At 44.8% G+C, this 106,738-nt stretch overlaps 2 protein-coding genes across 2 annotated transcripts; one reads left to right on the top strand and one right to left on the bottom strand.

The window, feature by feature from the left end:
• Positions 1 to 7,098: 7,098 nt before the first annotated feature.
• On the top strand, positions 7,099 to 88,234 carry LOC310786666 (phosphatidylinositol-binding clathrin assembly protein-like; the record flags this gene model as incomplete). Its single annotated transcript, XM_083647925.1, has 19 exons — positions 7,099 to 7,228; positions 26,402 to 26,544; positions 29,650 to 29,725; positions 30,821 to 30,923; positions 31,206 to 31,299; positions 34,236 to 34,347; positions 38,919 to 39,025; positions 40,604 to 40,645; positions 45,881 to 45,966; positions 46,361 to 46,463; positions 52,251 to 52,384; positions 53,397 to 53,494; positions 53,651 to 53,758; positions 53,877 to 53,907; positions 58,467 to 58,608; positions 63,026 to 63,049; positions 68,549 to 68,605; positions 68,743 to 68,862; positions 88,181 to 88,234. The coding sequence occupies 19 exons, from the start codon at positions 7,099 to 7,101 to the stop codon at positions 88,232 to 88,234; spliced, it is 1,764 nt and encodes a 587-aa protein (XP_083504051.1).
• Positions 88,235 to 89,169: 935 nt separating this feature from the next.
• On the bottom strand, positions 89,170 to 106,084 carry rbm14a (RNA binding motif protein 14a). Its single transcript, XM_083644476.1, has 8 exons — positions 106,054 to 106,084; positions 104,806 to 104,985; positions 100,950 to 101,134; positions 100,266 to 100,433; positions 98,559 to 98,668; positions 95,860 to 96,144; positions 95,086 to 95,324; positions 89,170 to 90,316 (listed from the first exon to the last, which is right to left on the bottom strand). The coding sequence occupies exons 2-8, from the start codon at positions 104,964 to 104,966 to the stop codon at positions 89,800 to 89,802; spliced, it is 1,665 nt and encodes a 554-aa protein (XP_083500602.1). The 5' UTR covers positions 104,967 to 104,985; positions 106,054 to 106,084; the 3' UTR covers positions 89,170 to 89,799.
• Between the last annotated feature and the right edge of the window lie 654 nt (positions 106,085 to 106,738).

Below are 106,738 nucleotides of genomic sequence, written 5' to 3'. Positions count from 1 at the left end.
AATAGAAGCCTTGCGTATCTGCTTCGGAGAGCTCCGGATCATCGGAGCTGGGACGGAGTAGACACGCAACGCAGCGGAGTTGGTGGAAGTTGACACATTGATTAGAGTGGAAACGTATCGGCTCCGAAGCCGTACCAGAGCGCAGACGGACCGAACCCGGACTCAGTGGAATTTGGGCGTAACCACCAAGTCACCACACCTGAACTGGCTTGCAGACTCATGGAGTGCGTCATGTCAGCTACATGCTTGAAATGTAGGCTATCCCCCAGGCTTTAAAGGGACAGCTCACCCTAAAATCCAAAATACATATTTTCCTCTCACCTGTAGGCTGCAGTGCTGTTTATTCATCTAGATCATTTTTTGCCTGGGTTTGGGAGGTATCAGCCATAGAGATTTTTGCCTTCTATCGAATACAATGGAAGTGGATGGCACTCGGCTTGTGGTGCTCAAAGCACCAAAGAAATACAGTAGGCTACATTTGAAAAACACAACAGCAGTGTCTCTTTGACCCTCATGACCCGGTTACTCAAGATAATCCACAGACCTTGTTGTGAACAGTTTCATGTAGGAACTCTTTTCTATTTTCGGCCGAACTACACCCACTAGCTGCTAGCTAGCTGCTCTAGCTGTAGTTTCATGTAGGAACTAGCTAGCAGCCTGCGGGTGTAGCTCGGTCGAAAGAAAATAGTCTCTATGAAACAAACTGCTACCCTAACAAGTTCTGTGGATTATCTTGAGTAACCGATTCATGATTTTTGGAAAGAAACATTGGGCCCTATCGTCGCAAAAGCGGTAATTTAGCGTTTGCGCTTGTTTTGCGCTCGTTTAATGCCACACGCAATGCAAATTGGGGGCGTGCACAAGCGCATCTGTATTCTCCCTGCCGCGCTATTACCTCTACGCCTGTTAATAATTATTTTACTACAATTGTACTGGACATGAATGGGGTAGGCGTGCCACATCCGCGACGCAGATGGCATTCTCCTATCGTCAGCATGTGCACAATTACTTTGCGCTAAGAGCTTTGAAAAGCACTTCTTAAGATAAGAAAATATCCCGCTGCGATTGAGCGCACCATAATCTCCGCGGTGCGCAGTGCAGTGCACAGGAGTTCCTTTTGGATACATCATTACGCACGGCCGTGCCGCGCCAGGATATCAAAATCTGCTGCTAAAAATCGGTAACCAGCAGATTATTCAGTGAGGCAATCAACTATAATTCACTGAGAAACTTTTACCACATCGCAAAGAGGGGTTAATGACAAATGAATTGAGAAAACTTGGACACCTTCACCTATCCCATAACCCGGAGGGTTGTTGGGGCACCACAGATGATCTGTCGACAAGCTCTTTCCATCTCTCTCTGTCCTCGGCACGGCAGTTCTCACTGTTTCACCGGGTTTTAATTGAATCCACTCTAAAAGCTCCCATCATTTCCTTTGTCCCCCCCGTTTCCCCGCTGCAAACACCTTTATTTCCCGTCAACAAAAGAACCCGAATTGCATCAAATCACATGTGTTTTTAACAGGTATATGATGTGATGGCATTGTTGTTCGATAGGGATAATATATACAGTCAATGGAGATAGGCCTATCCAAATTATGCATGGAGAGAATTACAGCGTATATTGCATGCCTCGTGCAAACTGTATTACAGGGACTGCGAGACGGGAATCTGATTGGTTTGATTGATGTAAAGGCCAGGCATTGCCAGGGCACAACTGTGAATAATTTCTGTTGGTTAACACCGCCCAAATCCCATTTGCGCCCTGCATAAATGACTTGGCACGCCTCCAATTTGCACCTGCAGACGTTGTGCTGAGTTACGCACCGCCGAGTATTGCATCTCCACCATATTTTGGGTCTGTTTTAACTTAAAAACAGGGAGGTCACGTCTACCCAAACAATTATATCATATTTAAACAGTTAGGTTTCTGTATAAATCATTACAATATGCTCCCGTGAGGTGGAGATGCGTTTGGCGGCGGGGGTGTAAAACTCGGCATAACACCTGGACACTTGCACAAGGCAGACTGCTATCGTCCCTACAGGGACGATAGCATAAGGCAGGCATTAAGGCACGCAAACAGGTGCGCAAGAGCCGCGGTGGGTTTCGTAATAACGCTTACAGGAAATAGCGAGCCTAGTATTGAAGGTTCTTTCGTGGCTCCAACGATCACAGCAGGCGACCGGATCCGGAACTGACAGGACACACAATGAAGCAGGAATCAACAAACACTGTTTGTTGATTCAAAAACTATTTGTTATTTGAGCTATTTGTTCATTGCAATTTCAGTTGGCATGGTGAATATACAGTATATAGCTGCATTGCCGACTTCAATGGCTATGATTACCGGTATATGATTTAACCACCTCCACTGTGGCTGAAAATGGAGGCCAGCTCTATTACCAACTCCTCTTTGCCAGCTATGCTATTTTCTAAGCTAGAGCAGCCTGGGACTTTACAAAATTTAAGTTTCGTAGTGAAGAACTCAAGTCAGAATTCTAAACCAAGTTAGGAGTGCCTTGAGTCTACCAGATGTTTCTGTCTTCACACCAGTTTGTTCTAATCATTCCTTTTTAGCTCCATGGTCAGACGGAAACTACGATGCCTGGAGTGAGAAGGGTCTAGTCTCCATCAGAGACCTATACATGGATGGTCATTTTGCATCCTTTGATCTTTTGAGGGGGAAATTTGACTTGCCCAACTCGCACTGGTTCAGATACCTACAAGTCAGAAACTATGTTCGATCCAAGATTCGTGATTTTGAAGTTATCGCAAATGAACATGCTTTTTTTTAAATGTTTTGTCAATCCCCCCTCACTCCAGGCATCTTGTCTCTAGATTTGTGTGTCTGTTTGATGACCGTGTCAGAGCCCCCACTGAGAGGATTAAGGCGGCGTGGCAGGAGGAACTTGGTGTTGACTTGTCTGAGGTTATATGGGACAGGAGTTTGTCTGTGGTTCAACTCTGCTCAATTAACAGCAGACACCAGCTGACCCAATTTAAGGTCACTCATCATCTTCATTATTCCAAGTCCAGGTTGCACAAGATCTACCCTTCTGTCTCACCACTATGTGATAGGTGTCAGGTGTCAGAGGGTACACTATCCCATGCTTTTTGGTTTTGCCCTTCACTGTCTGGATTTTGGGCCAAAATATTTGATTTGTACTCTAAGGCCTATAAAATAACCCTTCAGCCAGAGGCGGAACTCGCCATCTTAGGCTGCTCGGAATCCTCTCTGCACCTCAGTACGGCTGTGCAGCAGTCTCTGACACAGGGGATGACTGTCGCCAAGAGACTCATTCTGAAGGAGTGGAAGTCTTCCTCTCCACCTTCTTTTAAGCTGTGGCTGATGGACATGGTTTCAGTTATTACTTATGGAGAGACTCCGGTTCCTGAGGACCAATTCTCTTTTGAAATTCTCGGCTATCTGGGATCCATTTCTGGCCTACTTAGACAAGGTTGAAAGTGACAAGTAACTTGCCCAGCTGACTTCACATGCGATCCCACGCAAATCCCTTAAAAGCACAATAAGCACTTGATGTGGCTGATAGCACAACGCTGTAACATTGGAATGTTGGTATATTTTTGTTTTGTTTTGTTCTGTTTTGTCTGAGCTTGTTTTTGTTCTGAAAATTGTAAAAGAAAAAAAGAAAAGAAAAAACCCACCTCCATTGTAACGCAACAGGTACACGATGATACAGAAATATATTTTACATCATGTATGCCCTTGTGGTCTCGCTTATGTAGGCAAGACGACGAGACAATTAAAGCTGAGAATTAGTGAACACATCACGATGCGCCGTAATGACAGAAATGATCCTGTTTCGGTCCATTTTAATGATATGAGACAAGACATATCTACACTTCGTCTCTATGGTCTAGAAAAACTAAGGGTGCCACCTAGAGGAGGTGACATGGATCTGCTTTTGAAAAGAAGAGAAATTTATTGGATTTTTACTTTGCAGACTTTAGCTCCTAAGGGTCTTAATGATGAGATGTTACTTAATGTGATGTTGTAATCTGTGGATTGACCTTGCAATTTTCCCTGAGTGATATGTACTCTATTTATTGTGAATTATTGTTGTTGTTGGCTATAGGCTATAATGCTACATCCAATTTGGAATTGTATTCATGTAATATGTATTGATGGAATATTTTCTACATGTATACTCTGAAAAGGTTATCTATTTATTGTTAATTATTGTTGTTGTTGTTGGCTGTATGTAGGCTATAATGTTTCATCTAGCCACACCCACTCACTGTTCCCTAATCAAGCTCACCTGAGCAATTTTCAGGGTGTGGCCAGCCTGTATATAAACCTCACTGACATGAGTCAGTCTTTTAAAACCTGATGAAGGTCTAGCACCGAAACGTTGTTTCCCTATTTGTCTTCTAATAAAGAGTTTACTAGTAAGGTCAGTGTTTTGCGGGATTTTCTCTACTCCTACATCATGTATGTTAACATTTATGGCACAAACGCGTTTTTCTATTTAAAAATGGGCATCAAGTCCATTGCATTATTTCCTATATCTTAAGGCAAGCTATTACATATTTGCAAATCAAGCTATTATATATATACAGTATATATATATATATATATATATATATATATATATATATATATATATATATATATATATATATGCATGCAAGTCATTTAGAGTAAGCATTAGCTGGACATTGGCTTTGCAGCAACTTTATATAACTAGGGATCTCGCACGCTACGCGTGCTCGATTCCTAGGCAGGCTTGCTAGCTCGGCCTCACCCGTCCTGCAGCTCGCAATCGCAGCTCGGCTGCTGTGTGGCCAATGAGACCAGCATCACTGATGATGTCAGATTTATGACATCACTGATGATGTCACAGTGGGATTTATGACATCACAGTGGGACCGAGAAACAGACAGACAGAGCCCCAGCTCCCATTTATATACTGATGATGATGTTGAATGCTTTATGGCATAAGAGAGAGACACACACACACACACATACATCCTCTTTTGTTGTCCTTTTGCAAAGCAAATTGTCCCCTAATCTAGGAAATACATTATTTTACATCTCCAATGTAATGTGATACTGTAGGTATAATAATTAATAATTGATTGGATCTATGTGTCCGACCTAGTGCCACCGTCGGCCCAACCACGTATGCCCAACCATTTATACAGCTTATTGAGCCAACCTTTGCCAACCTCGTGCCAACGTTTGCCCAACTACATTTTCAGCTGCCGACCAATGTCAACCATTGCCAACTTATTGCCAACATTGTGCCAACGTCTCATTGCTATCTGGGTTAGCTGCTGCCCACTCCAACCCCAGCCTCCATCAACAAAGAGTAAAAACAGGGAAATGGCAATATTTAGGATTTGGGTTGAAACTAATGCCTACAACTTTTTGATGCTTACAATTAGGGACATATAAGACCCTAAATTAGCTACATAGTTGGAAAGGTTTTGGTGCATTTTGCTTACCAGGGTCTTTAAGTTGTGGACCAGTGATGTCACTGTGCATGAATGACATCACTTGTCCACAATTAAACTCAAAACAACTCTCAATAACTGTCAAACTAAATTGTGGTACTTGTAGCTACCACAGTTTGAGAACCACTGTGAGAGTTAATAAACATTTAATGTTTATTAAGCAAACCATTAACTAATGCGTATTAAGCATTAACTAACCGTTAAGTGACTCTTATTGCAAAGTGTTACACAAAACAAACTATAATACTAATTATTCCCTATATGGGATTGTGATTCGGTAGGTAGCCTACAAAAACAGTAAATTAACTATAAAAGCACTATTGACACACTATAGGACGAATCAGCGTGACGTCACTGCCATCCAAAAATGCCAAACCCTGCGGAAGTATTATTTTATTCTGTTTATTCGGCAGGGACAGTGTGCATGTAGGCTACATGGCATTCTCAGTAACTGTCGCAGTTTTAAAATGGTAAACACTGTCAGCCGGCTAGAGTCAGACGCTCAAAGCTCCATAGGGTTCCATTGCCGTTGCCACCCAGTGACGCGGTGTGTTTACCAAAATGCTGCTCGGCTGATCCCTGTATAACCCCTAAAGCTAGCTAGCCTACCGTATATGAATTAAGTGTTTTATATTGGGCTGCATTATGAAGCAGAGCCCAAACATGCCAGTGCCAGTGGCCTTGAACGCATTGACGGGCACTGTACACTCGTGTCTACATGTGATTGGACAGCGGGCAGTTAAGGAGAGTTTTAACATCAAACTGGATGCTGAAACAGCTGATGTTGCCTTGCCTTGCAACCCGGGCAAGCATCCTTCTGCTTTAAGATGCCCTCCCCAGCCCCCGAGCGATGGCCCAATCACCCTTCTTTCGTAGTCACCTGATTCGCGTACTGCCATTTTACACACAAGTTTGAGTGACAAAAATCCGAATTGGCGAGTGGCGAACCTAACGCAGAAACGGTCTACACCGTTTTATATACGGAGATTAAATGACATGATGGGGGATAGGCAGCTGCTGTGTGGATGAGCGGGGCGTTTATTGCAGTCTGCATCGATTCAGGACAGGAGCGGGGGTGCTGTGAAGAAAAAGATGGGAAATAAGCGGACAATGGTCTTTTATATCGTATTTGAAAACGAGTCTTCTGTCATGGTGAATGTCGCATAGAAGTAATAATAAGCACCGGGTCGGTCGGGAGTCGGACGGTAATTGTCGTCGTTTCGGATTCAGTCCTCGTAGCATCATCCTTCACTGCCGGCGTCTCCTTGGCAGAGGATATTTCAGGGATTACAGCCTTGACTGTATATTGTCTTATTAGGCTATACCGAGGCCGCTTTGACATCTATTTTTTCCTTTATTTTTTTTTATCACCATTTCTTGTTTGGGGTCATCCTGATTCAGACCTGCTTCGCCTGAATACTAAATGGTTCCCTGGATGTGACCGTGTCTTGTTTTATTTGGCGCGCCGTATGCATCCTCTCCTCGGCTCCAGGTCGGTGCAGTACACGGCTCTCCTCTCCAGACGGGCGGTTCGTGCAGAGGGCACCTAAAGACATTTTTGCCGGTTCCCCCCCCCCCTCCTCCTCGCCTGGACCCTCCCCGCCTGTGTAACACCATGTCGGGCCAGTCTCTGGTGGACCGGATCGCCGCCGCGCAGCACAGCATGACCGGCTCTGCCATCAGCAAAGCCGTCTGCAAGGCCACGACGCACGAAGTCAGCGGCCCCAAGAAGAAACACCTTGACTGTAGGTTATCATACCGTCACTACTGTACAGCATAGGCAGGCATGCACTACCAGCCCTCACAAAGGATTGCTATAGGCATCTATCATCTTTGGTATTTTTCATCAGGCCCGATTGGCTGTAGGCTACTGTAGCCATCATTATAATTACGTTCCCCCAGATTACAATGTGATTTACGCAGCAATTCCCGTGCATCTGGCCATTATGGCAGTCATTACCAAAGCCCTAGAATGTAATGAGTGTTTGTGTGAGGCGACTGAGAAATAGCCAGCGATCTGTATGTCATTCAGGGGAAATAGGCCACTCAGGTAGGCAGGCTAATCATAATTGCAGCCAGCTATACAGTGGTAGGCCTATCTATTATTAACGCCATCAGCAGCATTACCCTCTGGAGAGCAGACACTTCTGTAGAGAATGTGGGTTTTCTTCCGCCAGCATCACCATTTTCATATCCACATATTGTATCCTCTCTCTCTGTGTAACAAGATTCCCCATTGGCTCATCTCATGCCCATTATCATCCTGTGTTGCATTATGAACATTTGTGAATGTGTTGGTACAGTACAGGTAGCCTACTGCCAGTAGTACTACAATATGAGTAGCTGTGTGTAGAGAGGCTGCTGAGTGTTAACACGGGGCATTGGACACAGCAGTGTTGCTGTCAGTAGGCTACGGCTTCTTTATCCCCACATCCCGCTAATTACCTGTGTGTGGAAACAAGAAACTGCAGCGATTATGTAGAGAGAGAGGAGAGCCAGAGGATTCCTCCCATGCAGATTTAACTAGTGATTATTAGGTTAGGTGGCTTTTCTACCTCACTATAATTACTTGACATGATCGATAGAGAGCACAGGTAATCAATGGTGCTGCTGTCAGTCAGACAGGCACAGAGGCAGTCAGTCCACCAGTTGGAAAAGAGACAGACAAGTCAAATAGCTAAGATGGCTAATCAGAAGCGACTGAGTCAGTCTTCCAGAAACAACCAGCCAGCTAGAAAGCCAGCCTGCAACAGTCAGTCATTCAACCAGCCAGTAAATTTAGTGGATTAGTCAGTCAGTAGTCAGGGGTCATTAGTCAGGGGTGCCGCTGAAATTCTGGGCTCCCTGACAAGATGTGCCGGCGGGCCCCCCAAAAGCCAATGCAAAAAATACAAAAAAATAAATTAGCACCGTAACACATCGCCCTTATGGAGGCTTCAGCCCTCCTGAAAGTACAAATGATGTCCCGGGTTCAACAGAGGATACGCCCAGTGGGGACATCAGACAAGGTTATGAAGAATGTGCTTATGGGTGAATGTAGGCACATTGTAAAGCGCTTTGGATAAAAGCGCTATATAACTGCAGTCCATTTACCATTTACCAATCAGTCCATTTACTTATTTTACAGTGGAAAAAAGGCATTTTGTGAATTAGGATTATAATTCACAACCAAACCATAAGAACCAAACCACTCTCGTGGTTTGGTTCTTATAAGTTCTTACAAGATCTTATAAACATCTGTAAACATTCATATTTTTTAATAATGCACCAGGTTAGAGGGTTCCTTATACATTTTACATCATTAGTTCTTTGAGAATCTCTTTCATAATCCAAGCAAAATTGGTATTGTAACAGAAATATCGAATCGAAAATCGAAACGAACCTTGTGTATCGGAATTGTATCGAATCGGGAAATCAGTGGCAATACCCAGCAATATTTAATTCCATACAAACGGGCCGCATACAGAAAAATATAAGGAGTCGCGGGCCAAACAATATTAAGCATGGCAGTTTTCTTTTTCTTCTTTTCCAGTTTTTCTGTTTGGTGTTCATACATAGACAGTGTGAGACAAAGAAGAAAAGGAAAAAACAACAACAAAGACAAACATGGAAATTAAACAACAATAACAAGATAAATCAAAACAAAAATAAAAGAGGAGGCTACCTGACATGTGTATGCTTTTTTCTTCTTCTTCAAATAAAAAAAATATGATATCGTACATATTTATGGCTTCTACAGGAATATATATCATTGTTTCACAAGGGACGACTATCGGAGACCAGCCGGTACGAGTCACCCATCGCCCCAAACCTCGTCGAGGTGGGCGAGAAACGGCAGTTTTCAACCTGTTTAGACTGAAAGCGCGGGGGGGAAATAGACCAGAAAACCCTTGTGCCATATTTTTTTGATTTCCACCTAAATAAATATATGACACATAGTTTATTGATGTGCTCACCTATTACAATGGGTATTTCTGTATGTTTTCAAATATTTTCTGGCTGTGCCAACAGGTTAAGACAGAGATAATTTCACCAACATTCAGTATTAAAAATGTAAAAAAAAAAAAAAATAATAATAATAATAATAATAGACCAGAGGCCCATACCACGAATGGAGGATAAACAGATCCAGGATCTGTCCCTTGATCTGGTTTGGCTTAACCAGATCAAAGCAACCACGCTATTCTGTACCACGATGCCAGTTATCAGCTGGGTCTGTCAATTTGGATTTCTTTATCAGCTCTGAGCTTGTGCACCTGAAAATGCTCGTGAACAAGAGCTCGTCCCCACGAAAGAGGCGTGGTTTTGTAACAACTAGCCAATCACAATGCAATATGGACAGCTCTGGATTTTACAGCGTCAGACACGCCTATTTCCTCATTCATTGAAAGCCACATCAAAGTGGCAAATTAACGGAGCTTTACTGCATGTCACAATCAAAGTCTCAGTCATCAGTCATTTGATTTCTGCTGCCGTTTCTGCCTAGTGCCTATACAGCAGATTAATATAGGTCTACTCAATAAAACCTGCATGTGTTTTTTGCGAGTAGGAGTGTAAACTCAGTCTAAATTTCCAAAATCCGTAGGCCTATTTAGATCATAGACTTAACGTTAGAAATATAGGCTCTGAGTCAACACGGTGCGGGCGTAGTTTTAATTGAATAAAAAAATAGCCTATAAAAATAGCAGCTCCGGTGCACACAGCGCACCTTAGTGCGCTTTGGAGACGTTTATGGTAACCTTTTTACGCAGGTGATTTAGTGATATTTCTCCACGCAGCGTTCAGCTGCAAACGGCAGGGTCAAACGTGCTTGGGAGCAAATAAAAATGAATACTTCACGCTGGAGGAACAAACTATAATCTTAAGGAAATATGAAGAATTCAAAGATGTAGGCTAATAAAAACCAAAGGCAACACTGCTGCACATAATAATCACAGAAAGGAGGGCTGGCAAAAAATGCAGATTGTCTCAATGCGTAAACTATCAGCTTGCTTGATTTCGCCACCGATGTTCAGCATCTCCGTTGCGCACACGGTGCGCTTTGGAGACGTATGATTAAACGGGTCTTGGCGGGCGCAAGACTCTTAAAAACAGGCAGCTGGCCCACGGGCCGTAGTTTGGCCGCCCCTGCTGTAGATGATCAGTGGCACTAGCGCTGACCAGTCTAGATGTAGATGATCAGTGGCACTAGTGCTAACCAGTCTAGATGTAGATGATCAGTGGCACTAGCGCTGACCAGTCTAGATGTAGATGATCAGTGGCACTAGCGCTAACCAGTATAGATGTAGATGATCAGTGGCACTAGCGCTGACCAGTCTAGATGTACAGTAGATGATCAGTGGCACTAGCACTAACCAGTCTAGATGTAGATGATCAGTGGCACTAGCGCTAACCAGTATAGATGTAGAGATCAGTGGCACTACTGCTGACCAGTATAGATGTAGATGATCAGTGGCACTAGCGCTGACCAGTCTAGATGTAGATGATCAGTGGCACTAGCGCTAACCAGTCTAGATGTAGATGATCAGTGGCACTAGCGCTGACCAGTCTAGATGTAGATGATCAGTGGCACTAGCGCTAACCAGTCTAGATGTAGATGATCAGTGGCACTAGCGCTGACCAGTATAGATGTAGATGATCAGTGGCACTAGCACTAACCAGTCTAGATGTAGATGATCAGTGGCACTAGCACTAACCAGTCTAGATGTAGATGATCAGTGGCACTAGCGCTGACCAGTCTAGATGTAGATGATCAGTGGCACTAGCGCTAACCAGTCTAGATGTAGATGATCAGTGGCACTAGCGCTGACCAGTCTAGATGTAGATGATCAGTGGCACTAGCACTAACCAGTCTAGATGTAGATGATCAGTGGCACTAGCACTAACCAGTATAGATGTAGATGATCAGTGGCACTAGCACTAACCAGTCTAGATGTAGATGATCAGTGGCACTAGCGCTGACCAGTATAGATGTAGATGATCAGTGGCACTAGCACTAACCAGTCTAGATGTAGATGATCAGTGGCACTAGCACTAACCAGTCTAGATGTAGATGATCAGTGGCACTAGCGCTGACCAGTCTAGATGTAGATGATCAGTGGCACTAGCGCTGACCAGTATAGATGTAGATGATCAGTGGCACTAGCGCTAACCAGTCTAGATGTAGATGATCAGTGGCACTAGCACTAACCAGTCTAGATGTAGATGATCAGTGGCACTAGTGCTAACCAGTCTAGATGTAGATGATCAGTGGCACTAGCGCTAACCAGTCTAGATGTAGATGATCAGTGGCACTAGCGCTAACCAGTCTAGATGTAGATGATCAGTGGCACTAGCACTAACCAGTATAGATGTAGATGATCAGTGGCACTAGCGCTAACCAGTCTAGATGTAGATGATCAGTGGCACTAGCACTAACCAGTATAGATGTAGATGATCAGTGGCACTAGCGCTAACCAGTCTAGATGTAGATGATCAGTGGCACTAGCGCTAACCAGTCTAGATGTAGATGATCAGTGGCACTAGGCTAACCAGTCTAGATGTAGATGATCAGTGGCACTAGCACTAACCAATATAGATGTAGATGATCAGTGGCACTAGCGCTGACCAGTATAGATGTAGATGATCAGTGGCACTAGCGCTGACCAGTATAGATGTAGATGATCAGTGGCACTAGCACTAACCAGTCTAGATGTAGATGATCAGTGGCACTAGCGCTGACCAGTCTAGATGTAGATGATCAGTGGCACTAGTGCTGACCAGTCTACATGTAGATGATCAGTGGCACTAGTGCTAACCAGTCTAGATGTAGATGATCAGTGGCACTAGCACTAACCAGTCTAGATGTAGATGATCAGTGGCACTAGCGCTGACCAGTATAGATGTAGATGATCAGTGGCACTAGTGCTGACCAGTCTAGATGTAGATGATCAGTGGCACTAGCACTAACCAATATAGATGTAGATGATCAGTGGCACTAGCGCTAACCAGTCTAGATGTAGATGATCAGTGGCACTAGTGCTAACCAGTATAGATGTAGATGATCAGTGGCACTAGTGCTGACCAGTCTAGATGTAGATGATCAGTGGCACTAGTGCTAACCAGTCTAGATGTAGATGATCAGTGGCACTAGTGCTGACCAGTATAGATGTAGATGATCAGTGGCACTATGCTAACCAGTCTAGATGTAGATGATCAGTGACACTAGTGCTGACCAGTATAGATGTAGATGATCAGTGGCACTAGTGCTAACCAGTCTAGATGTAGATGATCAGTGGCACTAGCACTAACCAGTCTAGATGTAGATGATCAGTGGCACTAGCGCTAACCAGTCTAGATGTAGATGATCAGTGGCACTAGCGCTAACCAGTCTAGATGTAGATGATCAGTGGCACTAGCACTAACCAGTCTAGATGTAGATGATCAGTGGCACTAGCACTAACCAATATAGATGTAGATGATCAGTGGCACTAGCGCTAACCAGTCTAGATGTAGATGATCAGTGGCACTAGCACTAACCAATATAGATGTAGATGATCAGTGGCACTAGCACTAACCAGTCTAGATGTAGATGATCAGTGGCACTAGTGCTGACCAGTCTAGATGTAGGTGATCAGTGGCACTAGTGCTAACCAGTCTAGATGTAGATGATCAGTGGCACTAGTGCTGACCAGTCTAGATGTAGATGATCAGTGGCACTAGTGCTAACCAGTCTAGATGTAGATGATCAGTGGCACTAGTGCTGACCAGTCTAGATGTAGATGATCAGTGGCACTAGTGCTAACCAGTCTAGATGTAGATGATCAGTGGCACTAGTGCTGACCAGTCTAGATGTAGATGATCAGTGGCACTAGTGCTAACCAGTCTAGATGTAGATGATCAGTGGCACTAGTGCTGACCAGTCTAGATGTAGATGATCAGTGGCACTAGTGCTGACCAGTCTAGATGTAGATGATCAGTGGCACTAGTGCTGACCAGTCTAGATGTAGATGATCAGTGGCACTAGTGCTGACCAGTCTAGATGTAGATGATCAGTGGCACTAGTGCTGACCAGTCTAGATGTAGATGATCAGTGGCACTAGTGCTGACCAGTCTAGATGTAGATGATCAGTGGCACTAGTGCTAACCAGTCTAGATGTAGATGATCAGTGGCACTAGTGCTGACCAGTCTAGATGTAGATGATCAGTGGCACTAGCACTAACCAGTCTAGATGTAGATGATCAGTGGCACTAGTGCTGACCAGTCTAGATGTAGATGATCAGTGGCACTAGTGCTGATGTAGATGATCAGTGGCACTAGTGCTGACCAGTCTAGATGTAGATGATCAGTGGCACTAGTGCTAACCAGTCTAGATGTAGATGATCAGTGGCACTAGTGCTAACCAGTCTAGATGTAGATGATCAGTGGCACTAGTGCTAACCAATATAGATGTAGATGATCAGTGGCACTAGCACTAACCAGTCTAGATGTAGATGATCAGTGGCACTAGCACTAACCAGTATAGATGTAGATGATCAGTGGCACTAGCACTAACCAGTCTAGATGTAGATGATCAGTGGCACTAGCACTAACCAGTCTAGATGTAGATGATCAGTGGCACTAGCACTAACCAGTCTAGATGTAGATGATCAGTGGCACTAGCACTAACCAGTCTAGATGTAGATGATCAGTGGCACTAGCACTAACCAGTCTAGATGTAGATGATCAGTGGCACTAGCACTGACCAGTCTAGATGTAGATGATCAGTGGCACTAGTGCTAACCAGTCTAGATGTAGAGGATCAGTGGCACTAGCACTGACCAGTCTAGATGTAGCTGATCAGTGGCACTAGTGCTGACCAGTCTAGATGTAGCTGATCAGTGGCACTAGGCTAACCAGTATAGATGTAGATGATCAGTGGCACTAGCACTGACCAGTATAGATGTAGCCATCCTAAAAGTCCCATGATTAACATTATTGCTGCCATTCGGCTGTACTGTCGCTCCACCCTAAAGAGTACCAGTTTAGAAACTCCTGGTACACATGCAGGCTTCTGTGGCTTACACTGTAGAGCTAATTCACTTCAACCCTGGAAACCTGAATAAGGAATGAAGGCAGTGAACCCCAACTGCTGTAGTGGGGCCTCTCACTAGCCGACAGGCCTACAAGACTGTAGTCACTGGACAGATCCCAGGTCTGCTGTAGTGGGGCCTCTCACTAGCCGACAGGCCTACAAGACTGTAGTCACTGGACAGATCCCAGGTCTGCTGTAGTGGGGCCTCTCACTAGCCGACAGGCCTACAAGACTGTAGTCACTGGACAGATCCCAGGTCTGCTGTAGTGGTGCCTCTCACTAGCCGACAGGCTTACAAGACTAGTCATTGGACAGATCCTAGGTCTGTTTTTTTTTTGTTTTTTTTAACATTTATTTAACCAGATAAGACATTTGAGATACAAGATCTCTTTTGCTAATGTGATCTGCAGCAATTACAAGCCAGGTTACAATCAACATAAATTACAGTACATAAAGGAAACATAAAAACAGGGCTATAGAGCTGAAACATTTCAAAAAAGCAAGGACAACCAAATACATCATAAAATACCACATCCAAGGGTAATAAATAACACAGGATCAGGAACGTAAAAACACATGGCCTAAAAACAAAATGTACAGCAGGTCAAAAAGGGCAAAGTAAAACTAGATATTACTGCAGGAGCAGCTTGCAGTAAGAACTTCAGATAGAGCATGTTTAAAACTGGACAGAGGAATGGAAGAGACCAGTTTTAAACGGGACTGCAGGTCGTTCCACGACCAGGGACCAAAGTAGGAGAGACTCTTTTTTCCAGATTCTGTTCGCATAATTGGCACTTTGAATTTCTGCTGTAGCGGTGCATCTCACTGGCCGACAGGCCTACAAGACTGTAGTCACTGGACAGATCCTAGGTCTGCTGTAGTGGTGCATCTCACTGGCCGACAGGCCTACAAGACTGTAGTCATTGGACAGATCCTAGGTCTGCTGTAGTGGTGCATCTCACTAGCCGACAGGCCTACAAGACTGTAGTCACTGGACAGATCCTAGGTCTGCTGTAGTGGTGCATCTCACTAGCCGACAGGCCTACAAGACTGTAGTCACTGGACAGATCCTAGGTCTGCTGTAGCGGTGCATCTCACGAGCCGACAGGCCTACAAGACTGTAGTCACTGGACAGATCCTAGGTCTGCTGTAGTGGTGCATCTCACTAGCCGACAGGCCTACAAGACTGTAGTCACTGGACAGATCCCAGGTCTGCTGTAGTGGTGCATCTCACTAGCCGACAGGCCTGCAAGACTGTAGTCACTGGACAGATCTCAGGTCTGCTGTGTGTCTCCCTCTGCTGTCCCAGGCCACTGCTACGAATACGAATACGCTCTTATTCAACTTGCCTGTTAGTAAATAAAGCTCATAAAAAAGCAGCGGATAGTTTTTCTGTCTTTGGAAGTAATGGAAATTGGCATTATTGCCTTTGGCAGGAATGGGATTGGCAAATGGAATGAAATCAATGTGGGTAGCAAACAGTGCGGGCTAAAAGGAACAAGAATATACAGTAATGAAACAATGATTATTGGCAATGTTGCCCTCAACAGGGGTTCACAATGCTGCCATAGCCTTTGAAGCTAGTTTAGCTTTGCAGATCACAGCCAGCCAGTGAGTCTGGATCACTGCTGCTAATCTGAGAGGCTTGATAAATACCAAAGACATTTCAATTACCTTTCCAAAATACTCAAAGTAGTATTGATCCCTCCTCTCAAGGCACAGTGGAAAGAACAGGGCTTTTCCTGCATAGAGGAATTCTTGGCACAGAGGGTTTTAGCCGCCGGCTTGATATATTTGCGTTCAGGACAACCCTGACTGCATACTCAGTCAAAATCAAGCATTTTTACTGTATCAATTTAGAGGATTTCAAAGTTGAAGTCTCACATTTATTTGTCGAAATGACTATTGAAACTTGAGTTGCCGTGAGAACACATTGCTCCATAATTTCTGACTGATATATTTGTGTTCAGGAAGCCCGACACTAACCCAAAAGTCAAATGTAGGCTACGCATGACGGTAAGCATGATCGGTCTGATCATGCTGTTGTGTATTGTCGTGTCCCCCCCCCCCCCAGGCCCATTCTGAGCCAGGACAAATCCTGAAAAAGGAGACGAATAGCTCCACAGTGATAGAGAACTCTGATGCCATGACTCCAAAAATCACCTACAAGCAGCCGTGTGATAAATCAAGTGCACCTCTGGTCACTGAAGCTACTCGGAGCGGGCGGATCCCCGTGTCATCGCTTGCTTTTTTATGGGGTCATGACCTTGACAGACCGGTTGGTGACACAAACAGCCAGTGCTGATTATTTACTGCCCACAGCACACATGACCAGCATGACAGACATCATAGGATTCCACCAGGCAATGTTCTGCATGGCTGAGATAGTGGAGTCTGGCTATAGAAACCAGATTCATCAAACATAGAATACTTATCAGACCAAGATGACCCTGTGCCCTCAAAGCAGAGTAAATAGCTTTAATTTTCATATGATTCCCTTTGCTGTGTGTTCTAAATGGCAGTGATAATGGTGGAGATGGACTGAGAATAATCACGGGCCATTCGTTTCTTGATAGTCATGCTGCCAGCCTCTCGGAGTCAGCCGAATTATGTGAAAGTAGAGGAAAATAATGACAGGCTAACACGAAATTACAGATTTTATGGTCTAGTTTTAGTTCACAGACGATCTGAATGTCAGTGGTTTTGATGGGAATCTACAAGCCGAGCACAAATGGAAACCCCGCTAACATCTTCCCCTCTTTTCTCTCCTCTTAGCCCCCCCCCGCTATGTGTCAATCCATGATTACCTTCTTATCTGGCGGGTCCTGAACAAGCCTTAAAACGTCTTAAATCATATTGAACACAGTTATAACACCATTTTAAGCCTTAAATTCACTAGAAGTGTTAACAATGTTGTGGTTTCTTGGTGTGATGTTTGAAATCAGACTTACGGGATATAGTGATGGGTTTACATTTGTTTTTATTTTTTATTTCAGCTGCAAAATTGATCTTACATGTAGGTACTGTAGTACAGTGGTTCTCAAATGGGGGTCCGGGGGACCCCCAGGGGTCCTTGAGGAGCGGGTTCCAGGGGGTCCCCAGCCAAAAGGGGGTCATTTATTTTAGCTATAATTCCATTCATAAGTAACACAGACTATTTTGGTCATGGGTTTTATACACTTTCTGTAACATCTAAAAGCATCAATCTCATTATCATATGGGACAAAACCGTGGGACAAAATCCTATCAAATGGGGATCCATGGTCTAATCTTTGTTAGTTTAGGGGTCCTTCATGTGAAAAGATTTGACAACCACTGCTGTAGGCTATATTTCATTCTAACTGGCATTACAAATGTCAATTTAACTTGACACTTTCACTGTGGATACCCTCGCCATTCTCCTCCTAGCTGCATTATCCATGTAGACATTATTTCCTATGTGGACTGCAGTTTATCAATAATCCTTGGTTGCCAATCATACAATCAATAGCCTACTTCATCACATCCCTATGGCTATGCTCATTGTTACATATCTATGATTAAATCCTAGCTGATGTATTCTTGACCCAAGGGTATACGCAGAGGTGGACACAGTATAGAAATATGAAATTTAGTACAAGCAATGACTCGACTAAAAGTAAAATAGTACCTTGTAAAAAAAAGTGTGTTATTGTTGTGTGGGCTGTTGCATTTAAGGTCATGTTAAATCATGATGCAGTGAAGCACCATGCAGGCCTCTTTCCATTGGTGAGTCTGTACAAGAGGCGGGAGTCACCCTTTGACTGTAAACATGAATTAGTGGGATTCAATTTGGCCCTATTAGTTATTGAGGCAGGAGCATATTCATCAGAAGACCCACTAACGATGTGTGAACTGTGAAGTGCTTCTATTAGCATATCTGTGTCCTGAGATCGTATGGCGATTCAATGTGAGGACAGTTGTAAAAACACACACACTAATTCATCAGAAGTATAGCAGTGTTTGCAGGGTTGAAGCTTTTTTCTGCTTTTTCTCCCATTTTCTGGTATTTGGCCAATTCTCCCTGGTGTTCCGGTCGTTGCTCCATCCCCTCTGCCGATCTGGGGAGAGTTGTAGACTAGCACCATGCTTCCTCCAATACATGCGCAGTCGCCAGCCACTTCTTTTCACCTGGCAGCGAGGAGTTTCGTGGAAAGATTCCCCCCGTTCCCCTCCCCCCAAACAGGCGCCCTGACCGACCAGAGGACACCCTAGTGCAGCGTCCAGCACTCATACCCCACGGGCTTCCCACCCACAGACACGGCCAATTCAATTGTGTCTGTAGGAACGTCTGACCAACCCAGAAATACCGCTGCCGGGAATTAAACCCAGATCTGTGCAGTCGTAGGAGAGTGCTTTTACCTCGACACTACCCAGAAGCCCCCTGGTGGTAGGAGAGTGCTTTTACCTCAACACTACCCAGAAGCCCTCCCCCCAATTTTTTAAATATAGTTTGAGTTTCATAATGACAGGTGCATTCATTCAACCAGGCAGAGCCGTAACCAGGGTTCCGAAATAGGGGAGGTCCAGCAAGGGGCGGCGCCACCGAAATTTTTTTGAGTTTTCCCCCCCCCCTTTTTTAGCCATATTTAGAGTAATATATAATTTTAAATCAACATTAGGATTATACTGTTGTGATGTCATTATTCAGTATATTCTCTTTCATGTCACCACCTGCTCAGCTCTCCTGTCAACATAATTGTAACTAACAAACACAAACTGTTTTAGCCAAATTCATATAAAAATGACACCTACAAACACAGGTACACAACCCAAGCCGTACACAACACACAAAGTCATCATCGATAATAAAAAAAACATACAGAGGGACATTTATTTATTCCTGATAGGAACGATTGAAAAATAAAATAAAATATATTATGTTGTTTTTAACTTTACACCACCTCTTTTTGTTACTTATTGGGTCATGAAACTGAAACCATGCATATAGCCACCTGCATACCTGACTTCGGGAGCTTGGCAATTGGCATCATGCATGATTAGCCAGTAGCATCCCAACGTGTCACACAGGTAACATTACTTAAGAGACAGACTAGACACTTACTTTCTTGGTTGTTGCTAAAAAATCTGTCAGTGTCACTCACTGTCTGTCGTTCACTCGCTCACTGTCTCGCAGCTCGCTCACCTTCAATTATCTCGCCAGGCAGACAGACAGTCATCACTCACCACCATGCTGCTGCTCTCTCGGAATCAAGTTACAGCGGACGCGGCGTCAGATGACTTCCTGCCTGACCTGCCTTTCGTTTCAAAATAAAAGCAATCCCGTGTTTTTCATGCTTTTCCATGCAGATTGTTTTATAATTTTTTTTTTTTTTTTTCCTCTCTGAAATATTAGGGGAGGTCCGGACCTCCCCGTCCTCATAGCTAGTTACGGCCATGCAACCAGGTTGTAGTAATCCTGACCATCTTTGTTTGAACATTGTCTGGATAAACATTCAAAATGTTATCATTTCATTTCATGATTACATCTCTCCTAGTTACCAGTATCCCAAAATCATCATGAAATAGCCTACTACGCTGTCTCCTTAAACATTTTGCTCAATATATTAGAGATTTTCCTTTTTCTCTTTTTTGTGCTGCTAATTTGTACTTCTACTTCAAAGAATTTAAAATGCACCTGTACTGTCAAAAGTGCCACAACTGGCAATTGTCAGACCATACATTTTACATTCATCTTATTTTGAAAAAAGATTGACAGGACGTCTTGTCCTGAGACCAGCTACTACTATTTAGAATAGATACTGAGAAGAACGTTGTCGATGTTATTGTCATCCAGAAACATAATTTGTATTGTATAGCTTCGTTTATATGCTTTGTGTACTGTGGGCTGGGCAGCATTGCTACGCTAGTATGCTCTAACAGAAACAACACTCTGCTGGCTGGCTGACAGACGGACACAGGATGAAAAATTGCTTCTTACCTACTGTGTCTAAATGTGAAAGTCACAAGATGAACCCGGTCAGTGTGCTCCAGTCCACAGCAGACTGCCTGAGCTGTGTTAGCCTGCTAGCTCGCTAGCTGCCTGCCTCCCCGAGTTTATGGAAACAGGGCACCACGAAACTAGTAGTCAGGTAACCCAAACTAGTTTTCATGTAGCCTAACCCTAACGTTAGGACGTTCACAAGCACGTGCCTGCTTGTGAATGTTATGTTGTTTCTTAGCATGTGAATTATTGTAAACTCAGCGTAAATGAATTCTTCTCAGTCTGCATGAACTCACTTTCTACTGTAATACTCAGAAGTGAAGTAAACATCTTAGGCCATGTTCAGACTAGGAGGCCAAATCTGATTTGTGAACTTTAGTGACCTATTAATGATTCTATCCAGATTGGTTTTATGAGTCTGGACGCTCCAAGTCTGATTTGTGTCACTTGTCCCAAACCACATATGGAGGTAGTTTCCAATCTGCTTCAAATGTGCTTTTGACTGATGTGTCTTCAGTGCGGACGTGCTGATCCACCAAATCTGATTTGAACGTCACTCGCAACTCGTCATCAAATGCTTCTGCGCAGGAAAACCACGTCACCAACGTACGTATTTACTGACGCCCACGTCGTTACCATAGCAACCCATGCAGATAGGCTGTTTAGGTCTGGACACACAGATCCGACTTGAAAATCAGATTTGTGGCAGTGTGGACACACTCCCAAATCAGATTTGGGAAACCAATCAAGATAATGATGATTAATGACTTTATCAGCAAATCGAATTTGCCTGTAATGTGAACATGGCCCTAAAGATAGGTTAGAACTTTTCAAAATGGCAGCTATCACATTTTTTGAATACAACTCAAATAGGTTCAAATATAGTTCAAGTAGAGTAGAGTTCACACACACACACACACACACACAAGTTTGGAAAAACGTTTTTTGTTGAATTATTCACAATTTCTTATCAACAGTAATCCAACTGAACACTTCTGAGTCACAGTTGAATATCAGATTAAAATATAGCCGCAAGCGGCAATGGCAGGGGTTCAAGCCTTGTGCAGATGACAAAACTTCTGATTTTGACTAGGACATCCTCCTTGATATATCTGCCAAGTTTCGTGATCATTGGACAAACAGGTGCAGAGTTATGGCCTTTTTTGTGTTAGGCCACGCCCATTTCTGGCGTTTATGGCGCCCCCTTTTGGTCGAATTGCACAAAATTTGATACACATGGTCTGGCATGGTCTCCGAAGATCTCCAACAAGTTTCGTGAGGATTCGTTAATCGGTCATGAAGTTATGACAATTTAGCTGAGAGGCCACGCCCTCTCACAACTTTAACAATTAATATCTCCGAAACTAAAGCAGATTTCAAAAATCCAAAAATCATGATTGTAGAGCTTGGTCCATAGATGCTTCCTGGTGATTTTGGTGCGAATCGGTCAAACGGTCTAGGAGGAGATGTCAAAAATGTGTTTTCCAAACTTTTCCAAAAATCTCTCAAAAATTTTACAGACGGACCTTGAGAGTCCTTGAGGCAAATTTGTAGAGGAGGTTCACCTGAACATGTCCAAGAAAAAGTTTGAAAATCGGACAAACGGCGTGGAAGTTATGGCCTTTAAGGTAAAACCTTTGATTATAGCGCCATCTTCAGGCCGATTCGAAAACTATTTATTGAGCAGAAACTAGCACCTAATATCTGTCACTGGGCCAAATTTCAGGTCTCTACCATTTACCAACTCATGGGAATTTGCGTCGGGGCAGATGAACAAGAAGAATAATAATAAACCAGCACAAAAACAATAGGGTTTCAGCCCCTTCAGGGCTTGAACCCCTAATAAAGTCCACTTCTGGCTTTGCATTAGACTTAGAGTATGCCAATATTCATCAGGGCATGTGAAGAGAAGTGCGCTTCTGCTGTTTAAACTAAGAGTCGGTAATTCTTTGAGATTATCCAGGCGCCTTACATACTTCACATTTCAATCTTTAGCCTGAAAATAAATCCTAAGGGGAAGAATGCTGGGCCTTAGCCTGGCCTGGTTCTAGGTTTAGAGGTCACCTCTAAACATGTGATTGTAAATATAGGTTTGCATTTTATTTTGTCTGTCTGTGTTTGATCCTGATTAATCCTGGCAGTTTATTCTGACAAGATTATTTGGATGTCTTTAAACATATAATACAGTATATGTAGAGACACGCACACACTCATACAGTACACACACACACACACACACACACACACACACACACACACACACACACACACACACACACACACACACACACACACACACACACACACACACACACACACACACACACACTTTTACAGTTATCAGTGAGGACATTCATTGACTTAATGCATTAGCCCAGTGGTTCTCAAACCTTTGTGGCTTCAGTATCCCCTTTTCCCTGATTTCTGAATCCATACCCCCTTTACCATATGATGCACTGAATGAATTATAATATAATTGAGTGAAAGAATTGCAATTAGTGCCTTCTCCTGAGCATGATTTATTATTACAGTTTTCCATTTTCCTCTTCCTCTTCCGTACCACGGCCCCTGTAGTACCTCCACGTACCCCTAGAAACACTGCCCTAACCCTAACCATCTAAAACTGGTCTAAACTAAATGCCTGAGCTTTACCCGAACCTAAACCCAATTCTAACCTAACCCTTAAAACGAATTCTTAAGCCCGAAACGCACAGGGAGCGTCAGACGCTCGCGTTTTGAAGTCCACCCATTGTTTTAAACGGCCGAACACGCACCAAGAGCTTTCCGACACGCGTCAAACTGTCTTGACGCGTGTACTCCGAACCACTTTCATCCCCGTCTGTCTAGCTATGCTCGATCCTCAAACAAATCTCACGGCAGTTTAAATACAGCAAGCATGTAAATACGCTACACTATAGCAAGACTGTCTGATCAAAGTGAGAATAATGTTCTAAACGCATCGGTTAGCAAAATATAGCCTATCCCTGGATGTCGTGATGAGATTAGTTTGGTGAAAGTTTGGACAGAATGATTGCATAATTTTCTCCCGCAGCGCTGCCTTTTTTTTCTCCCCCTCTGCACGGCAGTCAGGTAGGATGATCAGATCCAACAGCCTCTGAATGACAGGGGCTCAAAACTACAGTATAACAACTTTTTTTTCATCTGTCATTGTGCCTGCAAACATATAAATTAGTGGTCTTTCCCCCCAAATACTGATGGTTCTGTCATTCTGTGGTGTATACATTTCTGATCTGATGCTTGCAGTGCGCTATAGGGACAGAGGTTGCCGCGCGTCAAATGATGCTCCCCGTGCGTTTTGGGCTTTAGCCTTCAAACGGCCCTTTGAAGGTGTGTGAGAAAGTGAGGACCAGCCAAAATGTCCTGACTTTCCAAAAAATGTCCTCACTTCCCAGGTATAATAGATTGATTCTCACTAAGACAGCTGTAGGACAGGCAATTTTGGCAGTAGATGTGAGTCTGCGACGGCCGGTGTCAAGGTCAGCTTTGTTTAGTCCACCGCCGACCACAAAGACGCTCTTGGAAGATAATTTAAATCCGTACTTCGTGAGCGGTCTCTTCATTTGACTTTTTTTTTTATTATGCGGCCCTTGAGTCGACTGGGAATAGAATCGCATCGTGACGGGCCCCAGTGCAAGCAATTCTGACGGGCCCTAGTACTAGTACACGCTAGTTACGGAGTACACACATGCAAGCAATGCACACACACACACCATTAGGTATATAGGATGTGTTGGATTTTACAGTTGAATGAATTACTTAGGGGCTATTGTATGGGGGAAATAGAGCAATTAAGCCATCAGAACCATGGACAGCGCTCTGACATCCGGTGACAGATGGTCAAAGTATTTAAACATGAAAACAAGCATCAGCACCTGAGAGCAGAGGACCTGTATATTTCGCTGTGGTTCTAAAATGACTGCTGACATTGACTGCTGCATATCATTTGGTTATAGACGGCTACTGACTATTAAAACAAGAAAAAGAAAACCATGACAGAGATGGCTTTGCCTTTCAAGGGCATATTGCACCACTTTAAATCTAATGTGTGATCTTATTTGAACACAGACATTTCTGGGCTGGCAATTTGAGTCATTTGCAAGGGCCCATTCTCTGCCCAGTACTCTACAGTACCCCAGTGCACTGTCTATATTTACGCCCCTGCTAGCACTGCTGAATCCTAGTCACAAAATGGATTTTGTGATACAGTAGTGCTTATTCTGATCCATCTGTCTATGCAATCTCTATCATTACATATTGATTAAAACATTGATTTGTGTACTAATTATTCATTCATTCAGTCAAAGGGAATGCATCAGTCAATCTGACTGCATTCATGTGGTTATTCACTTGTTCCAGAGAGGAATAATAAATCAACCTGTAAACTCCTGGTTATATTCCTAATTGGGTGTGTAGCTGATGCTCTCAGACATACAGTGAGTGAACAGGCTGTTTTGTTCAAAGACACTCACATGCAACACACATGGATGTTGCTGTGATCAACCCTGCAACCCAAATGGTGTTCGGTGCCTTGCTCAACGGTGCACGCCTACCTTTGTCATACCTGTTTTATCCCAGTCATTCATTCACGTTGTCTGTCTGTTTTCTCTGATCTCTACTCCCCATTGCTACTCTCCAGACGTGATCCACTGCACCAGCCGTCAACTCACCCTTTCACTACATCCTTGCTGCAATGTCTGCACTTTACACCGATCACATGAGAAGGAAAGCAAGGAAAGACTTCTCACTCTGCCTGCATTTTCAAATCAGAGCATCAGATGCAGAACTTCTTGCTTCAGAGACAGTACCTACACCCTGAAGCAATCAGGCACTTCAGCTCAGCACTAAATACATTGTGGCCAAGCACTTCTTATCAGGAAACTTGAACTATTCCTATCTTTAGTTTTTAGTTTTTACTAGTTCGTGGTACTTTGGCTGGGCTGATATGTTGATTTGTGCATTGTGTCACCCCGACCTGAGCTGCACCAAGACCTATTCCAAATCAAGCAACTTTTGACATGGCAATAGAATAGAGGTACCGCACGGATGACGTATTTCTGTAGGCCAACCCGGAAGTTTGTATCGCGCTGGGGACCCTCATCTGGAAGACAATGGGATTTGTGTATGGGGGTTTTGGTTAGATGGCTGGTCTGTGGTTAACACATCAATCTTATACTTCTTATACAATCTTAGTTTTATCAAACTGAGACCTTTGTGTTCAGCAAGATCATCTTCACAAATGAACACCACTTTTCTGATGTTGAAGTGTAAATTGGATCGCCAAAAATCCCGAGAAAATGCTTCAAAAATCATATAAAGGTCTCCTTTCATAAACATTCCTGTGCAGCACCTACGTCATGTAGCCTACACAATTATATACACACACACACACACACAATGTGAAATGTGTTAACTGTGCAATAACTGGCTCAAAGTTTTGCTTATATAGATTGGCAAAAAACTATATTTCTGACTTATGGCCTTGTTTACAATCCAGTGTGGTTTACTTCACTTGTACTGTACATAGATATAGAATTATGTTTCCTTGTACAGTATTTATAACACTTAGTATTGAAAATAGCATTTAATTTGTTTAAATGTACCTCTGTCAACTCACCGTCCTTGTTGGTTTTAGAACCTTTTTGCTGTGTGAGTACATTGAGAGCAACATAAACCGGAGTCAAATTCCTTGGATGTCTACACTTGGTCAATAAAGCTGATTCTGACAAACCACAGACTTTGTTTCACAAAGACAAAAATCCAATTGACTTCCAGATGAGGGAAACCAGGCGATGCCAACTTCCGGGTTTTAGGACTCATTCCTGCGGCACTCCATAAAGTATTGAACCTGAACTCTTTCACTGGCTCTGTTTTGTGCCCTGCAGACCTGATCCACTGCACCAACGAGCTGAACGTCAGCGTTCCCCACCTGGCAGACACCCTGCTGGAGCGCACAGCCAGCAACAGCTGGATCGTGGTCTTCAAAGCCCTCATCACCACACACCATCTCATGATGTATGGCAATGAGGTGAGCTGAACGCACACAACCAGCCGCACTGCAGAGCTATAATTGTGCACAGACATTTCTCAGAAGCAGAGCTGCCCGACTTGAGTGGGCGGAGCCAGCAAGCAGCAGCTTTTTGACCCAACGTCACTGTGTCCAAATCAGCCTCCCTCTGTTTGAAGCCTTTGCGGAAATTGCATTCTTTCAAATGGCCGGGGGGGGGGGGGGGGGGGGGCGCAGTGTGTACTGTATAGCACTCCCCAGGTAGGCCTACTAGTGATGCGCGGGTCAGGGTCTTTTAACGCCCGCACCAACCCAACCCGTCATTGGAGCCAGTCCGCCCCACCCCGTTAAAATATCTGAAAACCACAGAACCCAACCCAACCCAGCAGCCTGCAAATGGACAATTTAATGTAATATGACTCTGGACTCACGATGAGCGCAGCAGAGCTATCCAATGTGTCCAAACTCGTCTCTCTCCTTCTCTCTCTCACAGACAGACACACACATGCGTGCCGGTTCGCGACTGGACAACAGTTTTACTGCTCTGGATGCGTTGCGCGGCTGCTTTCATGTCATTGAGTTCTTTCTGCTTCGTCGGCGCTACAAACTCAGCTATTATCGAGGTAGCAGGTAGAGGTAGGCTAAGGCTACAGAAACAGTTGTTATTCCTTCCCATTTCTTTTAATTACCTCCTGCGCTCTCAATTGGTCACGTTGACAAATAGATCACAAGATTTTGGATCACCAGCCGCCACTGGACTCGACTAGTGGCGGCTGGTGATCCAAAATCTTGGTGGGGCGCAAGTGAGTGGGACCTCAGACCCCCTAGGGGGGTCCGGGGACATCCTCCCCAGGAAGATTATTTTTTAAATATCAGCTTTAAAATGTGGATTTACAGTCAATTTTAGCATGAGAATATAGGGAAAACTCACCCTAGAATTAATTTTACTGCTACAAAAGTAATAGTATAACTACGGGGTTTAAGGAGTGTAGTGTAGTAACCCTGTAGTTATACTATAACTACACTCCTTGTACCCCGTAGTTATACTATAACTACACTCCTTAAACCCCGTAGTTATACTATAACTACACTCCTTGTACCCCGTAGTTATACTATAACTACACTCCTTGTACCCCGTAGTTATACTATAAGTACACTCCTTAAACCCTGTAGTTATAGTATAACTACACTCCTTAAACCCCGTAGTTATACTATAACTACACTCCTTAAACCCCATAGTTATACTATAACTACACTCCTTAAACCCCATAGCTATACTATAACTACACTCCTTGTACCCCGTAGTTATACTATAACTACACTCCTTAAACCCCGTAGTTATACTATAACTACACTCCTTAAACCCCGTAGTTACCCTGTAAGTACATTGTGGTACCCCGTAATTAGCCTAAGTACAAAATGGGTCCCCTGCTTCAGAATACAGCCCGCGACCCCGTAGTTATACCATAAGTACAGATCTTGTTACCATCTAGTTAAAGTATTAATTCACTCCTTATACCCCGTAGTTATACTATAAGTACAGATCTTGTTACCCTCTAGTGAACAGCCTTGCTCCAGAGATACTTTGCCAGTTAATAAACAAACAAGACAGTGGTATTAGAACTAGGGGTGCAGGAAGCGGGAACTGTAGAACAGCGAAACGCAGAACAACATTCGGACAGTCATCCTTCTCGGTAATAGGTACCAAATTATGGAACACATTACCACCTGAAATAAAAACATTGACAGAACTCACTGTATTTAACACACAAGCAAAACAATGGCTGAAACTGAAACAAGCCTGTGAACATTGACTTTTAGTATTGTACTATTTTAGTTTTCTGTCCTTATTTGTTTTGTGTTTTTGCTTTTTGTTTTTGTCTTTATTTTGTTCTGTTTTATATGGTTCGTTTTTAACATTTTGGTACTGTTTTAATTTTTCTCTTGAACTTTTGTTTTAATAGTAAAGGCCTAACCAGGGACAGGGGTTGCAAATTAGCCTTGGCTAGAAACCTGTATGCATGACATCTCTTTTGTAGGTCATATGAAATAATGTTCTATGCATTTGTCCCTGCTCAATAAACGAATAAATAAAAAAAAATAGTTAAAGTATTAATTCACTCCTTATACCCCGTAGTTATACTATAACTACACTCCTTGACCTTCCTCCTCTCTTACTTCTTGCTCTTTTCACTGGGCTTCAGTCTAAAGTTAGTCTAAAATGACTTTGTCACAAATACTAAACTAATGTGTCCGCCAACAGTAAGAAAACACATACCCATGCACTTTTATTGCAAGTCTGTAGCCAGACTAACCTAACACTTGTCTGAATCACCCGATCTGACTGTTGTCACCCATAGATTCAGTAGGTTCGTCATCAGCCCCATTCCTATCACTGATAAACCTGCTAGGAAGTTTCAGTAGGTTTCAATGGCCGTTATCAAACAACTTTAGATTTAGGCAAATAAAACAACTTAGGGTGAGGGTTAGGGTGAGGGTTAGGGTTAGGTTTTAGTGTTAGAATTCAGCAACAAAACGTGTTAAAATACGAAAACGGAAACCTCTCCTGATAACGAATCGCTGATAACGACCTTCTGCGCCTACTAGCAGGTCAGTAGGCTGCCTACTGGCCGATATGAATGGGGTGATAAGACGCTGATAACGACGATTGAATGGGCTGACAATTACCAGATCGCGTGTTTGAATGAAGTTAAGCAAATTAGCTTGGCATGCATGTTTGTTTATTGCCTTTATGTTATTGTCTTCTGGGTTTGATTTTTTTGACAAAATAGCACACAAATGCAAAGTCCAGGATGTCGGACCTTCCCGCCCTTACATAAACACACAATAAAACTACAATCTACAAATGAGCCTCACCGTGCCAGACTACACACACCGTGCCAGACTACACACACCGTGCCAGACTACACACACCGTGCCAGACTACACACACCGTGCCAGACTACACACACCGTGCCAGACTACACACACCCGCTGTGTCTGCCTAGTGTAGCCCCCCTCTCTGCAGAGAGGTCATATTGTCTGCATGGGCATCACTTGATAATGTCAGATAAGCAGCTCAGCTCTCCCTCCCTCTCTCTCTCCCTCCTGTTCTTTTTCCATCAGAGATTGATCCAGTACCTCGCCTCCAGAAATACACTCTTCAACCTCAACAACTTCCTAGATAAGGCTGCACTACAAGGTGATTGAATGCCATTTGGCAATTTGTAAACTCGGCAATGCCCCACATTTAATGAAACGACTTGATGTCTGACTCTCTGGCTCTGTAACTCGATCAGTAATCCTATTTCAGACTTGTATTACTTTGTTCCAAAAGAGGAAGCCACCATCCAGAATTGGATCTACTTGTAGACTTAATGAGCTCTCAGCTTGGTACAAGAAGCTCAATGTTGCTGAAAATGGGATGCTGCTCAGTCACTGGCTGTTAAAGATGTGAACGTTTCAAAAAGAGAAGTCCTGTGTAAGATGGTGTGGGGGCCATTTTGATCCATTATGAAAAGCACATTTTGGGCCCAAAGAAGTGGTCCAAAGTGGGCTTAGTACACATGAGAGGGATAGCAGCTTCACCTGGTTAGTACACATGAGAGGGATAGCAGCTTCACCTGGTTAGTACACATGAGAGGGATAGCAGCTTCACCTGGTTAGTACACATGAGAGGGATAGCAGCTTCACCTGGTTAGTACACATGAGAGGGATAGCAGCTTCACCTGGTTAGTACACATGAGAGGGATAGCAGCTTCACCTGGTTAGTACACATGAGAGGGATAGCAGCTTCACCTGGTTAGTACACATGAGAGGGATAGCAGCTTCACATGGTTAGTACACATGAGAGGGATAGCAGCTTCACCTGGTTAGTACACATGAGAGGGATAGCAGCTTCACCTGGTTAGTACACATGAGAGGGATAGCAGCTTCACCTGGTTAGTACACATGAGAGGGATAGCAGCTTCACCTGGTTAGTACACATGAGAGGGATAGCAGCTTCACCTGGTTAGTACACATGAGAGGGATAGCAGCTTCACCTGGTTAGTACACATGAGAGGGATAGCAGCTTCACCTGGTTAGTACACATGAGAGGGATAGCAGCTTCACCTGGTTAGTACACATGAGAGGGATAGCAGCTTCACCTGGTTAGTACACATGAGAGGGATAGCAGCTTCACCTGGTTAGTACACATGAGAGGGATAGCAGCTTCACCTGGTTGGACGTGTTGGATGTGGCTCAAGGTGAGCTCTCTCTAACTGGAGCGCCCCCCCCCCCCCCATCTACCCTGCAGGGTATGACATGTCAACCTTCATCAGACGCTACAGCCGCTACCTGAATGAAAAGGCCATGTCTTACCGACTAGTGGCAGTGGACTTCACCAAGATGAAGAGAGGGTAACATACTGGTGCACAACACACACGCACACACACACACACACACGATAATATCTGTTCTCTAATTCTAATTCACACAAATATCTTATTTCTGCATTATTCCACTGCATGTTTTTGGCCCAAAAGGAGCTCCGTAGAGACACACACCTTAATTTACCACTTTGACACCTAAGTCACCTGTGTGTGTGTGTGTGTGTGTGTGTGTGTGTGTGTGTGTGTGTGTGTGTGTGTGTGTGTGTGTGTGTGTGTGTGCGTGCACGCTTGTTTTCGGTGTGTTGCCAGGGCCGACGGTGTGATGCGCACCATGAACACAGAGAAGCTGATCAAGACTCTGCCCATCATTCAGAACCAGCTGGATGCGCTGCTGGACTTCCAGGTACACCTCTTAAAGACAGAAGGCTTAAGACGCTTGGGAATGTAAAGTCATCGGTTTAAATGCCTACTAGTGAAGGAGTAATGATCTCCTCTTGACAACTATTGTCAAAACGCCTTTGAGCAAGCACTAAACTCCAAACTACTCGAGTGTAATGAGTAGAAGAGGGTAGCCTAAGCAGCTGCGAGCATCATGTCTGATTTCCTTATTATTATCATGTCTGTTTGTTTGTTTGTTTGTTTATTTGCACATTTTAAAAGCAAACAGGTTAAACAGAAAATAAAATGTATACAAAGAAATAAAAAAAACGTGCAGGTGAGATAGAAACCCACTACGGGTTTATCTAGAAATCTCACCTAAAGACAAGAAATATACATAACAGTAAATGCAAGATAACAATAGTTAACTTGTATACATTTTACATATTAGTTCGTATTTGTGTAAAATGATTAGAACAAAAAACAAAGACAAAAACAGCACTATGTTGAGAAGTTCAAGTTAGATTCAAGATTTCAGGAGTATGTAGAAACTGGATCATTCAATGCAATTTCTATTCAATATTAGAATACTTTTAAGTCTCTTTTTGTATAGAGATAAAGACAGAGAATCAGACAGTAGGTGCAAGTTCTTATTCCATACTTTGGCTCCATGGTATTTTAACGAATACTGACCCCTAGATGTATGATACATTGGTAGGTGAAGGTTATCTAGGTTGTCTAGTTGAATAAGGGTGTATTCACACCTATCTCGTTTGGAGCAGTTGTTCCGAAACGGAGAGCATTTTCCCCCTTGGTGCGGTTCGTTTGGGGGAGTGTGAACACAGCAATCGCACTCGGATGCGGGACAAAACAAGCGGACCGAGATCGCCAAGAAAGGGTGGTCTCGGTCCGCTTCCAAACGAACTCTGGTGCGGTTCGTTTGTGGTGAGAACGTGAGCCGACCTCGATCCGCCACAACAGCAGTAAATGGTGCGCATTTTTGGATAAACCAGCTGCCGTAGTCAGCTGCGCTGTGCGTAATGGCCTGAAGAACGAACATTTTTATCGTTTAAAAACAACATCTTTCAGATCCTGTTTTGGCGACTTGTGACTTGCATCGATAAACTTTGGGGGATTTTTGGATCATCACATCAGCAGTTTGAACTCAATCAACTTACCTCGGACCATGGGAAGCAACGTTAATGTGTTGAATCTCTACGGATTTTGCGTGCGGTGTGCTGCTCTCTCTCCCTCTCTCTCGCTCTCTCTGGTCTCCATTCAATAAATGAAAACAAATCGTGGTAATCAGAGCCAGCCTTCTTTGTGATAAGATTGTCTGGTTCAATCAGACAATCAGACTGATTGCATGTCTTCCTCGAAATGTCCGTTATTATTAAATTATTTATTAATATTTTATTCCTGACAGGACAGGTGTTCATATAGCCTATGTCTCGGCTAATCCTCATCTCCGTGATAGTAGCCTAATAGCAGAATTTGTGAGGGTCTTTGATCTTCTATCTCCAAATTCCCAATAGCCTAAATAGGCTAAATAAATACATAGGCTTACATAGGCTACATAGCATACATTAATAAATAAATAAAGAACTTTCTCCCTCTCTCTCTCTCCCGATCCCTCCCTCTTTCTTTCTTTCTTTCTTTCTTTCTCTCTCTCTCTCTCTCTCTCCTTGCACGGCGGACGCCCGACATAGCCTAAAATGTAGGTCTAACAAAACGCATTTTTATAATCATATAGGAAAATCTCTGGGAATTATTTTGTCCATCCCGAGAGGCTATTAGCCTATCAGAGTCTCTGCTGGCCAATCCAGGAAGTTTGACAATACTATTTGGAACGTTTCATTTGTGGCTGTGTGAACACAAACGAACCAAGGCACAAATGCAACAATTGTATCAATTAAGTACCTGAATCGGAACAAAGCAAACGACCTACAGGTGTGAATACACCCTAAGAGTGAACTTGAGAGTTATGAATGAAGAATTTTTGACAACTTTCTGGCAAGTCAGTGCCCATGTACTTCACTGTCCGGGTAGTGCAGCGCTAGATTCCTTATTGCCTGCCAACACGAGGGTAGCCGGATTAAGGGTATGTGTCCTGGTCGCTACACTAGCGCCTCCTCTGGTCGGTCGGGTCAGGTGAAAAGAAGTGGCTGGGGAGTGCACATGTATCAGAGGAAGCATGTGCTAGTGTACAACTCTCCCCAGATAGGCAGAGGGGGTGGAGCAACGACCAGGATACCAGGGGGAATTGGCCAAGTACAACTGGTGAGAAAACAGGGGAAATCAGAACAAATATATTTATATATACTATACTGTATATATATATTTACTGTATATATATTATTCCATCCGCTTATCTGGGATCGGGTCGCGGAGGGAGCAGTTCCAGCAGGGGACCCAAAACTTCCTAACCTGACACTGCCAGATGGGGGCGGTATTGTTTTCACAAACCGCACAGTGCGTGTCTTGTGAACACAATACCGCCCCCGTCTGGCAGAGTCAGGTTAAAAACTTCCCGTTCCCTGGCCACATTAGCCAGCTCTGACTGGGGGATCCTGAGGCGTTCCCAGGCCAGCGTGGAGATAGAATCTCTCCACCTAGCCCTCGGTCTGCCCCGTGGTCTCCTCACAGCTGGACGTGCCTGGAACACCTCCCTAGGGAGGTGACCAGGTGGCACCTGGTAAGGACCAGATGCCCGAACTATGTATATTCTTCCTAACATATAAATATGATAACCACTAAAGTTACAGTGTATTATCTGTATTGTGTGTCATTATGTTATGTGTATTATGTCAAATAGTGGTTGCACTTGTTAATTGTAACACATGGAAACATGTCAATTCAATATACAGTATCACCTCTATCTTGCTCAGTTTCTTCCTTTCTTTCTTTCTTTCTTTCTTTCTTTCTTTCTTTCTTTCTTTCTTGATCTCTCTCTAACTCCAGCCTAACTCTAACGAGCTGACCAATGGTGTGATCAACGCAGCTTTCATGTTGCTGTTTAAAGACTCCATACGCTTGTTCGCCGCCTACAACGAAGGGGTTATCAACATGCTGGGTAAAACCACACACACGCACACGCACGCACACACACACACACACACACACACACACACACACACACACACACACACACACACACACACACACACACACACAGAGCAGAGGAGGATGTTGTCCAGGTTATGTTCCATCCTGGACAACGTCTCCCACACTATGAAGAGCTGGTCGAGCACAGGAGCACGTTCAGTGCGAGACTGATCCCACCCAGATGCACCACAGAGCGCCACAGGAAGTAATTCCTGCCTGTGGCCATCAAACTCTTCAACTCCAAGATATTACGGGTTGTTTTATTTTGTATGTTACGTACTTATTGGCCAAGATATGTTCGTTTATGGGGGAGTAATTCTGCCAGTTTAGGAGGGGAGTGTGGGCGGCCATCTTGCCTGCGGGGTTTTTGGCAAGTCAAAACGGAAATACTATTACGAAATGACGTAATGCGGAAGCGTCCATGTGTGGGCAAAGAATAAGGTGAATAGCCTCGGACTCACTCCACCCATCTACAAATCAAAAACCCACTTTTTATAATGTATACCTGATGCTAATACTGCAATTTGTGCAATAATCAAATGCAAACATCCACAGTTACACATGTCCATTTGACTAACTGGAACGTAATGCACCTAAAGGTCCTTACACATCGGGAGCGTTTCTTTCGTGCGATTAATTTGCACGTCAATAATATTTTCCGAACCTATATCAGTCAATGCAACCGTGCATACCAACGGCGAAGTTTCGCTGAGCGTTATTGCTGCGTTTATTTTTTCGAACCACGGACGATTTTTCAGAAATTCGCTTCCGACGTGTACACTAGCTGTGGCTGTGATTGACAGGTGGGTCAAAACTCGCATCGCAATTTCTTGCCGTATATTCGCATCGCTCTTGATGTGTAAGGACCTTTACTCTTTTATTAGTATTACTCACACTGCTGTATATAATACCGTATATTATGTACCTCGCATATCTGACTTCTTACTCAATAGTACTTTGATAAAGATTGTAGGGGATGAAACATGTTTTTGACACTTTATTGTATACACCTAACTTCTATTTTATTGTTTTATTGTCTATGCCTAATCTTCTTTATTGTCTCTATGTTATATATTTCCCTACCTTGAGTGTGAGCAACTGTAGCATTACTCACTTTCCCCTCGGGGAGCAAGAAAGTTGTTCTAATTCTGATGAGCTTGATGCAGTAATCTTGAGGACTGGCGCGTTGACGTCTTGGGGTCTGTGTCAGTGGGTCATAGCACACTGAGAGCACACCATCAGTTTTTAATCATTCATGACTTCATGGACCTGATCTCAGCTACTTTGACTAAGATTGAGAAGTAGAAGCTGAGAGCCCCAACTTAGGTTTGTTGTATGTAATATGCATGGCAGCCGGATGTCCGCTCCCGGCTTATTACAAACTCTGTCATTGGCTCCGACCATGTCAATCAGAGCGGCTTCCGCTTCCTCCTCCCTGTGTGTCGCTGTAAATAGTGCCCTGCCGCCTCAGTGAAAACAACAACGCTAACTAGCTAGCAAGCTAACGGCAGAAACCTGGCACGGTGGCTCAGTGGTAGAGCTGTCGCCTCACAGTCAGAAGGTCCTGAGTTCGATTCTCGCCTGGGACACTGTGGGCGCTGTGGTTGTGTTCCCCCCCATATCTTCAGTGCCTACTGCCCAGGTGGGGTATCTCGTCGTAAGGGCCTTTCTCTCCGTGTGGAGTTTGCATGTTCTCCCCGTGCTCCCCCAGGGGGTTCCTCCGTATATAACCCCCCACTAAAAACATGCAAAAGATCAGATCGTCATCGTCATCCGACCAGTGACGACAACATCCGAAGATGGTCCCCGGGCGCTGTACGAGAAAGCGACCACTGCTCCTGGCCTGCCCCCCGGAGGAAAGGACATGCCTGGATGGGTTAAATGCAGAGGACACTTTTCACCGGCCACCGTCAGCATGAGTGTGTTGTGGCCGCATGCATGTATTGTGGTGTTCGTGTGACAATAAAAGACGGGCTTGTCCCGTTACGAGAGTTTTTACACGCTAGCTCATTGCTACACGCTGAAAACGGCAAATTGGATTGTTGTAAACTATTTTCCAAGGGCACTGCCGCCAAGCGCCGCCCATCGCAATCCCACTATGGAGACCTGTGGCGCCAGACTCCTCGGACGGAAGGGAGAGGAGGCTGGACCAGCGAGACTATGGTGTTATTAATGTCCCATGTTGGCTTGGGTCCCGGGTTCGACATTAACCATGGCCCGTGATTCTGCCTGTGTCGATTTGATCTGTTCAAAATGGGTTCTATGAGGGCTGAGTCTTGTACATGCTGATGGGCACACATAGTGTTCTGAGCCAATGATATGTGTGGGTTTGTGGGTGGAGGTCCTGCGGGGAGGGGCGTTATGTTCTGAGTGAATCTGTCTGTGTATGTGTGTATTTTGTGTTTTTTTGTAGATGTTTGTGGTTCTTATGTTTTTCTTCCTTTGTTATGTAATTTTTAAATCCTTTGTTATATCGTTTTTTTAATCAATAAAAAATGTATTTAAAAAAAGTTACTCTTTGGCCACCAAATATCCCATGTATGTGTTAACATTACATAAACATCCTCATTCCTACTGTACAGTTCCAAAAAGACCCCAAATCCTTCGCTCGTTTTAGTTCAAAATGCTACAAAACCAGCAAACGGTACAGTGCCGTTTCTGTACGAGTATTGTAGCCTACTCGCTACCATCTAGCTAGTAGTAACCCTAACCCATGTTGGGACAACGTTATGAGTTTACGAAGCCTAACTACTCAAACTGCTAAGAAGAACAGAGGAACCAGAAACACAAAAGGCAGACAAAATCTTTGGAGTGAATGAAAGCAGCAGTTTAGTGGCTAGAATATGACGCATCTAATGACGTAAATGTAATATAGACGGTTTCAACTCGACAACATAAACGTTCTAAATTGCCCCCAGCTTACTTCCTGTTGTTGGACCGAGGCGAGAGATGAACTCAACACACATCTTTATTGACCCCAAGAAGACTACACAACCATTGCAGCGAGGCTAGGCATAACACTGACTCTGGCCAACCATAAAGTAACACCCCAACTGCATTTGCATCTCTAAAACCACAAGGTGGCAAACAAGAGCACTCTATTACAGTAAATAATGATATATTTTCATTCTCTTAAAGCCTTTACATGCTTGTGTGTCAAAAAGCCCTCACCGAATGCGCCGCGGCTGGCGAGCCTGTCGACGCAGCTGGCGTGCAGCTCCTCGAAAATGTGACTCGACGCAGCTGAAGTGAACAGCACAAGTACAATAGAGAGGCAAAGTGGTGCGTCACTTCCTGCTTCAGCACTGTACCAGAGATTTTCATCAGCCATTTATTTTCCCACAGACATTTAGTAAAATGCTTATAAAATAGTTTTACTGCGTCTAACCAAACGGTTCAGCTAATGCTATAATCGGGAGAGACCATATAACATTTCACTCGGACCAAAACTTTAAAAAAAAAAACATTAAAAAAATATTTTCTTTAAACCCGCATTTGTTTTAACGTTTTGGTCCCAGTGAAATGTTCTATGGTCTCTCCCGATTATAGCGTTAGCTGAACCGTTTTGTTTGAACCGGTAAAACTATTTTTAGATGCATTTTACGAAATGTCTATGGGAAAATAAATGGCAGATGAAAATCTCTGGTACAGTGCTGAAGCAGGAAGTAGGCGGTCACTTTGCCTCTCTATATAGATGGGGAGATAACAGGAGAGAGTGAAAGCTATTACCAAGTATATGCACTAGATTCTCTCCTTGGGCTAACTTCTAGTCATTGAAATCCCATTGAAATCACACAATTTACAAATTTTGCTGGGGACTCCCCTGCGACCTGTGACCCTAGTTCGAGTAGACAGGACTAGCTGCCGCCGGCAAGGCTCCAAGTCGAGGCTGACGCACAAGTATGTTTTCCGCTTTAATGACCTTTCATTGATTCTAGTGGCACGGTTAAGGAAGAACTTACTTAATGACCTTAACTTACTTAAGGTCTTACTTAAGGTCTAGTTAAAGGAACACTCTGCCCATTTTCAACCAGCTTTGTATCATTAGAACATCAGTAGTATATCAGAAAACTGTAAACTGTTTTGAAGTCTGTCATTTAATTTGACAGTTATTGAGTGTTAAAGTGTGGACCAGTGACATCACTGGTCCACACTAACTCAAATTAATAACTCATTAACTCAAATCAACTCTCAATAACTGTCAAACTATTCATCATTCATCTAGTTTGACAGTTATTGAGAGTTGATTTGAGTTAATGAGTTATTAATTTGAGTTAACCACCAATAAATTGACCACCAAATTGTACGGGCTTGGTGGCCCGTGGGGGCCAGTGCTTAAAAATATTAGCGTCTATCCCTGGAGCCATACTTTTATTTATTACATCATATCATTGTTTTACTGAATCGTGAACCGCATACCGCGTATCGAATCGTGTCATGAGATAAGCGTCCCATCCCAAAGTTGAAGTGTACTTCTTATCTTTGTGCTTGATGCAGGAAGAGATCTCTGACGCTGAATTTGGTCTCTTCACTCCACAGAGAAATACTTTGACATGAAGAAGAGTCAGTGTGAAGAGGCTCTGGAGATCTACAAGACCTTTCTCAACAGGATGACCAAGCTGTCCGAGTTCCTCAAAGTGGCCGAGGTAACGTCTGTCCATCACGACACTGAGCAAAACACCACTGCAGAGGGTGGGAGCATCTGTCCAGAGTGCATCTCAAAGGCTTACGCTGTTCTCCCCTCGTATCTTCTCTTCTCTCTCTCCTCTCTCTTCTCATCTCTCCTCTTCTCTTCTCTACTGTCTCTCTCCTCTCTCTTTTCTCATCTCTCCTCTCTCTTCTCTACTGTCTCTCTTCTCATCTCTCTCCTGTTCTGACATCATCTCTCCTCGCCTCTGAATTGACTTGAACAGGACATGTGTAATATGGAATCGGTTTCCTCTGGATTGTTTTCCATATTGCTTTGTGAATTTGTCCTGTGTTTCCCCCCTCTCCAGAAGAATGTTGAATTGAGTTGACAACTTGCGGAGGAAACCAGTTTAAACTTGTTGAGATGCATTCTAGACTTTTTGCTTCATTTTTCTTCTAGAAATAACCCTTGCGATCTGATCTACAGTCAGTATCTTCTAACCTCAACACACTGTGAGGAATTGAAAACTGATTGCAAATCAGCCTCCAAGGGGATCCTCCTTTTTTCTTGCCTCGATTTCCTCCTCTGTCCTGTGCTCTTTCTTGCCCTGACCCGGGGGGAGGGGCTGACCCCCGAGACACTGATTAACGGCTAAGCCTTAGCCAATCAGAGAGCCACTCATGTAGAGCTTCCAGTTGAAGGACCCCTCACGTGCTGCCTGTTCACATGCCTGCACTGCATGCCCAAGCAAGCTGTATTTTTCCTATCTCTATCTCTGTCTCCTCTTCCTCCTTTTTGATTTCCTCCCTCCCTTTTTTTGATTTTTTTAACTCTCTTTTACAATGGCTGTTATCCAATTAATAGCTCCAATACCTGCTTAGGCTTCACCGTAAATAGAAGCAGTTGTATCGTCTGTAGACTATGTAGCATTTCCCTGTGCGTCATCTTCAAAGGCTTTCTCACCGTTTGGTTTGGTTCCTATCTGGAAGAAGGTTTGGGGGTGTAGCGGCTCGATCCAAAAAAGAAAAAAAGAAAGAAAAAACAGACTAACGTTGACTTTAAGGACCCATTCATTTACCTGTCTAACAAAATGTCTGTTTGTCTGTTTGTGTCATTTTGTGCCCCTTCCTTCTCTGTCTGTTCAAAGTCAACATTAGTTGAGTGTCTTCCTTTTGGATGTGTCTCACCCCGCAGTCACGTGACCTGTTGTCTGCTTCGCCCGTTCAACCAGTCAGTGTGTCCGGCATTCATTTCAAACCAGTCTCCAGATCTCAGTGTGTGTGCATATATGTGTGTGTGTGTGTGTGTGTGTGTGTGTAGGTGTTTGTATGCGTGTGCATGCACCCTCCTCCCTTCCTCCTCCGTTGTCTTTTATTTGTTTTCCTTTCCAGCCACTGCATGAAGTAACGGACGCTTCGGTTTCTCTTCTTCCTCCTCTTCCTCCTTCACATGCCTTACTTCCTGTTTGGTTTACTCTCTGTGCTCTGTTGGGTTTATGGTTTATTCCTTGGTTGATTACATTTGGTTTATTTTTTATTTTTTTGTTTTGCCTCCCTCCTCCCTCCCCGATCCCCGCTCCTTTTTTGTGACACAGCGAGTTGGGATAGATCAGGGCGACAGTCCCGATCTCACACAGGTCAGTCTACATCTCATCTCAATCAATCAATCAACCAACCAACCAGCCAATCAACCAATCAGTCAAGTCGATCCCATAATGCTTCATTTCTAAACGCTCCCGTTCCCTACTCACCCTACAGACCTGCCCACACTGCAGCTGCCCCGCCCACCTCCTCTCTTCCTCAGTCTCCTTAACTCCTCCCCTCTTCCTTTCTTTCTGCAGAGTCTAGAGTAGAGAGGAACCAATTACTGGTAGCCTTGAACTTGAGCCCTTTAGCGTCATTTTATTAAAGAAAATATATATGCAAAAATATCAAGTTTCGGGGGGCATCTGGGTAGTGTGGAGGTAAAAGCACTCGCCTACCACCAGGGGGCGTCTGGGTAGTGTGGAGGTAAAAGCACTCGCCTACCACCGCAGAGACCCGGGTTCAATTCCCGGCAGCGGCACCACCGGCTTGGTCAGACGTTCCTACAGACCCGTGTCTGCGCGGGTGGGAAGCCGGTGGGGTTTGAGTCCTGGTCGCTGCACTAGTGCCTCCTCTGGTCAGTCGGGGGCGTCTGTTCAGCGGGGAGGGGAACCGGGGGGAATAGCATGATCCTCCCACACGCCACATCCTGCCGGTGAAGTTCCTCGCTGTCGAGTGAAAAGAAGTGGCTGGTGACTGCACATGTATTGGAGGAAGCATGTGCTAGTCTACAACTCTCCCCAGATCGGCAGAGGGGGCGGAGCAACGACTGGGACAACAGGTAGAATGGGCCAAGTACAATTGGGGAGAAAATGGGAGGGAAACAACTGTATCCAAAAAAACTAACAAAAGAAATATCAAGTTTCTTCCTCATCTGAATTACTGCAAGGCAACATTTTAGTCAATGTGCCATGGTCTATGTGCCATGGTGTCATTTTGAAAGCAGCATTTTATGCAGTTGAATTACAAAAGCTTTTAGTCAATTCACCTATACTTTGTCCTGAATTGTAACAGTGGTCTCTCTGAACAGTGTCAATATGAATTGTAACAGTGGTCTCTCTGGCCAGTGTCAATATCAAGGATTGTCTCCTTTGATTCGAATGCACAGAAATAGAACTCCTTATCGCAAACTCAGTAAAGCCTTAAAGAAATAAGTCTCCATCCAAATAAGCACTGTTCAAATCATTTTCCTGAGAATAAATGGCTTTGCATTAGCTGTGGGGAGAGCAGCGAATGGTTTACTGAATAGTTTTCTGCAAATATGACTTGGACAGGTGCACATAATGCCATCATAAGTACTGCATATCATGTTATAGGCCTGATACTAAATTGATCCTTTTCAATGGGTACATCATTGGATTTTCACAATATCAGAAAAATACATTGAAAAAAGGTTTCACTCTTTCTTTTCTTTCTTGATGTGTCATGTTTGTAGTGCTTATGAAGACCCTATTTGCCCCTATTCAACTACATAGTGACCCATGCCTATACTGAGCTCTAGATATGTGTCTGTTTTACGTTGAAACTTTTAGCATATTCTAGATTTCTCTGAAGAAGGATATCCAGAATTCGCATTTTACTCTCTTTCCCCCTTGAAATAAGTATATGAGAAATCTTTTCTTTTGTTTGCTTGTTGTGTTTAGACTGTGTTCTCTGAAGCTAAAACGTAAGGCTCTGGCTGAAAACCTTGGTATCACATTTGGTCCAAATGAACCCATCCATCTCTTTATTTGAAGGATGAAGGATGCTGTAATGTGTATACCTGCTTTTCACCAGACAAATTGCCTTTCAGTCAGTTAACTTCCTTGGCTTCCAGTGTCTCATTTTGAATTGGGACAAAATTTTGATTCTAACCCGACTAGTTGCTGCTTAAAAGGCGAATTTGCTGATTTTCAAACAGCTTTGTATCCTTACAAAATACAGTGCACTCCTCTTAGTGATCACCTTGGGACGGGTCAAATTGATCATTATAACAGATTTTTTTCTTTTTCATTATTTCTCATGCAGATTACCATCTAATTGACATTTGTATGTATTGCATGAACACAGTCGAGACTGATTACAGCAGGTCACGTGGAGGCTGGGTTTACCCAGGCTACCCACACACAGCATCTCAGAGGCTGGGTTTACCCAGGCTACCCACACACAGCATCTCAGAGGGGGTCACTGAACTGCACACCCGAATCACCCGAACCAGGGCTTCTGGCATACTCTTCGCGCCCAGCCAAGCGCATAGGGCGCGTGGCGATTATGACGTCATCGCACGGGGCGTGTCGGGGGGCGAGGCCTGAGCGCAGCGCGGCGCGTCCATGGAGATTTTTCTATCAGCGCGTTGGGTTTTGCTGCCTGTGCCTGTGAGATCTCCGTGGTAGGCTATCAGTGGATATCTGCTGTGATTGAGTCCTCACCGTCGTAAAGTCACCTTTGAAGCATGATGTTCGATTATAACGAACTAGTTGTGTGGCTTAGCCTTCCCAAATGTTGAGGGTCGTTTTTTAGAATTTAATACATAGAATTGGGAACGTTACATTCAATTTCATTCAGACTGCCTGGAGGAGCGAGCTGAGCACTGAGTATGTTTTGTTTTGGCCTGCGCAGAGTGCATGCGCCCTCCTCGGAGCCCCGCCTCCAGCGCGTGCGCGAAGAGTATGCCAGAAGCTTAAGATTTCAACATTGTGAAGCAATGTAATTAACATGCAGAACAGCACTATTAGTCGACACATAACCTTGCAGATAACTAACATCACGCATATAGAACAGGAAGTCCTTTAACTAACCTCCCAAAGCACATTAACAAACACATCTACCCCAGAGCATGCTGGGAACTTCGCCCACAATATGTTTCTTTTCACCCCCAACAAATGGAAAAATTCAGTATGTTACAGCCAGAGATTTCAGGCAGATTTCTGGACTTTTCTCTGTCTGGCTGCACGTTCTCTGCTGCTTGACAACTGCTGTGTTAGCTACAGACTGCTACGTTATTCAAGACTACTTCTTCTATCCCGTTTACAACAGTTGCCACTTGCTCACAGGTACGCCTTGTGGTGAGAATCGTGTAGTGCATTCTCACACACCAAAGTACTTGTCTCAACTGTCAACTGTTCCAACTGACTGTCTATAGTGAATGCTTTCCACAAAATCATGAACAATGAAGAAAACCAGAAGGAATACAGTTCCACTTTTACCAAATAAACCAAAATAGATGTTCTGCGACAAGTTATATCATCCTGAAAACCCAAATAGTTGAAACTAGTAAAATTATAAAATTATCTGTCAGTGCAATAAGGTAAATAAAATAAGTTGTTGGTCCCCCATAGTAAACATAAACATTATAATTACATCTTCCCATATCTGTCAACCTGTCACAAGTAGGTGGCTGGCTCCTACTGGAACAATTTGGTGTACCCATTACACTTAACTCTGGAAATGGCTTCTACACCCTGCTTCAAATCGTTCTTTATAAATTAGAATATAATGCAACTTAATTCCCATCCTCGAACCGACAAACTCTGGCAACCTACCGCCAAAGTTGCCCCCGACCTAGTCTCGACGCCAGACCCATGAGAGTTCTTACGCTGATACACTACGTTACTGCATGCTGCAGAGCTCTCTCTGGGTCTTGGACACTTTCCCGCAGAGGGCTGGTTATGGGAGGGAACCGTTCACTTGGCCAGTCATATGCCAGTGATGGCTTCAGTCCTCTCCAATCAGTAACGACTTTGCGATCAGACAACACGGAAGGCGCAGCCCATTGCTCTCTCATCGGTGCTACGACCTGTCACTCATTCAATTTCGACCCGCCTTCAAAACCAGCAGTGGCTGTGAACTGGCACAGACTCACCTATGTAGTATGCGGAGCGCAGCGATTCAACGTAATATTTGAGTCTGGGGAGAGACTACCCCCTACCAGCTCACCCTAATGTAGCAGGCTAAAATCGTGCCTGAATACAGTACATCATATAAAGTAAAGGAATGTTATTGACTTTAAAAATCCATACAGTGAGTTACTGTAGGCCTCCAGCTGTTTCAAACACAGCGGTCGCGCATAGGCAGAGACGTCGCCATCTCTCCACAGGCAGAGATACCGCAATCTCTCCATATACTCTCCGAGTATCGCTGCTGTATCTCGTTGGCTCATTTTTGGCAGCTTGTGACTAAGAAAATAATAAGATTACTGTAGTTTTAAAGGTGGGACAAGGCCCCAAATGATCACGAATTATTTAAAAAGCTTGTGTATAGGAATGATTCGGTAGCAAGCTTTTTGATCAATATAAGCGGTTGGTATAACCGTGATCACTATAAGCGGATTCCACTGTATATGCAAATGTTTAACTTGCCTCCAGCTTGCCTGGACTGAGAGCTCCCCGTTCATTCACAGAGGTTCCTGCACCACATGACATCATTATGGGGCAGGAAGTACTGTGAATGAAGTAGATAATGTTAGTGATAATGATAATGTTAGTGAATAATGTTAGTGTATAATGACAGTGAATAATGTGAGTGATAATGATAATGACAGTGACAGCAATAGTGACACCATGGCAGACCGCTCCAAATGACATCATTATGACATCATTTGGACCAGGAAGTTCTCTGAATGAACACATTTGTATAATAGACTACTGATTTTGTAACGATACAAAGCTGGTTGAAAATCGGCAAAGTGGCCTTTTAATCGCTAAAATAAATCAAATCAGTCATATTTTTATTTGAACATGAAGTGGAATCCACGGGTTAACTCCTTATTTCTGGACTGCAATTTTCCATCAGTGAGTGTGCACGCGCGCGTGCGTGTGTGTGTGTGTGTGTGCGTACACAAGAGTGTTTGTGCACCCCTGTGCATGGGCTTCTTACTGTAGCTGGTTGGGAGATGTGTTTGCTGTGTTTGGAGCCTGCAGGACCCGGCGCTCCGCTCTGCTCTGCCCCCAGCTGGCCAGTCCTCCTGCTGTGGACTTGCACTTGCATGACGCAGGGCTGATCTGTGTTCTGTGCATGCCTGTCAACCAAACCTGATGAAACCAAATGCAAAAACAAAAAGAGCTCTTCCAATCTTAGACAAAGACAAACGGACCTGAATTTAAAGGGTGATGTCTTAATTCTGGTGCTGCTTTGTGTGTATGTGTGTGAGCGAGTGAGCGAGAGAGAATGAGAAAGTGAGAGAGAGTGAGAGGTGGGGAGAGAAAGTGAGAGTGAGACGAGTGAGAGAAAGTGTGGTGTGTCTCTGTTTGTCTACTTGCCTGTGCTCCTAATGTTGCCCCTCCACCCCCCTGCCCCCCATTCCCCCCCAGGCTCCGAGCTCTCTGCTGGAGGCGCTGGAGCAGCATCTGGCCTCTTTGGAGGGAAGGAAAATCAAGGAGTTGTCCACCTCTAGCAGGTAAACCCAGCCCAGGTACTGCAGCAGCCACGTAATACTGCTGCAAAACCATGTCATCGGAAAAAATACCCATTGATATTTTTGGTTTCTGCTCCAAGTGAAATGTTTTATGGTCACTGAGGATTCAGTAGGTTGCTGATTGGCTTGGTTCCGGCCTTAAAACTCATTAGATAAGGATTTTTCGAAACGTCTATAGAGAAAAGCAATTGGGAACTCTCTTCCGGGGCTGGAGACGTCAGGTGACTGTTCAGCTCTATAATAAAAAATGCAGTAAAGTGTAACTCAGTAAAAAAAAAAGAGGAAGGACAAACAAAACAATGAATTCTGGATTTGCAAAAATACATTAGGTGTGTGTCTGTCTGTGTGTGTGTGTGTGTGTGTGTGTCGCCCTCAGATCCAGCACGCTGTCCAGTGCAGTGTCCTCTCTCTCCAGCACTGGGATCTCCCTCAGCCGCATGGAGGACAAGACAGATGACAACAGACTGCAGCAACACAAGGTCAGACACGGCACAGCTAACGCAGGCTGAGCCGCATGGTCAGACACAGCACAGCTATGGTCTCATTATAGTCGAGCTCCGCGAGTCACGTGCGGACTCCGCGCTGGGGGCAGATGCTTTGATACTCAGAATGGCAGCCAAGTGATCAGCATGTTACATTGTACAATGGTAATGGTGAGAACAGCCCATGAAAAGTCACACTAGGCTCTTTCACACCGGCCTTGAAAGCCGAAAAATGCACGGAAAATAGGATTCGCGCCTCCGATGTGAAAGTCGTGAACGCGCGTTGGTGGATAATTGTTTTACACCTTTTGTCCCGCGACGGTAGGTAGTCACAACGCCGGGTTACCTGGCAACCTGCCTCCATTTGAAAGCGTCGTCGCAGCAAGCCGGAAAAGGTGCGAATGCTCAGCTCATTCATAAAAAAATTACAGGGGAAATCACCTCATGTATCAAAAAGTGCACGAGTGAAAGTAAAAAAAGTAGCCTATACAATCATGACTGCAGGGACGCCAGGAGGAATGCTCCGTGCGGTTAGGCTTTATGCTCAAACGATGTTGACATTAGTAGGTAAAATTAACGGATATAATAATAAGCTTCAGAGGGCTATAGCTGTCTGTGGTGAGTTGGTCTGAGGAGCAGATGCATGCGTTTTGATATTAAGGCGAGTCCGCCCACCATGCGAGTGGTGCTCGCCTTTCAATCCGGGAGCAGGGGATTTCACCTGAAAGTACACTGCAACACGGGAATGTGGCCGTGCTGCTTGGCTCTGTGTGAAAGCAATTTCTGCGGGACCCCTAAACTGCTTTTTTGCCGCGATCTGTGTGTGAAAGAGCCTAATGAAACGCTATTATGTGCAGTACTGAGTGCGCTTTCACAAACGACCGTATATCAGCACATGAATGAATCACCAAACTTGTTTTTACTGAATAGCCGTTTCAATTCTCAGCCCTGATAGCCTGCTTTTAATCTCTCTCAACAGAACACATTTACTTGTTGAAATGACTAAAAACGAACAGTTGCAAATCAAGGTTTAGCCTACCACATGGGTCAAGAAATGTACGGTGAAAACACAGCTCAGTGTTCAGGGCTCAGTGGCTCGAAAGCGTCCATGTTTGGAGATAAGCCGTGCGGAGGCCGCGCTGCTAGAAAAATCTTTAGGTACGCGCTGTGTGGCTGCGGGGAGACGCCCAACACATTGACGTCATTTGACGCTCGCGCCCCTCACTCCTCCCCCGCGAGCATAAAACAAGATTAACACAGGCTGAGCCGCATGGTCAGACACAGGGTTGCCAACCGTCCCTTAAAATACGGAATCGTCCCGAATTTGTAAACAAAAAGACGTGTTCCGTATTGAACTGATACGCGACGCGCTTTGTCCCGTATTGGAGAAACACACAGTGCAAAGAGTGAAGGGCTATTTGTATTGAGCGAGTTAAACCCCGCAGCCGCTGCTGCTCTGCCCCACTCTGTCTGGGGTGTCATCATGTTACCTTCAACTACTCTAGATTGCGCCTCTCTCATTCTGTTTGTTGTGAGTCACGACCAATCAAGCGCTGTCAGCGTTGCTAGTTCCAACTAAACTCTGAAGTCAGCACATTGAGTAGGCTATTTACATTGTGCTTATACAAATGTAGCATGCCATTTGTTTTTGTTGTGTTCAGACGATTTCAGTTGAAATCTAAAATGTTTTTGCACTAATGATTTAAACTTTCATACCAGGTTTGTTCTGTTCAAAAGAATAGCATATGTAACGTTGCTGTTTGCACTGTTAAAAGAAAATTGAATAATAGGCCTACATGCAAATGTGAAGTAGGCTATTTAGACCTATATCAAAATACTGTTTGCACTAGCCTACTGTTTTTTTTTAATACAGCAGTTTTATTAAGAATGAGAAACTAATAAAACCAAATAAAATTCTTGATAATCTTGATAATCTGATGATAATCTAGGAATAGGCTATGCACAAAAGTGTTTGCTTGTTTTAATAATAATAATGTGTAAATGGTTGAAGCTGAAGCAATTGCAGTTATGTGATTGTTATATTTAAGTCCACTACCGACACGGCATAGCTAACGCAGGCTGAAGCTGGGAATATGCTTGACGTTTGGCCCGGCCGTACGGAAATGAGAGACACGGAATTCTGACGAGAAAACGTGTGGAAAAGGTGGAATGTTTCCTTCTTCCTTCAAGCCACGAGTTGATGCCGTGTGAATCATTCAGCCCACCTTAAAGGGAGACTGACCCCCCCAGATTTCTTGCAAAACGGTATTCTACTTGATTTGAAAACTCTGCAGGCAACCCTTTTGTACCCTGGCAGAATAAACATCATAACTTGGCCAATAAGTATGTAAGATACAAAATAAAACAAATTGTAATTTGTTGTAGAATGCAGAGGACATGTAACTGTTTAGTTAACTCGCATTCCAGGAATATTGTATTTACTGCGCTGCTCTAAAATAACGTAGTTGGCTCGAGACTGTTTCGTCCTGAAACCCACTTGCTTAGCGCCAGAACACAATCGATTTGGGGGTGGAACACGCCAGGATTGGCCAACGCCAACGCCAGTGCCCAGAACTGTCAAATCAAACCATCGACAGAGACGCTATGGCCCGCCTCCCAGTATTTTCCGTGTATCAGAGATAGAGAACGATAACGATAAATTATCAATATAGCCACGTTATAAACAACAAACTAACGCTGGTGATCCGTATGGAAACAGTGTTACTCGAAATGGTTAAAAGTTATATCAATTTGGTCATTCAGTGGCATTTTACTGCCATGTAACATAACTAACTAGCGGCTAATATTAGCCACAGTAGGCGATTACCCATGGATGCATTGGTCTTAAAGGGCTCGCGCGGTGTGAACTACAGTAATAATCACATGGAGAAAAAAAAAGGTTTTTCACATGAGTGGGGCGCGTGCAAATACCACCGTGACGTCACGATGTACCAAATCTCCCATTCATTTGAGGGCACAAAAAAAAGCAGATTGAACTTAGAGGGAACTTATGCTGCTGAAAATGATACAAAGGTACAATGGTAACAGTTTGGTCTCAAATGTGGAAATCTTTACCAGAATTCTTCACACCCCACCCCCAAAGTCATATTGGTTAAAAGCTGAAAAAAGTGTTTTGGGGGTAAATTACGTACACTTTAAATATAGGACGAACGACAACGTTGCCCAGTTTCACTCGTTTTATTGGCTCCACATGCACATGCAGACAAAACACCCCTTGGAGAAGTATGGGAACGCCGTTCCCCCGCGTTCCACGGGCACTACACCTATGGCTTTACCTTACCATAATATATCAATAGAAAATGTAGAAAATTAATTTTGGCATCAGGACTATTTTTTCCATAAAACATCACATTATCTTTAAATTGGTGGCATGTCCACACACACACACACACACACACACACACACACACACACACACACACACACAAACAACTCTCAATACTGACCACACCTTACAATACCTAATATCACAGCCTGATCCTAACCAGACGTATAAAATCTTACCTAACCGTTTGACATGTAGGACTGTAGCTCAGAGAGCCAACACTGACATATCTACATTAGGCCAGACACTGACACTCCATTTTAATGGCCATTTAGCAGGCATCACTACAGTTTTTGTGATGTCAGTAGGATTGACAACAGCTAAGGGCCGTTTCAGGCAGACTCCGACGTGGCACAGCAGCCACTGCGTGCAGTATGGCTCTAGTGTCTCACTACACCCCCTCTTCTGCCTTCTCCCCCTCAAAACAAGCGTGTGCACGCAAACCAGGGAAATACATTTTTAAAAGCCTGTCGTCTATCTTCTAGCTTTAGTTTAGTTTCTCTCCTGTCTTTTTCTACTTGAGATATCTGCTCTTTTACCGTTTCTTCTGATCGCTTTCAGTCGTAAATCAGAGCGGTGTTATTTATATAAAAAGCAACGCAACCAAAGGATTAGTTGTGCAATATTGTGAAGAACTCACATACACCGGCAACTTTGGAGAGAGAGTGAAGAGAAGAAATGAGATATTGAAACAGACAGAGCAGATGGTCTGTGTGTGTGTGTGTTTGTGGAAGGGGGTGTCTACATGATTAAACAGACAGAGCAGAGGGTCTGTGTGTGTGTTTGTGTGTGTGTTTGTGTTTGTGGAAGGGGGTGTCTACATGATTAAACAGACAGAGCAGAGGGTCTGTGTGTGTGTTTGTGTGTGTGTGCGGGGGGGGTGTCTACGTGGTTAAACAGACAGAGCAGAGGGTCTGTGTGTGTGTGTGTGGGGGGTGGGTGTCTACGTGATTAAAGAGACAGAGCAGAGGGTCTGTGTGTGTGGGGGGGGTGTGTGTCTAGCTACGTGATTAAAGAGACAGAGCAGAGGGTCTGTGTGTGTGGGGGGGGTGTGTCTAGCTACGTGATTAAAGAGACAGAGCAGAGGGTGTGTGTGTGTGTGGGGGGGGTGTGTCTAGCTACGTGATTAAAGAGACAGAGCAGAGGGTGTGTGTGTGTGGGGGGGGGTGTCTACGTGATTAAAGAGACAGAGCAGAGGGTCTGTGTGTGTGTGTGTGTGTGGGGGGGGGGGGGGGTGTGTCTACATGATTAAACAGACAGAGCAGAGGGTCTGTGTGTGTGTGGGGGGGTATATATGTGAGATATTGAAATAGACAGAGCAGACAGAGGGTCTGTGTGTTTGTGGGGGGGGTGACTACGTGATTAAAGAGAGAGCAGAGGGTCTGTGTGTTTGTGGGGGGGTGTCTATGTGAGACAGTGAAACAGACAGAGCAAAGTGTGTTTGTGGGGGGGGGGGGGTCTACGTGATTCAAGAGACAGAGCAGAGGGTCTGTGTGTTTGTGTGTGTCTACGTGATTGATCAGCTGCAGCGTGACATCGGGTTGCATCCCCCCAAAGTAGGATCACCCTGAACTTTCTCGCCGTACGACTGCTGCCCCCTACTATACCCTCCCCCATTGACAATGAATGGAACACGGGAGGGGGGAGGGGGCAATGCAGAGGGACGGAGTGTGTGTGAAGCCACACATACTGTACCAAAACCAGCCTCCTGTGGAGCCGCCTTAAGCCACCATATCACAGTTGTCCCTGTGCTCGCCATTTCCCAAAAGATTCCTCTGTGTGCAAAAAATTAACTCTTTGCTTTCTGAGGCGGCTGTAGCTCAGGAGGTAGAGCGGGTCGTCCACTCGTCGCTTTGGATGAAAGAGGTCGGTGGTTCGATCCCCGGCTCGTCCAGTCTGCATCGTCCAGTCTGCATGTCGAAGTGTCCTATGGGCAAGATGCTGAACCCCAAATTGCTCCTGCGTGAATGTAGCTACTGATTGTAAAGCGCTATATAAATGCAGGCCATTTACCATTATTTAAGGAGAGAAATCGTTACACTACAACCACAGTGAAATAATTAAACTGTGCATGAATCTGGACTTCGGCATTCTCCTGACAACATCGTTGCTGATTTGACTTGCATTGATCCATTGGTTCAGTCAAATCCACTGCCTCTCTCTGGCGGGCGGGCCATCGCCTGCAGGGCCTCATTCAAACACACAAGGGGCATCCAGGCGAGGCCAAATGGACAAAATAGGGACAGGGAAACAAAAATATTTCTGAAACGTGCTGACATATCAAAAGGGGTACGGTAACCAGCGATAAAATTGAATATTTCAGAGCCAATTGCATACTGCAGGGCTGTTTACAAACCACTGTCATACATATTCAATCTCTCAGTTCTCCAGCTTTGACCCCTCTCTCTCTCTCTCTCTGTGTGCCCCCTCCCACACAGGACGACGGTCCTAAGATGAGTGACATTCAGACACCCAGCGTGTCACCCAGCACCCAGTCAGTGGGCAGTGCCAACAGCAGCGGAGGAGCCACCGACCTCTTCTCCAACTCAGCCGTCGTACCTGTCAACAACCAGTGAGACTCCACTCCTCCTCTCTACCATGACACCTTTAATCACTCACTTAATGACACACACACACTAGAGGTCTTCACGGGTCCAAAATGACGGACTAATGGACCGGGAAATTTGTGTCCGGAGTGCCCGATTGGACTCGTCTATTATTAGACAGCCGAGACCCAGACCGGTACAGAACCGAGAAATCCAGGCCCGAATGTCTCGAACGTCGTAGACAGATCACCCGAATGGTGCCGATGTCAAAGTTACTTGCTAATTGCAATTACAAGTTGTATAAATAAAAGTGTGTGTGTCTTTCTTACCTAACATTAACTTCTCCCCTGGTTGGTCGCTGCCATGACGTGACGTGATGCATAATCCCAGTCAATGATCCTTGTCGACGGATTGTGCGTCAGAGGTGCGCTCCGGCACCTCTACAGATAACACTACACGCCAGATAACACTACACGCCTGGCTAATTGAATCCACAAGAGTCTCCGCTTTCCAGTCATACACAAGTTATGCAATTCCAAGACTGTTTAGGGACCCCAATTATGCAGAAATATTCAAAAAGAATAGGTAAAAAATAACACAAAATACTGCATGGTTTTTGCCAATAACTGCATGGGATTAGCATAAAGTCAGCATGTCTGTAAAGGAGATGCTACAGCTTCTGAAAGGTTGTCATGTCGGCCGCAGACATCCAAATGGTGGTGGGGACAATTTTAGGTCATCAGAAAAACAACAACAATTCGTGGTTTGGTTTCTATCAATGCTATTCTATTTCAGTTGGTCTTTTCAGTTCTATCCCTAGCTACCATTGAGAGAAAGGCTGCAGAAGGAGGCTAAGTCTTAACTGCTACATGACTGTTTTTTAATTGCCTTCTTGTCTGTTTGGGGCATTTTTTTCCACCTTTCTCCCATTTCCCCATCAAGAGGCGTTTGCCAGGCTGTGGTTGTCAATGGGGATTTGTTCTGAATGGGCTTGTGTGGTTGAATGAAGAAAGTGAGATGTGTTCTCCTCTCTCTCAGTGTGCCAAACCTGAGCAGTGAGATGTTCACCCTGCAGCCTACCTTCACCCCCATCCAGACCACACACACTGTGCCCAGCAATAACAATGCCTGGGGAGGTAGGAACACACACACACTCTCACACACTCACACAATCATGCACACACACACACACACACACACACACACACAGGCATGCAAATGAACTCACTCACACCAGTGAGAGTTGAATATGCTGTGTGACAGTGAAGCCTCGTGCTGTCTTGACTTGTCAGGTGACCTGCTGAAGCCGGCCAATCAAATTCACAGCCCTGGAGGCCCATTGCACTCTGGGAAAATGATGCCCAATGATTTGGACTCGTCCTTAGCCAACCTAGTGGGCAGTGAGTATCTCTCTCTCAGGATATGACATCATCACCTTCATTTTAAACTCTTTCCTTGTCTCTCTGTCTGTCTTAACTGCACTGGGTTGATGTTATGTCTCTGTCTGTCTCCTCTCAGACCTGCAGTTTGGAGGGGTGCCAGCCAAAAAGTGAGTGCTTTTGTTTGACATTCAGAACTGAGCCGTGAGCAAACGACTCTCCTCTGCCTGTCCACTTTGAGCCTAGAGCGTATCAACATATAGACATAGCTCCTCTGCCTGTCCACTTTGAGCCTAGAGCGTATAAACATATAGACGTAGCTCCTCTGTCTGTCCACTTTGAGCCTAGAGTGTATAAACATATAGACATAGCTCCTCTGCCTGTCCACTTTGAGCCTAGAGCGTATCAACATATAGACATAGCTCCTCTACCTGTCCACTTTGAGCCTAGAGCGTATAAACATATAGACATAGCTCCTCTGCCTGTCCACTTTGAGCCTAGAGCGTATAAACATATAGACATAGCTCCTCTGTCTGTCCACTTTGAGCCTAGAGCGTATCAACATATAGACATAGCTCCTCTGCCTGTCCACTTTGAGCCTAGAGCGTATAAACATATAGACGTAGCTCCTCTGTCTGTCCACTTTGAGCCTAGAGCGTATCAACATATAGACATAGCTCCTCTGCCTGTCCACTTTGAGCCTAGAGCGTATCAACATATAGACGTAGCTCCTCTGTCTGTCCACTTTGAGCCTAGAGCGTATAAACATATAGACATAGCTCCTCTGTCTGTCCACTTTGAGCCTAGAGCGTATAAACATATAGACGTAGCTCCTCTGTCTGTCCACTTTGAGCCTAGAGCGTATAAACATATAGACATAGCTCCTCTGCCTGTCCACTTTGAGCCTAGAGCGTATAAACATATAGACATAGCTCCTCTGCCTGTCCACTTTGAGCCTAGAGCGTATAAACATATAGACATAGCTCCTCTGTCTGTCCACTTTGAGCCTAGAGCGTATAAACATATAGACATAGCTCCTCTGCCTGTCCACTTTGAGCCTAGAGCGTATAAACATATAGACATAGCTCCTCTGTCTGTCCACTTTGAGCCTAGAGCATATAAACATATAGACATAGCTCCTCTGTCTGTCCACTTTGAGCCTAGAGCGTATAAACATATAGACATAGCTCCTCTACCTGTCCACTTTGAGCCTAGAGCGTATAAACATATAGACATAGCTCCTCTACCTGTCCACTTTGAGCCTAGAGCGTATAAACATATAGACATAGCTCCTCTACCTGTCCACTTTGAGCCTAGAGCGTATAAACATATAGACATAGCTCCTCTACCTGTCCACTTTGAGCCTAGAGCGTATAAACATATAGACATAGCTCCTCTACCTGTCCACTTTGAGCCTAGAGCGTATAAACATATAGACATAGCTCCTCTGTCTGTCCACTTTGAGCCTAGAGCGTAGAAACATATAGACATAGCTCCTCTGCCTGTCCACTTTGAGCCTAGAGCGTATAAACATATAGACATAGCTCCTCTGTCTGTCCACTTTGAGCCTAGAGCGTATAAACATATAGACATAGCTCCTCTGCCTGTCCACTTTGAGCCTAGAGCGTATAAACATATAGACATAGCTCCTCTGTCTGTCCACTTTGAGCCTAGAGCGTATAAACATATAGACATAGCTCCTCTGCCTGTCCACTTTGAGCCTAGAGCGTATAAACATATAGACATAGCTCCTCTGTCTGTCCGCTTTGAGCCTAGAGCGTATAAACATATAGACATAGCTCCTCTGTCTGTCCACTTTGAGCCTAGAGTGTAGAAATATTACATTTCCCAGATCTTAAACATACAATTAATTCAATGTCTTTGTCAGGTTCTTTTTCCTCTCTTTAATTAATGACATCTCTTCTGCTCCACGAGGAGAAGCTTCTTCTCGCATCAAGTCTTGTCACAATTATCACAGGCACTCTGACACCAATAGAGGAACATGATGCAAAAATCATCACTCCTCTGCCTGTCCACTTTGAGCCTAGAGCGTATAAACATATAGACATAGCTCCTCTGCCTGTCCACTTTGAGCCTAGAGCGTATAAACATATAGACATAGCTCCTCTGCCTGTCCACTTTGAGCCTAGAGCGTATAAACATATAGACATAGCTCCTCTGCCTGTCCACTTTGAGCCTAGAGCGTAGAAACATATAGACATAGCTCCTCTGCCTGTCCACTTTGAGCCTAGAGCATATAAACATATAGACATAGCTCCTCTGCCTGTCCACTTTGAGCCTAGAGCGTATAAACATATAGACATAGCTCCTCTGTCTGTCCACTTTGAGCCTAGAGCGTATAAACATATAGACATAGCTCCTCTGTCTGTCCACTTTGAGCCTAGAGCGTATAAACATATAGACATAGCTCCTCTGCCTGTCCACTTTGAGCCTAGAGCGTATAAACATATAGACATAGCTCCTCTGCCTGTCCACTTTGAGCCTAGAGCGTATAAACATATAGACATAGCTCCTCTGTCTGTCCACTTTGAGCCTAGAGCATATAAACATATAGACATAGCTCCTCTGTCCACTTTGAGCCTAGAGCGTATAAACATATAGACATAGCTCCTCTGCCTGTCCACTTTGAGCCTAGAGCGTATAAACATATAGACATAGCTCCTCTGCCTGTCCACTTTGAGCCTAGAGCGTATAAACATATAGACATAGCTCCTCTGCCTGTCCACTTTGAGCCTAGAGCGTATAAACATATAGACATAGCTCCTCTGCCTGTCCACTTTGAGCCTAGAGCGTATAAACATATAGACATAGCTCCTCTGCCTGTCCACTTTGAGCCTAGAGCGTATAAACATATAGACATAGCTCCTCTGTCTGTCCACTTTGAGCCTAGAGCATATAAACATATAGACATAGCTCCTCTGTCTGTCCACTTTGAGCCTAGAGCATATAAACATATAGACATAGCTCCTCTGTCTGTCCACTTTGAGCCTAGAGCAAAGAAATATATAGACGTAGCTCCTCTGTCTGTCCACTTTGAGCCTAGAGCGTATAAACATATAGACATAGCTCCTCTGTCTGTCCACTTTGAGCCTAGAGCAAAGAAATATATAGACGTAGCTCCTCTGTCTGTCCACTTTGAGCCTAGAGCGTATAAACATATAGACATAGCTCCTCTGTCTGTCCACTTTGAGCCTAGAGCGTATAAACATATAGACATAGCTCCTCTGTCTGTCCACTTTGAGCCTAGAGCGTAGAAACATATAGACATAGCTCCTCTGCCTGTCCACTTTGAGCCTAGAGCGTATAAACATATAGACATAGCTCCTCTGTCTGTCCACTTTGAGCCTAGAGCGTATAAACATATAGACATAGCTCCTCTGTCTGTCCACTTTGAGCCTAGAGCGTATAAACATATAGACATAGCTCCTCTGTCTGTCCACTTTGAGCCTAGAGCGTATAAACATATAGACATAGCTCCTCTGTCTGTCCACTTTGAGCCTAGAGCGTATAAACATATAGACATAGCTCCTCTGCCTGTCCACTTTGAGCCTAGAGCGTATAAACATATAGACATAGCTCCTCTGCCTGTCCACTTTGAGCCTAGAGCGTATAAACATATAGACATAGCTCCTCTGCCTGTCCACTTTGAGCCTAGAGCGTATAAACATATAGACATAGCTCCTCTGCCTGTCCACTTTGAGCCTAGAGCGTATAAACATATAGACATAGCTCCTCTGCCTGTCTACTTTGAGCCTAGAGCGTATAAACATATAGACATAGCTCCTCTGCCTGTCCACTTTGAGCCTAGAGCGTATAAACATATAGACATAGCTCCTCTGCCTGTCCACTTTGAGCCTAGAGCGTATAAACATATAGACATAGCTCCTCTGCCTGTCCACTTTGAGCCTAGAGCGTATAAACATATAGACATAGCTCCTCTGCCTGTCCACTTTGAGCCTAGAGCGTATAAACATATAGACATAGCTCCTCTGCCTGTCCACTTTGAGCCTAGAGCGTATAAACATATAGACATAGCTCCTCTGCCTGTCCACTTTGAGCCTAGAGCGTAGAAATATCTGGACGCAGCTATGTGACATCACCCATTGCTTTTTGGACCGGCGTTTTGAAGCCTCGAGGTTGCCATTTTCACCGTTGCCATCTTGGTTATTTGGAGCCAGAAGTGACGTGATTGGTCGTGATCGGTGAGCTGCGTGATCACTGGACACAGGCGACCTGTCAATCACGCCCCATAACATAGTCTTTTTTTATCATCTATTTTACTTTAAATGGGACCACAATTTACAAAATGAACATCATGCTGTATCGAAGAAGACGTGAAACTATTGAGACTATAAACTCATTAGGAAAGTCAGTGTTTGTTTACTGAGGTCATAAATCAAGTGAGAATTAGGGCCATTTTCTCATTCACTTCCATGTAGCCGGACTTCTTTTTGCAGCCAGTGGAGTCGTCCTCTGGAGCCCATTTGAAAGAATACAGGTTTACTTCCGCATTGCCTTCATCAGCGGAGCTACGAGCTACCCCCTTGAATTTGTCCCGTTCGCTCTGACTCATGCACCACTGCATCCTCTCTGTCTCTCCTTCTGTAAACCCTGCACCTGTGTGTGTGTGTGTGTGTGTGACTGACTGTGTGTGTGTGTGTGTGTGTGTGTGTGTGTGTGTGTGTGTGTGTGTGTGTGTGTGTGTCAGGCCGGACTTCCAGTGGAGTCAGCTGGTAGAGAAGAAGCCGATAGGAGGCAGTGGCTGGCATTCAAAGACCATGTGCACCAGCACCAACTGGACCCACACCACACACCCCATGGCCCCCGCACCCATGCCCCTCCCTCAGATGGTAACTACACACACACACACACACACACACACACACACAGACACACACACACACAGCACTGATCTGTGACTGACAGCTTAGCTGACAAGTCTGGGTGGGGTAGAGGTAAAAGCACTCGCCTACCACCGCGGGCGGCGGCGGTACCTCCATCTTGGTCAGACGTTCCTACGGAGACAATTGGCCGTGTCTGCGGGTGGGAAGCCGGAGGGGTCTGAGTCCTGGTTGCTGCACTAATGCCTTCTCTGCTCACTCCCTCCCCACGTTCCCCTGGGGAACTGGGGGTAATGGGCCTTTTTCATGATGGCCATTTTGTGTTGAAAAGGCAGGGTAACACAGGTGCAAGCAAAACAGTAATGAGGGCCGCCAGTGCCAAGGCCTGTTGGCTGAAACGTTCGTTGCTGCTATGCCCAGATGATTTATTCAACTTTTGAAAAGACATCTAGCGTGCTGGCCTGTTCATCTTTCTAAATACTGTCGTTTGTTTTGACCTTATTGCACCTGAGTTTTTCTCGTTTGATGGAGTGTGCTCACTATTGGTGAGTCTGGAGTAGCCTACAACTCTCTCCAGATCTGCAGAGGAGGTGGAGCAATGACCAGCACAGCAGGTGGAATTAGCCAAGTACAATTGGGGAGAAAATGGGAGAAAAATCCCCCCAAAAAACCTTGATTAAAAAAAATATTTCATATATATATATAAATAATCATATTTTAATGATACTAAACATTTTGTCAGTGAAGACCGTTTTCATAATGTTGGGTATTTTGAAACTTTTCAAATGGACCACCTGCAGTCAGTCAGGTGTTTTTCACCAAAGTGTCTCTGTCTTTTGTCTCTGACCTCCTTTTCTCTTGCCTTCAATCTCTTTCCATCTCTTTCATTTCTTTACTGACTGAATCCAGACAGGACAGCTAGTGACACTTTACTGACTGAACTCAGACTGGACAGCTAGTGACACTTTACTGACTGAACTCAGACAGGACAGCTAGTGACACTTTACTGACTGAACTCAGACTGGACAGCTAGTGACACTTTACTGACTGAACTCAAGACTGGACAGCTAGTGACACTTTACTGACTGAACTCAGACTGGACAGCTAGTGACACTTTACTGACTGAACTCAAGACTGGACAGCTAGTGACACTTTACTGACTGAACTCAAGACTGGACAGCTAGTGACACTTTACTGACTGAACTCAGACAGGACAGCTAGTGACACTTTACTGACTGAACTCAGACTGGACAGCTAGTGACACTTTACTGACTGAACTCAAGACTGGACAGCTAGTGACACTTTACTGACTGAACTCAGACAGGACAGCTAGTGACACTTTACTGACTGAACTCAGACTGGACAGCTAGTGACACTTTACTGACTGAACTCAGACTGGACAGCTAGTGACACTTTACTGACTGAACTCAGACAGGACAGCTAGTGACACTTTACTGACTGAACTCAGACTGGACAGCTAGTGACACTTTACTGACTGAACTCAGACAGGACAGCTAGTGACACTTTACTGACTGAACTCAGACAGGACAGCTAGTGACACTTTACTGACTGAACTCAGACAGGACAGCTAGTGACACTTTACTGACTGAACTCAGACTGGACAGCTAGTGACACTTTACTGACTGAACTCAGACTGGACAGCTAGTGACACTTTACTGACTGAACTCAGACTGGACAGCTAGTGACACTTTACTGACTGAACTCAGACTGGACAGCTAGTGACACTTTACTGACTGAACTCAGACAGGACAGCTAGTGACACTTTACTGACTGAACTCAGACAGGACAGCTAGTGACACTTTACTGACTGAACTCAGACTGGACAGCTAGTGACACTTTACTGACTGAACTCAGACTGGACAGCTAGTGACACTTTACTGACTGAACTCAGACAGGACAGCTAGTGACACTTTACTGACTGAACTCAGACAGGACAGCTAGTGACACTTTACTGACTGAACTCAAGACTGGACAGCTAGTGACACTTTACTGACTGAACTCAGACAGGACAGCTAGTGACACTTTACTGACTGAACTCAAGACTGGACAGCTAGTGACACTTTACTGACTGAACTCAGACAGGACAGCTAGTGACACTTTACTGACTGAACTCAAGACTGGACAGCTAGTGACACTTTACTGACTGAACTCAGACAGGACAGCTAGTAACACTTTACTGACTGAACTCAGACTGGACAGCTAGTGACACTTTACTGACTGAACTCAGACAGGACAGCTAGTAACACTTTACTGACTGAACTCAGACTGGACAGCTAGTGACACTTTACTGACTGAACTCAAGACTGGACAGCTAGTGACACTTTACTGACTGAACTCAAGACTGGACAGCTAGTGACACTTTACTGACTGAACTCAAGACTGGACAGCTAGTGACACTTTACTGACTGAACTCAGACTGGACAGCTAGTGACACTTTACTGACTGAACTCAGACAGGACAGCTAGTGACACTTTACTGACTGAACTCAAGACTGGACAGCTAGTGACACTTTACTGACTGAACTCAAGACTGGACAGCTAGTGACACTTTACTGACTGAACTCAAGACTGGACAGCTAGTGACACTTTACTGACTGAACTCAAGACTGGACAGCTAGTGACACTTTACTGACTGAACTCAAGACTGGACAGCTAGTGACACTTTACTGACTGAACTCAAGACTGGACAGCTAGTGACACTTTACTGACTGAACTCAGACTGGACAGCTAGTGACACTTTACTGACTGAACTCAAGACTGGACAGCTAGTGACACTTTACTGACTGAACTCAGACTGGACAGCTAGTGACACTTTACTGACTGAACTCAGACAGGACAGCTAGTGACACTTTACTGACTGAACTCAAGACTGGACAGCTAGTGACACTTTACTGACTGAACTCAAGACTGGACAGCTAGTGACACTTTACTGACTGAACTCAGACTGGACAGCTAGTGACACTTTACTGACTGAACTCAAGACTGGACAGCTAGTGACACTTTACTGACTGAACTCAGACAGGACAGCTAGTGACACTTTACTGACTGAACTCAAGACTGGACAGCTAGTGACACTTTACTGACTGAACTCAGACAGGACAGCTAGTGACACTTTACTGACTGAACTCAAGACTGGACAGCTAGTGACACTTTACTGACTGAACTCAAGACTGGACAGCTAGTGACACTTTACTGACTGAACTCAAGACTGGACAGCTAGTGACACTTTACTGACTGAACTCAAGACTGGACAGCTAGTGACACTTTACTGACTGAACTCAGACAGGACAGCTAGTGACACTTTACTGACTGAACTCAGACAGGACAGCTAGTGACACTTTACTGACTGAACTCAAGACTGGACAGCTAGTGACACTTTACTGACTGAACTCAAGACTGGACAGCTAGTGACACTTTACTGACTGAACTCAAGACTGGACAGCTAGTGACACTTTACTGAATGAACTCAAGACTGGACAGCTAGTGACACTTTACTGACTGAACTCAAGACTGGACAGCTAGTGACACTTTACTGACTGAACTCAAGACTGGACAGCTAGTGACACTTTACTGACTGAACTCAAGACTGGACAGCTAGTGACACTTTACTGACTGAACTCAAGACTGGACAGCTAGTGACACTTTACTGACTGAACTCAAGACTGGACAGCTAGTGACACTTTACTGACTGAACTCAGACTGGACAGCTAGTGACACTTTACTGACTGAACTCAAGACTGGACAGCTAGTGACACTTTACTGACTGAACTCAAGACTGGACAGCTAGTGACACTTTACTGACTGAACTCAGACAGGACAGCTAGTGACACTTTACTGACTGAACTCAAGACTGGACAGCTAGTGACACTTTACTGACTGAACTCAAGACTGGACAGCTAGTGACACTTTACTGACTGAACTCAAGACTGGACAGCTAGTGACACTTTACTGACTGAACTCAAGACTGGACAGCTAGTGACACTTTACTGACTGAACTCAAGACTGGACAGCTAGTGACACTTTACTGACTGAACTCAAGACTGGACAGCTAGTGACACTTTACTGACTGAACTCAAGACTGGACAGCTAGTGACACTTTACTGACTGAACTCAAGACTGGACAGCTAGTGACACTTTACTGACTGAACTCAGACAGGACAGCTAGTGACACTTTACTGACTGAACTCAGACAGGACAGCTAGTGACACTTTACTGACTGAACTCAAGACTGGACAGCAGGCATGAATGGAAAGTAGAAAGTGATGTGATCTGAACATGAGGTCAAAGGTCAAGTTGATCTTCTCTGCCCAGGCGCTGTGTGAGCTTCAATGGACCTCTCCTCCCAAACGACATTATAACTCAATGCCTTTGTTTCCTCTGTCTTTTCTGCCACTCTGTCTCAACAGAATGGAATGATCTATACTGGCTATGTAAGTACTGACTGTTTTCCCTCCTCTCCAAACTGTCTCTTATTTTTGCACCTGATCTTGCTCATCTTCTAAAAAACGTCTTTGCTTTTTTTGTTGTTGTTGTTGTACCAGGCACATTTTATTATTCGTCTTTGTTTTTGCTTATCGTATAGCACTGTTGTTTTATCCCCTGTGGTCATGGGCTGCTAGGATGCTACCTGAATTTAAGCTTTGCACGTCTCCAAGTCTCTCTGGATAAGAGTGACTAAACCAAAGCTAATTTATCAAAAAAGCAGAGAGCCTCATGTGCCCAGCTGAGATCTGGTATTTTACCGCTTATGATCGAAACTGGACGGTATGTCAGTTTGGAAGAAGAAGAGCGGGTTTGTCCAATGTGTTGTTTAAATGACATAGAAAATGAGTTTCATTTTGTTTTTTATTGTCCTTTTTACAGTGAACCGCGCAATATTTTGTTCAGTAAGATAAAAACAGATTTTGATTTTCTTAATAATGATGATGCACATAATTTGAGTTGGTTGTTTACGTATGAAACTTTTGGACTGGCTTGTTATTTGGAAAAAGCCTGGGACATGAGAAAAAAAGCTCTTTATAAGGAAAAGACAAAGAAAAAAAGAGAAAAAAAAATATATATGTATGTACAGTAAGTGTGTATATGTGTATATATTATATACTTTGTTTATTTTGTTTGTATATTGAGGTACAACCGGATGTTATGTTTATATATAATTTGGTGTGATCCCATGTGGGATGGGCCAGAAATGGCATGACACGGAAATAAAAACTAACTAACTAACTAACTAACTAACTACAGCTCAATGTAAACATAGAAGTCTGTCAAATGTCAAATCTATTCTAGTTGGGTTTGGGGAGCATCTATTACAGAGCTGTGTGTGAGTCGGCGACCCTTTACTTTGATCACGCCTGCATCTTGGTCCAGAGCGTAACGTGTGTGGGGGGAGTCGACTTGTGGTCCAGGGCGTAACGTGTGTGGGGGGAGTCGACTTGTGGTCCAGAGCGTAACGTGTGGGGAGGGAGTCGCCTTGTGGTCCAGAGTGTAACGTGTGGGGGGGGAGTCGACTTGTGGTCCAGGGCGTAACGTGTGTGGGGGGAGTCGCCTTGTGGTCCAGGGTGTAACGTGTGGGGGGGGAGTCGCCTTGTGGTCCAGGGCGTAACGTGTGGGGGGGAGTCGCCTTGTGGTCCAGGGCGTAACGTGTGTGGGGGGAGTCGCCTTGTGGTCCAGAGCGTAACGTGTGTGGGGGGAGTCGCCTTGTGGTCCAGGGCGTAACGTGTGTGGGGGGAGTCGCCTTGTGGTCCAGGGCGTAACGTGTGTGGGGGGAGTCGACTTGTGGTCCAGGGCGTAACATGTGTGGGGGGAGTCGACTTGTGGTCCAGGGCGTAACATGTGTGGGGGGAGTCGACTTGTGGTCCAGAGCGTAACGTGTGTGGGGGGAGTCGACTTGTGGTCCAGGGCGTAACATGTGTGGGGGGAGTCGACTTGTGGTCCAGAGCGTAACGTGTGTGGGGGGAGTCGCCTTGTGGTCCAGAGCGTAACGTGTGTGGGGGGAGTCGCCTTGTGGTCCAGGGCGTAACATGTGTGGGGGGAGTCGACTTGTGGTCCAGGGCGTAATGTGTGTGGGGGGAGTCGACTTGTGGTCCAGGGCGTAATGTGTGTGGGGGGAGTCGACTTGTGGTCCAGGGCGTAACGTGTGTGGGGGGAGTCGACTTGTGGTCCAGAGCGTAACATGTGTGGGGGGAGTCGACTTGTGGTCCAGGGCGTAACATGTGTGGGGGGAGTCGACTTGTGGTCCAGGGCGTAATGTGTGTGGGGGGAGTCGACTTGTGGTCCAGGGCGTAATGTGTGTGGGGGGAGTCGACTTGTGGTCCAGGGCGTAATGTGTGTGGGGGGAGTCGACTTGTGGTCCAGGGCGTAACATGTGTGGGGGGAGTCGACTTGTGGTCCAGGGCGTAATGTGTGGGGGGGGAGTCGACTTGTGGTCCAGGGCGTAACATGTGTGGGGGGAGTCGACTTGTGGTCCAGGGCGTAATGTGTGGGGGGGGAGTCGACTTGTGGTCCAGGGCGTAACATGTGTGGGGGGAGTCGACTTGTGGTCCAGAGCGTAACATGTGTGGGGGGAGTCGACTTGTGGTCCAGGGCGTAACGTGTGGGGGGGGAGTCGACTTGTGGTCCAGGGCGTAACGTGTGGGGGGGGAGTCGACTTGTGGTCCAGGGCGTAACGTGTGGGGGGGAGTCGACTTGTGGTCCAGGGCGTAACGTGTGGGGGGGGAGTCGACTTGTGGTCCAGGGCGTAACGTGTGGGGGGAGTCGCCTTGTGGTCCAGGGCGTAACGTGTGTGGGGGGAGTCGACTTGTGGTCCAGGGCGTAACGTGTGTGGGGGGGGAGTCGACTTGTGGTCCAGGGCGTAACGTGTGTGGGGGGAGTCGACTTGTGGTCCAGGGCGTAACGTGTGTGGGGGGAGTCGACTTGTGGTCCAGGGCGTAACGTGTGTGGGGGGAGTCGACTTGTGGTCCAGGGCGTAACGTGTGTGGGGGGAGTCGCCTTGTGGTCCAGAGCGTAACGTGTGTGGGGGGAGTCGACTTGTGGTCCAGGGCGTAACGTGTGTGGGGGGAGTCGACTTGTGGTCCAGGGCGTAACATGTGTGGGGGGAGTCGCCTTGTGGTCCAGGGCGTAACGTGTGTGGGGGGAGTCGACTTGTGGTCCAGAGCGTAACGTGTGTGGGGGGGGAGTCGCCTTGTGGTCCAGAGCGTAACGTGTGTGGGGGAAGTCGCCTTGTGGTCCAGGGCGTAACGTGTGGGGGGGGAGTCGACTTGTGGTCCAGTGCGTAACGTGTGTGGGGGGAATCGACTTGTGGTCCAGGGCGTAACGTGTGTGGGGGGAGTCGACTTGTGGTCCAGGGCGTAACGTGTGTGGGGGGAGTCGCCTTGTGGTCCAGGGCGTAACGTGTGGGGGGGGAGTCGACTTGTGGTCCAGAGCGTAACGTGTGTGGGGGGAGTCGCCTTGTGGTCCAGGGCGTAACGTGTGTGGGGGGAGTCGCCTTGTGGTCCAGAGCATAACGTGTGTGGGGGGAGTCGCCTTGTGGTCCAGGGCGTAACGTGTGGGGGGGGAGTCGACTTGTGGTCCAGAGCGTAACGTGTGTGGGGGGAATCGACTTGTGGTCCAGGGCGTAACGTGTGTGGGGGGAGTCGACTTGTGGTCCAGGGCGTAACGTGTGTGGGGGGAGTCGCCTTGTGGTCCAGGGTGTAACGTGTGGGGGGGGGAGTCGACTTGTGGTCCAGAGCGTAACGTGTGTGGGGGGAATCGACTTGTGGTCCAGGGCGTAACGTGTGTGGGGGGAGTCGACTTGTGGTCCAGGGCGTAACGTGTGGGGGGAGTCGACTTGTGGTCCAGGGCGTAACGTGTGGGGGGAGTCGACTTGTGGTCCAGGGCGTAACGTGTGTGGGGGGAGTCGACTTGTGGTCCAGAGCGTAACGTGTGTGGGGGGAGTCGACTTGTGGTCCAGGGCGTAACGTGTGTGGGGGGAGTCGACTTGTGGTCCAGGGCATAACGTGTGTGGGGGGAGTCGCCTTGTGGTCCAGGGCGTAACGTGTGGGGGGAGTCGATGGGATCACACCAGCTGCGACTTGTGGTCCAGGGTGTAACGTGTGTGGGGGGAGTTGCCTTGTGGTCCAGGGTGTAACGTGTGGGGGGAGTCGACTTGTGGTCCAGGATGTAACGTGTGGGGGGAGTCGATGGGATCACACCAGCTGCGACTTCTGGTCCAGGGCGTAACGTGTGTGGGGGGAGTCGCCTTGTGGTCCAGGGTGTAACGTGTGTGGGGGGAATCGACTTGTGGTCCAGGGCGTAACGTGTGTGGGGGGAGTCGCCTTGTGGTCCAGGATGTAACGTGTGGGGGGGGAATCGACTTGTGGTCCAGGGCGTAACGTGTGTGGGGGGAGTCGCCTTGTGGTCCAGGGTGTAACGTGTGTGGGGGGAATCGACTTGTGGTCCAGGGCGTAACGTGTGTGGGGGGAGTCGCCTTGTGGTCCAGGATGTAACGTGTGGGGGGAGTCGATGGGATCACACCAGCTGCGACTTGTGGTCCAGGGCGTAACGTGTGGGGGGGGAGTCGACTTGTGGTCCAGGGCGTAACGTGTGTGGGGGGAGTCGACTTGTGGTCCAGGGCGTAACGTGTGTGGGGGGGAGTCGACTTGTGGTCCAGGGCGTAACGTGTGTGGGGGGGAGTCGACTTGTGGTCCAGGGCGTAACATGTGTGGGGGGGAGTCGACTTGTGGTCCAGGGCATAACATGTGTGGGGGGAGTCGACTTGTGGTCCAGGGCGTAACGTGTGTGGGGGGAGTCGCCTTGTGGTCCAGGATGTAACGTGTGGGGGGGGAATCGACTTGTGGTCCAGGGCGTAACGTGTGTGGGGGGAGTCGCCTTGTGGTCCAGGGTGTAACGTGTGTGGGGGGAATCGACTTGTGGTCCAGGGCGTAACGTGTGTGGGGGGAGTCGCCTTGTGGTCCAGGATGTAACGTGTGGGGGGAGTCGATGGGATCACACCAGCTGCGACTTGTGGTCCAGGGCGTAACGTGTGGGGGGGGAGTCGACTTGTGGTCCAGGGCGTAACGTGTGTGGGGGGAGTCGACTTGTGGTCCAGGGCGTAATGTGTGTGGGGGGGAGTCGACTTGTGGTCCAGGGCGTAACATGTGTGGGAGGGAGTCGACTTGTGGTCCAGGGCGTAACGTGTGTGGGGGGGAGTCGACTTGTGGTCCAGGGCGTAACGTGTGTGGGGGGAGTCGACTTGTGGTCCAGGGCGTAACGTGTGTGGGGGGGAGTCGACTTGTGGTCCAGGGCGTAACGTGTGTGGGGGGGGAGTCGACTTGTGGTCCAGGGCGTAACATGTGTGGGGGGGAGTCGACTTGTGGTCCAGGGCGTAACATGTGTGGGGGGGAGTCGACTTGTAGTCCAGGGCGTAACGTGTGTGGGGGGGAGTCGACTTGTGGTCCAGGGCGTAACGTGTGGGGGGGAGTCGACTTGTGGTCCAGGGCGTAACGTATGTGGGGCGAGTCGACTTGTGGTCCAGGGCGTAACATGTGTGGGGGGGAGTCGACTTGTGGTCCAGGGCGTAACGTGTGTGGGGGGAGTCGACTTGTGGTCCAGGGCGTAACGTGTGGGGGGAGTCGGGGACCCTTTACTTAGATCACAACTTACTTTGACACTATAACAAAACCTGTCCACAGACAGAAACACCTGACAAAGTACTCAAAACGGCTGACGTTGTAGTTCCCACTACAATAGGTGTCTCCCAACAACCATGAGATGCAGACATAACATTTGTGCACAACTTGTCAATTAGGTGTATAGTGAAAATGAGCAGAAAAGACATTTAATCTCAGTGTCTTTAAAATGAAGATTGTGATGAGTGTTTGGACTTTGTTGCCTGGTCAGAAAGTCAGAAACGTATGTTAACGCCTGTGGTGTCCCTCTCTTCCTTCCTACAGGCTCCAGCACCAGTGGCTTTTCCTATGACGACACCCCAAGTGCCTGTGTATGGAATGGTAAGGAGCACATTTCTCTCCTCACACGTCACACCCACACGTGTCTGAACTGACAGAAGTCTGACAGATTGTTTATATCTTGTCCTCCACCTTCTCCTCGCTCGACACCTGCACTCACCTCTCTCTGTCCGCCTCAGCTCCCTCCTCAGATGAGCCATCAGATGGGAGGAGTTCCTATGATGGCCCCCCAGCCTGTCATGTACAACCAGCCTGTCCTAAGACACACCAACCCCTTCGGACACATCCCGGGAACACAGGTCTCTCACTCACACACACACACACACACACACACACCTCAAGGGAAAATCCATGGTTTCATCATAGGCATTAGTGAGTGACCTTGCATTTATGGGTGCATGTTGTTTAGTGGTGTATTTGTCTTATTCCCACAGCTTAGTGGCCAAACACAGCCCACATGGTGTCATGTTGAGATGTTCCCTGCACCTACAATAGCATTTGATAGCAGAACATGTTTCAGTTACTGTAGAGTAGTGGAAGTGTGAAGTTTAGATTCACTTAGGCTGAGGTCAAAACTCATTTTTAACCACTCCACACAGAGTTAATACTGTAAGCCAGTGTTAGTTTGGGTCACAGATGCGTGGGGGGGGGGGGGGGGGGGGGGTGGGTCTCACCAACTGGTCGTCATGGCAACTCATTACCTATGTTTTTTGTGAGTTTGGGTCCCAAGATGAAAACCTTTTGGAACCCCTGCTGTAAACTATATAGTTTGGCAAATCCGTTAGGACATTTACTTTGTGCATGACAAGTAATTTGACCAATTGTTTAGAGATTATTTTACTTCTAATTCACTATACTGTAGAACTATTCCAGTCGGTCAGAAGTTGACGCACTAAGTTGACTGTGCCTTTAAATCCAGACAATGGTATCATTGTGACACAATTTGAGTCAGTTGAAGGTGTACCCGTGGGGGGTTAGGGGCTGCATCTAACTGAAGACAGTTTTGTCAGTTTCTCAAAGAGCATTTCTTTAGACCAGTCAGGTTCTCAAACTCTTTCACCGCAAGGACTCCTAAACGGACACAAATTAGGCCACAGACCCCCATCCGATAAGATTTCTGCTTTTAGATGTTTTTTTGCTGCGGATCTCCTGGGATCCCCTCAAGGACCGCTGGGGGTCCCCAGACCCCACTATAGCCATTTTCACACATGCGCTTTATACCGGGACATTACCAGAAAGTGGTCTATGCCTTTCATGTGTGAAAATTGTTTTTCGGCACAAGCGCGCCCCCGCGATCGCTGATCTTTTACTACCTCCTCGGTAGTGACAGGAGGACCGGTATGCTGGCAGAGCAACTCAAGTGTGAAATGTGTCAAGTCATTTGCCGGTCGTTCTCTCATGGGCGAGGTGTAGCCTACACACGTTGCTTAACGTTCCAGCGTGCATCATCTAATCATTCGCGCACATCAGAGCAAACTGGCGAAATGATCTTCTCGTCTCCTCTGCCCTACGTCCTCCTCCCCATGCCTGCTGCACGGCGCAGCGTGCAACAGTTAAATTACCTTACAGCCAATGTTAAATCATCCAAAATTAATATGAAACAGTAGCCTATTGGAAAAACGGGCAGAATATGTTAATTGAACTCTTCTGTCTACACTAATCCTCCTCTTTATCCACACTGCTATCCTGAAATAACACAAGGCATATGTTTATATATATTTTTGAATGAAAAGTAAAGTAGATTACTTTATTATCACACTACATTATTATTAATTAATAATTAATTAATTAATTATTATTATTAACTCAAATAATCAATTAGACTCGCGTGCGGTAGGCCTATATGTTTTCCCTGCCAGCAGGCATACCTCATGCGCTGCTGAAGGAGGTTGTGCTCCATGAGTGATGCACTTTTGGTAGATTCGTTTCCCAGTAACAGCTGATCGTCCTGAAAATTGTCTAAGCTTTTTCTGAATATTTTTTTACACTATAACCGACATGGTTGATATAATAATTTGTTTGAGAAATGTGAGTATCGATCATTAATCTAATCCTTCACGCAGAACTGCATGATCCTGCTCTCATCTCGTCTCCCTCGTGTCGTGTGTGTGTGTGCGTGCGCGTGCAGTCAATGCCATGCAACTTATGGTAGCCTATAACGTTAAATTGTCTGACGGCAATCATGCAAAAAAATTGTAATAGGATAATGATGATGATGATGATGAATCATATAATACTGTAATAATAGCCTATTGAATAATCCACGCATAAACCAGTCACCAAAACGCTGCATGTGAAGATGTTTTAACCATAAAATGCTGGGCCCGGTTGCACAAAGCACCTTAAGTTTGCTCCTTAAGTATGACACTTAAGGTTTGATTTCTCCTCAGCTGAGGAATATACTTAAGGGTGTTGCACAGACATCCTTAAAAGGTTTCCTTAGTTAAGGAAAACGCTGAGGAATTTACTGTACTGGAAGAGATTTTACGGCAGTAAAATTCTACTGTTTCCATGGAGACCGTGACGGGTGCGTTTTCTCCGCGGGTCTCGCCATAGATAGACTGTATATTGTCCGCGCGCCTCCGTCTACTTGTGATATCGCCTTGAACAGAACAACAACAAACAAACAAGGCAATGGCAGCAGAACAAAAGAAAAGAAAACCAAACTGGTCAGAGGAGGAAAAGACAATGCTATTGGAGGAATACAATAGGACAAAACTGATACTAAAAAGTAAATTTGATCCACTGATTACAGCCAGCAGAAAACAGCGAATGTGGGAGGAAATAACAATGAAAATTAATTCACGAAGTTTGGGTGGTCCAACTCGAGACGCTCGGACAAATTATAAATGGACTGACGGTCAAATCTATAATGTAAAATCAATTGCTCATCATTAAGTGTATCTATTGGGTTCTCCCGGTCTCGGAACACTCTTCTCGGGATGCGTTCATTTTCTTCATGTATCGCCATAAACTCAGCCATGTTGCGGTTAAGGTAGAGCCAGAGGTACCTTAGTTTTTTTTCCTTACTTTGGTTGCTAAGGTCTTTTGTGCAACAGTTAAGGAGCTTCTTAAGTATTAAGAGCAAGATAAGGAGCAAACCTTAAATACTTGAGCAAAAATGTTAAGGAGACCTTGAGGAGAAGACTTAAGGTTGTTTTGTGCAACAGACTTTATTTTAAGGAAACCTTAACTCCGACTTTAAGGAAAATCTTAACTTAAGGTGCTTTGTGCAACCGGGCCCTGGTCCTCAGCCTATACACAACGGGATCTTGTTTAATCCAAAAGTGTGAAAGGCTTTGATCCTAATTTTATATTTCAGCTTATAGTGCAAGTCGAGCAGTTTGTGTGCTTTGCCTAATTTTGTCACATGCATGATGCCCGCCTTGCATTGCCTATGATTTTATTGACGAACTGTCCCTAATGACCACGATTGATATGATAGGGATAAAATAAGGACGATTCCCCATCCAAGTGCACACGTCACTCCCCACCCGCTCTGCAGTGCCCCCCCCCCCCCCCCTCAAATACACGTACTTTCGCTGCTGTTGTTACACATGTGATCCCTCAGGTGTGAAGGGAAATTCCGGGAAATATCCAGTCTTGATTTACAGGTAATTTCCCTGTCTGTATGTGTGAAAACAGCTTTTGAGCATCACTGCTTTAGACTGACCATTTTACACCAATGTTCAACATTCACACACAGGGAGAAAGAAGGGGCAGAGAGAGCAGTTTCTCTGCGCGCGGGCTGAGTTCACACAGGATCAGGCGCTCGCAATGCCCCCCCCCCCCCCCCCCGTGCTCCATTCATAGTCAATGGTGGTAGTCCATCAGGCTCCGGCAGTGGGCGGCGCAGAGGTATGCGTGAAAAACACGCAGAAGTTGTACGGCGAGAGAGCTCGCGGCGATCCAACTTCTGGGGGATGCAGCCCTACGTCACACTCCGCTGGCCAATCTAGACGCTCCACACACGCACATAGCTCTGCTGTTTTCCTCTTCTCTTCTCTCTCAAAAAATCGCGGCTATATCCTCTACATCTGTAGCCTGGCTCCAGAAGAGGAAACGAGTTTACGAGTTGACAATTCAGTCTGAATATCAGGCTAGTATATCTGTTCTCTTTACAATCAAAATCCTCCGGTTAGTTTGTCAATGAAAGCCTGCCTGCCTCAGCACTGGTCTTTTCCTGGTTCACTCGCACACATGCTGGTTTTGAAGGGGACTCGGGGAGAAGGCAGGAAAGGGGGAGGGAGAGGGGGGGGGTGAAGTGAGATCCGCCCACCCCGACGGACTTCAGCCGGACTATAGACGGTTTTAACTTGACAACAAAAACATTCTAAATTGAACCCCCGTTCACTTCCTGTTGCAGTGTTTGCTATGGACATAAAAGAAAAAAAAACATTCAAGTGCAGGACTGACCATTCCGTGAAAACAGTCTATACAGCTGAGCGGCAAAAACAAAAGTAACAATGTCGAGTGAATATTTCTGCAGTTTGCCGAATGCTGAGAAAAAGGAAGTGCTGTGGGGTTGCGCTCTGGTGAAAACCGTCTATACGTCTCAACGGATTGTGTCTGAATTTGGCCTACACTAGCCTCAAGACATGGTGTGTTTTGAGTAATATTCACACCTTTTCTCATTGCCTTTTCCACCCACACGTCTTCTCTGGGGGCTGTTGCAAGTAATTCTAGGAAATGTAGGAAATCACTAACTGACATAGAAGCAGGTTGAAGGAAAGTGGTCAAAAAAAAAGTAAATTACAATGCTTACACACATCACTCCTGCACTGCACCATACACTGATGATTTCTAACATTTAAGTGTAGGGTAGGTTTTCCCTTTAATTCACACATATTTCCATGTTTGTCTTTATGATTTACATACACCTAAAAAATCATGCGTGAATAATAAATATATTCTTTCATAGCTGTTTCTATGGTTTGATAACTAGAGGTCAGTGAGCTGTGGCAGTATTAGTTAGCCAAATAACTTTAATTTAATAGTAAAAATCTAATCTAATCTTCCCAAGTGCAGTTCATAATGATAAATCAGTTGGCATGGCAACAAGACATCCATGAGAACAAACAATCAAGTGTGCTTTGACCAATTACTCAACACATCAAGATTAGCCTAATTTAATTTCTAACTGAGCAATTCTGCTTCTTTAAAGGAACATGTCAACATTTTGGGAGCTTTGCCTATTTGCCATATTCCCTGATAGTAATACCGCATTCAAGACGGCTCAGAACTCTGGGAAAAACCAGCTCCGACTTGCAAAAAATGTAATGGTTGCTCGGGTATCATTTCAGAGCTCCGGTTTGTCCGAGTTGACGCATCAAAGTGTTTGTTGACCTAATTTGAGGTGTAATTACTATGGAATGTGTTTGTCTTGTTTATATTTTGCTCTGAGTATAGCAACTAGAAATATTGCATGCTCATTTCTATTGTGCCTCGCTGAGCAACTGGCAGTTGTTGAGCAATTGTGGGCCCTGTGCCGCGCAGAACCCCTTGCTTTATTATAGTAGTGAGATATGTTTAATTCAACAGGTATATTATACCAATCCTAGCTTAGCTTACTGACTGCGTTATGAAATAATGCAAAAATGACGAGACATTGTCATTTTTGAAGCAAATACATAGGCAGAACTACTGACAAAACCGGAAGCTAGGTCTCGTAATTGTACATTATTATTTCATAATGTGGTGATTGCACGAGTGTGCAGAAGAGCGTTTCAACCCGCGTTGTTATAATTATAATGTTGGTAATATATGCAGATTGGCAGCCTTTACCTTATCTTCAGGTTTTCCTGTGCCGAGATCTCCGCAGTTTAGAGGCGCTTTCGTGTTAGAATGTCCAGAATGACGCAAAATGCATCATTCTGGACAGGGAAATGAACATCTGTTATGTTGGCCGGTTGTTCAGATTGTTTTGTATTATTTTTTCTGTATGTGCACATCCACAGAGAATTGCATTGAGAGCCTTAACGAGCATTGAGTCAGACCAGCTGGTGGGGGCGGTGTTTCTGCAGGCAGACTCATTTCTTGATGCAGAAAACATACACAAGGGTAAACACTGTCTATCTGCATATATTACTGAGATTCTAATAATACAAAGCCAGTTGGAAATCGGCAAAGCTTTCCTTTAAGCCAACTAGCAGAAGGGATGCATCACTACGACTGCACTACTACTGTGTTCCTTTAAATCCTCCCAGGAAGCGGTTTTGCAAGCACTGCAGCAGTTAATGTGCTCGTCAATAGATGCCTGAGCACTTGATGAGGTGTTTTGTTCAACTAAATTACTCTCCATTCTACTGTCCTCCACAGATGCACTTCATGTAGGGATGACGCTGTTACCATGGCAGCAAAGCTGAGAGGGCAAGAGAAAGAGATGAAGAGAAAGGGGGGGAGAAAGTGGAAGCAAACCAATCCAGAGCCAAATCCAGTGCAGGACGATGACAGAGAGAGGACCAGAGATGAATCGCTGAAGTCTGTTTGCTTGTCACCTCACCTTCTACTCTCCTCACTCACCTCTCCCCGCGTGGCTACCCACATCTCTGTCTCCTATCCTGTAAAGCTGGGACACCAGAGGCCCATATCGAATCCCACTCATCCTCCATTTGATTTGCTATTTCTGAATGGGTAGTGTGCTGTCCGTTTAAATCCATGATTATGGCTTGTGATGACGCTACGATGACTGACAGCTGTCCCCAAGTATGGAAGCTTCGCGACCCTTTCCTGACTCCCCGATCCTGATATCCTGTAGATAAAAGGGGAAAAGAAATTCTCCCCTTAACTTACCCACTTCCCTCCCCGCAACTGACTCATACCTGGAGGACACGCATCTCTTTCTCTGATTGGATCGTTTGCACGCACTTTACTCAATGTGAACTTTGCCATGGGCGTATGTACGTGTAGGTGATTTTAGCATCTCGTCCAAATCAGTTCCTGCTTGTGTGTCATCCATCACCTGATGTCAGAAGCAACATGGATAGGTGTGTATGCGTGCGCGAGTGTCCCTTTTTCTACATTTCAGCGTGCTGTGGCAACATTACGGTTTGAGTCTTTTACGAGTTCCATTGTTGTTCTTTATTGCCAACTTCGCATCCTGAATATGACTTGGAAAGATTTTAATTTGTGTGCGCGCATGTGTAGGTGGGCTTAACTATGTCGGGTACGTACGTATGCATTTTTCTTTTGCATTCCCATGTCTAGATGTCAGGTACCTGATGCCATTACTGTGTTGCCAGGTACCAATGAGTTACTGCACTGGAGTGACTGATCCAGACCCAGGCATCACATGTGGATGTAAACAAACCTCATACACCAACTTTGCTACTTGGGGACATGTTATACTGTGTGTGTCCTTTTTCCCCTCCTCTACAGCTGTGCAACTTCACGCAATCTCACAACTGTCTTTTTCACTCATCTGTAGACTGTTTAGAAGCTGTCCCTGCTGTTTAGAAGCTGTCCCTGCTGTTTAGAAGCTGTCCCTGCTGTTTAGAAGCTGTCCCTGCTGTTTAGAAGCTGTCCCTGCTGTTTAGAAGCTGTCCCTGCTGTTTAGAAGCTGTCCCTGCTGTATAGTAGTCTTGTAATTTTTGTGAGTCCGTGTCTGGATTCTGTACAGAATTCACTTTTTTGTTTTGTAACTAACTCCTGTTCCGTTATATACCCTTTACTGCTCTAAAAGTGGTAAACAATGCACTGAGAGCCAGACAGAGGTGATTAGATGTCCATAAGGAAGTGATTCTCAGTCTGGCCAATCAGAAACAGTCCTTGTGCTTACTGCCGCCTGTGTGGTGGTGTGTACTCCTTCTCCTGAGCATTGATTGGCCTGTACAAAATGAGTCTCTCGTGAAGCCCTTTACTTTGACACATCTGTGAAGGACACAAACACTAGCTAAGGGTCATTGTAGCAGCAGATGTTCCATGTCCACTCAGAGGAGTTGAGTGACTTTCTAAAGTGGAGAGGAGTCTGTTGATGGTAGTGTTAATATTGATGGACAACATGCCACTGAAAAGGTAAAGATCAGAAACAAGGAGATCATAGTAAAGTAACTGGGGCTAATGTCTGTTGATCTGAAACCCTCATAATGCCCACTGACAACATACGGACTGATGAGGACAGAGACAGGGAGACGTTCACAACTTCACTCCACCTAAATCTGTAGTGAATTCTGACACCTAATGGTGAAACGTAGTAGTGCACTGAACTGACCTGCTATTGGCTCATCTCTGTGCCCTGTGTGACATCACCCGTCGCAAAGACCAGCCAATAAGAGAAGGCCAGTTCAGGAGCCTCTTTTTTTCTGATGAGGTGTCAGAATTTCAACAAACATTTGGGTTTGGGTGTAGTTAAATCTTGATGTGAGATTCCTGGTAGATTCAACGATAATAAGCAAGAGCCACAGACACACGGTCATTATATAGCACAAACCTTCAAAGAGGGGACGACGCTCTGCTGCACAAAACATTCAAATCATTGCTGGGATGTACAGTCGAAAGGGGCAATAATCGGTTGGAAGTTGTTTTCTATTGATCGTGTCTGTTCTATGTACCTGTACTGTATGTACTGTATGTTTGTGTGCACATGCCTTCCCATCCAGATAAACAGGGTCCTGTTCCTTGGAGAAGCGGCAGAGTTTCCCTGTGTACTTACCGTGGTTAGAGGTCAAAGGTCGAGCTGGTAGCGTGTACTAACTTAGCAATGAGCTGTTATTGTAAGCATGTCTCATGCTACATGACATCACTTTAAGATGGCTCTAGGATCATTCATCTGCTGAAAACAACGTACAGTGAAGCCCCCGAAGCGTCGGACGGCCTGGAATCTAAAGTGAGTCTAAAGCCAACCTCTCCAGACACCTGGAGCTGCACACGCGGACGATTCCTAACAAATCTCAGAGAAATGCGGCTGTAACACATGTCAATGATTCTCCCCTGAACTGTTAACTACTGGCTACTCCAAAACCAATCTCCCTATAGGTAACTGCAGCTATGACTCCACTACCAGTGTTAGAAAACCTTGATCACTAAGCAGGCAGAGCTTTTCTGACGACGTCTCACCTTTGAATGAAAATCTAAATACGTGGCCAGCCGACATTTTGGACATGTTCTTTGGAAAATCGTAGCATTCTCCTTCATTCACCCCCCTTGTTCCAGTGGTCTGTCTTTCTCTGTCAGCTGAATGCTCTTTTCATTATGGCACCTCACGCGCACAAGCCAGCTCTGTCCATCCTAGGCCAACCTCTGACTGTTACAGTTTGCTGTGTCCTCTGTATATAGGTAACGCTCATGTGTTTTTAGACGTGCTCTCTCAAGAGTCTCTGTAAAGTGGTCGAAGCCCCATTGGACGACGTACAGATGTCTGTTTCCAGGGGCACTATTGCTGCCGCGGTGGCAGCACTAAGTGCTTCTGTTTGACTGCTAGTTCAGTAGGGTTCATAGGGTGATGATAAGACTAGAAATATTGCGCGCTCAGTTTCGCCCGCTCAACTGTTGAGCAATTGTGACCCACATGGAACCTTCTAGTAGTGAGTGCAAATAGAAACAAAACCAACCGTTACCGCGATCACTGTGGCAGTACTTTTGTGGCAGTAGTGCCGTTGGAAACAGGTAACAACTGTACTCTACGTGGGACAATGTTTATTGCTGTATCTGTGTTTGAATGGTTGTATTTTGAAGGTGTCATCATCAAGGGAGGGGGGGGTGGGTGGGGGTTGATGTTTGTCACATCTTGAGGAGGGGGGGGGGTGGTCATGGGTAAACTATCACAACTGGTCTATACCAAGAGTGTCTTCATCGAGGGAGTGGACAGGACAGGGTCTGTCCTCTTCGAAACAGGAACATTTTTTTGCACCAAAGTCATCATCAAAGCGCAGCTTCTTCTTATTCAAGGTCACTACTACGGATGGATGATATCAGAACTCAAAAGGATTTTTTTTTCCTTTTTTTCCTTTCTTTTTTAGAGACAAAGAAACTGTCTCCTTTTGCATGATTAAGTGTCGTCTTTTTATTGGCTTGTGTGCCCGGTAAACGCATGACCATTGTGTGAACTCTCACTTACCGGTGTGTTTGGAAAATGTTAAGGAAATTTCTCCATGAGATTTTTTACTTACCTCTTTGACATGAACGTCCATGACATTCATAATCAACTGTTTGACAAGATGCAGGCTCTGTAAACTGTTTGAAGGCTGCCTCGCATGCAGAAATGCAACTTGCAAGTCCCCCATCAAACTTCAAACCCAGTTGTCACAACTGCATCTTTGTAAAACATCATGGATGTCAATGCCAGTCATCACCTAGCTAGCTAGACATTGCAGTCTTGTAAAACCGCTCTCTTTATTAAAAGCGTTGCTATTTTCAATACGTGTTTGAATGCTTGCTCCTTTTTCGTACTCTGCCAGCAGCATCTTGGGAGGCTGTGATTGAACGTCAAAGTACTGTAATACATGTTTGATCTGGTGTCCACATTGTGTGGTGTGAAACATGTGTTTGCCCAGTCTTGTCCTGTCTGTTTCCATCAATTAGACTGTATCGTACCCCCTGTCATTCACCCCGACTACGGACTGGTTTCCTGAATATAGGCTTAGATTGCCAGCAGCTTATTAGCACTGATACCATCCATGTTGCATTTTAGGTAAATACACAAAGATGACCTTCGTTTTTAGACAATTTCTAAAAAACTGCTACTAGATAAGTGTACATGAGACAGGTGTCATAGATCAGGAACAGCATTTTTCACCCCTGTTCAAACATTGTACAGATGGGTATGTTTAGTTAGAAGCCTACACTTTTCATTAACCTTAACGTGAAAACTCTATGAAGCGGATGTCGGGGAAATGATACTATTTGTTGTACTTTCATGTTTTATGGCTTGAGTGTGTGCTGTAGTTGTCACCAGAAAATCACCACAGTAGAGTCCACTTTCAGTCTTGGTGGGCCTCCAGATATAACGCGCACACAACAACCAGGCATCGTTGTGTATTACGTCTGTGTGGTTTTTGGGCTTTTATTTTGAAGGTGTGTGTGTTTTGGGCTTTTATTTTGGAGGTCTGTGTGTTTTGGGCTTTTATTTTGAACATTGTGTGTGTTTTGGTCTTTTATTTAGAAGGTTCTGGGCTTTTATTTTGAATGTTCCGAGCTTTTATTTTGAAGGTCCTGGGCTTTTATTTTTTAAAGTTCTAGGCTTTTACTTTGAAGGTTTGGTCTTTTATTTCAAAGAGTTAAGCTTTTATTTTAAAAGGTTTGGGCTTTTATTTGAAAGGTTCTGGGCTTTTATTTGAAAGGTCCTGGGCTTACAGCCTTAAGTGGAAAACATAGTTGTGTGTCAGCCTCGACTTGGAGCCTTGCTGGTGGCAGCTAGTCCTGTATACTTGAACGTAAGCTTGACGAGGGGTCGCAGGGGAGTCCCCAGCAAAATGAGTGAATTGTGTGATTTCACTAGGATTTCAATGACTAGAAGTTAGCCCAAAGAGAGAATGTAGTGCATATACTTGGTAATAGCTTTCCCTCTGTCCTGTTATCTCCCCATCTACATTATACTTGCGCCGTTTGCGCCGAGTCACATTTTCGAGGAGCTGCACGCCAGCTGCTCCGACAGGCTTGCCAGCTGCAGCGCACCCTTCGGCGCATTTGGTGAGGGCTTTGACGCACAAGTATGTTTTCCGCTATAGATCGGACCCAAAAAAACAAGCTCGACCCAAGCCCGTTCCGTCTGAGCTCAGTCCATCCCATTGGCTGCATTTAGAGAATCTAACCTCTACCTGGGCTTTATTTTGAATATCTGGGGTTTTATTTGGAAAGTTCTGTGGTTTTATTTGAAAGGTTCTGGGCGAAGAGTTCTGAGCTTTTATTTTTAACGTTGTGCTTTTATTTTGAAGGGCTGTGTGTTGTGTTGTGTGGTTGCATCGTGCTGCGTGGTATTGGTCAATGTCACAAACGTGTGTTGCCATAGTAAATTTGGTCAATTGACAACCAGATCTACAGAGGAGATGGACAGTCTGGTGGGCTGGCATTACATCATCTCAAGAGGGTCTTGAGACTCATACATTGAGCAGAGAAACCACTGTATTTTGCCTATGTTCAGCCAACTTGTTTGGATAAGACATTGTGCCATTGCTTAAGCAACTAAACTTAAACAATAAAAATAAAATATCTAACTTTTCTCAACTTTCCAGAAAGAACTGCCAAACCATGAGTAACAAACATTGGAAAATAATCAATGCAACATACATTATAATAAAGAAACAAATCGTCATCCTGTAAACCAGGGATACTCAACTTGCTTTGCCCAGGGGCCACTTTCGTGAAATGATAGAAGGCCAGGGGCCAGTTAATAAACAATCAATATACATTTTTCTGTAGCGGATTGTAGGTTTTTGGGGTGTCAGCCGGAGTTTAGTCTGACAATGTAGTGCACACCGGATAGTTAGTTAGGTTAAGTACATACATAAGTGCCTGGGTAGCGAGCAGACGGCGGTATTTGACAATTTAGCAGCTAAATCATAGATTATTGAAAGATATTCCATATTCCAGACTGAAATGCTATAACAGAAGTGGAGTATTGGCCAGAATGACATGAACATTTGGACACTTATTCAGCGGGTATCTTGCATGTTGCGTTCAGGTTCACTGTAAAAAAAAAAAAAAAAAAAAATTGCAATTCCATCGCCCGCGGGCCGCCAGTTGAGTATCACTGCTGCAAACCTCCCTTGTAACAATTTATTAAGCTTTTTTTTTATCATAATTGTAAATCAAATATTACTGTTTACTTATATTCATTTTCATATGATTTTAGCACACACTAACACACTTCTAAATGAAAATCAAAACTTGGAATATAAAAATCATCATCTGAATGAAAATCGAATTTGTCGATTTGAACCAGAAACGAAAAACATTGTGCCATAGACATAGAAAGGAAAAAGGCATTCCCAAAATCCTCCATCTCCTTTGTGCTACTGCCCTTGTAGATCTGGCTTATCAGAATGGCTGTCAAAAGTGGTAAATGCCGGAGAGCCGGAAACTTAAAAAGACTAATTGAAAGACATTTGATTTTAGATTGATATGAATTAAGCTGACCACCAACACAGAAAGTGGCAACTACAACTACAGCACACACTCAAGACATAAAACATGAAAGTACAATAAATAGTATAATTTCCTCGACGGTGGACATGATAGAAAAACTATCACGAAACGAGAAGGTTATAATAGTTAATCTGGGTTTAGCTTTCCTAAAAGCATCCTGAGACTACTTTCTCAGTCTTCTTGTTGGGAGTACGTTGGGGAAACCTAAAGCTGAATAGTTTTTTCTTTTAAAATCAGCTTCACCTCAACTTTTGCGAGGCAAGTTACAAGGTACATAAAAAAGAAAGGATTTCTACATTTCATTACATTACGTCATTTGGCAGACGCTTTTATCCAAAGCGACTTACAATAACACACTTTTTGTCAGCAATAGAGCAATCAACTATGGAGCAGTCTATGACAACTACAAATCCTGAAGGAACAGTGGTACGAGTTTAGTTTGGGATTTTTTTTCTAGATATTTGTCACCCCTGAATCTGACTCCTAAGCCCCTTCTAAACATGCAGTGAAATCTGGATTATAACCAGCTGCTAGCCGGTCGGCCTGCATGTTTAGAAACAATTAGCCGTCTTATGCGCACTCCTGCGAGTGTGGATCATGACCATCTGAGACCCTAGTACAGGATCCGCATCGTTGGCAAAGCGGCTGTTGTTTAACACCGGCACTCATGTTCCGGATCATGTATGTCTGAGTGGGCGGGTGGTTAAATGGCACTTTACACACCATTAATGTCCCAGTGCTATTTAATAATTTCATGAATGGACGTAGTTTTATGTGGCTGGATTATTTGGAAGAGAGCCAAATGAGTAAACAAGTAAAAGTTGAATCGTTTCTCTCTCCCCCCCCCCCCTGGAATTGACCATTTCCAGCTGTTTCTACACAAAGAAACAGCTATGTCATGTCATGTCTAGACAGGTAAAACAGGAAAATATCCTGCTCTGGCTACCCGGACATGCTCCAGACTTCATGTTTAGAAGTTGCTCTAGTGTATATACTCAGCGCACCTTATGCTTTCATCTGTAGTCTAACTGTTCAGGAAATTAAGGAGATGAGAGGCGAGGGTTTAAGTTGCACTGTATTATTCAAGCCATGGGGTCTTTGTAGTCTTGGACTTGTCTTTACGCAAGACTCCAAAGACAATTATCCATAAAGGCTCCCTACTCAACAGACCCCCTCTTTCGGGTCCGGCATGTGAATGGGACCTCAAGAGATTTCATTCCCTGTTCATTTAAAAAATCCTTATAGAAAAAGTTGTACTTGGTCAAACCAAGCGATTCAGCTAAATTCAGAATCTGGGGAGACCATATAACATTTCACTCAGACAAAAAAAGAGAAATAATGATAAATAATTGATACCACCAACAAGTCAAGTCTACATCCATGTCTGTCCATGACTCATACAAGTACAAATTCCTTGAAACCCACGGCGCAGCGATGTGGACATTCAGCCTTATGGTACTTTAGGCATTGTAGCCACTCCCCTACCCACCCCTTGAACCCCGACTCTCTACGACCTTCCTATCACTAGCTAGGACCCCTTTCCCCTAGCCCCACCCCCTCCCACATGCCCCCTAGCCACGCACCCCCCCCCCCCCCCAATTGAACCCTGACTCTACAACCGTCCTATCTCTAGCGCCTTTCCTCTAGGCCTGCCCCCTTACTTAGCACCACCCCCTCCCACCACTTCCCTCAAGGCGTTCCTGAGATATCACATGAACAGGTGGTCGTGAAGTCACAGTGACCTGGAACCTTGACCACCAAATCCTAATCACTCACTTCATCCTTGAGTCCAAAGCTTGAGCCAAATGTGAAGGCGTTCCTGAGACATTACATTAATGAGCATGGGGTGGATGTAAGGACGGCCAACCCCACATGCCTACGGCTATCGCAGGCAGAGGAATTTAAAAAAATAAAAAGTTTTTTTGGTCCCAGTGAAATGTTCTATGGTCTCTCCTGATTCGGAATATAGCTGAATCGCTTGGTTTGACCAAGTAAAACTAAGGATTTTTCAAAACGTCCTAGGCACTCTAGTCATCACTGACTAGCTTTTGGTGAAATCTGGCTGCTGGAAACCAGACATGTTAGCAGTGAAGACATCTTATTTCCATGTTGTTCAGCCAGTGCAAGGTGCCTGATGGCCATGCAGTTTCATACTCCACCCTTCAGTCTTGGTCCATGTATGTACATAGCAGGCCCACTCATCATGTGAGCTCAGTATACCCTCAGTACTGTGTATAGTATACTACATTAACTACACACATTAGCAGCCATCTGCAAACTGTTCATTGTTGTTGCGGGCATGATACATAGTAGTGCCCATGAACAAGTCTGGTTAGCAGGGATACCTTCAATTTCTTATTTTTTGTACATCAAAGTGATAGAATTATCATCAACAATGGGTTTGCAGCAGTTATGAAATTTTGGTTTTTATTTGAAAAGCAGAGATTAATGTTTTTGGAAGAAAATGGAATAAAACGTCATCTGATGCTGAGCTGACAGATTTCTTTGGCGATTCTCCACAAGTACTTTCAAACAAAGCACCTCAAAATCATTAATTAAGACAACACTTGTGCTCCAGTGTTTCCTCTAGGATTTCCTTTACAGCATTTCTACCTGCTGGGTCGTGCATGTGCAGTACACCAGCGTTTGGAGTGAACATCAATATCTGCAGTGTTCAATGTAACATGTTCTCCCCAACTGGCCCACTTGGTCAGTAGATCAGAGTTTTACTGGCCCCTTGCATTTCACTGGCCTGGCAGCCAAAATTTCCATAATTTGGAAGATGTCCATAATTGTCCACTCATTTCTAGCTTCATTTAGTTGTTTTTGTTTAGTTGTAGATATGTAATGTTATTACAAATATACAAAAATATAACAGGCACATATTGGATCTGCACCAAGGTCAATAGTAAATACAGCATTCATTTTCTCAATGATATAATAAGGATATGAGCCGCTGCGTGTCAGAAATATAAAGCTATTTACAGGACATAAATACACCGTATTTCCTCTGTTCCAGGCCGCTGCTACATGGCCTTATAGCGTTGTAGTGCATCGATTAAAAAGTTACAAATCATAATTAAAGCTGAAATAAGGTCCAGGTTGTAAAAAAAAATAAAAAATCCTTTAAGTCCTAGTGACGTTTATTTGGCTGACTTGATTCCAGATCAGTTCTCTTCTGAGTGTGTGAATGACATGACGACGTGGCAAAACATTCAACAGAAAAAACATGGTTCAATTCAATGTAATTTATTGATAATTAACCATTTCAAAGAACATAGGACAAAATGGAATTTAAAACAAAATGATAAGATCCGTTCATTGTCATTCATACAAGTTGAATGTGGCATTGAAAATCATTGTTTGGAGGGGGGGGGGGGGTTGAGCGTCGAACCAGCAACCGATCCTGAGCCAGGTTATTCAACTGAAATGGAGCGCCGCCTACCAATGTGCTCTTGAGCAAGGCACTTAACCCCAAAGTGGCGCAAATACAAAAAACCAAAACAACCCGTCCTATCTACATATCCAGCTCTGGCTGTGATCGCCTGGTACTCTTGGGGTGACAGGCTGTTAAGATGCAGGACGTGCTGACAAACAACCTGCCCGCTTCGGTGGCAGTTAGGGGCTAAGATTTAGGCTAAAGGAGGGAAATATGTACCGGTACTCAAAAGAAGGGCTGTGTGAGTGGGCAGGTCAGGAGCAGGAATGTATCATGTGTGCTTGGGGGGGGGGGGGGGGGGGGGGATGCAGGGATGTGATCGTCGGCGACACTAAAAGCAGGAAAAAAGCAATCTCCCATCATGTCCAAAAATTTGAAATCTTGAAAAAAAGCAAGTGTGGTCATGGCTGCTGTGTGGGTGTGTGTGTAGACGTGGTGTTGTTGTTGTCGGGAAGGGGCAGGAGTGTGTGGTCTGAGTGTTTACCTTAGTGGGGGGACCCCCCATCGTCCACAGGCCTAAACGCTGTTGTTTCCCCCATCCCACGCTACAGGTGGTGCGTGTGGTCGTACGTCCAGGGCTAGGGCTCAGTTAGGCCGCCTCCCACTCTAGCTGCAATAATCAGCAAGAGGAAGAAGGTGGCTGGAGCAGCAGCAACAACAAAGGCATGCAACTAACAGTTCACATGGAGCAGCTGGAATAACAATGGAGAGGGCTATGTGTCACTTCAACCTCAAACAGCACTACCAACTCAGCCGGTGACCAACAATCATTAGGAATAATAACGTGTGTGTGTGTGTGTGTGTGTGTGTGTGTGTGTGTGAATAACAAGGAATGGAATAAACCTGGTCATATGAAAATACATGTGAAACGTGTGGTCTGGTTCACATGTGAAATATGCAACCCAGAGAAAAAAAGAAAAAAAGATGTAGATATTAGTGGGGAGGTAAATGTGGGATATGCATGTAGAGAATGCCAGTAATCCTAGTGATGATGTGTCGTCAAGAAGAGTGTTTGTGGTGAGATCAGAAGGGCGGGGCGGGGGGGGAGAGGAGAGACAGAAAGGTCAGCACAGGCCTTCACAGACACTGCTGCTCGCTCGGGAATATCAACGGGCCCGACTAGACACCAGACAGCCTTGATGATATGCACCTGCTGGGGGCACTGAGACTAGCACCTCATCATCCATTCCTATTCCTAGACTTAGCCAATGACTTACACTTGACATAACGCTACACACATGTGCCGCCGGCCAACTCTCCCTTAGACTACAGTGCAATTTAGATCATGGGTCATACAACACGTGCCAAGGTTGATGTCTTCTTACACAGTGTTTGTAGTCAAGTCACTATATCTCGGGTCCCCAGTGTTCCGAGGCCACCAAAGAAGAGTCAGAGTGGAGTCCCTCCCCATTACTCGAGTCAGAGTCTGGAGTTACCGAACAGGAGCGTGAATCCATATATAGGTGAAAGCTGAACGCTGATCCACAATCACGAGTCAAAACTCTACGCACGACTGCACGTCCAACAGACTCAAGACTCCACAGCGCTTAGTAAAGCTCATAAGACTCACTGGCCACGAAGCTAATCCCTGTTAACGGCCACCACCACCCACACAGGTTGCCACTGCCACTAACCTGTACAAGTCCCTAACTCGAACGTTGTTTAAGAATACAATACAATCAATTACCCTAACATTTCAGTCAGTCAGTATTCTTATTATCCAACCAAATTCGGTTGAAGTTACTTCAGCTTAAAATGACATTTCAAGTATTTGAAAATTCAAAATAGGCTGATCGTACTTTCCTGCAATTTGTAAGGTGGTCTGAAAACTGGCTTAACATTCCCTCTGAGTCACTGATGTCTGGTCGCCATGACAGCAGAGGTGTGACAGTAACTGAGGTGGGGGGGAAAAGCTAAATGCCATCAATGCTAACCTACGTCACCATGTTTGAACAAAGTACAATGTAGCAACTGAAAATTTCAATCAATTTTATACAATAGATTATTTTGACACCCTATTAGCCAAATAACAATTGCTGTCATTTCCCTAGCTTTCAAAATTTCAAATACAGTATGTAGATACAAGTATGAACGCCCCCCCCCCTTAAAAAAAAACATATATACTCTGCCACGGTCACCACATAAAAACCTGGAGCCAACTAACGAACATAGTCTAAACTCCAAGAAAGATGTGGATAATATACTCAACTAACTCTTCGCACGGGGGGCTCCGATAATTCAAACAAAATGAAGAAATGAGAGTAAAAAATAAAATTGCTTTACACAGAGATCCACAGCGCCTGTACCAAAAGCTCTGGCCTGAGAGTTCTCTCTTTTTGATTGGTTTGGTTCAGACCCAGATCTGCACACAGAGAGGCGGGGCTAACCAAGAGAGAGAGTGGGGGGGGAAACACAAGCAAGGTACAGTGGCAACCTGCTCTAAATGACCATCCCAACCATGTACTTTAACAGCAGTAGATGTTGTACTTTAACAGCAGTAGATGTATTACACACTCATTGCGTGCTTTGCTCGCCTAACTGCAGTTGAGCAATTATGAGCCACGCCCCCGCAGAACCACATGGCATTTGACAGCTGTGAGAAACAAAGTCTAATAATCTACTCCGTTTCTTTAGCCCATTTTGCTCGTCACACGATCAACCTTCCATATTTGGCTAGTATCTCCTCAGTCACACCAACTCGGGCATCAGGACAGACTGCTGGTCTCCCTGGCAGGTTAGGTGGTCAGCCTGTGGGCACTACAACAACAGAGCTCCGGAGTTATAATAATAAGTAACTCCGACTGGACAATGTCTTCACGCCTTTGCAACACACTGGCTATGTCTATGTTCCAGATAAGCTGTACAGCCAGCAGGCAGAATGAGAAAGAAAACAACATGATTGTGCTGCTACATCGTTAACGCCGAGAGCAACATATCTGAATGATAAACTCAACCAAACGCCGTCTGGTCAAACTGCGGTAATACTGATCTACGATTGGGAAAAATTAAGAAAGAAAAACAAAAACAGAAAACATTGACGGGGGAATTAAAATATACTGTGTCTTATGTCTACCTTCTGTCCCTACTTGCCCTGGCAGCTCCACAGCTGTGCCCTCAGCCCACAGGACAGCCTGCACATTGGCAATCTGTAATGGATGATGGTGGGTCATTATCTTAACACGTGTGTAAAGGCACTCCTCTGGTGTGGACGATGAACTGCACAAATCAAAACAACTTGGTTGATGCGCTGCCTAAGCCCCCCGTTCACACAGGACGCCGAAGCAACGCTCAAACGAAGCTGTACCTACGCTGTACCCACAAGTTTCATTTAGGCGTCCCTGTTAACAGGCGAAGCCGTTCACACCACCCGCGCGCGTGCCACGCTGACGCCGTGCCGAAGCCACGCCGAAGCGATCACTCAGGATTGACGATTTTCCAAGCGTGAAGCCGCAGGCATGAAGTCAATGGGAGTTGTGGGCGGGTTCAAGGCGAGAGAGTAGGCGCTGAGAGGAAAAGACAAGGCGTCTTGTGTGAACAGTAAGATGTACGTTCAGCTTGTGTCTGCTTCAAGCTTCAGTTCTGCTTACGTTCGGCGTCCTGTGTGAACGAGGGCTTAAGGGACAGCGAGCTCACCCGAAAATTCTAAGTACATATTTTCCCTCTCACCTGTAGTGCCATTTATCACCTGTAGTGCCATTTATCCATCTAGGTCAATATCAGCCCTAGAGATTACTGGTTTCTATCAAATACAATGGAACTGATGGCACTCTGCTTGTGATGCTCAAAGCACACAAAAATACATTTGAAAAACTCAACAGCAATGTCTCTTTCCAGAAATCATGACCCAGTTACTCAAGATAATCCACAGATTATATATATATATATAAATATATATATATATATATATATATATATATATATATATATATATATATATATATATATATATATATAGCCAATCTCTCCAAAGCCCAGGCCACTAACACAAAACGATCTAGATGAATAAATAGCACTACGGGTGTGAGGAAAAATATGCCTTTTGGATTTCATGGTGAGCTGTTCCTTTAAAACCATTTCATTTCACTACTGTTCTTTGCTAAATCTATTCTGGCACAAATATGACCGATTGGGCGGCTGGATTGTCACAGATGTGCAAAGGCACACATCTGGCAGAACAGATGGGCTAAAGCAAACTGCTCAATGCAAATGAATATCCTTCAGTCAAACCAATTGATCTCAGAGTGACACGGTCCTGATTGTTGAGTTCTACTCTTGGCCTCTATGGCTAGCCTTATCCCAAGCAACATGTTAGCTTCTTTGACACTAACTGAGGAACTACATGAGCCTTTACTCAATTTAACATAAGAGGAATTTTGGTCTGCCGTTTTTAACCCTGGCCAATTCTCCAGGAACACCTCTCCTATTAGTCCCCTCTTGTGTCCAGAGACGGTAACATCATTGCCTACTAAACTAACACTAAACAGCCATCTACCTTGTCACTTACTTAATCACCTGACAGGCAAGCTAGTTAGAGACGAGGGTATAATAGCCAAGATGGAGACAGATAATTGAGGTTTAAAGCACATTCAGATCACAGCGTTGTTCCCTCTCTGATGTTCCTCTCTCTTTGAACTGTCGCACACACGCACACACACACACGCACACACAGACACACACACACACACACACACGTTTGCAATGTGGAAGGGGTGTTGGACTATCGGTAAGGGGGTTCTGGCGTGTGTTGGTAAGGGTATTCGTGGCGCTGGGGCATGGATTGCCCGTGTGCGGGTGTCTGCTCATACGGTGTGGATGCGGAGTAGCTTCCTGGTGCCGCGTAGGCTCCCGATGACGCATACGCCCCCGCTGCATCGTACGCTCCAGACGCCCCGTAGCCGCCCGCTGTGTCGTAGCCCGCCTGGGCCTCGTAGCTCCCCGACGAGCCATCGTAGCTTCCCGACGTGTCGTAGCTTCCGGGCGCGGTGTAGGCTCCCGACGCGCCGTAGCTCACCTGCGGGGCGTAAGTGGCGGGGGCGCTGTATGCCCCCGCAGGTGCGGTGGCTGCAGGGGGGGCCTGTGTGTAGCCAGCGGCCTGGGTGGTGGTCGATGCGGCTGGAGGGGGAGGAGGTGGGGGAGGAGGATTGGTATAGGCATACTGGAGGTACTGGTACTGTTGCTGGTACTGTTGATACTGTTGGTACTGCTGCATCTGCTGGTAGTACTCCACGTAACACCTGGAGTGGAGGGTAGAGTAGAAGAGATGAGAGGACAGGAGAGAGTGGAGGTTAGAGTAGAGATGAGAGGACAGGAGAGGAGGAAAGAGTAGAAACACACGCACCAAAAGTAAAGGTTAGTCTGCAAACCATATATGGCAAATGGAATTAGTATTCATTTAATTAATAATAATTGAATGACTATTAATTAAATTAATTATCATTGTAATTCTGCAGAGGTGGAAATATGCTTCACATGTGCTAATTCAGCGATGATTTCCTTGTTTATAGTGATACGGCTGTTGAGAAAGGCATTGCTATTTGCGTAGTATCTTCAACAGGGACAGAAGATCTTGACTTGGCGCTGCCAGATGGTTTGTTTTTAAATATCGGCACTAGAGCTGCTGCGATTTGCGATTAAATCATAAATTGACGATTGAAGGGAGGGATCGGCAATTGGCTTTTCTACAGCGATATTTAAGGCGATTTCAACTAATTCTCTATCATAAGACGTTATAAAAAAATCTCTAGAAGCTGCGCCCCCTACTGTACACTTGAGATGTTTCTGGGAGAGCTGTTAATCAGTGCGAGTGAGGGGCGGAAGCCGTGCTTAAAGTCGAGCTGAACCCAAAAATTACTTTTCTTTTCTTTTAATTCAAATACCTGGGTATTCAGTGCACCTATTTAATAATGTATGGCAAAAAAATCACAAAAATCTAATTTCTTTAGTTTTTCCACACTTTTTCACATCAAAAGTTCATTTTTCAAGATTTTATTCACAACAGTAATTTACAGTTTGCTGACGTCACCTAGTACTATCAAATTTCTACCCCATTTCAACCAATCATATCACAACATGGCAGCTGTCAATCAAATCATTTCAGGATAACTTTCTCTTCCAAATGAAGGGGAAAATGGCGCCTAGTGCCTGTCATCTGGCAGAATTTCTAGCCCATAAACTAACTACTAACTTGACCAATTATGCAAACTAAATCAAATGGTAATGTCTAAGAATGCAAAGAAATGTAACTGGCTCGTTAAAACTTGCATTCCAGGAATATTATTTACTGCAATAGCGGTAAATAATAAAGCTATGCTTTAGCAACTTGATGCAGTGATTACGGTACTTTTTTTAAGCCCTCAACATTTTCTAAATGCCCCCATTTTTTAGACCGTGGGGGCAAATTTTGCACCCCAATTTTTTTTTTCCCCCTACACCGTCTCTTGTCTCCCTCTTTCTTCAGTTTCCTTGCAGCACCGTCAAGTCAGCCAGAATGTAAAAGTATGTTTACCACCGCAGGCTTTCACGTTAACCTTAATATACATTTTGAGTAATGCTTTAGACTAGTTTCATTCCATATGTAATCGTAACACATCACAACCAGTGTTGTTGACGTGTAAGCTATTTTATGGAGGTTCCTCATAGTTGAGGCTATGAGCTACTTAAGTTTATTTTGCACTGCGTGCTTTCATTTTTAAGGCTAAAAACGGAAGTGGTTGTGTTATTTGCCATGCTCTGGGTGACGCGAGGTTAGCAGCAGCCGTCCATAACATGGCGATCTCGTTCCCACTTTACTCCAGCCTCCGTGTTGTTACTTTCTATGATGAAGAGTCAGCGTGCAACAGTGACTTGGCCTTACAGCCGGGGTTAAATCATGCAACATGAACATGGAAAAGTAGACTGCAGAAGAAAAGTCATGGAGTTCAGCAAGAGGGAGGCGGCTTCAGGACGCATGGGGTCGGTCTCGAGTCTTTTCTCATATAAATGCATCATCTACGTTTATTCTTCTTCTACAGGCTGCATTCGATCTAATAATATATTACGATTTATTGTTTTTTCACCCTCAAAATTATTAATGCCATTAAATAGGAATAGGTCTCTTTATCAAAAATAATAATAATAATTCAAATGACGGCTAATTAATAGATTATGGCGATCTGATCGTCTATCGCCAATCTCTAATGGCCACGATTGGACGATATGAAAATAGGGACGATTGAGCAGCCCTAGCGGGCACCTTCAAAAATAACCTGGCAGGTGATTGGATTGTCTATTGAATATAGCTAGCACCGCTATTCATAATATTACCATGTCACATGCATTGCATTCCCTATGCATTTTGATTGTAATCACCTGTTATTGTTCTGCCAAGATGGCCATGTGATGATATAACAAAATACTATGAATTCCCATTTTTGTTGGAATTTTATCCCTTTCAATTCACAACACTGGCCAATACATAAACACTGCTCTGAAAATGCATATCATATAAAAATCTGCGACAGAAGTTAACGTTACTTTGCCAACTTAAAATTACATGACTGGTGAACAAGCTAACGTTAGCTGGCAAATTACGTTATGCAAACGTTAATTTGGGTTCATTAAAGTGACAATCTCAACTTTCGATTACCTTTGCAAAGCAGTCAACAGAAATGTCCTCGTTTGAGGTAGTCTCGGCTCCCAGACGTTTGGTGGCGCAAACGTCTGGGAATTTCACTGTCAGAAACTGTCTGTCCGAGCCCGGCGAGAACGGCCGGCAGCAGACACGCCTACATTTATTATTAGAATTTTATTTGGTAGCGGCAATGCAATGTTTCATAGTTCCAATATAGAGCAAGACACCGATGTGCTGCAAAGAGAGTTTATATCTGTTGTTTATTTTACAATAATTTTTCCTACCCGGAAGTGGTCCGCTTGCTACTGTGAGTCATCAGCAGGCTCTGTAACGTTAGCCTCGGGAGTCGGGTTTATCGCTGGGGAAAAGACCTCTAGCCGCCGGGGCCGGATGAAACACGTCCTATTAACAGGTTATGTTTGTTTCTAAGTGATTAATATGTTTCTCCGCAAACGCGGCGATGTTTTGCGAGACACCGGTTCTGCATGAGCATCACTGCCCCCAGAAAGCAGGCCCGCCCACAACACTCATGATTGGTTCTCCGATGCAAGGCTTCCAACAGCGCCACCTAACGTTATGCAAAGATTTAAATAGTAATATTCTCAGTCTTACAGGAGTGAAACGGATTAAGACTGAGGGCTGAGTCTACGTTTGAGGAAGCAGAAAGCCCGAGCCGGAGTGAGAAGCATATAAACAACATGCAGCATAAATAACAAGTGACATTTTGTCACTCGTTAACTTGTTGAATGTTAATCCGGCGCTGTGATTGGTCGAGCTCTTTTTCGTTTGCTTCTCGGCAGGCAAGAGGCTGCTGCCCATAGCTGCTGCCACTTGCTGTTAAGACTTTACTACTGCACGTGTTGCTGTTAGACTTTACTACTGCACGTGTTGCTGTTAGACTTTACTACTGCACGTGTTGCTGTTAGACTTTACTACTGCACGTGTTGCTGTTAGACTTTACTACTGCACGTGTTGCTGTTAAGACTTTACTACTGCACGTGTTGCTGTTAAGACTTTACTACTGCACGTGTTGCTGTTAGACTTTACTACTGCACGTGTTGCTGTTAGACTTTACTACTGCACGTGTTGCTGTTAGACTTTACTACTGCACGTGTTGCTGTTAAGACTTTACTACTGCACGTGTTGCTGTTAGACTTTACTACTGCACGTGTTGCTGTTAGACTTTACTACTGCACGTGTTGCTGTTAAGACTTTACTACTGCACGTGTTGCTGTTAGACTTTACTACTGCACGTGTTGCTGTTAGACTTTACTACTGCACGTGTTGCTGTTAGACTTTACTACTGCACGTGTTGCTGTTAGACTTTACTACTGCACGTGTTGCTGTTAGACTTTACTACTGCACGTGTTGCTGTTAGACTTTACTACTGCACGTGTTGCTGTTAGACTTTACTACTGCACGTGTTGCTGTTAGACTTTACTACTGCACGTGTTGCTATTAAGACTTTACTACTGCACGTGTTGCTGTTAGACTTTACTACTGCACGTGTTGCTGTTAGACTTTACTACTGCACGTGTTGCTGTTAGACTTTACTACTGCACGTGTTGCTGTTAGACTTTACTACTGCACGTGTTGCTGTTAGACTTTACTACTGCACGTGTTGCTGTTAGACTTTACTCACTGCACGTGTTGCTGTTAGACTTTACTACTGCACGTGTTGCTGTTAGACTTTACTACTGCACGTGTTGCTGTTAGACTTTACTACTGCACGTGTTGCTGTTAGACTTTACTACTGCACGTGTTGCTGTTAAGACTTTACTACTGCACGTGTTGCTGTTAGACTTTACGACTGCACGTGTTGCTGTTAGACTTTACTACTGCACGTGTTGCTGTTAGACTTTACGACTGCACGTGTTGCTGTTAGACTTTACGACTGCACGTGTTGCTGTTAGACTTTACGACTGCACGTGTTGCTGTTAGACTTTACGACTGCACGTGTTGCTGTTAGACTTTACGACTGCACGTGTTGCTGTTAGACTTTACGACTGCACGTGTTGCTGTTAGACTTTACGACTGCACGTGTTGCTGTTAGACTTTACGACTGCACGTGTTGCTGTTAGACTTTACTACTGCACGTGTTGCTGTTAGACTTTACTACTGCACGTGTTGCTGTTAGACTTTACTACTGCACGTGTTGCTGTTAGACTTTACGACTGCACGTGGACAATTTACCCAATTCACAGGCGTCAACGGCTTTTGGTGTAGTTTCAAGTGACACGACATGGTACCAGTGTACTTGGGTGTCAAACTATGCTATGAAAAGGTGCAGGTTGGCAGCTCTGCAATAGATTGAAGGGTGGCAAGTGTGATTTGTTGTGTGCTCGGGATCACAAGACTAAAATAGTACACGGATTAAAAATGTCTTCCATGTACCTAGCAATTGGATCTGTCCCTTCAGCAGCAGCAGCTGTGGTGGTAGCTGTGGGGTCTTCAGGCCCTCCCGGTGGTGTCGGCAGCAGAGCGCGGCGTTTGCTGCGTATCTGGGCCATGGAGCCCGGGCTTGGGTCAGGGAGGAGGGGGGCTCGGTTCCCTCGGATGGGGCTGCGGTCCCGGTCGCCGGCTGATGCCGCTGTACCCGACGTCTTCCTCCCAGCCTGCTGCTCTGCCAGAACCTTCAATTCCATTCAAATCATTTCACTTTCTTGGAATCAGCGTATACTGTAGATGCCATGCCTTGCAAGCATGATAGGTTCCATCTTGGGTCCCAAATTCAGAACAGAACATCAGGCACTCTAAGCTGGCTCCGTAGACTCCCATTATAAAGATTGGGGGGGGGGAGTATACAACTTAAAACTGAGATTTCTCAACAACAACAAAAAGGAATGAAAAAGCTGAATTAAGATGATAAAGTACTGTAAGTGGTGACCTGTGTAAAGTTTGAATGGAACTTCTAGTACCAAGTATGAAAATGTAGTTAAAGAGGGCATGGTTTGAACAGTCCTCCCATAGACTTAAACAGGCACTAAAAAAATTTAGTTTCGATTTCACGACCCATGATGGCAGACATTCCATGACTGGAACCCATGTGACATCATGCTGCAAGGCATCTACATTATATATTACCAGAGATATTTTAGCAATAACAGTGTCAATGAGTGGTATTGATGATAATTATTCATAAACATCAAACATAAAATGTCAATATACCTTCTGTCCCTGCTGAAAAAACTTGGCTCTTGCTGCCTCAAACAGTGCTGTTGGGTCCGTCCCTGCGGGAGGCTCTGCTTCCTGCGCGGCTGCAGACTCGTCGTGCTCCGTGGCCTCGTGGTACACCTGGTCAGCCACGGAGCCGTACACCTGGCTGGCCAGAGCGCCGTATATGGCAGGGTTCACCCCATCGCCACCCTTTGCGGCCGTGAGGCCCTTCAGAGCGGCGTAGGTGGGATCAAACGATGTGGTGTTGTAGAAGGAGTTGTGCACGCTCTGCTGAACCTGCATAGAAATTGAGATGTCAAGATATGAGAAACATGGAAAATAACAGTGTTGCAATCTTTGGGAATATATTATAATCTAATTGATCCAAATAACAAAGGACGGCCGTAGTCAGGGAGCGGAGAAAATGGCATTTAAAAAAAAGGATGAAACGGATCAGGTTGGAAATAAAAGATTACAAAGATTTTTCCATATTTCACTAATTGGTGAATACCGTATGTACCATTTTGCACAACCATTACGAGGCCTGAAATAATTTTCACTCCATTAGGGGTTGGGGTTTTTCCACAGCAGTGGAAGCCCAGCTAGAGAATGAACTGGCCTGTGGGCAGCAGTGTAGGAAATTATTGGGGGGAAGGGGAGGGCGGCTCAAATACCTCAAAAAATCTCAGAATGTAGAGCCATATGAAATCCACGTTCACGGAATCGCGGAATTGACCAATAAAAATGGAATCAACTGTAAAACGTAGGATACTGCAGAATTGGCCATAATTGGGATGAAATTCAACAATTCAACAGGTTAAACCATAACACGTTTAAAAGTTATATCAGCACGTACCATTTCAGCAAACAGTAAAACGTGCACAACAAAATGTTTCTAATATCCCTAAAACCGATCTTAAGTTAAGTTATCCTTTATTTATCCCCATGGGGAAATTCATCCTCTGCATTTGACCCATCCTCTACTAGGCACCTTCCTAAAACTAGGAGCAGTGGGCAGCCACAGTGCAGCGCCCAGGGCCCAACTCCAGTTCTTTTGCCAGTGCCTTGCTCCGGGGCACCGACAGGAGTATTAACCCTAACATACATGTCTTTGATGGTGATGATAAGGTGACACGGACTCTCTCCCTCTCTCATCTCCTTGACATGGAGCTCTGCTGCAGCTGCTGCTTGTTAAGCGACTCAGGTGTTTGGTGCAAGTGTGCATGAAGGACATAGATGTAAGCTGTGACAATTATGTTGTGAATACTTACTTACTTACATATACTACCTCATTGTATTATGTTGTTCTTTTAGCATACTTCCAGACAATCTTGCAAGCTTAATTGACTGACGGTTTAAGTAGTCTACTTTTCAGATGGAGTTACCTTATTATCAGCGCTGTTCATGCTAATATAGGATGATGTAACGTTGGTTAATTATTGTGTGCTAATGATAGTAGCCTAATTCTGTGTTGCTTTATTGGGGTATAGTTGAAATGCTCATTACTTTCCCTAGGTACTTATCTCAATACACAGTGTAGGCTACTTAGCTATTGTATAACAGAAATAACTGTCATATTTGGATTTACATTCAAACTCAGGGCCATTTATTTGCTTATGTTTATAACCCTAACCCTCAGACCACACATGCACCCCCTGCAATATCTGTCTGTTCAACTCAGTTCATGGAAATAATCAACCCCTCAAACAACAAAGGATTCTCTGACTGGAATAATTTTCATTATTGTACCGCCAACCCATGCCAGTAGACGAACAGCATAGTATCTTAATTACTCAAAATATAAGGCGACTAAAATTGGCAACCGTATTTCAGATTCGCAAACCAAAAGCTGATGCTTGGTTGCCGTCGAGCCCTGTGTACAGTCATCGACTGTATTTCTGACTGGAAGCACTTGTTAAAAATAGTGCATTGTTGTGTAAATTGACTGTTATATCTTATTAAATTGTGGACATGTATTCATCCCCACTTATTAGACACTATTTCTGATGGTAAAATTAGCATAGAAAGCAAAACACAGAATTCAGAAAGAAAAAAATGCAGAAAAAAATAAACTGAATTGGGGGGGGGGGGGGGGGGGTTAATATGGCTCCATCAGAATGCCCCGATCGAGGGGTAAAAATTGCCCCCCAAGATTTAGATCATTCTATTTTAATTGAACTAATTTAATTTCTGCGATGCGATGGACCAGGTACCTCTTTGAAAAAAGCTCCAACTGCTATCGAAGAAAGCAACATAAATCCTTGCTTTGACGCTTTCTCTCACACACAGACACTCAGATGATCGCACACTTTTCTTTGGAACAAAGTAAGTCTTCTTTTGACTTACGGTACTCATGTTGGCACAAGGTGCGAGGTGGTGACTACTGTAGTATATGCAGGAATCACGAAGTTAAATTCAATACCTTTTAAGACCTTTTTTAAGACTTTTCAAGACCTCAACGCCACTTTCATCACATCAGCGATCGGGGTGTAAATCACAAGTTTCATCGCGATACAATTATTATATCGATTCTTTGGACAAAGATACGATATATATTTGCTGACATCACAAAGTCTGCCACAATACGACATTGATTCAATTCGGGGGGTCTGCGATTGATATGGGACGATATCATAGGCTCATTTAACACCATATTCTACAACATTTAATTGACTGTGTGCGTCTCCATAATATGATTTAAAAGTTCCTACGCTGATGGGCAGTCCAGCGGCGGCGGCTGCAGCTGCTGCTAACACAGCTGCTTGGCTCTGGTGGTGCTCCAGTGAGGGAGGGGGTCTGGGGAGAAGGCCCTCTCGTCCACCTGTGAGGAGAAGGGAGCAGAACCAGCATTTATTTTCAGCTTTAAATCATAGCAGACCACCCACTGACTGAGGATCCAAAGGGTCAACATTGTCCTGCTCCACTCATCGTGGTATTGTGTCCAGAAAATGTGACGGCAATTGCTTTTCCATACCTAATACTGTAATACCCTTTATTAGGCACACCTGCTTATTCTTGCAATTATCCATTCAGCCAATCACGCGGCAGCAGGTGATACAGGTCAGCAGATTCAGTTCATGTTCACATCAAACATCAGAATGGAGAAAACGTGTGATGTCAGTGACTGAGCGTGGCGTGGCTGCTGGTGCCACAGGTGACAGGCTGCCGCCTTGACTATTTCATTCAGAGGCAACTTGGTTGACACAGAATGAGCGGCGGGTGGCACTGGCAGCAGCATGCAGTGAGCAGCAGGGCGGGTGGCACTGGCAGCACCATGCAGTGAGCAGCAGGGTGGGTGGCACTGGCAGCAGCATGCAGTGAGCAGCAGGGCGGGTGGCACTGGCAGCAGCATGCAGTGAGCAGCAGGGCGGGTGGCACTGGCAGCAGCATGCAGTGAGCAGCAGGGCGGGTGGCACTGGCAGCAGCATGCAGTGAGCAGCAGGGTGGGTGGCACTGGCAGCAGCATGCAGTGAGCAGCAGGGCGGGTGGCACTGGCAGCAGCATGCAGTGAGCAGCAGGGCGGGTGGCACTGGCAGCACATGCAGTGAGCAGCAGGGCGGGTGGCACTGGCAGCAGCATGCAGTGAGCAGCAGGGCGGGTGGCACTGGCAGCAGCATGCAGTGAGCAGCAGGGCGGGTGGCACTGGCAGCACCATGCAGTGAGCAGCAGGGCGGGTGGCACTGGCAGCAGCATGCAGTGAGCAGCAGGGCGGGTGGCACTGGCAGCAGCATGCAGTGAGCAGCAGTTGTGCAGATGGAAAGGCCTTGTTGATGAAGAGGTCAGGAGAATGAGCCGACAGAAAGGCTACAGGAACTCAAGATAATCATTTCTTAATCTGTAATTTTGATATGCACTGAGTATGAGAGGGGCTACCTCAGTTTCGTTGTACCAGTACAATGACAATAAAGAACTGATTTGAATTGAATAGAATAACCTCTTTACAACTGTGGTGAGCAGCAAAGCATCTCAGAATGCAACAACACAGCCAACCTGGAGGCGGATGTCACTTTGGTAGACGGTTGACACTGAGCTGAAAGCAGATACCTACCCAGTATTAGTCAGGTGTTCCTAATAAAGTGCTCGGTGAGTGTATTTTTGTATTATGTTTGATGTATTTTCCTATGTTTAGCATGGTTATGTTTGATGTATTTTCCTATGTTTAGCATGTTTACTGTTGATTGACAAGTGAGGACCCTGGTTGCTGGTCACTCCCATTAGGCCAAAGGCTGAAATGAGTTTTTGCTGAAATGTGGATTTGCTGTTGCCGCTGTGCAAATTAAAAGTCTGCCATAAATACATAGTGTGTGCGAGGCGAGCGGACATTTTCCTATAGCTTTAAACCATAAACCATAAACCATAAACAACAACCACGTATGGATCTTTCATCTCCACCTCACCTCCACCCCCACCCATGCCACCCCCACCAGCGCCCATAAGCTGGTTGATGAGCGGCTGGGCCTTGGACAGCTCGACGGACAGCTGGCGGCCCTTGAAGATGGTCCCGTTGAGCGCCTCGATGGCTACCAGGGCCTCCTCCTTCCTCTCCATATGCACAAAGGCATAGCCGGTGCTGGAGCATAGCCTGGCTGTAGGGTGTACACAGAGGACAGAGCTCAGTGTTAGCAGAGCTCCACTGATAGTGGCTTTTTAAAGGATGACATAACAGTTGCCGATTAATAGGGCTGGGTATCACAAGTTTCATCACAATATGATATATCGATTCTTTGGACAACAATACAATATTTGCCGTCTGCCACGATTTAGATTCAATTCAGGGGCCCGCATTCGATATGAAACGATATCATATATATGCCCATAACACAATCTGTTACACTTACTGTATATCCAGGGTTCATACACATTTTGACCAATGGATTTCCATGACTTTTCCCATGACTTTCAACCAAATTTCCATGACCAAACATTTTGTAAAGTCTCGGTGTATACATGAAAAAGTCGGTGTGTAAAAAATAGTCTATGTAATGTAACTACTAACAGATGACAATAATTTTAAAACTAACATGGTCATTTAGTAGGCTACTAAAACACGTTACTAGCCCCAACACTGACAACAACAAAGATCTTGAGGCCATAAAACTGACCTTTGACTTTGTCACAGTCCAGAACTCTTCCGAAGGTCTGGAACAACCCGTGCAAGTCATCTGCTGAGCAGGTTGCGCTAAGGTTCCCCACAAACACCTTGGTGGAGTTTGGTGGGCGCGCACGTGACTCCTCCACCACCAGGGGCCTGCCTCTGTACTCTTTGCCATCAAGATGCCTTATGGCCCTGCAGAGGAAGAAGCAGAGCCATCACCTGGTAAGCTGCAGCTGACAGTAGTAGCAGCATTACCACAGACATTTCAGCAAGAACAGAAGTAGGAATGGGCATTTTAAGCAATTTAAATACTCGAGTACTCTCCTTCTATTATGAACGAGTAACCGGGTACTCTCTCGCGCGCGGGGGGGGGGTGTTGCCATTAGGGGGGTGATGTTAGGCGACGCTAAGCTAACGTCTAAAGCCTGCCTCAGACAGTATCTCTCATGGTTGGATGGATGGCGTTAGCGCTTCGTCGGAGCAGACAATAGTGTTGTGAAACAAGCGAAGGCTCATTTCCAATACATGTCCATTCCATAGTATCATCCATTTTACTTTATGATCACTGTTACACTAACGTAAATCCACGGATTACAAGGTCCGGTGTTCTGCCAAAAAGTGAAAACTGACAAGTGTGATTAACGTTACAGCCGGGGCTCGACGCTTACCATTTCCCCAAGGAGCACATGTGCTACTGAGTTGAAAAAGTTATTAGCACATAAAGAATTTTAGGAGCACAATTCAAATTTTATACAGAACAATATATACCATGTATTCGATATGATTATATTAATCTCTGATACGTTACAATTAAGTTTAATTCAATTCAAAGTATTATCATGATGCAACATGCAGTTTTCCTTTAATTTATTCCTCCATAAAAACAAAGGTGTTGCCGGTGGGCATGTTATGTGATCGGTGTATCCCCCACTACCGTGTAACACAGACTACCGCGGAGAGCCTACCCAGGGGGCACGGGGAGAACATCCAGACACCACACAGAAAGGCCCTTGTTGACGACCCCACCCGGGCGGTGGGCACTCGAGGACATGCGGACGGGCACGCACTCCTTCAGCGCTCACAGCGTCCCAGGTGGGAATCGAACCCAGGACCTTCTAGCTGTGAGGCAACAGCGCTACCACTGCGCCACCGTGCCCCAACAATAGGATTGTTAGTTCCTACTAGTGCATGTTGTTCCGGGGGACAATAACAGTGAGACACCAGTCGGATATCCTCACAATCACAGCAGCTAGACTAGAGCGAACGTTACGTTATATGAATGTTGATAATAAAAGTTTTAAAGTAAGAGTCTATGCTTTAACCGTAGAGTCATAGAGACAAGACGGAGCAGAATGAAACAAGCTCCTCCACTGTCCTCACAGTCCAGACGTACTTCTAACGTTAGCTTGGACGTTCAGTCACAACACTGCTGCATCACAACTCATGGCTGCATCTGACTCCAGACAACTTTTCAGACGCCCGTGGAGACAATCTTTCTCAAAAGAAACTAACGTTAGCGACACATCTGGAGACTTTTTCTGACATGGGATTAATATTACCAGCAAGCAGCAGTAAGCAGGCAATGACTGAATGCTGGTTAAGTCCTCCCTGCCGCTAGCAATGATGCTAAGTTAGCATCGACATTTCGCTGTGGAAAAAAAAAGAAAAATACAGAGATGGCCCGCAGTGACAACAGAATTCACACGCAGGCTTAGCTAAGGGTCTTACCTACATGTGTATGAGGAGGGCATCATTTGTGTTCATAAGATGCATAGCGTTAACTAACGTTAGCTGCTGGTCTAACCAGAACAGCGGAGCCACACTGCAGCCCAGAGGGAGCACTTGTAATTTACCCCGGCGCACGGCACGCTGAAACTGCTGAGTTTTCTTTTCATTTCTTCCTCCATAAAAACAAACGATGTTACCGGTGGGCATATTATGTAATCGGTGTATCCCCCACTACCGTGTAACACCGCTAACACCGACTACAAGCCTAGTCTAGGGCTTGAGACTGACTTGGGACCGGAGCAAAAGTGACTTGGTTGCACCTCTGATGACAAGGGAGGATATGAACACCAGCCAAATGGTGCCAATCGTTGGCTGTTGCTGGCAAACCACTTGTGGTTTTCTTCAACATCATCCCTTTTGCTCAAATACGGCCTAGTTAGTGACTAGTTGGTGAAATAGTGAGACAGCAGTTCAATTCTGTGATTTACCAGACTGTGCGGCGTACACAAAGTGTGTTTCCTGCCTTCTCTTCATTCCAATTGTGTACAATAATTATATTGAAAACAATTTGCCGACTTTGTCCCCTATATTTAGCGACTTTTCAGACACCTCTTCCCCACTGGTGACTTTATTCCTCAAAAGTGAATCCCAGTGGATTTGCCAATAATTGCCCTGCGGCTGCTGCCGGGTTTTCTCTCTCTCTCTGTCTCATAAACACAGCGTTCACAGTTCGGGCCCTCCTCTCGTCCGCTGAGAGGAGTGGGTTTACCGTACTTGTAATTTCTAACAGCGTATGCCGAATCCGGCCCGGCGGAGTCAGCACTTAATATTACAAAGATTCAGTAAATGATTGCAACAGCTACGCCGAGGTGAGTTTTTCCCCCCTTCATATATTATGCAAATTAACGTGTGACATCTTGCGATTTCCTGAGCAGCTAATAGCTACTAGGGATGGGCGCGAGCACTTGGGTACTCACATAACGTCAGTACTCGAGTAACGTTTCCGCTGTTCGGGTACTCGCCCCACTCCCCACCCCTTTAAAAATGGTCTAAATCTACACATGCATCGTTATGTGGATCTGGCAGCATGAACTGCACGGGCGTCAAGTCAGCCAGAATGTACAAGTATGTCATCCGCTTTGTTGATTTCAAAATAAAAGGCTTATTGTAACGTAAGTTGTAACCTTATTTATTTTTAGTAATGCGTTACAGCCATAGTTTCACGCCATATAACATCACGAGTATTTTGATACAAGGTTTGCTGCTTCGTTCATTGAAATACCCTTTTCTCCTCCAACGTGCATAGATAAGCTATTTACTTTCGTTTAAGTAACATTATTTTGAAAGTTTTAACCGGAAGTTTTCCAGCTCATCCCGAAAATGGTGGCTGAAGATATGCTCCCGAAGGAGACAGATGCACGCTTCTTCATAGCACACGCCCGATAAAACTAATTCAAAACTTTGCAGTAGTTTACTGACTACACTGTCGTTTCCCATAACATTAGTCACAAGAAATGTGGAGAAAGAATCGCTTTTTTGGAGATAATCGTTTCATGGTGATCACCATTTAGCTGCAGCTGTAACGTTAATCACACTGGTCAGTGGTCAGTTTTCACTTTTTGGCAGAACACCGGACCTTGGAATCCGTGGATTTACGTTAGTGTAACAGTGATCATAAAGTAAAATGGATGATACTGGACAATGGACATTGGACAATGTATTGGAATTGAGCCTTCGCTTGTTTCACAACAATATTGTCCGCTCCGAAGCGCTAATACCATCCATCCAACCATCGGAGATGCTGTCTGAGGTAGGCTTTTAGACGTTAGCTTAGCGTCACCTCACCTAATATCACAGTCAGTCAGTCCGTCTCCTCACATGCGCCAGGTAACGCTTTCTCCATGCAAAAATGCAAACGTTATGTGTGAACCCCTGCTCTGTCATTACCATAGTAATCACACAGACCCCCCCCCCCCCGCACGCGAGTACTCGTTCATAATAGAAGGAGAGTACTCGAGTATAGTAAATTGCTTAAAATTCCCATCCCTAATAGCTACTTTCCTTGCAAAAGAGTTGGCAACAGTGATTCAAAACGTAATACAGTACATTCAGCCCATGTAAGAATGGAGAAGTACCTGTCTGCTGCCCCCTCTCCCTTCAGGGTTATGAAGGCATACTGTCTGAGCAGCGAGCAGGTGTGGACCTCTCCGTACGGACCGAAGAGCTTGTTGAGCTCGTCATGAGTTGCATCCAATGGAAGATTCCCCACAAACAACTTAACGTTGTCACTGTTCATCTCTATGTCAACTAGACATCTGCAAAAGAACCAACAGCAGGCAGGAAACGTTGGTTAGCTAGTAGCTACCTTTGAATGCATCAAGAGAAATCAGTTTAAAAAGCACAATTCATTAATCCAACTCATTTTCCTAATAATGTTGGCAAGATCCGGAGTTATGGATCGAGGTTATAGTTATGTATTCGTCCGGGTAAGTAAGCTGAAGTGATCTCTATATCTATATCCAGATCTTGATATCATTAAGTTACATTAAAGCAGGATCTTGTCAGGATTGCATGAACCGCTAAAGCAGGGTATTATGCAGGAATCCTGAAGTGAAATTCAATACATTTTAAGACCCTTTCAATATATTTTAAGAACTTAACGCCACTTTCGTCACATCAGCGATAGTGGTGTAAATCGCAAGTTTCATCACGATACGATATTATATAGATTATTTGGACAACAATACAATATTTGCTGATATCACAAAGTCTGCCACCATACGATTTTGATTCAATTCAGGGATGATATGCCCATTTAACACAAATAGGCTATCAGTTATTCACATTTTAGAAATTGCTACAAAATGTAATACCTCATCAAATGATTACGACTTTTTAATCGTTTTAAGGGCCTTCATTTTCTCTAAACTGATTCATCAACTCGTAATACTTTTCAAGACCCCGCCGATACCCTGTAAAGAGACGGGTAACTTTTCCCCTTCAATCAGCTAACGTTAGCGTAAATGAGATCAAATGGAGTTAGTGCCAGGCTGATACTGTTTTCAGTTAGCCAACGTTACAATCAACAAACGTGAACACAAATTGTTTGTAAGATCAGGAGTAAACTGGGTTACATGGCTAACGTAGCAACAAAACTACTCGTACTGTTGGCCATTTTGTTTAACCTCGTAACGTTAGCTAAGCTAGCTAGCTAATGCTAACGGTGTGGTTTTACCTGCGCGGTTGAGAACAAACACTTAACGCTTAACGATAACTGCACAATGGTATGAGATATTAGGAAACGTGGTAGTTCTAACGCAGTTGAAACATTCTATAAAATGGAGGGAAAACATTAATATTGAGGACGATCACACATTTCTTACCAAACGCGGTGCTGGAGCTGAGCTGTATTTCAAACCTCACATCCGGTTCCGGAGGTGTTGTGCGCGCGCAGGTTATATATTTTTTTGCATCTATCTATCTATCTATCTATCTATCTATCTATCTATCTATCTATCTATCTATCTATCTATCTATCTATCTATCTATCTATCTATCTATCTATCTATCTATCTATCGTATCTATCTATCTATCTATCTATCTATCTATCTATCTATCTATCTATCTATCTATCTATCTATCTATCTATCTATCTATCTATCTATCTATCTATTTACTTAGCCTACTGGTTTATTATAATAAAGAATGGGTAGTTAATTGAGTTTTCTAGTCTAATGAGTCTACAGTAGCTAGTATAATAATTAATTTATTAATTAATAATAATAATACTAATAATAATAATAATAATAATAATAATAATAATAATAATAATAATAATAATGATGAGGATGATGATGATGAGGATGATGATGATGATGATGATGATAATAACAATAATAATAATAATATAATAATGATTGATTGATTGATTGATGGATTGATTGATTGATTGATTGATTGCATTAATGCTTCACATATCAAGGGAGGGAACAGTTGGGGCATAATTTACAAATCATCTCACATTTGTGTCTGGTCTTTTGGTCTGATGAACACACACACACACACAC

This window comes from Poromitra crassiceps (genome assembly GCF_964638095.1).
Source record: "Poromitra crassiceps genome assembly, chromosome: 1".
Classification (NCBI taxonomy): Eukaryota; Metazoa; Chordata; class Actinopteri; order Beryciformes; family Melamphaidae; genus Poromitra; species Poromitra crassiceps.
This window is presented reverse-complemented; position numbering and strand designations above follow the sequence as displayed.

What these genes read in the sequence shown, in the direction of transcription:
- rbm14a (XM_083644476.1), bottom strand. Translation starts at nt 104,966, where the DNA reads ATGAACAGTGACAACGTTAAGTTGTTTGTGGGGAATCTTCCATTGGAT. An exon ending in GGACTGTGACAAAGTCAAAG is followed by an intron (nt 100,434 to 100,949) that starts GTCAGTTTTATG and finishes TACACCCTACAG; the next exon opens with CCAGGCTATGCTCCAGCACC. An exon ending in TTTTTCAGCAGGGACAGAAG is followed by an intron (nt 95,325 to 95,859) that starts GTATATTGACAT and finishes ATGGAATTGAAG; the next exon opens with GTTCTGGCAGAGCAGCAGGC.